Raw genomic sequence first — 144179 nt, 5'->3', positions numbered from 1 at the left:
CATAGCAAATAATAGGGTCATTTTCTTTTTGTTCATTTTTGAGGCCTTCATTTCGTTTGAATTTTCTTCCTCGGTAAGGTCTCATCATTTTTCTGAACCATTTGGCAAACAATGCCATTTCCTCGTCATCGTCATCTTCATCCGAATCACTCTCATTTTTTGTGGATTTGAGAGCAACTCCAATGTTTTTCTTCTTCTCCTTCTCCTTTGGTGTCTCTTCAATCTTATCAAGGTCCACCTCATCTTCAAGCATCATTTCATGAGTGAGGAGTGAACCGATTAGCTCTTCAAGAGTTAAGGATGTTAGATCCTTATACTCGATGATTGTCGTCTTCTTTGATTGCCACGATTTTGGGAGGGAGTAGACTAACTTCCTCACAAGCTTTTCATTTGAAATGATCTCTCCATATGATTTGAGACCATTGACAATCGGTGAAAATCTATCCGTCATAGCTTTGATATCTTCATTTGGTTTCATCCTGAAATTTTCATAGCTATGCGTTAGAATACTAATTTTAGATTTCTTTACCTCATTGGTACCTTCATGAGTGACTTAAAGTTTGTCCATATTTCTTTGGCGGTTGTACAAGATGAAACTCTTCCGTATTCATCTGGTCCAAGAGCACAAAATATGATATGGATGGCTTTGAAGTTGAGCTGGAACATTTTTGTCTCTCCTTCACTCCATAATCTTGGATGAGTGAGAGGCTTGAAGTATCCTTCTTCTACGACATTCCATGCTCCCATATCACTTGCTTGAATAAAGTACATCATTCTATTCTTCCAATAGGCATAGTTAGCCCCATTGAAGAAAGGAGACTTGTTGACGGGCATCGAATCGAGATCGGAGTCGAAGTTTGAAGCGGAGGCCATTGATGACTTTGATTATCGATATAACTCTTCCCGAATCGAATCAAGAGGCGATTAAACCTTCAAATGAGTTAGGCTCTGATGCCAATTGTTGAGTTAATTGATTGACGAAATCGGCCAAGAGAGGGTGAATTAGCAATAAAATTTTGGTAGAAGCTTTTGCAGAAAATTAAAAATAATTGCACAGCGATTTAGAGTGGTTCGACTTTCTCAACCAAAGTCTACGTCCACTACCTTAGATATCCACACTAAGGATTTTTCACAAATTCACTAATTTGTCTTTATTTTGAGGACAAAGAGCAACCTTACAAACCCTCAAGAATTATACCCCAAATTCTTGAAAACACTCTCTCTCAAAGAGAACAATACAAATTTGTAAACTTACAAGGAAATCCTCACAAGGTAGATTGTTTGCACAATTCTAGAAAAAAGAAAAGAACACTCAAAAATGAATACAATTGAGCACAATAAGTGTTCTTGAAAGCAAAATGAATATTGAATGAAAAATAGGCTTGAAATGCTCAAACTTGAGGTTTGATGCTTTTTCTTTGATTCTCTTTTGATTCTAGTTGCTTGATGTTTTCTTGTTGTTGATCAATGGCTTCTAAGCTTGCTTAAATACACCTTGAATCACTTCTAAACGTTGGGGATGATTAGAGAAGATAATATAGCCGTTTCAGTGTGAAAATAATTAATAAAACAGCTTGGAGTGTGGGGGAATCGGTACCCCCCATGGGGAATCGGTTCCCTAAGTGTAAAATTCAAATATTTCGACCGTTACACAGGGGGGAATCGGTTCCCTCCGAGCATACTGGAATTCTCGGAGCCAAACCATTCAGGGGGGAATCGGTACCCCCTTGTGGGGGAATCGGTTCCCTCTGAGCAATCTGGAATATTTGGTATTGAAATGGTTCGAAATACTTTGTAAAATTATTTTGAAATTGTTTTAAGATTAAAACTTAATTTTACACTTGAGTAAGGATTAAAAATGATTTTCAAAGATTTAGAGTAATGTTTTGATATTCGAATAATTATATCGAATATACTTAGAAAACCTTATTGCACAATCTTAAAATTCATTTAACTTAATTTGTTATATCGAAATATCAAAATGTTTTCAACATTGATGTAGCCTTAGAAATCACACGATAATAAAACAAGTTAAATACTTATTTTGTTATAAATAAATAAATATTAACATACTAGGTTGTGCCCAATAATGTTATTGTGAATAAAGAAGCAGGTTGTTATCTGGAATATTAAAGTTGTGTTTAATGAAATCAGTAGTTATTTAATATATTATGTATCTTTGGATGAAAATTATTTTTAAAATAAATATTCATACTATTATGATATGATTGTCAATACTTTAGCAAATATCAATATTGTTTTTTATGACGTTCGATATTTTATCATTTTAGAAACTTGTTAATTTGAAAAAATGATATGTTAAGATCGAGAATTACTTATTTAAAAAATTTCATCAAAATATCTTTGTAAAAATATCAACACTTAGTGTAGATGTATCGAAATTCTTATACTCTCTATCGACACTTAGTGTAGATGTAAGAAAATTATTAATACCGATACTTAGTGTATATGTATCGACACGTATTAAGGAAAATTATTAATATCCGGTATCGATACTTTAAAATTATTGATTTTTTATGACTGTTATAGAGACTTTAACACTTGAAAAAGTTGATGAATGTTAAAATATCGATAATTGATATATGATGTATCAATACTTTTGAAAAAGTTGATGAACTCCACCTCACATCAACCTACAAGTATGGATACTTTCGAATTTAAAAAAAATATTTCAAATAGTTAAATTGTAAATACTTTACTGTTTATATTATTATTATACATTTAAACAAACTAGTACATAATTTAACGTAATAGGCAGCACCTATTTTATCTTAACCGGTTAGGTTGTAAATATTTTATCGTTTACATTAATATTATACATTTAAACAAATCGGTAGGTAGTTTAACGTAATAGGTAGCGCCTATTTTATTTTAACCGATTACATTATTATTATAACTTTAAACAAACATGTAAGTAGTTTAACGTAATATGTAACACCTATTTTATTTTAACCAGCTATGTTGTAAATATTTTACCGTTTACATTAATATTATACATTTTAACAAATCGGTATATTTTATTTTAATCGGTTACATTATTATTATATATTTAAACACACCGGTAGGTAGTTTAACGTAATAGGTAGCACCTATTTTATTTTACCGTTTACATTGTTATTATACCTTTAAACAAAGCGGTAAATAATTTAACGTAATAGATAGCTCATATTTTATTTTAACCGGTTAAGTTGTAAATATTTTACTATTTACATTAATATTATACCTTTAAACAAATCAGTAGGTAGTTTAACGTAATAGGTAACGCCTATTTTATTTTAACCGGTTACATTATTATTATACCTTTAAACAAACCAATAGCTAGTTTAACGTAATAGGTTGTGCCTATTTTATTTTACTGTTTATATTATTATTATACCTTTAAACAAACCGATAGCTAGTTTAACGTAATATGTTGCACATATTTTATATTAACCGGTTAGTTGTAAATATTTTACTGTTTATATTATTTCAATACCTTTAAACAAATCGTTAGTTAGTTTAACGGTATAGGTATCACTTATTTTATTTTAACGTTTACATTATTATTATACCTTTAAACACAGTAGTAGCTAGTTGCACCTATTTTATTTTATCGTTTACATTATTAGTATACCTTTAAACAAACCGATCGCTAGTTTAACGTAATATGTTGCGCCTATTTTATTTTAACCGACTAAATTGTAAATATTTTATTGTTTACATTTTTAAATAAATCGGTAGCTAGTTTAACGTAATAGGTTGCGCCTATTTTATTTTAACCGGTTAAGTTGTAATTATTATTACACTATCAATATTTTTATAATGATATTTTTAATAAAAAATTTCAAATAAGTAACTTTCGATCTTAATTTGAACAATTTTTTCAAATAAACAAATATTAATATTTTAATTTCCATCAATTTTATCAAATGTTAAAGTATCAAACATAATAGAAAAAGTATTGATATTTTATCATTCATCAAATATTAAAGTATCAACCATCAGATCGTAGTATTGATATTTAAAAAAAAAAGTTTGATACTTTGCAGTCTTCTCATTTTCTATTTTTTTAAATTCGAAAGTATTGATACTTGTAGAAAAATATTAAAATTTTGCAGCCTTCTCATTTTTTTTTAGATTTAAAAGTATCGATATTTATGAAAAAAATATTAATACTTTGCAGACTTTTCATTTTTCATCTTTTTTTAATATTCGAAAGTATCTATAATTGTGAAAAAATATCGATATTTACTGATCATATAAGTTTACCGGCTATGCCATTGTAATTAATTAATATATTAGGTATAAGTCAACATTTCCAGTCACACTAAAACGATTTTATTAAAATTATTTTCATATCTCTAGTTATACTGTTTTTTAACATTATATTAATCTCTTATACAATCTCAAACATATAGATTTTGCTCTAGTAAATACTGTAAATTTGAACTGCCCTCTTACCGAAGTCAGCGTTGAGATTGCAAAAGAAATGGAAGTCAAGAAAAGTGGTGGGGGAGCAATGGGATACGGCAGTAGTGGACAAACAACAACAATAACAGAGCTGACATCAGACCTTAAATGTTTCAAATCTCAACCCGAATAGGAAGGCGCGTGTATGACCATACACTCGTTGACTGTTATTGTTAAACAAAAATCTCAGTAGCGTCACTGCACATTTTCCATGGAAACTTAAAAGCCGCTTCCGTGTATTTTATGGGATAGTTATTGTACGTGGAGTGTAATTTAAGGTTAAAAATATTATTTTGTAATATAATTGAAAATATAATAAAAATTATAATATTATAGGTTAAACGTAATTTAAAATTTTATATATTTTAATTGATAATTTTATTGAATTTAAAATATTATGAAAAAATATTAAAAATATAATATTTTAAATTGTATTCAATCTAAAATATTATAATATTTATTATATTTTCAATTTCATCCCAAAATCGTTGTTTTTTCACCTTAAATTCAATAGTCGCTGCTTAAATTTCCCCATTTTCATGGAAACTTTCCTTCTTTACAATAAGCTTACTTTCATTGACCAATCTACTCCCTCTGTACAAAGTATCTGCAAATTCGTATTTCCATCTCTTACGTTCCAGGAAGGAAAGGGAATGACATTTCAATTTACCCTTTACGAATTTTCCATTAATAATTCCAATATTCCAAAACTTTGAATTCATCAAACCACGAGACTTTCGTGGTTTTTTTCTTGGTACGTGTTTGAAGGTTTAGTTGGACTCCAGATTTCCTTTTTCATATATATAAAGAGAGAAAGCAGCCAGAGCCTGGGAAACATAGTTTTGATCGGCAATTCATCCCAAAGGGAAAGAGAACACAATTATTCAGAATTCAGGTAGATGCTGTTCATTTTTATTTGTTTTTTCATCTTCAATTATCGGTTTAACTGGTTTCTCAAATCATGTGCAGGTACAGGGTTGTTGTTTTGTAATAAAAGTTACTGAAGGCTTATGGGATTGTCGCTTTCCTTGCTTCTCTCTGCCTGGCAACAAATTCTAAGTCACAGGTTTTTCGATTTGGCTTACAATGTCAGTCTCAGTTCTAAAGATGGAGAGGTGACCTTGAGGGTAAACAGCTTCAAGAGAACGGATTCAGAGGCCATAACCAACTCAGCTTCTGGGTTGGACAAGATTCAAAGGAAAAGTTCGTTAACACTGAAAACTAGCAAATCTGATGAGAACAATATAGTATTTGAGAAAACGCTTTCGTTCAAGAATCTGGTTCAAGACAAAAGGAAGCCATCAGGTTCTAGTGCTTCGAATGGGTTGCTGCATAAGCCAATGCCCACGCTTTCACTGCCAGAACCGACGATTTTGTTTTCACCAAGACCCGCTAGTGAGCTCGATGCGGCTGCTGTTAAGCTTCAAAAGGTTTACAAGAGCTACAGGACTCGGAGAAACCTTGCGGATTGTGCCGTGGTGGTCGAGGAGCTATGGTGGAAGGTATTAGACCTTGCAGAGCTCAAACAAAGTTCTGTTTCGTTCTTCGATGTTGAAAAACCTGAATCTGCAGTTTCACGGTGGGCAAGAGCCAAAACAAGAGCAGCAAAGGTACTCTTTTTTTATTAACATAGTAATCCAAATGTCGTATGTTTTCAAATTTCTTTAATCAATATTAATGCTATTTCTTCCTTGTTATTTGCAGGTTGGAAAGGGTTTGTCCAAGGATGAAAAGGCTCAGAAATTAGCCCTTCAACACTGGCTTGAAGCTGTAAGTTGTTTGCAAACATTTACTTTTCACCCACTTCTCTGGTTCATCAAGTTTATCTGGACATAAATGATCGAACCGTTTTCATGTCTTGTTGCAGATTGATCCGAGACATCGATATGGGCATAACTTGCACCTGTATTATGACGTTTGGTTCTCAAGTGAAAGCTCACAACCTTTCTTTTACTGGTGATATTACTAGCCTGAGACTTTTTTTTTCTCCTAACCTATTCATCATAACATCTCTGAAAATTTTAAGAAAAAATGGAGTTTCCCAACACTTTCTCTGATGTTTTCTTTCTCGAAAGGTTGGATGTTGGAGATGGGAAAGAAGTAAATCTTGGCAAATGTCCAAGGAAGAAACTACAACAGCAATGCATCACATATCTTGGACCAGTACGTGTTGATTTGACGGTTTGTTAAATACTTAAATTTTCAGTTTCAACAATTAATGTTTGCTTACACGATTATTTTACTTGCAGAAAGAAAGGGAAGGATATGAGGTACTAGTTGACAATGGGAGGCTGGTTTTCAAACAAAGTGGGTTACCAGTGAACACAACAGCTGAATGCAAATGGATATTTGTTCTTAGCACAAGTAGGGCCTTGTATGTGGGTAGAAAGGAAAAGGGTAAATTTCAGCATTCGAGTTTTCTAGCCGGCGGTGCCACCACCGCTGCCGGAAGATTAGTTGCTCGTGATGGAGTTCTCGAGGTAAAAAAAAAAACCAAATTCATGCAATCCAATATGTAGTGTATTCGTTTATGGTTTAATGTTTTGACACCGACTCTTTTGTCCTTGTTTTTTTCAGGCTATATGGCCTTACAGTGGTCATTATCTACCTACGGAAGAGAATTTCATGGAATTCATAAGTTTCCTCGAGGAAAATCATGTGAATCTCACTAATGTTAAGGTAAAAAATATGGATTAAGATTAGATTAAGAAAGGATTTACTTGGATTAGTTTTCTTATACGAGGTTTGTGATGTTTTCTCCATTTAACAGAGGTGTGCTATTGATGATGATCACCCATACGGGCAACCGCCGGGTCCTTTGGTCGGTTCTGATGAAACCAGGAAAGTTGATGTTGGGGATGGAGGTGACAGCATCAAGAGGGTGGAAACAGCCAATCATGGTCGTAATGAAAAGATTAGAACCAACCGTTCCAAGGCGCCAGCACCAGTTGCCACCCCGACTAAGAGATTATCATCCAAGTGGACCTCAGGGGTCGGACCCCGCATCGGGTGCGTGCGCGACTACTCCAGTGATCTGCAGTCAAAAGCACTTGAACAAGTTAATCTATCACCAAGAGTTACTCCTGGATTAAAGTTTGGCCCAATTCCTTCACCAAGACCAAGTCCAAGGATCCATCTTTCCCCAAAGATTGCAGGCATGGGACTGCCTAGTCCAAGGCCCATAACCATAAGCTAACTAAGCTACTTCACCCAGGGAGATGGCTTACTAGTTTTATGACTTGGGTCAAAGACTCAAAAGATCTACTGACCACCCTTTCTAAAGCAATGCTTGTTTCGAAAGGAAGAGTTGAGGAGGAAACAATCAACTTACCCTACAAAATGTTAATTCTTTATTATTTTTTCCTTTTTGATTCATCATTTTGTATTTACTTTAGTTTAATTGATTTCCCCCCTTTTTTTCGGTGTATAATAAATAATTCATGAAAAGTTAATAGAACATTTAATTTATATTCTGTATGAAGATTTGAGAGGGAAAAAATAAAATTAATATGAAATAAAAAGTTACTAATATAAACGGGTTGATTCCACGAGATAATGTTCTCGATTTTTTTTTTCACGAGATAATACTTTGGACATATTATTTGCTGAGATAGGATTAATTGTACAGTGACCAAAGAGGTCGCCATGCCCAACGACCAAAGAGGTCGCCATACACGCCGGGCGACCAAGGATCGGTTCATGCATGGGGAGATTGGGGAGATCGTGCACAGCCAAGGATCGGTTCATGCATGGGGCACTCGGGGCGACCAAGGATCGGTTCATGCATGGGGAGATTGGGGAGATCGTGTGTAGGTCGCCATGGAGTCCCGGCATGGCCCATGCATAGCACCAAAGCAGACAAAGCTCTTGGCGACCTATCCCATGCCCCGTGCATGGCCCATGCCTAGCACCAAAGCCTAGCACCAAAGCAGAGCATCAACGGGCATCAGCGGGCAAAGAACGTTGGACGCCGGGCGTGCATGGCGACCTATAAGGACGCCGGGCGTGCATGGCGACCTATAAGGACGCCGGGCGTGCATGGCGACCTATGCTAGTTGTCTGGATGCTGCCACGTCGTAGGTCGCCCGGAGTGCATGGCGACCTACGGCCTTCACTGTAGAATTTACCCCATTCGAGTAATTAATCTGAACACTGCATTATCTCGTGAAATAAAAACTTCGACTGCATTATTTCGTTGATTTCGCCAATATAAACGATGTAAAAAATAATTGATTCTCGCATAAAAAGTGAAGGGTTAAATGGTATTTTTAAGTTGTATCTTATTATGATATTGATATTTGAATTTTTTTATATATTTTTAAAGTATGCATATATTATAGTCATGTGATATATATATTATTGTAGTATCATGTAAATATTTTATAATAAAAAAATAAATTAAAATAACATGCACTATTTAAAAAAATTAAATAAAAATTAAATAAAAATATTCTTCATATATAAAAATCATAATAAATTATAATTTCATTATCTAAAATATAATTTAACCCAAGAGTTAATCTATGTAGGTACTGGGAAACAACTACTACAGTTTACATGCATAAATTACCTTTTGCAGAAAAAAGAAGAGCCGGAGATCGTGGAAGGAAAGTACGGTCATAATAAACAATCAAAATCACTTATCAAATCATAGATTAGAATTTCAATTTCATAACAAAAACGGGGACAATTTTGAAGTATATATTAAGCAGATATAACTCCAAAAAGTATGGATTAGTATTTGATTATAAACCCTGAACTTTAGGCACAGTGTAATAAACCTTCACCAGATCTATGTAGCTAGTGTGTCCAGACAAAGGACAGGCTCATAGGCATGTACAGCTCGCTGGACGTGAGCTTTACGAGCAGTTGACAGTGGGCAATGCCTACTATGAGCCTAAGAGACCAGTGCTAAAATGATGCTAAACCATGATTAAATCAACCAGAAAGATCATCCATCGATCATTTCTGAGCAGCTCCCGTCCGTCTTTTTACTGTGACTTCTCATCACTAAAGTCATTGTTTGTTTTCATCGGTATAGTTTCATGCAGGCTGTGCCAACAGTGCATCTCGCCCATGTTCTTTCTCTAATAGAAAATAACTTCAGTAATTAAAAATGCCTTATAATATATGATTTTAATCAATTTTTTTTTAGATTTACCAAAATAACCAACTAAATCGCAATGCGATCGATAATTCGCAACGCGATCTTCAGTATCGCAAATCAGTTTCCAGATTCGCAACGCGATTCTGACTATCGCATTACGATTTTCCAAATTCGCGTTGCGATTTACGTAAATCGCAATGCGATTACGTAAATCGCAATGCGAATCTGACTATCGCAATGCGAATCTGACTATCGCAATGCGATTTACATAGCGCCATTCGTATTAACGCGTATTATTTTTTTCAAATTCCAAACACAAATATAATAATATATCGGAACACTGAACCGTCCACAGTATATCCCGTAATCGCAACTCATAACCTAAAACCCTAAATCATAACTCAGTCTCATCTACATCTCTCACTCTCTAAGGCGACATCCGTCCCCATCTCCGACAAAATCAGTCCCCACGACGATAACAGTCTCCATCTCCGGCGAAATCATTCACGGTCAGAAATGGAAAATCAACCACCGAGGGTTAGTTTTTTTAATTATTTTTATTTTGAAAATTTTGCATTATTATTAGGTTTTTCATATTGAAATTGATGATAAGTTTACTGGTGTTTTCAATAATAGATTAACCATTTCACTTAGATTGCTTATTATATTCATTCGATTGCTGCCAATACTGCTAAACTGTTTAGTCTTTAACCTTGTGAAGTTAGTATTTGTTTTTGTTTTATCTTTTGGTTGAAGTAATGCAATCCATTCAAGTTTCTTTCAATTTTAGTATTTGAAACCGAGAATGACTATCGCAACGAGTGAATCGCAACGCGAAAATGACTATCGTAATGCGAATTTGACTATCGCAACGAGAGAATCGCAATGCGATTTTCATTTCGCGTTGCGATAGTCATTTTCGTGTTGCGATTTTCATTTTCGTGTTGTGATTTAAAGTTTCAGAAACTATTCTTCTTCTGCAAATTGAAACTTCAATGAATTGCATTACTTCAACCAAAAAACAAATACTAAATTCACAGTGTTGAAAATTTAAGTTTGAAGAATAAACTACTACTCTTTATGTTTATTGTTCATATCTTCACAGTATAGTTTTTGGTATATCTAAATTGGTATGTTTATTGTTTTTGCAGAACTTTTATTCGGCTCAATTGACCTTAAGAAATAAAGTAAGCCTGGCCAAAACAATTGCGTCGAAGCTTTCACCTGCACAAAGAAAAATATTTGAGGATACTTGCTTCGGGCCATGGCTGAAAGTACAACATCCGGGTGGAGATGCTATGTGGACCCATCTGTTTCTTCAAACCATGACTAGCGATCTACCAGAGACTATACAACGTCGTGATGAAGAGATATGGTTTGATTTTCCACCGGCTTATACGTGTTTTGGGCGGGAGGAGTTTTGCTTAATCACCGGTCTACGCTTCGGACACGATGATGTAGATCGGTACACTAGACATATTACCCACCTATCATGGTTTTCCCGGGTTTTTCCTGAGCAGTCAACGGAGAAGTCGAATTTACACGTGGAAGACTTGACGAGATTATTGAATAAGAAAGATGGTTTTACTCAGATGGATGACGTCGATGTTGTCCGAGTATGCCTTCTAATACTTTTGCAAGCCGGCTTTTTAGGCAGAGAGGCCCGACAACCTATTCCTAATGATCTAATTAAATTGGTAGAGGACCTAAATGCATGGAACATGTTTCCGTGGGGTTCGTATCTATGGAGAGCTACATGGAATAAGTTTTCATTTGCATTTAATGATCAGAAAAGTTTGCGTGGCGATGGTTCCAAATACACTTTGTCAGGCTTTATTTGGGCCTTTAAGGTAATAAGTTTTATATAATGTTTCCAAAATTATAATTAATTCTTTAACAATTACTAATGTTTGTTATTATATTGTTTGTAGATTTGGATATTTGAGGCATTTCCCGCCATGCAAACATATGCATTAAAAACTTCTAATGATATTCCTAGGGCTATTTCCTGGAAGAGGAAACAGTCCTTGCAACAATGGGAAGATTTACTACCGTATACTACAATAAATAATGTAAGTTAACACAAATACTACCATATGTTTATAAACAAGTTATTACTAGTACACGTTTAACTTTGTTTGAGCTTTTATATTGTTAGGAGGCCAACACTCCATTACAGAGGCTGACACCCACGGAAGCTGAGCTTGTCACTGATTGGTGGCAAGCTAGTAAGCTTTTTTTTATGGCACGGATGATGAGCAGCCACCACTTCGAGAGCCATCACCTCACCCAGAGCCATCACCTGATCGACCCGAATATACACCTCCACAACGAGAGTCATCACCTATTCTGTCACATCATCGAGCCTCTTCTCTACCATCACCTCATGATAGGCGACCGACAAAGATGCCACGACGTTTATCACCCTGTTCTCCATCTCCACGAGATGAGTTAGGGGAGTTACGTAATGAGGTCAATACCTTGCGTGAGGAGGTCGGTACTTTACGCGATGACAATGGTGCATGGCGTGTTGAGGTGTCTACTTTACGTGGTGAGGTAGTTGCTCTACGTGAGATTATAGCATCGTTGCAGAACGAGGTTCATACTCTACGCAACGAGGTAAGTTTAATATTTTTCATATTTAACTTGATGATAAATTTACTCGTAATTTCACTTAGATTGCTTAGTAAATTCATTTGGTTGCTGCCAATAGTGTTTAACTGTTTATTCTTTAACCCTGTAAAGTTAGTATTTGTTTTTTGTTGTCTTTTGGTTGAAGTAATGCAATCCATTCAAGTTTCAATTTGCAGAAGAAGAATAATTTACTATCGCAACGCGAAAATGACTATCGCAACGAGAGAATCGCAATGCGAAAATGACTATCGCAATGCGAATTTGACTATCGCAACGAAAGAATCGCAATGCGAAATGAAAATTGCATTGCGATTCTCTCGTTGCGATAGTCAAATTCGCATTGCGATAGTCATTTTCGCATTGCGATAGTCATTTTCACATTGCGATAGTCATTTTCGCGTTGCGATTTTAAGTTTCAGATTCTATTCTTCTTCTGCAAATTGAAACTTGAATGAATTGCATTACTTCAACCAAAAGACAAATACTAACTTCACAGTGTTGAAAATTTAAGTTTCAAGAATAAACTACTACTCTTTATGTTATCATTGAACTTGCACTAAACCTATATGTTGTCCTTTTAAATGTTTATATAAGTGCTTACTTCTGGAATGTTATCTGATGCATTTTGTGAACAATGATATAATAATGACTTGGGTGAATACCATGCAAGTTTGAAATATATTTGTCTTTGTTCTCACTGTTTAATATCATGTCTGTTTATTTACTGATTTATGTATTAATTTATTTTTAGCGGCCCGCTAAGGTGGATGCTCTACGTCGGGTTTTTCTTGCAAGACGGAGTTCACGCATCAGACGGCGTGCACGTGCCATTACGTCTCCGTTCACCCCAATAGTGCGAAGAATCCGTAAGAAAAAGCCCGACTCACCTGTCATCGTTCAAGAGGCCTCCCCTATCATTCAAGAGGCCCCTATCATCCCTCAAGAGTCCCTTCCCACCGTTCAAGAGGCCACTGTCATCGTTGAAGAGGTCCCTTCCAACATTCTAGAGCCTGATTCACACGGCGTAATATATCGAATTATTGAGAAGTCCCCTCACGTGCCGGACATGATGGATGACTGTTGGCTTTCGTATAAGTTACCAGCCAGTACCATTCCGGCAGATGAAGTGGAGAGGAAACAACTACCGGAAACAATTCTGGATAATACCCTTTGGGCTAAGACCGCAGTTGATTTTTATCTACATGAGCGGAGCCAAGGGTGTTATACTGACATATACAAACTCAACGATGATATGCATTTATTGATTGAACGGTCTTGGTGGGGTGTATTATTAGGGGTTGAAGACAACGGCTATTTCGATGGGGGGGTAAGTCTTATATTTCTTATATTTCAGTTTGATTAATTTTTTTTTTAAATTTATGTAATTCACTAATATATGTCTTTTTTTGTAAAACATCATATTGATGCATGGGTGACACGTCTTTTAATTGTAAGGAAATTGAAGAAAAATATTAAAAAAACGCGATATACAATTATGCCGACGTCTTTTCATGTAGTTCACTTGAAGAATCAATGACAGGAATCATATGTGTTGGCTAATGGACAAGCTAAACTTTATCCTGCATGGTGGGAGGTCGATAAGGTTAGTATATTTGTTTAAATATTTTAAAGGTGTTCATAAATAAGTGCGCAATTTGAATTATTACATTTCGATGCATGTGTTTATCCCTGTTTTGGACCGTACTCATTGGCTTCTCGTCGAGCTTCAGCTTCCATCCCTAAAGACAATAGTATATGACAGCATGATAAATTACATATCATTGTCTGATTTGAGAGATATGATTAAGGGATGGAGCTCTCATTTGGCTAAATTCTTGGATGCAATTGATTATTGGACTAAGTCTGGAAACAAGAAGCCAAAGAAGTTCAATGTTACAGTTATCAGAGACGAGACCGCGCCACAATAAACGAAGGAAGCCAGAGGGGATTGTGGTCCTCTCGTATGCATGTGCTTGGAGCGTTTGACGATAGGAAGTACACATTTTCTACCTCCCACCGATAGAGATAGAGGTGCAGTAGGCTTGTGGTTTCGGCATTTTATGGCTAGAGCGATATATGCGAGACGCTGCCTACCTGCATCCGCGTTATGAAAGTGTCCATAAATAATTTGTAAGTCAAATGCAAGTGTTGTTAAACATATTTACTCTTTTTGGTTTGAAAATGTTTGGTTAAGTAGCTAGAATTCAATAATTTGCTGTTTGTAGGTTTTAGATGTGTAGAAAGTGTTGTTGATTCAATGTTTGGTTTCTGCAGGTTAATCCTGAAGTGAGCTGTGTGAAATGGATGTATGGGTGCAAAAGTTGATTTCATTATTATTTTTTGATTGTTAATTGATTTGTAAAAGATGATTTGTAAATGTCGATTTGTTTAATTGATATGTACATAATATTTGTGCTTGTTTAATTGATTGAAATGTAATAGTTGATTTGTTGATTTCAATCTGCATTATGTTGAATGCAAAACAGACTATCGCAACGCGGAAATGACTATCGCAACGAGAGAATCGCAATGCGAAATGAAAATCGCAACGAGTGAATCGCAATGCGAAAATGAAAATCGCAACGCGAAACTAATTTCGCGTTGCGATTTTCATTTTCGATTTGTTTAATTGATGTGTACATAATATTTGTGCTTGTTTAATTGATTGAAATGCAATAGTTGATTTGTTGATTTCAATCTGCATTATGTTGAATGCAAAACAGACTATCGCAATGCGGAAATGACTATCGCAACGAGAGAATCGCAATGCGAAATGAAAATCGCAACGAGTGAATCGCTTTCGCAATGCGAAAATAAAAATCGCAACGCGAAAATAATTTCGTGTTGCGATTTTCATTTTCGCATTGCGATTCACTCGTTGCGATTTTCATTTCGTATTGCGATAGTCATATTCGCGTTGCGATTTCCGCGTTGCGATAGTCAAATGAATGTCTAATAAGTGATAACAACTGAACATATCATAGCAATGTTCAAACTCAAGTTACTAATACATGCCTAACTGAAAATGTTAAAAGTTCACACATAATACAACGTTTACATTTAAAAATCACCTAAGTTATTAGTCCCAAAAGGAGCCGGTTGTGATTGGGATTTTGATGAGGATCCATATTTTGGTAGAGGAAAAGATGATTTTGATGGCACTGGTGATCCACATGTCAACCTTGTATGACTACTTTCCTTGCACCGACTACATGTCAATCTCTTCTTCTCTTCACCCTTAGACGGTATACGATCGTGACTTTTTGGTCACCCAGGTAGCCTTCTGTCCATGGCTGGTGGCAAAACTGTTTGTAAGTCATCTGGTATGTCCCACTCAGAAGGATGTGGAATAGGGTAGACAATCTCGCCATAAGTTTGTCGATATATTTCTGTAGTGTAGCAATCCATAGCGTATGCGCTTGAATCATCTTGGTTTAGATGAAGAGAAACTTTTATAACATGGCCACACGGATAATCAGATGTTTGCCATTTCATACAACTACACGTCTTTGCATTTAGATCGACAAGCCCATTTAAGTTATTATCTAGTACTTCAAACAAAGTGTTTGAACATGGTTCAACTCTCCATGACGTTGACTTCACAACACGTTTCGTTATCTTTTTTTCTGTCCATGGTGTAACACGATGTTCCAATGTTCCTGTAAATTTAAATAAATAATACTTAGTAAAATATATGATAAGTTACTAATTTAAAGAAATAATACCTGCATGGTTTCTTTTCTTGTAGTACCACTGTTGAATAGAGGCTCGAAAAAACTCCATTAATATAGTAATGGGTAATTTCCGGGAATGACGACTTAGAGCGTTGATTGATTCTGCACTATTAGACGTCATGAAACCATATATTGCTCCAAGTTGATGTACTCTTGACCATCTTTCAAACCCGACATCTTCTAGTGTTTGAGCACACTGAGGCAAAACACGTCTTAAACAGTTTATATGCTTATTAAAATCCACTTCCCGATAAGCTTTTACAGCCTTCCAATATGTCCATTTGTGATTTTTTATACCAACAGACATTGATTTTAGATTTCTATACAAATAAACACCACAAAGTCCATGAAAAGCATCTGAGAAACACCTTCCAACAGCGTTGTCAATTGAGTTTGCCCTATCGGATATGATTGTCAGATTGCTAATAGGACCTATGCAATCCCTAAGATGCCCCATAAACCATGTCCATGAATCAGAGGTTTCAGATTTGCCAACCCCGTAAGCTATTGGCAGTATCCTATTGTTAGCATTCATGGCTACTGCTAATAAGTTTACTCCAAGATATCGACCTTTTAAATGTGCTCCGTCAACTATAATAACTGGGCGCATGCAATTAATAAACGAACGAATCTACAAAATCATATACACAAGAAATATAATCATTTAAATGTGAAATGCATGTAACTAACAAAAATGAGTCAACAAAATTATATTGATTTACTAACCGCAGCACCAATGGCGATAAACAGCAACTCAAAGTGTCCATCTCTATCTGTTTTGATATGAGTTACCGACCCAGGATTTTTCAGCTTTAAATTGTGACAATAAGCCGGCAGTTGGGCAAACGATGCTTCTGGCGACCCCCTCAACAATTCAAAGGCATAATATTTGGCTCTCCAAGCTTGAGAATATGAGATACTAATCTTGAACCGAGCATTCATGTCAGTCATAATTTCATGTCCCCGATATACCCTACCATTAAAAAACATTAACTCAGCCAGAAAACCACCCAACACCTTTTTGTTTGCCTGTCTATGGTGAGGAAAAACTTGGGTTCTTGAACATGTATGTTTATCAATAAAAGTCCTAACTTGAAACATTTCGCAATCTTTTATCCTCTTTGCAACCATACACCACATACAGTTTTTGTCAATCATACACCTTGTTTCGAAACGATCTTTGCTTGATTTGTTAACTTTTAGTTGATAGCCATCTTCCACACATTTCGTATACAAAGCTATCTTCAAGTCTTCCTTTGTATCAAAACAATCATCTTTCTTGATACGAATAATTTTTGTATAACAATCAACTGCTATCTTTACCAACTCTTCTTCTGGTATCTGAAGTAATTCTCGCATATTCCAGTTATACTCCCGTGGCATTTTCTTCGGGGACTTTTCTTTGGGGATTTCTTCTTCTTCTTTTTCTTCTTCAGTGTTATATGAATTACAGAATGGATGTTCAACATGTTCATTTACAGTCGTAACTTCCTCCTCATTATCATCAACATCTTCCTCGGCAACGGCTGTTTCATCATCAAAATTCGGGTATTGACCAATATCAAAATCATTACACGCAGGGTCTGTTTCTTCTTCTGAAAAATCATCAAAATCCGAGTATTGACCAAGATCAAAGTTCGGGTATTGACCAAGATCAAATTTCGAATACTGACTAGTACTCACAATTTTTTTGTTGGCTCATCATCGTCTAATTGGTCAATATGAAAATCGAAATTTGGTGCTGAAAGTTGATTGGGATTTGGATTAGGGAAAGGTTGTGGGTTTTGAGATTGTGTTTGGTATTGGAAATGTGGTGAAACAATATTTACTTGGTGATGAAATTGTGGTGGAACCATTAAATTTTGAGCACCATAAACTGGGGTTGAAAAACTTAGTTGATTACTACCCGCTACTGACCCAACTTCATTACTTCTAGGTTCAACAACATACAATGTAACATAATCACTTGAAACACTAATGTAAGCAATGAATTGTTCAACATTTTCATTGTCGGTTAACAAATAAACTTTACCATTTCTCTGATAAGATAGCCTAAATCCACTTAGAGGCTCTAAATTCAATTTATTTGCAACACGTAACATTAGAGTTTCATAAGTTAACTTTTTTAATGACAGTTTTAGTTGAATATTCATGGGTAAAGGTATATATTGTAAAACACCATGAACATTCTCCCATGACCCTCCAAAACACAAATCTATCCAAACATGATCAACATTAGATGATTTCATTATTGTAAATTAATTTACTAAACAAACGAGCTGCGAAACTAAAACCTGTTGCCGGATGGGGAAGAATGTCGTTGGATATAGGAACGGATGTCGCCGGAGAGAGTGATAGATGGAGATGGAATGAGTTGCGATTTAGGGATTTAGGTTATGAGTTGCTGCTGCTGCGTAGTTATATACCCAAAACATTTGTGTTGCGAAATTAAAACATGTTGTGAATTCAGAAATCGAGTTGCGAATTTAAAATTCAGTATTGCGATAGTCAGAATCTCGTTGCGATTTACAGATTCACATTGCGAGCGATAGTCAGAATCTCGTTGCGATTTACAGATTCACATTGCGATTTACGTAATCGCATTGCGATTTAGGAAAATCACAACGCGAATTTGGGAAATCGCAATGTGATAGTCAGAATCGCGTTGCGAATCTGGAAACTGATTTGCGATACCGGAGATCGCGTTGCGAATTATCGATCACATTGCGATTTAGTTGGTCATTTTAGCAAATCCAAAAAAAATTAATTAAAATCATATATTATAAGATATTTTTGATCACTGAGGTTATTTTCTCTTTCTCTTATTTGATTTTTCCGGCTGAATCATCAGACAAGTAGTACAAAAGTTAAATTTTTAAACGATTATAAAATAGTATAGTATTGTATAATTGTTTAATGTTTTTTAAGAAAAAGAGGAGAAAAGGCTAATCAGTGAGTTTCCGTAGGCCTAGCTGCCAATCTGTTTTATAAGAAGGCAAAATAACTTGTCTGTGATTCAAGATCTCTTCGTCTAAATTATTTGTCTTTTTTTTTCATTCAGAATTGTTTAAGGTGCTTATGTGGCTTGTTTTGTTTCTATAAACTACCTTGTTTCTCTCTATCCAAATTGTTCCGTTTGTCCTCTTGAAAACTTCCTCATCATTTCGAGGGATTCTTAGGAAAATGAAGCGAAGAATGTGTTGTTTCTCATAATTACCTTTATTCTGCAGAATATAAGCCGGATTAATACATCAACCAGCTCTTTAGCATCTCATGATGTTACTCAAAAACAAGGTTTGTAATTTAGTTGTCGTATTTTCATCCTAAAAAAGCCATCTTCGTTGCCAATATTTTACCTTTATTTAACTTTGAAACGGAAAACACTTATTTTCGTTCAGATTTACTATTATATATATATATATTATTTTTTATAGTAATATAATATAATTTTTTAAAAATGTTTTTTTACATATATATTATTATTATTATTATATTATTATTATTATTAATACTATTAATTTTGTTTTACAGAGGCCAGCCTGAACCGCTCAGATTCGCACGTGCAACCGCATGAGCCTATGCTTGTCATCTGTCTCACCTGCTCAGTTGTTTCGAAGGTGCCTACAACAGAAAAAACAAAATCAGATTTTTTTTAACCACGTAAAGAAGCCAGCAAGGCAGGTAGTTATGGAAGAGGAGACCATTTTTTGTTAGTGGGAGAAGAATCCACCGTCGAAATCAAAGGAGAAGTAGCTGATTGCTCTCCACGATTTTCTTCCAAAATTTTCGGTAGTAAAGTAGGGTGTTGGAAGATATGATATCCAATGGCCTTATGGGTGGAACATAACACCCACTCATTAAAGCATGGAAAGGAAAAAGAGGGAAAGAGAGTTTTGTGCAGTTCTACTACCTGTCTTCTTCTTTTCTTCTATTTTTTTCCTTCGTTCATCTGCAACTCTTTCTTCTTCTATTTCTTATATTAAATTCTGAAAAGAATATAAAAAACCCTTCCATAAGCGCGCAGGCACTGTACCCGGCTACCAACTCGGAGACGTGCCTTTCGCATACCGCCTCACTCCGACCCAGGCGGGCGCTCCTCTCGTCACTCGGTTGCGCCTCGCGCCTAGGCGCACCTTTGGAAACCCAATGAGTTTTATGATGATATGGAGGTGCTCGGTGCATCATGCAGAGCTTTTGGCAGTGTTTGATGAGCTTGAGCTGCCGTGGAATCATGGTTTACGAAGCTTGTAGGTGGAAACGGATAATTTGGAAGTGGCGAGATGCCTTAACTCTTCATCCTTGATGCGTGAATCTTCAATAACCAGAAGAATTAGAAGCTTACTTGCTCGACAATGGAAGTGTAAGATCAAATACACTCCTTGTGAAGCGAACATGCTTACTCTACTTGTCGCTGCCGAGTCGAAGAGGAACCAGTCGCCATCCTGTCGTTCGTCTCCAAGATGAATTTTCAGTTGTTGTTTTATGGTTTCCACTTTCTGGATCTTGCTTCACGTTTTAAGCTGGTTTACTAAATCTAATAATGCTTCCATTGTCATGATATTTCTTACTAGTAATACATTTTTTTCCCTTTACTCCGTTTTTAGTGGGAATAACATCCTTTTTGGTTGTCACTGCTGATCAGCATTAACTGTATTAGAAATTCTCACCACTCACTTCTTCCAATATCTAACTCTAGTCTTCGAGAGTGGCAAGCCATATATATGTCATTTATTCATTCCCCTGCTTTTTTTGAAAAAATAATGAGACATTATCATTATTAGTTTTTAATGTTTTATAATGGAATGAATGATGAAATGGTTTAAGAATGCTTGTGTGGTTCAAATGTAGAACATGCATGGTTTTCATTCTTACAGCTCCTATTGCTATTTGAAACTTGGCAAGCTTACTTGAGCGTTAGATTCAAGTTATGCATGTCTGGAATTTAATATGCACAAGATTGTCGATAAGCATGTGCTTCCTTATTTTACTTTTATAAATATTATATGCTTGTGTGGGTCAAATGCGTTTTTTCATTGCAATTCAAGATTTTGGAACTCTAGACCAAGAGATGTTTTAGGTGTGACCGTGGAAATTCCAAATTTGGAGAAGTCTTGTATAAACTTTTCCCAAATAAAGATGCAGAGAATATGGAGTAATTCATGCTTTAAGTCCTATGTTTATTCTTTTATTTTATTTTAGTCATTGTTTTTTTCATTATTATTTTTTCTTTAAACATGATTTTATATTTTTTAATAAAAAACTTTTTTTTATTTTTTATTTCATATTTATTTATTTATTTTTATTTTTGCAATCTAATATTTTTGATCTTTTCTAGACGAATTCCAACCAATCAAAGGTAAGCAATTCGAATTAGATTTATAAATTTTAATTTTAATTATTAATTTTAGCAAATAAAGACAACCAAGAAAATTAATTGGTACCGAAAGAGCTGTTCAAGGGTACTAATCATTCCTTGACCGTAACCGACTCCCGGACCCGATATATTTCTGGTAAAATGCAGATCAGGTAAGATGATATCTGATCAGCCTAAACATTTTTAAAATGATCGGTGATGACTCTAACCCAATTATCCAAGTCGAAGCCCAATTCTGTGCCCAACCGAAAGACGATTCTGACAGCTTGGCGACTATGTTGGGGATATGTAAATGAGTCAGGATAGAATTAATTTTCGGTTGTCTTTTTATGCGAAAATAGTAAATTTAAATTTATTTATTCGATTCCAATTATTTACCTTTGATTATTTTTCAAATAAATAGTTGTACTGACATTTTTTCAATGATTTTAAATTTTTGAAAAGTTTCTATCATTGGCTCTGTACCTGAGCTCATAACCCTTTTTTTAAGTGGGGTGAAAGCTACGCCTTCGTGAGAATTTATTCTCCGCACAGGCCTAGTAAGTAACCTTCGAGATTCATATACCTTATGTCTTCGTGTGAATTTATTCACCGCATAGGCATAACGAAATATATCCTCTCGAGTTTAACTTAGTCCACACAAGCTTGTAATGGGCTTATGACTAAGGGTCTGGCAAGCCCAAGGGGCACCAGCAAGGAGAACTCGAGTACCTTTTTAGAACCTAAACCGGGAGATTGAAGGGAATTGGAACCCACCCCAAAACCTTATTGCAAACCCTAGGCTGCTTTGTTTTTATTTCCTGCTTTATTTTCTGTTCAAAGCATGTGAACTAGAAATGTATGCGGTTAAGACTAGTTCAAAATTAACATGTGGGATATAGATCATGCCCGGGTAGAAATAATAAGCATGTTGGGTAGATATCATGTGGGGTAGGACTTTTCATTTTCATCATTTTTTATTATCCTTGTCTCACTAACTTTTCCCTTCATTTTTGTTCTTTTTTTATTTTCATCATTTACATCATTCAAAAGAGGTGTTAATCTACCAAAAATATGTTCGTTAAACGTAAATAATCTGCATTAATGGACAAAGGGGTTATAATACAAGAGGTGAAAAACACAAAGAGTCCAGTTCAGAAGGGTCCGAGTTTACACCAAGCACGTCAAAAGTCAACTTTTATAAAACAAGATGGCGAAAGTTGCAAGGGCAAGACAAGAAAAAGGTTACTGACCCGGAGAGTCATTTCAAAGACTACAAGAACAAGATGGTGAGACCCTAACTGAGCTGGATGCCATTGCTGACGAATTCAAGAAACAAACAGATAAACTTCGGATAGTTCCTATTGAGGGAGGGCTTCAATGGTGCTTTCATTAGGAAAAAGCTCAACAGAGAGTGAAAGTCGGAGATGCAGACATTCAGGACTTTTTGGAACCAACAACTTGTCACTTTCACAGTTTAGCCAAAGGAGCCGGAACGATTCGACAGGGTATTCAACCTGTGACAAAAAAGGCGGAAGACGAATCAACCTGTCAGAAGCTGTTCTGGGTCTATACCATCAAAATGATTTTTGTCTCTTCAGACGTAAAAATTTTGTCCCCAACCCCAATAAGGATTATTTACAATAACAGACACATTTTTTGGATCAATTCCTCGAACATTTTATGCATCATGCTTTCTTGCATATTTTGAATAATTTTTCTTTTTTCATTGCATTCACATGTCTAATAAAAAAGGGTACAAACATTGGACGTACCTCTACAAGCTTCAGAAACGTGTCATCCTCACAACACTCGCGCAAAGGAAAACATAAGCAAAGATTGCTCAACTTGAAGAGAACATGCTAAGATTACATTTGGAAGAAAATAAATAAAAATCAACAAAGAACCTTAGATTATATCACTAAGTACCAAGATTTATTGGTTGACCAGATTATTTCACGGTTGTCTGGCTTGTGTTGAGTTAATCGATCGATAGAATCGGCCAAGAGGGGGATGAATTGGCAATTTAAAAATTGGTGGAAGCTTTTTGCAGAAAATTGAAAGAAGTTGCACAGCGATTTAGAGTGGTTCGACTTTCTCAACCAAAGTCTACGTCCACTACCTTAGCTATTCACACTAAGGATTTTCCAACAAATTCACTAATTTATTCTTTCTTCTGAGGCCAAAGAGATAACCTTACAACTCCCTCAAGAATATACCCCAATTCTTGAGAACACTCTTTCTCAAAGAGAAAATTACAAATTCGCAAACTTAATGAAAAACCTCACAAGGCAAATGTGTTTGCACAATTCTAGAACAAGATAAGAACACTCAAAGATAATTACAATCGAGCACAAATTGTGTTCTTGAAAGCAAAATGAATATTGAAAGGAAATTTGGCTTGAATTGCACAAACTTGATGTTTGATGCTTTCTCTCTTGTTTCTCTATGATTTCTTCTTTCTTGTTGTTGATCAATGGCTTTATAACTTGTTTAAATACTCATTCAAATGATTCTGAACGTTGGGAATGGTTAGTGGAGTCAATATAGTCGTTTAGGTGTGAAAACAATTAATTAAATCAGTTGAGAGCGTCAGTGCATCGATGCATACCCATGGTGCATCAAGTGTAAAATTCAAATATTTTGACCGTTAGACCCTTAGTGCATCGGTGCACTAAAACTGCATCGGTGCACTAAAAGTGCATCGGTTGGTGCACTAAAAGTGCATCGATGCATGAAATGCATTCGATTTTTCAAAATAGCCAGAGTGCATCGATGCATCAAATGCATTCGATGTTTTCATAAAACTACAAATGCATCGATGCATAGTATATGCATCGATGCATGAAATTCATTCGATGTTCAATTTATTCCATGGTGCATCGATGCATGGATTGGTGCATCACTTTGAAAAATTGATTTTAGGCTTGATTTAAGTTCAAAATACTTTGTGAAAATTGTTTCAAAAATATATTAAGTATAAAACACAATTTTACACATTTAGTAAGGTTTGAAATTAATATTGAAGACTTTGAGTAATAATTTGATATTCGAGTAATTAAATCGAATATACTTAGAAAATCATTTGTAAAATCTTAAAATTCATTTATACTTAATTTGTTATATCAAAACATCAAAATGTTTTCAACAACTTGAATCAAATGAATTCTTATTGGGAAAATGGGGCATCCTAATGAGGATTTATTCCATTTTGCAGCGTCTTATTTGGACTTGTTTTTTTAACCTTCTCATATTTCTTTTTGTAACTTGTTTTTGACTTTGACATATTTCTTTTTATGAGGACATTTCAATGAATTTGTGATGAGCATTGAATTAAATTTACAACTTGAAATTCTTTGAATATCAGTTGAATTAAAAAAACTCTGTAAATGATTCAGAGTTACAGATCTTTGACAAAGTAACAAAACAAAGGACTTTGACCTTACCCAGAATATATACTCGAACACCATATCCTTCTCTTGTAAATAACCAATATAACCTTCTCCCTTCATAAGACTTGGTATTTAGATGTGCATAGGTGAGGACAACATGGGGCATATTTTGCATATGACAATTACTATACTTTTTGTTTAAGAAGTTCAGTGATGATCATGATCTTTACAGATGGAATAGTCGAGTAAGTGAAACTAGTTTAGGTCAGTTGCTTGGAAATTGAACTCTAAAGATGAAATTTTTGACTTTCAACAACACCTAGACTATAACAGGTTCTTCTTGACAATCTTAAGAAATTAAATTTGCAAAGCTGAGCTATTCTACTAAGGCAATTGGTTATAAAGGAAACTTGAAAGCCTTGACCTTATGAGTAGATTACGTTCAGACCATGACATTGCTCGAACACTTGGTAATTCGGTGTTTGTTCCATTACTATTGTCCGACCGAAGACTTGGTGATGAGATGAACCCTTCAGTTAACTTGATAAAAGTGATTATAATCTTAAGTTGTCCCTCTAAATCAATTGGTTAAACACCTCGACTTTATGGATTCAGCTAGCCAGATAACGGAAAATTAAATCAAATTTATCTAAGCAAGAAATTCTCGGTAATGATGGACTAAGGGAGTTAAGGAACACTTGTTATAGTCAATTTCACACGAGCACTCAAGAATTTCATTTTTAGACCGATATTTATGCACTAACTTTGTTAGAGGAGCTTACAAAACTTAAACAAATGGAAGATTTCATAGGACCGAAATAGAAGGCCTAGTAATTAATTATGCTAGTTGCGTCATTTTGTCTGCATCTAATTAAAATGCCAAGCCAAAGAAAAATCATGTTGCAATGACAAAAAAATGACATTTTTTAATGGCTGAAACCTTAGGTCAACCTAAAACCAACTCAACCACTTGAATATTTATCAAAGAGCTATAATTTTGAAAGCATTAAAAGAGCTATTGATTCCTTTGATATTCTTTGAACTCATGTTTATGATTTGATTCGATTTGATTGCGAGCCTGAATTAAGAGGCAATGTTTTACATTTCAAACAAGACAGTCTCAAATGTGAAAGGTCCTGGAAGGTGCTAACGCTTATTTGCCTCTATTGAAGAAAGAACGAACAATGCCAAATTTCGAGCATTTCATAAGACAATCAGTACGAGAGATCAGATAGAACTTGTGACATTACCAATAACCTAATAAGAAAATGGGGTATGGTCGATTCCAAGGACATGACCAGCAGACAAAAATGAGGCTCCATCCAAGAGATAAAACAAAATTAATTTATGTTGCAGCATCTTAGACATACTTAAGAGCATCACATTTATCATTTTTAGCATACGTAATTTTTTGCAGCTTTTTGAGTCAAGTTTTAACTTCAAGACGAAATATACCCGATTCAAAAGCACATTCAAAAGTTGATGGTGGTTGCTCGACCTCACAACGAAGGGGCTACTGTCTGACGACAAATTAATCTTCCGAGTCTCGTTCAGAGTCAATTTCAACTTCACAGTGAAGGATATTAAACTCGAAGTGACGCAATTTGTTTGAAATTAGATTTCAACTCCACGACAGAGGATATCCAACTCAAAACCATCTTTCTCGATATTGGATTTCAACTTCACGACGAAGGATATCCAACTCAAAGCAACATACAATACTTGGATTTCAACTTCACGACGAAGGATATTCAAGTCAAGGCTCAACTTCATGATGAAAGGGTCATCCACGATTTCAACTCCACGACGGAGGAAATTGTGCCCACACATCCACGATTTCAACTTCACGACGAAGGATATCGTACTCATCTCTAGATTGGATTTCAACTTCACGACGAAGGATATCCAATTCAAAGCTCAACTTCATAACGAAGGGGCTTCCCAGTTTCATTCATAGCCAATTTTAACTTCACGGTAAAGGATATTGGACTCGAAATATTTGGATTTCAACTTCACAAAGAAGGATATCGTGCCCGATGAAGTGATTTAGCATTATAACAAATATGTCATCCACATATTTAACTTCCTTAAGTCAACGATTAGAGCTTCTGAAAGAATTTCTTTTACATACAGGAACAAGCAGATTATCGATCACCTTTGAGATTGTTTCTCTCGAAATAAGGGATCGTCTCGCTTGAGACTAATTTACTCATAACAAAGTTTTGTCTCTCTTGAAACAGTTTCTCTTGAAACAAATTTTGTCTTTCTTGGACAATTTCCCTTGAAACAAATTTTGTCTCTCTTTAGACAGTTTCCCTTGAAACAAAATCTTTGAATATGTTTTACATTAAACAAATTTTGTCTCCCTTGAGACAATTTCTTTTGGAACTAAGTTTTGTCTCTCTTGAGATAGTTTCTCTTGAAATAAATTTTGTCTTTATCTCTCTTGAGACAGTTTCTCTTGAAAAAAAATTATGGCTCTCTTGAGACAGTTTCCCTTGAAACAAAGTTTTATCTTTCTTGAGACAGTTTCTCTTGAAACACCAACCTTTGAATATGTTTCTATTGAAACAAAATTTTGCCTCTATGGAGACAGTTTCTCTTGAAACACAGAAAACCTTTGAAATCGTTTCTCTTGAAACACAAAAAACCTTTGAAATTGTTTCTCTTGGAACAAAAAAAAACCTTTGAAAATGTTCCTCTTAAAACACAAAGACCTTCGAGTTTGACTACACTAAGCTTCAAGGGCACATCATTTGCAGCATAACTCAAGGCTAAAAGGGCTATCTGTGAAAGACCCTCGAGTTCGATTACACTCAGCTTCGATGGCACATCATTTGCGGTATAGCTCAAGGCTAGAAGGGCTACTGCCAAAGAACCTCGAGTTCAATTACACTTAGCTTCGAGGGCACATCATTTGCAGCATAACTCAAGGCTAGAAGAGTTATCTGCCAATAAGGACCTTCGAGTTTGATTTCATTCTGCTTGATGACACATCAATCACACTATTATCTGGTTACAGTCGAGGTTTTCAAGTCGAGAAGAAGACCTCAGTTAGCCGTGCCTTAGTGACAAGAAACCACTTTTCGGCAGCATAGCTTAAGTGAAGAAAAGCCATATGTCGACGAGGACCTTTCAAGTTTGATTTCATTCAACTCGAAGGCCTATCAACCACATGGTGGAGTCAATGAACTACTTTCCAGTCAATTTTTAACCAAGGTCTTTAAACCAAGAAGAAGACCGAGGTTGACTACAATTTGGCAACGAGAAGTCACGTTCCAATTCAAATTCTGAACTACGGCTTCAATTCCATATCACTTCAAGATGGACTAGACTGCGAGACGGGAGAGTCATCCGCAACTCAATTCGACAGGGAGTTATTCTCCAACTCTACCGAATTAAAATTTGTGTCCTTTTATCTTTGTCCTATTTTTCGTTCCATAAAAAAGGACAAAGAGGGACAGCTGTAGACACTTATTTTCATTTGGATTTACTCTTTTATATATATATATTTTATTTTTATAGTAATATAATATAATTTTTTGAAAATGATTTTTTATATATAATATATTATTATTATTAATATTAATTATTATTATTATTATATTATTAATACTATTAATTTTGTTTTACAGAGGACAACCCGAACCGCTAAGATTCGCATGTACAACCGCATGAGCCTATGTTTTTCATCTGTCTCACCTGCTCAGTTATTTCGAATGTGCCTACAACAGAAAAAAAATCAGATAATTTTTAGCCACGTAAAGAGGCCAACAAGGCAGGTAGTTATGGGAGAGGAGGCCATTTTCTATTAGTGGGGAAAGAATCCACCATCGAAATCAAAGGAGAAGTAGCTGATTGCTCTCCACGATTTTCTTCCAAAATTTTTGGTAGTAAAGTGGGGTGTTGGAAGACATGATATAAAAAGGTGATTCAATGGCCTTATGGGTGGAACATAACACCCACTCATTAAAGCAGGGAAAAGAAAAAGAGGAAAAAAGAGTTTTATGCAGTTCTATTACCTGTCTTCTTATTTTTTTCTGTTTTTCTTCCGTCGTTCTTCTGTAACTCTTTCTTCTTCTATTTCTTATATTAAATTCTGAAAAGAATAAAAAAACCCTTCCAAAAGCGTGTAGGCGCTGTACTCGGCTACCAACTCGGAGGCATGTGCCTCCCAACGCCTTTCGCATACCGCCTCACTTTGACCCAGGCGGGCGCTCTTCTCGTCACTCGGTTGCGCCTAGGCGCACCTTTGAAAACCCAATGAATTTTATGATGATATGGAGGTGCTCGGTGTATCAAGTGGAGCTTTTGGCAGTGTTTGATAGGCTTGAGCTGGTGTGGAATCATGGTTTCCGAAGCTTGGAAGTGGAAGCGGATAATTTGAAAGTGGCGAGATGCCTTAACTCTTCACCCTTGATGCGTGAATCTTCAATAACCAGAAGAATTAGAAGCTTACTTGCTCGACAATGGAAGTGTAAGATCAAATACACTTCTCGTGAAGCGAACATGCTTACTCCACTTGCCGCCGCTGAGTCAAAAAGGAACCAGTCGTCATCCTGCCGTTCGTCTCCAAGATGAATTTTCAGTTGATGTTTTATGGTTTCCAATTTCTGGATCTTGCTTCATGTTTCAGGCTGGTTTAGTAAGTCATGTTTTTACTAAATCTAAGAATATGTTTCCATTGTCATGATATTTCTGTCTAGCAATACCTTTTTTCCATTTACTCTGTTTTTAGTGGGAATAACATCCTTTTTGGTTGTCACTGCTGATCAACATTAACTGCGTTAGAAATTCTCACCACTCACTTCTTCCAATATCTAACTCTAGTCTTCGAGAGTGGCAAGCCATATATATATATCATTTATTCATTCCCCTGTTTTTTTTTGAAAAAAATAATGAGACATTATCATTATTAGTTTTTAATGTTTTATAATGGAATGAATGATGAAATGGTTTAAGAATGCCTGTGTGATTCAAATGTAGAACATGCATGGTTTTCATTCTTACAGCTCCTATTGCTATTTGAAACTTGGCAAGCTTACTTGAGCGTTAGATTCAAGTTATGCATGTCTGGAATTTATATATGCACAAGATTGTCGATAAGCATGTGCTTCCTTATTTTGCTTTTATAAATATTATATGCTTGTGTGGGTCAAATGTGTTTTTTCATTGCAATTCAAGATTTTGGAACTCTAGACCAAGAGAGGTTTTAGGTGTGACTGTGGAAATTCCAAATTTGGAGAAGTCTTGTGTAAATTTTTCCCAAATAAAGATACAGAGAATATGGAGTCATTGCCTTTTTCATTATTATTTTTTCTTTAAACATGATTTTATATTTTTTTAATAAAAACCTTTTTTTTATTTTTTATTTCATATTTATTTATTTATTTATTTTTATTTTTGCGATCTAATATTTTTGATCTTTTCTAGAAGAATTTAAACCAATCAAAGGTAAACAATTCAAATCGGATTTATAAATTTTAATTTTAATTATTAATTTTCGTAAATAAAGACAACCAATATATTAATTGGTACCGAAAGAGCGGTTTAAGGGTGTTAACCCTTCTTTGACTATAACTGACTCTCAGACCCGATACATTTCTGGTAAAATGCAGATCAGGTAAGATGTTATCCGATTAGCCTAAACATTTTTAAAATGATCGGTGGCGACTCTAACATAATTATCCAAGTCGAAGTCTAATTCCGTTTCCAACCAAAAGACGGTTCCGACAGAAACCTTACCCCGTCAATTCCTTCTTTTGAATCAAACAGATACTATTCCAGCGTTCTCAGGAGTTAGCTTCGACTCTAATCAGGTTAATCAATGACGTTCACGACTTACAAACTCTTGATTATCTTGTTTCTTGAATCTTGTTTTTCTAATTTTCAGGGTGGTATTGAAAGTAGCAATTGTGGGGGGACATATAGCGGTAGAATGGTGGGAATAGTGGGGTCAAGTAGGGGTGTAAACGAGCCGAGTCGAGCTCGAGTATTGCTGAGCTCGACTCGACTCGAAAACTCGCGAGTTTAAAATTTTCAAGCTTGACTCGAACTTGAAATCCTGAACTGAAGCTCGTGAGCAGCTCGAAAAGGCTCGAAATGAAAAAAAAAATCTTAAACTTAACTCGATTGAAGCCTCAAACTCAAACTCGAACATTAACCTTAAATACATGAAATCTTAATGTATTTTAAAAAAAAAAATCAATACATAAATATTATTATTATTAATAATTTATTTTTTTAAATAAAATCTTAATATATTATATTTTCGAGCTGCTCACGAGCTTTTCGAGTCGAATATCGAGTAGCTCGTTTCAGCTCGTTAAGAACTCGAGTCGAGCTCGAGCTCGAGTCGAGTTCATTCGATCCGAGTATTTATCGAGCCTTAATCGAGTCGATTTCGAATAGCTCGCGATCTGTCTCGTCTCATTTACAGCCCTAGGGTCAAGGCCTCAGAACTGCCAACGCAAGTGAGGAGGGTGTACGCCTTGTTTTGCGACACAAATCCCTGCAACGACTGATAAACTGGGGATTCAGTACATCAATTATGAACCTGAAGGATGGAAATACAGATGTGGCTCCCCTTTGTTCGATCCTTAAATGTTGCTGGGGTGAATACGATTAAGTATTAACCCCCCGTTTCATACCACTTCATCTCCCCCTCACATCCAGATATACTTTTAAAAAAGAAAAACCCAAAAAAATTAAAAAGAAAATGCCATACCAAAACGCACACATCTCCGTCGTTCAAAGCTTTTCTTCTTTTTATCTTTCTTGCGTACCGTTGCTTCAATTGGATAATGTACACTATGCAAGAAACCAAAGTTATTAAAGAGAGAAAACATGCTAATATATCTGTTTTTCCATATGTATAGAATTATGATTTCTTTGTTACTCCTTCCCATATTCCCCTACTTTCATTAACCTAACATAACCCTAGTTTTATTCTATTTGGTTTGTTGATTTTATTCTTTGTTTTAACTAATATGACACTCTAGATCCTTTTGATATTTTCTTGGAATAATAGCATTTGCTTCTCTTGGTTGCAGCTGGGCAGGACGTTCGAGCTGCTGGTATGTCATCGATGGATTCCTCTCGGCGAAGAACTTCACCGGGACCCTTGATGTATTCCGGAAATTATGCTATAAGTCGAAGAATCCAATTCATATTGATCTTGCAACTAAAGACTCTGTGGTAATTATTATATTTTTTAAAGTTTATAATTATTCGAAGCTATATTTTCTTTTGAGATTTGTTGGTAGTCTTGCATTCAATTTTGCTTCTTTTCATTTATTATATATCTTTAGGTATCATTGTTGCTGATTTAAGGGTTAATTGTGTCTTGATCATGAGAGATACATAAATCGGAGAAGACAGAAGAGTGTTAGGGAAATTGGAAATAGGGTTAGGGATTTCAAATGAGATTGGTACTGCCAGCAGTGAAGGGAATCATGCCAACAACACCTGCAAGGGAATCAAAATGTTAGATACAACTGTATTGTCAGCTGGTAAATGGGATAGATTGGTACAATGTAAAGATATAAAGCAATGTACTGGGTAGGTCTTACCTTATGATTGAAATGAATGAAATCTCAGTTTACTTGAATTCCCTTTATTCTCTTCTTTAATCTCCATTTCCTCTATTTTCCCCTACTGTTTAATATAATTGGTGAACTTCTACATCTAATGTTGATTAAAGCTTCTGATCTGGGACTTTTTTTATGGGTTTGATATTGGTAGGTCAGTTAATCCTTTCCAACTGACTCACTTACAGTTCGCAGATGACCTTATTTTGTTATGCAATGACTCTCTTACACGTATCCAGACTATCAAGAGAGTGCTGAGGATTTTTAGTTTAATGATAGGGTTGCATTTAAACCTTTCTAAGAGTAATCTTTTCGGTATTAATGTTGAAGATGCTACCTTAAATAAATGGGCTACTGCTATTGGATGCTCAGTGGGCTCTTTTCTTATGGAGTATCTTAGCCTACCTTTAGGTGCAAAGAAAAATTCTGAAGTTCTTTGGGATCCGGTTTTACAGATTTTTAATAAGAAGTTAGCTGGTTGGAAGGCCTCTTCATTTTCAATGGCAGACAAATTGGTGCTTCTAAAATCGATGTTATCTTCGTTACCGATTTTTTCCTATCTATTTTTATAATGCCGTTCAAAGTTAGGCAGAAGGTTAATACATTGATGGCTAACTTTCTTTGGGGGAAGGATCAAATAAAAGTTGTATTCACTGGGATAATTGGCAGCCAGTTTGTAAACCTTTGGAAGATGGTGGATTGAAAATTTTGGATTTGAGCATCACAAATAGAGCTTTGCTGGGTAAATGGGTGTGAAAATTTGCAAATGAAAAAGAATCCCTTTGGAAAAAGATGATGTGCAGTAAACACAACGTTAGTAACTTATCCCTGTCAATTAGCAACGTAGTTTCACCTCAAGAATCCCTTTGGAAAAATGATGACATTGGAGGATGTTTGAGGTCTCATACTATGACTCAATTGAGAAATGGGAAGTCTATTTCGTTATGGAATGACGTTTGGGTCAATGACTCACCCTTGAAAATTCAATTTCCCAGGATCTTGCATTATCAAATAATAAAAGGGGTAAGGTGACTGATTTTGGTAGCTTTGATTTAAATGGATGGGTGTGGAATGTTCAAACTAAAAGGAAATTATGTGATTGGGAATTGAACCAATGGGTCGAATTAGTTTCAACACTAAATTATTTTGATTTATCTGATTCAATAGAGGACTTCCTTTCTTGGTCTAGGAAGGGGCATGGTTTGTTCTCTGTGAAATCCTGCAGGTTGGCACTATCAACTAATCTTGGAGTTTGTTTTTTTTTTTGGAAAAAATGGGTTTGACTCCTCCAAGAGAAGAAACCTTTCTTTGGCAAGTATGACACCAAAAATTGACAGTCAAAATGGAGCTGAGGAAAAGGGGTTCCTTTAAAAGACGTTTTATGTCCACTTTGTCAAATGAACAAAGAAACAGTCCAATATCTTTTCATCTCCTGTTCAGTTGTAGGGGACCTTTGGAACATATTTTTCAGGTTGTGGGACATATATACAGTTTTGCCTCATGATCCACATATTTTACTAAGTTCATGGTCTGAATTAAGGGTTAATTCGTACATATGGAAATTCATCCCGGGAGTAGTTCTTTGGTCTATTTGGAAAGCAAGGAATTCAATTGTTTTTTATAATATGAGCATTGATATAACCTCTCTCTTCTTCCTAATCAGATTTAGGTTGGCTAAATGGGTTCTAGCTAAATTTCCCCATGTCTAAATACAAGTTGATTTGTTGGTAGGGGGCCCCTCTCTTGCAGACATGTTTGTTTATCAACATGTTCACAGAAGTTTGGTACATAGCTGGCATCCTCCCCTAGCATATTTTTACAAATTTAATGTTGATGCGGCTGTTATATATGATGGGATGGCTGGTGGAATTTGAGGTATTATGAGAGAATGTAACAACTTCATTTTGTCGACTTTCTCTGTTAGTGTTGGTCCAAGCCCTCCTCCTTTGGCTGAGTTGAAAGTTATTAAGAAATACATTGACATTTTTCTATCATCAGATTGGGTTGTGAAGGGAAGACTGATTTTAGAGAGTGACCATAAATCTGCAGTAGACTGGATTTTATTGCCTAATTCTGCTCCTACTTTCTCCAGTTCCCTTGTTTTGGATATTGTGTCCTTAGTATTAGAGAGGGCGGTTATTATTAGATTGATTCCTAGGGGCTGTAATTGGGAGGCTGATAAATTAGCTAAGGAGGGGATCAGTTGATTGTAAGGGTATTTTTCTAAGGAGCTTTAATGGTTTTTGTTTAATCTGCTGCCCTAAGTGTATTGGTGTATTTTAATGTACTGGTTCTCTATATAATAAATTGAGGTACTCTTTTCCTCTTTCCGCTAGTTACTCTTTTGTAGAATCAACTAAGAGGAAGGTTTTTAATGAGGCCTACTATTCCTAAAAAAAAAGTTTCCTCTATTTTCTTCAATTACTCTTCCTCTATTTTCTTCGATTACCCTTCTTCTCTCGCAGGGTCAGAACAGACTGATGTTATAAATGCTGGCGAACTCCGTCAGTTCTCTGTCATATGCAAGTCATTGTTTTAGTTCTAGTATATTAGTTGAGCATGTATGCATGTGTATTGATTGGGGTAGTTTTGAACTTCCGCTATAAGTTTATATATTTAATTTTTTTTTAACAATTGAATTATATATTTTATTCTATCCTTATATTTAATTGCAACTTGGGTTTTATTTGGATGAAGTTTACGGGGCAGTCAGGTGGATCCTCATCAAAAAGAGCCAGTGGTCGTGAAGCAGTTGCTGGAATGAGTTTGACCCACAACGTTCTCGTACAACAGATGCTAGCCCTGGAACGATGCACAGACATTTAAGTCGGCAGGGAAATTCTATTGAACCTTCTTCCGACTCTAAGCAGGCAATCTCTGGAAGAAATAGCAAGAACTACGATGCTGCCCTCAAGGGGATTGAGGGCCTTCAATTTGAGAGTGACGAGAGAAATCATTATTAAAATGGTCAGCTATATGAATTTTGTGAAAGCATGAAGTGGTTGATGTTTTGTCCTTGGTTGAGTTCCAAGGAATTCGTGAAAAGTTTGAGCTCTCGTTTATTGCCCCCAAAGCATACATTTCTGCTCTGATGGAAGAGCTTGTGAAGTGAAATTCGGCTGGCATTACCGTATAAAATGTTGGTTGCCTGTGAAGGGCTAGTACCATGGTGTGGCTATTTTCTCAAAACTGCCATAACTTGCTGTTTTATGGTTCCCCTTTCTGTCATCTTAAGATTGTTGCTTTCAGTTGTCTGTGACTTCTCGAGGTTTGAAACATGATGACACTGTAAATTTATTGCCACTAGTGATTCTTGAGGTTATATTGCTTTGTTTCCTTTTGTATGTTCGGAAGGCAATTTCAGTTCATTAATTAGATAACCATTTATACCGCAACAATCCTTGTAAGTTATACAAAGGCTATATAAAAGCAGTAACGGAATATACAAAATGGAACAAGCAACGAATCTTACCATCATCCATAGACAACCCTAGAATACCTATACTTGAGCCACCTAAAACTCTTCTTGATAGACCCTTTCACTCTCCCTTCAACAGCGTAAACCTTATATAACTGGCAACCATCTTCTTCCTCTGTTGAAATTGGCATCGTTCTGTTGAAGCGTGGGAACCACCGTAAGAACTGAGATCTTGAATGCTGCGGATACCATTCCCCTATGACGAATTGTGTTCGTTATATCTACCTATCTATCTATGTATCTATCTGTTGCATTCTTCCATCCCATACGATTTCGATCCCAAGTCTTCCATCGTTTGAGGGGAAGGGCAGTGAAGGGAGTTGCTTTCTCTTTCTCGTTGGATGCTCGGAATGTCTCTAAAAGCTGAAAGTATTGGTGGCAGTCTGGTAGATGCCAATGAATTTGAATGGATTTTTATGGTTTGGAGTGTTGTGTTTGTGGGAATTTTTATTAGAGAGGTCATTAAATTATGTAAAAATATTCCTTTGGTCAATGGCATTTTAGATATTTTCAAAATGGTCCCTTATAACATTAAAATAGTAATAAATTTTGATAAGTTCAAATACTATTTTGTAATAGCTCGATAAGTTTAAAGATCGTTTTATAACAGATCATAAATTTTAATAACCATTTGAGACGTTTAATGACTATTATGTAATATTTGAAAGATTTCTGACCAAAAAGATGATTTTTACATGATTCAGTAACCTCCAGTTTACGTTACCCTTTTTTTGGTATGATTCCTCCTTGGTCATTTTTGTAGACCAATAAAGGGCCAAGAGTCCAAGATTGTTTGAGCCTTTTGGGCTTGACCAGTTTTAAGGAAAAAGCCTTTGCTCTAGCTTGGTTTAACATTAAAGAAAATAACCTTTTCAGCTTTCACTATCCGAAAGCAGTTTCTTCGGCATCTCCAATGCCACTGTCTTGAAGAAAACCCTAAACATTTGCCCTTTGCCTAAATTAAACCAAACATAAACTAATCCTTCGATTGCTTCGGCTTTGAGGATCTGATTCATCTCAGTCTATATTTTTCATCTCGATATCTGCCCCTAAATCTCTTAACATTTCCCAGATTCATAATCTGCTAATCTTTTATCCTTTGAAACCGAGTAAGGTATGCTTTTCTCATTCACTTTTGAACTTGTTCTGCAGATCTGTTATTCCATTATATCACGCTTGCAATTTTTTGTTCGATGTCGTTTCAATAGATTTATTTGTTAGCGGGAAGCTATTTGGATAGTGGCAACCTCTATAGTTTTTGGTTCTGTTATGCTATTTCTGTGCTTCTTTTTCTTTTCTATTTTTTAGTATACAATTTGGACATACAATTCTTTTTCTATTGATTCAGGTTCTGAAATAATCTCATGGGTGTTTTATCGTAGCTGAAATTATTTGATTGCCTGAAATGAGTGATAAAAATTCACCTCCTGGGTCACCCAAACAAAACCCAGATCAGAATTCGGAGACTAACTCATTGCCCAAAGATGATAGCTCACTGGAAACCATTGTTCGAAAGATTCAGGATTCCATGACCTTATCCAAGAAACACAAGTTCTGGGAAACTCAGCCTGTTGGACAATTTAAGGATATTGGGGACACAAGTTTACCTGAGGGACCGATCGAACCCCCCACTCCATTGTCTGAAGTGAAACAGGAACCTTATAACCTTCCAAGTCCATACGAATGGACGACCTGTGATATGGATTCCGAAGATACTTGTACTGAGGTTTATAATCTTTTGAAGTGCAATTATGTTGAGGATGATGAGAATATGTTTAGGTTCAACTACTCCAAGGAGTTTCTTAGTTGGGCATTGCGGCCTCCTGGTTACTATAAGAGCTGGCACATTGGGGTTCGTGCCAAGGCTTCAAAGAAGCTTGTTGCTTTCATTACTGGTATACCTGCGAGAATAAGGGTGCGGGATGTAGTTGTGAAGATGGCCGAGATCAATTTCCTGTGTGTTCATAAGAAGCTGAGATCAAAAAGACTTGCACCTGTGATGATTAAGGAGGTTACTAGGAGGGTTCATTTGGAGAATATTTGGCAGGCAGCTTATACCGCCGGAGTTGTTCTTCCTACTCCAATTACTACTTGCCAGTATTGGCATCGGTCGTTGAACCCCAAGAAGCTTATTGATGTTGGCTTTTCTAGGCTTGGGCCTAGGATGACAATGAGCCGAACCATCAAACTCTATAAGTTACCTGATTCTCCAGCCACCCCGGGGTTCAGAAAGATGGAGCTTCGTGATGTCCCTGCTGTTACTAGGTTGCTTAGAAACTACTTGAGCCAGTTTGTTGTTTCTCCAGATTTTGATGAGAATGATGTGGAGCATTGGCTGCTTCCTACTGAGGGGGTCGTGGATAGTTACTTGGTTGAGAGCCCAGAGACGCATGACGTTACTGACTTCTGCAGCTTCTACACGCTTCCCTCGTCAATTCTCGGCAACCAGAACTATTCAATTTTGAAAGCTGCCTATTCTTACTACAATGTGTCCACTAAGACTCCATTGCTTCAGCTGATGAATGATGCCCTTATTGTTGCCAAGCAGAAGGATTTTGATGTTTTCAACGCTCTTGATGTCATGCATAATGAGTCTTTCCTAAAAGAACTGAAATTCGGACCTGGTGATGGGCAACTTCACTACTACCTCTATAATTATCGGATACGAAATGCTTTGAGACCATCAGAACTTGGTCTTGTACTCTTATAGTTTGACATCCTTCAGCTTTGTTTCCGAATTAGTTCTGGATTGCATCATATTCATTGTTCCTCTGTCGTCTGCAGCCAGGGCGATTCAGTTTGCTGTGGATGCAAGAGCAACCTTTGTTGTCTTTGTGAGCTTTAATTGCTTAGGCAGATACAATATTGCTGTTGACAATGCACGTTGTTCAACGGACATGAATAATGCTGAGCTTTTGATTGTGGTTTACTTGCTAGTTTTCTAATGGTCTTGCAGTTTGGCGTTGTTTTTTTTTCTTCTTTTTCTCCTTGTTGCTAACTTTGCTTTAAACAATTAAACGAAGCTGCTATAGCTGCAGTTGCGTTGCTTTCTATATGCACAGAGTTTTACTTTCTATTACAGATGAGCATATAAAGACTGTATATAAAAACTGTTCAACTATGTATTTATATATTTATTTATTTATACATGTATTGTATTTTATCTTTATTTTAATTTTTTTGACTGCCGAAGGTCTTTCACTGAAACTGCTCTCAATCTGGTGTTGGGGGCAGTCTACTACCTTACCTCATTGTATATGGAAATAATAGTTTATTGTTGTTTGTTGTTGTTGCTATAGCCGCAGTTAATTCAATAGTTTATGGAGCAATGAAATTTTTGCATGTTCAAACTTCATGCCAAGATATCCTTACACTTTTCTTTATTCGTCAAAACTGACGATATCAAACCTTCTAGTGCATCATATAAGTATAACTATACAAGAGCATCTCGAATCTTCACTTGTTATGATAAAAATTTGGTGTTTCGATCAAATAATAAAATATCATACTTCATTGTTATAATTTTAAATTTTTGGTTTTAATACCAATTTGTTATTATACCAAAACGATTACTGACAAATAAATAAATACGATCAAAAAATAAAAATAAATAATATCAAGATTTACATGAAATATTCAAAAGAAAAAAGATCACGAGAAAAAAAATTTCATTAATATAAAAAAAAAGAAAAAAAAAACTTAATATCCAACACTTACCTGGATATTTATTTATAGATATATATATTTAATTACAAAAAAAATTAAATAAAATAAAAAAATACTTTGATAAAATTCTATATTTTTAATCAAACTTGATTTATTATTATTTTTAATTAAAATTGTATCACTTTAAATTCAAATCTAACTTTAATGTATTGCAACCAGCAGACATATGTCTTCGTATTCTTTTCTTCATTCGTAAGGAGACTTTGTTTTTTCCTTTTGCAGATTAACTAAAGCACAGTTTTGAGAAACTCTAAAGAAATACGTCTTCGTCTTCTTTTTTTCATTCGTAAGGAGACTTGTTTTTTTCTTTTGCAGATTAACCAAAGCAGAGTTTTGAGTGTAGGTAATCCACGATATATGAATATAATACTCCACGGTTGTCTTCATCAAATTTACTAGTTGAAAAAAATGCGCTCTTAAGCGTGAATCTCCTAATCTTGTCCCACCGCCAACTTTGACTTGTATTAACAGCAATTATTTCCGAAAATCAGGGAAAGAAAAGCAAGTTTAAACGACGGAGTTTATAATCTTAGCGGGTTAGAAACGTTGATAGGGGTTGGCTTTTCTACAGATTTGACCAATCTCTACCTCCCACGTGGAAAGCAAGTGTTGGCAGTAGAACATCTCAGCAAATTGAATGACACCAGACAAGCTCTTCCCCTATCCACCCCCCCCCCCCAAGAGATCCCTTATATATGGCAAAATGAACACGTATGGTAAAAAAAAATCTTCTGAAGAATCAACAAAGAAAAGAAACGGAAACAAGAAGCCAATTTTAGTTTCAAAATCTGGACTTGATTGCACTTTAAGAAACAGATTCATGCTTTTTATTCCATATTTTTGTTAGCTCCGAAGGTGATTATAATGGAGTGTGTTGGAGCTCGGAACTTCGCCGCGATGTCGTTTCCTACGTGTGCCTCGTGGAGTAGAAACCTGATGAGGACTAAAACAGCGCTTCCGAGTCACTATCGGTTTATTTCCTTAAAGGTGAGAGCTAGTGGAGCAAGCGGCGAGAGTTGCGTTGCAGTCAAGGAAGACTTTGCCAACGAAGATGATTTCATAAAAGCCGGTGGCTCTGAGCTTCTCTTCGTTCAAATGCAATAGAATAAGGAAATGGACACACAGTCCAAGTTAGCGGATAAGGTTTTTTTTTTCACCTTGATCCCTTATTTCAAGAGCTCAACTTCATTTGTTGGAAACTAAAATTACTTTTTACTTTAAGATTATTTCTAAGTGTTAGAGTGGAGGCCCTGCTGGTGGATAAAGTTGTGCTTTTCAGGATTGCGTTTTTAAGTTGGGGACCTGGGTATTGGAAAATAATAGTAAATGAGAAATATGAGATTCTTATCAAATTTATGACATGGGAGGGTCACGGGCATCTGGTCAATACTAGTTTGTCTTGAATTTTGGTGGGAAGGAACTAACTGGTGACTTGAAGAATATGGATAACAAAATCTCTAGAAAAGAAAGTTTGCATTTTATTACTGGGTTTGCTGTTTCATCTTCTCTTAACATGTATATTTTCACAGATACCGCCTATATCAATCGGAGAAAACGTCCTGGACCTGGTGGTTATTGGTTGAGGTCCAGCTGGTCTTGCTCTTGCTGCGGAGTCTGCTAAGTTGGGTTTAAAGGTTGGACTAATTGGCCCTGATCTTCCTTTCAGCAACAATTATGGAGTCTGGGAAGATGAGTTTAAAGGTGCCGATTCGTTTTCTAAATAATTTTTGACAGATTTATTCCAAAGCAAGTATATATTCATATCCGTACTTCGTATGAGAAGTTATAATTTTTATCCACCCGGTATGTTCATCACAATTGAATAAACATGTAAGTTAATCTAATGTCATTTTCCAGATCTTGGATTTGAAAGATGTGTTGAGCATGTTTGGTGGGAAACCATTGTATACCTTGATGATGATAAGCCTATTATGATTGGTCGTGCTTACGGACGTTTTAGTCGACACTTGCTCCATGAGGAGGTAGTGATAGTTCCTTGTCAATGATGTTTATTACTATTTTTTCTCCAGGTTGTTTGTTTCCATATTCCCTACATCAGTGTTTAATTTGTATTAATTTTGCTTAGGTGTGTCGAGTCAGGTGTAATGTATCTTAACTCAAAGGTAGAGACAATTATTGAAGCCACCGATGGTCATAATCTCGTAGCTTGTGGACACAATCGTGTTGTTCCTTGCAGGTAGGATAATTTCTGTTTCCCCTGCTGCCATTTGTAAATTTCAACCTTCTAGTTTCGTAACTCCTTTCAAGCCCCTAATGTGTTATTCTAGGCTTGTTACTGTTGCTTCAGGAGCAGCTTCAGGTAAACTGTTGCAGTATGCGGTTGGGGTCCAAGAGTCTCTGTTCAAACAGCGTATGGCATCGAGGTTGACGTATGTATGATATGGCAACTTCAATTGTTAACAATCATATATCTTTGCCTCTGTTGTTTTTACCTTACTGCAGCATGACCAAAAAATTGCTGTTTAAGTGGGCGATGAGAGAAAAAAAAAATCTGAACTTTTTAACTGGCTACTTTTTTTCTTATTATCCTTATGATCGCAGCCTGATGATTTTCATGGATTATAGAGACTATACTAAACAAGAAATTCCACCTTGGAAGCACAATATCCAACATTTCTTTATGCCATGCCCATGTCTTCAACAAGAGTTTTCTTTGAGGTTTGCAACATGCTATTGATTTTGTTTATTGTTCATGTTGTATCCCATGATTACATGCAAAGTGATTCAGAAAGTTGATCTGCAGGAAACTTGTTTGGCTTCAAAAGATGCCATGCCTTCTGATTTATTAAAGAAGAAGCTCATGTCAAGGTTAGAGACCATGGGAATCCGGATCTTAAAAGTTCATGAAGAGGTAACCTGAATGCCTAATTAAGATGCCAGATTGGTGAAATGTTTAACCCATTCTATTATAATGTTTGTGCTTTTTTATATGAATTTCCCTTTTTCTTTTTTCTATAATGGAAACTTGTTTAAATTCTCCCAACATATACTTTCTTTTCGAGTTCATGGTCAAAAGATACCCTCAAAATTAATATTTCACCTTCCAATTTGTTAGTAGAAAATAAAAGAAAACATCTTAATCCCAAACAGCACCACATTAAATTCAGGATTCAACTTTCTATCATGGTAGCACATAATTTGCAATTGAGTTGGTTTTCGTTCATAACTCTGGTCAGTGGTTGAGGAGTGCAAAGCCTACTCTTAATCCTGGCTTATGGGATTAATGCCGTCTATCTTTCCACTTCTCAGTTAGTAGTCTATCTCATTGATTTCCTACAGTTCCATGTTCCAACTGCATTGTGAAGTAACATGCGTTGAATGCCAATTTTTGTTAGCAAGATGCCATTTTCTTGGATACAAAATATAGTTCCTAAGTGCTACTGCACCGCAAGCATGGTGCATCTTGCTACCGGTAAGACTTCGGTTAATAGACATTTCCTTCAATATTTGACTCGATACTGCAGATATAACACCCCACCCCGGAACAGGTTATTTAGTTGTCAGATCATTGACAGAGGCTCCAAATTATGCTTCTGTAATTGCAAATATCCTAAAGAAGGGTCAGTCTAATGGTTTGCTTACTAGTGAGAGAAATAATGGGAATATCCCAATGCAAGGTACGCTGTGTAATTTATCCTCTTTTGCTCTCAACTTCACTGTTTTAAGACCACAGTATTAGTAATCAGAATTTAATTTTTCATGAATGGCATACTGCATATGCATGCATGCATGGATATATTTATATACGTGTGTCAGATATTTCAATGATTTTTCCAAGAGTATCATACATTACTTGGTCTACCTTCGTAAATGTAATCGAATAATTATTGGTTGTTGTTGTCTTTATGATTTCTTGTTTGTCTCTTGCTTGGCTTTTATGTTTCTAGTTACTGAATTGTCCTTAGGGTATTTGCATATTCATTATATGCTATGGTGCTTTATATAATTTTCTAACAATTTAGAACTCAATGCGTGGTATCACCATCTTATGATGTGTTATTCTAATCTGATTCAGCTTGGAATACTCTTTGGCCACAAGAAAGGAAACGCCAGAGAGCATTCTTTCTGTTTGGGCTAGCACTCATAGTGCAACTAGATATTGAAGGCATTCGAACGTTCTTCCGTTTGCCGAGTTGGTATTACTTAATATTTACCATCTTTTGGTGCTTATTTATTATTAAAACCAAGATAACTGTTTCCTTTAATAATGCTTGACTAGCTTGAGTTAAATACTTAAAATTCTTCTTAATAATCAGCGGATGTATTTTATTGCAGGATGTGGCAAGGATTTCTTGGTTCTACTCTTTCCTCTGCCGATCTCATTCTGTTTGCCTTTTATATGTTTGCCATAGCACCTAATGATATGAGAATGTCCCTTGTGAGGCACTTAATGTCGAATCCAACTAGAGCAACTATGATAAGAACATATCTTACAATATAGATGGTACCTTTTGTATCTCTAACCTTATTTGGTTGTATTTTCAGTTGCTATTCACGCAATATAATGAGGAGCTTATCCACCATGAAAATAAATAGGCATTGCATATTGTTTATACGTTTGCATGTATATCTTCTTTAGTTAAATACAATGCACATATTTGTTCAAAATTTAAGCATGTATATAATATCATGCACATATTTATTGACCAAATATACTTGAATTGCATTTAACTTGGATTGTATTTTTCCCTCACCAACCAATCAGGATTCATGTTCTCGTGGCTTGTTCACCACTACCAATCATTCATTATCAACCTTTGACAGATGTAAAAAAATGTATGCTGTGGGAGACTGGGAGTTTATGCTTGGATGTTGGATTGCTCCTAAAGTCTTACATTTGATGGCATGACAGTATTAATTTCATTCAGTCCAATCTTTTCATAGGTTTTAGCCAGACTATATATTATGCTACCACCATTTTGTCGAACTATTTTATTGATTTTAACAAATTATTCACTTATCATGAAAAGAGCCTGGAGGCTAACATTTAGAATCAATTACCTTGTAAAATTGTCTTTCGGTTTAATTAAAACTTTCCCGGTTGTCGACATGGGTTGATTCAGTTGATTGAATACTCGTTAGTATATCGGTAAAACCAAGGTTTGTGTCTCACCAGTATCCCCGTGTGCCTAAAAAACTTTGTAAAGTTAGAATATTCCCCAAATTGGATACAGCTGGTCTTCAAAAAAAAAATTGTTCTTTTTGTAATGGGCTTATTGAGGTTATGGAGTCTCTAGTTTGATAATTGATGTATGCATCATAAAAGGTAAACCGCTGCCAGTGTACCCAAATTAAATTAGGTTCTATCCATCTGTTACTTGGTTTTGATGAAAACTTCAACTTACTGGAGAGAAGTGAGGTTGTAGCAATTCTTGCTTTGGCATCTGTTGCATACTTGCCTTCCAGGATTGAAAGAAATTGCAGATAATGCATCGGAAGATATTTTAGGATCCAAAATGCCTTCAGTGTCATAGATGAAACGTTTAGAAAAGTCAGCCAGCCCTGTAGGGATGAAATGACTAAGAACATGCAGCGGCGTAACTTTTACGGGTTACAAGCTGTATCCTTGATGTTGACCAAAAAGTATAAGCCATTTCAGTTTGAAGGTTTCAACTAGGGCGGCTATTACTAATAGTGTCAGGTGACCAATCATCTCAACACAACTGCCAGGTTTGGAAGTTGTACTGAAATTAAATATTCTTTTGATCAAGGGTTAGGCATTTGACTTTATTTCGAGTTAATTTGGATGTTGTTCTGTTCTGAACCAGGTATAAGCCATTAGACATTTTAATACAAACCTTGAGCTTTTTTATCCATGGATTTCATTACCCCTGTGATCAGTATAGTTGAAAGATTATGCACCGCTATGGCTTCTCACGCAAGCCATGTTATCAATTTGGAGCGAGGGATACAATCGTTCACTACAGAACTAAATGAACTGAAGGACAAGAGAGATGACTTAAGGACTCTCCTTGTGCGAGCTGAGCTCGATGGATCAAGACGAACAAATGAAGTGCAGAGGTGGCTGGCAAGAGTAGAAGTTATTGAATCTGAAGCTACCTCCATCATAGAGAGTTTTAGACAGAGTAGGCGACGCCCGGGGTGCTTAAATCCAAGTTGTTCGAAATACAATCTGAGCAAGGAGATGATAGAGAAGCTGAAGGAGCTAAGTGAACTGAAGGGGAAAGGAAACTTTGAGAGACTAGTGACAGAGCCACATCCTACTCCTGTTGAGGAGAAACCATGTAAGCCTGCAATTGGCATCAGTGTGATGTTACACAAGGTGTGGGAGTTTCTTGAAGAGGGTAAAGTGGGAACCATCGCCTTATATGGAATAGGAGGAGTTGGGAAAACAACCCTTCTGAAGGCCATCAACAATGCATTTCTTACCAGAGATCAAACCTATGATGTGGTAATATGGGTCTTGGTCTCTAAGGAATTTGTTGTCAGGAAGATCCAATAATCCATTGTGGCCAGGTTAGGGTTGCCATGAGAAGAAAGTGAAACCCATGAACAGCTAACTTCCAAGATTCACAATGTTTTGAAAAAGAAGAGGTTCCTCCTATTGCTAGATGATGTTTGGGAGAGAATTGATTTGGGGGATATTGGGATTCCTCTTCCTGATGAGGAAAACAAGTGCAAGCTGATATTCATAATGCGTTCCATGGATGTATGTAGTGACATGGATGCTCATAAGAAGCTCAAAGTAGAACTCTTAACTGATGACAAGTCGTGGCAATTATTCTGCGAGAAGGTTGGAAGAATGAAGATTTTGGAGGCACCAGCTATTAGAACTTATGCCGAGACGATCGTCCAGAAATGTGGAGGCTTACCGCTTGCATTGATCACGGTGGGTAGAGCCATGGCCAATAAGGAGACTGAAGAAGAATGGAAGTACGTAATCGAATTACTCAACAAATCTCCTTCGGAACTTCGAGGTATGGAAGATGTATTTACACTGCTAAAGTTTAGCTATGACAATTTGGAGAATGAGGCAACAAAAATGTGTTTTTTGTATTGTTCTCTATTCCCTCACAGCTATTCTATTGAGAAAGAACAACTGGTAGAGTACTGGATTGCTGAAGGATTTTTAAGCAGCTCCAACGACAGTCATGCCTATAATAAAGGGTATGCTGCAATTGGATCTCTAAAAGTTGCCTGCTTATTGGAAATGGGAGAGGAAGAAACCCAAGTAAAGATGAACGATGTTATCCGAAGTTTTGCCTTATGGATAGCATCTGGATGTGGGGTAAACAAGGGGAAATTTTTGGTAGAGGCATGCTTGGGCCTTACGGAAGCTCCTGGTGTTGAAAACTGGGAAGGAGCACAAAGAGTTTCTTTGTTAGAAAATAGAATCACAGGGCTACAAGAAGTACCAATATGCCCAAATTTATTGACTCTGTTGCTTCAGTGGAATAATGTCCTAAATCGGATTCCGGATGATTTTTTTCAATCAATGACTGCTCTTATACTCCTGGATTTGTCATTTACAAGCATCAGAAAGATCCCAGTGAGTATCGGTGAGTTATTAGAGTTGCGTCATCTTAATTTAACAGCTACAAAAATAATCACATTGCCTAAGGAGCTGGGAAATTTAGCAAAGCTGGACCACTTGAATCTCTTGCGCACATACTCTCTTCGAACAATTCCACTTGAGGCTATAGCTGGACTTACAGAGTTGGTGGTCTTGAATCTGTATTAGAGTTATGATCTTTGGGAAGTTCAGAACTCCAAAAGTGAAGATATCGAATTTGAGGTATTGGAGACCTTGACACACCTCCGCATCCTCGGTCTAACCATTTCCACAATAACCTCGCTGCACAAACTCTCCGGCATTAGAAGTTTAATTAGATGCATACAGTATTTACTCATAAAGGAATGTGAAGGTCTGCATCAACTAGAATTGTCAACTTTCGGTTACGGTAAGCTACTGAGAAGACTTAGCATCAAAGACTGCAATGACTTAAATTGCTTGGTAGTGGATGCCGAGGATGGAGAGAATTGGCTGCCTAATCTGGAGGTTCTAATGTTGCATGGCATGCCTAACCTAACTTCTTTGTGGAAAACCCCACCTAGAGAAGCAAGCCTGCAAAATCTACGGTTGTTGAATAACTGGTATTGCCATAGACTGAAGAATGTTTCATGGACATCGTTGCTTCCGAAGCTAGAAGTGATTTATTTGTTCTACTGCAAAGCATTGGAAGAAGTGTTAAACAAAGAAGAGAAACTGGAGCCTGATTCAAATGCATTTTCGAGGCTCAAAACTATATCCATCCGCGACCTCCCTGAACTAAGGAGCATTACACCATTGGCATTAACTTTCCCTTGCTAGAATAACATTGTTGTGATTGATTGCCCCAAGTTGAAGAAACTATCAATCAGAATAACTCATGATTCCCCGACTGTGTCGACGGTGTACTGTATTAAGTAATGGTGGGAAGGATTAGAATGGGATGATCTCAACACGAAAAGTTCTTTCCTTACCAACTTCACATCTAATTGATGCAGCAACAACATATACTCTGTTGTGTTATTTGGTATGTCCTGCTTTGCTTCATGTTTAAACAGTTCATGTTCCCTATAGTGTGTCTTGTACAAATATAACTGATATAGTGTAACATCCTCAATACCGGGTTAGTGACTAAATTGGAAAGTTTTAGATTTTGGTGATTAAAATAGAATGAATGAATAGTATAAAGATTTATATGTAAATGATTGTGTAGGATTTAATTGAAAGAAAGAAGGAATGAAAGGGCCAAAGAGTCATTTGCAAGGAAAATTTATTAAAGAATGGATAAGGATATATACGAGTACAAGTGGGTTGAAAAAGAGAGAACAACAAAGGCTTCCAGAGTTCTCTTCTTCTTCTTCTTTCTTCCTTGTGCGTGTGAACCAAAGCAAAGGTAAGATTTCTGATTATTGAGTTTCTTGTTAAATTTAATATTGGGTTTTGATTATTAGATGATAACTAAGCTTAAGGAAAGCTTAGGTTATCTTAACATCAAAGGATGATTGAGTTAGGAGAGATTTAAGATTGAAGTTCTAAATGAAATATTGGAATAGAGTCATAACTAGAATTGAAAGTTATATTTGACTTGTCATCAATCTAGTTAAGATATACGAAGTGTTAAAAGTGGAATTCAAACATGTTGATTTATTAATGTAATTCTTGAATTACATATGAAGGATAGGATTTGAAGGTTTAAGATGAAATAAATGAGTATAAATTGGTTTAATGATGTGTACTAGAGTTAAGAATGAAAATAGGATTAAACATGAAGGATTTAATCCAAAATGAATGAATTTTCGGGTTCAAAAAGAGGATTCTGGGCAGAGTGCATCGATGCACATTCATAGTGCATCGATGCATCAAGGTTAAAACCCAGAAATTATTTGAAGGTGTATTGATGCATTGGTAGTGCATCGATGCACTCTTTTAAAATAAAAACATTGAATGCAATTCATGCATTGATGCATAAGTAGTGCAGTGCATCGATGCATCCCATTGGTGAATAATGCTAAGGACATCGAATCCCAGCAATAATAATACATCGAATACTTTTATGCACATGCATCAGTAGTGCATCGATGCATACCTTCATTAAAAGATGAAATTTACTTTTCTCTTAGTCTAAAGAATAAACCATTAGAATATATTAGTTATAATACTTATATAGATCCATGTGCGATTATGTAGATACTAAAAGTAAGCTTATTCTGGAACGATCAAAGGATTAGAATCGAATCAAAGCAAAGCTAAGGTGAGTGCATACTATATGTATATTATAATGGAATAAGACTTGTGATAAGTCTAATCCCTATGTTGATTTTTATAATACAGTAGTTGTGAACAAGCATACATGATAATTATTGTGATACATGCATAAGATATATATATGTTCATGTGATATGATATGTAATATGACCTGTGATATGAGAACATGATATGAAGTGATATGAGATACATGATCACAAGAGAAATGATATGAGTTCATGAACATATGAAATATAAGAATAATGCCCATAGTATACGATACGAGAATTATAGGTGTAATTGGCATGCCAAGAGTCGAGGGTATAATATTCCTTTGGGATGTAGTCCTTCGGGATGTAGGGGTCCTACGGGACATAGATAATAGTCCTACGGGACAAATACTGAACTAAGGTTCGGTGCCCCATGAGGGAATTGATACGAGCTGTGGTGACAGCATTAGTGCACAACCTCAATGTACTCACATACCTCTTGAGTCGAAAGGCAAATGTGGTAGCTGATGCCTTGAGTCGAAAGACGTTTGCAGCTTTGCGAACTCTTGATGCTAGATTATCATTAAGAGAAGATGGTGTAATTTGTGCAGAACTGACAGTCAAGCCCGTATGGCTAAATCGAATTAAAGAATTGCAAGTTAAAGATGAAAAGTGTTTAAAGAGGATACAATAGATAAAGAATGGAAAGGGTATGAATTATGAGATTAAGTCTGATGAGAACTTGTATTATCAAGAAAGATTAGTAATTCCGGATGATGATGAATTAAAGAATGATTTGTTAACGGAAGCTCATTGTAGTTCATTGACAATGCATCCGGGAGGGAACAAAATGTATATGGATCTCAAGAGTCGATATTGGTGGCCGGGAATGAAGAAAGACATTTCGGAATTTGTATCAAAGTATTTGACTTGTCAACAAGTCAAAGCTGAACATCAAGTTCCGTCAGGATTGTTACAACCGATTTCAATTCCTCAATGGAAATGGGAAAACATAACAATGGATTTTGTGACGGGATTGCCTTTAACTCTGAACAAAAAGGATTCAATCTGGGTAATCGTGGATAGATTGACTAAGTCAGCCCATTTTATTCCAGTACGAACTGATTTCTCCATGGATAGGTATGTTGAGTTGTATATTAGAGAGATTATACAGTTGCATGGTGTACCTATTTCCATAGTTTCTGATCGGGATCCTAGATTCACATCACGGTTTTGGAAGTCATTACATAGAGCATTGGGAACTCGGTTAAACTTCAGTACAACGTTTCATCCTCAAACCGATGGTCAATCCGAGAAAACTATTCAAATTCTGGAGGATATGCTAAGAGCTTGTGTTATTGAATTCAAAGGATCGTGGGAAAGGTATTTACCACTTGCTGAATTTGCATACAACAATAGTTATCATTCAAGCATCAAAATGGCTCCCTATGAAGCTCTATACGGAAGAAGATGTTGTACGCCCTTGAACTAGTATGAACTTAAGGATCGAGAAGTTATTGGTCCTGAGTTGATTCAGAATACGGAAGAGAAAGTTCAAGTAATTCAGAATAATCTGAAAGCTGCAGCTGATAGACAGAAATCTTGTGTTGATTTAAAAAGGAAAGAAATTGAATTTCAAGTCGGAGATAAAGTGTTCTTGAAAGTGTCTCCGTGGAAGAAAATATTGAGGTTTGGACGTAAAGGAAAGTTGAGTCCTCGGTTCATTGGACCTTATGAGATTACTAAGAGGGTAGGATCAGTAGCATATCAGTTAGTTTTGCCACCTGAAATGGAAAAGATACACAATGTTTTTCATGTCTCAATGCTTAGGAAATATAGATCTGATCCATCTCACATTGTGACTCCTGAAGAAATTGAAGTCCGACCAGATTTAACTTATGAGGAAGAACCTGTTCAAATATTAGCTCACAAAGTTAAACAACTAAGGAACAAGACTATTCCATTGGTTAAGGTCTTGTGGAGGAATCACAAAGTAGAGGAAGCAACATGGGAACGTGAAGAGGACATGAGGATTAAGTACCCCTACCTCTTTGCATAATGAAAATTCGAGGATGAATTTTCTTAAGAGGGAGAGTTGTAACATCCTCAATACCGGGTTAGTGACTAAATTGGAAAGTTTCAGATTTTGGTGATTAAAATAGATGAATGAATATATAAAGATTTATATGTAAATGATTGTAGGATTTAATTGAAAGAAAGAAGGAATGAAAGGGCCAAAGAGTCATTTGCAAGGAAAATTTATTAAAGAATGGATAAGGATATATATGAGTACAAGTGGGTTGAAAAGGAGAGAACAACAAAGGCTTCCAGAGTTCTCTTATTCTTCTTATTTCTTCCTTGTGCGTGTGAACCAAAGCAAAGGTAAGATTTCTGATTATTGAGTTTCTTGTTAAATTTAATATTGGGTTTTGATTATTAGATGATAACTAAGCTTAAGGAAAGCTTAAGTTATCTTAACATCAAAGGATGAATGAGTTAGGAGAGATTTAAGATTTGAAGTTCTTAAATAAATATTGGAATAGAGTTCATAACTAGAATTGAAAGTTATATTTGACTTGTCATCAATCTAGTTAAGATATACGAAGTGTTAAAAGAGGAATTCAAACATGTTGATTTATTAATGTAATTCTTGAATTACATATGAAGGATAAGATTTGAAGGTTTTAAGATGAAATAAATGAGTATAAATTGGTTTAAAGATGTGTACTAGAGTTAAGAATGAAAAAGAGGATTAAACATGAAAGATTTAATCCAAAATGAATGAATTTTCGGGTTCAAAAAGAGGATTCTGGGTAGAGTGTATCGATGCACATTCATAGTGCATCGATGCATCAAGGTTAAAACCCAGAAATTGTTTGAAGGTGTATCGATGCATTGGTAGTGCATCGATGCACTCTTTTAAAATAAAAACATCGAATGCAATTCATGCATCGATGCATAAGTAGTGCATCGATGCATCCCATTAATAATGAAACATCGAATGCAATTGGTGCATCGATGCATAAGGAGTGCATCGATGCATCCCAGCAATAATAATACATCAAATACCTTTTATGCATCGATGCATCAGTAGTGCATCGATGCATACCTTCATTAAAAGATGAAATTTACTTTTATCTTAGTCTAGAGAATGAACCATTAGAATATATTAGTTATAATACTGATATAGATCCATGTATGATTATGTAGATACTAAAAGTAAGCTTATTCCGGAACGATCAAAGGATTAGAATCGAATTAAAGCAAAGCTAAGGTGAGTGCATACTATATGTATATTATATAATGGAATAAGACTTGTGATAAGTCTAATCCTAAGTTGATTTTTATAATACAGTAGTTGTGAACAAGCATACATGATAATTATTGTGATACATGCATAAGATATATATATGTTCATGTGATATGATATGTAATATGACCTGTGATATGAGAACATGATATGAAGTGATATGAGATACATGATCACAAGAGAAATGATATGAGTTCATGAACATATGAAATATAAGAATAATGCCTATAGTATACGATATGAGAATTATAGGTGTAATTGGCATGCCAAGAGTCGAGGGTATAATAGTCCTTCGGGATGTAGTCCTTCGGGATGTAGGGGTCCTACGGGACATAGATAATAGTCCTACGGGACGAATACTGAACTAAGTTTTGGTGCCCCATGAGGGAATTGATACGAGCTGTGGTGACAGCATTAGTGCACAACCTCAATGTACACTCACATACCTCTAATCTCAATAATATACATGGCTATACAATTGAAATACAGATTTACAGTGAAAGTGATATAAGAAGGTAAGTTTCGTATGTGCATTATATGTTATCGTGCGATAGATACATACATATTGAAATGTCATGATCCAGTGGTAAGTATGAACATTCATATAAGTTTATTGTTGCATATTCATTTATTGCATCATTAAGTCTATGACTTAGCGTGTAAGTGATTTACACATAGGTACCAAGAATCAGGAAAAGTGGAAATAGAAGTAGCACAGACATCAATACTACTAAGAGATTAGATCAGAAGTAATTGACAAAGTATGTACTTGGTTATGTATAGAATGTTGGCATGTAATAAGTGTTAGTTACGAATACTTTGATCGATTTTGTATTTTATGGTCTTATGTAAATTAATGTATTTCGTTTTAATGAAAGTTTTAAAAATTCCCAGGATTTTCTATAAGAGTCAAAGTTTGAAAAGTCAATGTGACACCTCTGACTTGTATTCGGGTTGGATATGAGTTAAGGGTGTTACATATAGCCTCTTCTAGAAAGGAAGCTTAAACACAGTTAGTATTTATGTGATCAGAAACACATTTAGTAGCTTATATTAATTACATGTGAATTGGTTTACTAGTGTCATTAAACGCCTCCCAAAACATTATTACGGAACCAAAATCCTTGCTGCATACCTCCACCGGTACAACTATGGTTCATGGTTCTACAGGTTGTGTTCAACAATCGACTCTTTTCTATTGTCCACTAATTTAACATGTAATCGACACAAGTTGGATAACAAATATTTTTATGAAAATAATAGATATTATTAATATTAATAGTTTATTACTCCCTCTATCCCACTAAAATTTGTCTCTTAATTGACTTTTAAAGTTAAAATTTTTAAACTTTGACCATGATTATTTTAAACATTTTAAACAATTATATTTTAAAAAATATATATTTAAAAACTACTTGATCGAAGGTTTTTAAAATATATTTTTCTTATTTTTATCAATAATAAATTTTCAATAATAGCGAGTCAAAGTTAAAAGAAATGACAAAAAAATCAATAAAACGAAGTATATATTATTAGATACGAATATTGTAGATATTCATTTTGTCCGGAGTTTTTATTCAAGTTTCATTTGCATCTGTATATACATCTTATTAGTTAGTTTAAATATAAGGATTTATTAGGTTAATTATTTAATTACATATATGTAGGGTACATATTATATAGGCACATAATTTATATTATATTATTATTAGTTATGTGAATATTATATAGGTACATATATGTTTAATTATATATGGGTTACTTATTAATAATTATTACTATTAATTATGATTACATATAATAATATTATTATTAGTCATGCGTGTGGTTATATATATATTATTATGGGTGTATGTGATTATTATTATATACAAGTAATTAAATCGAATATATATATATATATGGAGAACAAATATTAAACAAAATGCTACTTTATATTAAATAAGCTTTTACAGGCCTATATTACAAATTAATATTCAAATGCTTAAGAAGCAGCGGCTCAGCAAGTGGAGGCCCAATAGAACGAGCCTAATCGGTTAAGGCTTGGAGAAAAAACCTAACCTTGCCCCTCTTATTCAGCGTCGCCTAAACTGCAGTCGTCGGATTGAACGGGATCCGATGGATCAGATCAAAAGGAAATTAGGGTTTTACCCAAGGACACCAGCCACCAACGAAGCTCAATCGTCCAGATCCGTGCATTAAATGTACGTGCGTCGCTCCAGTAATCCCACGCGTCCGTGGATCTGACCCCCGCTACATTCGACCGTTCCTGCTGTACCCAAGGTCGCACGAACCTGGCAGCCCCCCTCTGCCATGACAATGGCAGATGACAGGGGCGTTGTGCTGCTACAAAATTCTAACGGGACGAGGGAGCCCCCTCTTGGCCCTCAGATCAGCCACCTCATCGAAATCGAACGGGGAAGGCTCTCCCCCTCATCCTCCACGCATGCAACCAAGAAAATAGAGATATATCAACAAAGAAAAAACGCAAAGAGGGGTTATCTTTTCATCTCCTAACCAACACAACCATCAGAAAACAACACAAAAACAAAAGAAAAAAAAAGCATTCTTTTCATCAGCAACCGAGAGCAACAAAAAACCAAAAAAAGGACCATCACTTTCTATCAACAATCAAAAACAAAAAAAAAAAAGGTTTTTCCTTTCATGGGCGAACAATCGATCACCTAGCCAACCAAAAGAACGACCAAACGTAAAAACCTTACCTTCCTCTTCGGAAAAGCATTGTCGTCATCCTCCGGTGGAAAAACCTCGTCGATTCGTCGAAGGTAACCGTCCTTTCGACTCTATTTGACGGGTTTGAAAGTTCTTTTTCACTGGAGTTTTGGGGTTTATTTTTGAAGTGTCGTTCTTGCTGGGGTTTAGACAACGTTGGGTTCAGGTTTTAGGTTCGAAGGGTGGCCATCGATCTTTTAGCCCCTTGTCGGGGTATTTTAACGGTGGCAGCCACGGGGGCTGGCTTAGTCGAGGAAGAAGAGTGAAAGAAAGAAATGATGAAGGGAGAGGAAAGAAAAAAATAGAAAGGGTTAGGTAGATAGAAACGACGGGGGACGAGAGAGATTTAGCTAAGGAGAAAATTTTAAGAAAAAAGAAGGGGATGCACAAATGGGCTAGGGTTTCCCTTTACCCAAAATATCCAATATATGTGGCTGCCAAAATGACGTCGTTTCACACCCGCGCCTGAGGGTAATCAAGCGAGGGATTCTTTTAGCTTCTAGGTGTTACATTTTGGTCCTCAAATTGAGTTTCTCGAAGCTTCTGATTGTAGCCTCTAACTTTATGCGCCTTTCACTTTAGTCTTGCGCTAGATTATTTTAATTTTTTGCTATTTTCACATTTGACATGTAATTTTATTGATTTTCATTAATCCATACTATAAGTTTATTTATATTTCACACTCTTTATACATTTAGCATGTTATTTACTGAACTCTCATTTTAGTCCCATGTGATAATATTGGTTTTATTGCAACCCTAGTGCCTAGTGTAGTACAATGTTTGTATTTCTACCCTGATTATTTTCATGTTTGTTGTTAAGCCTTTAAAGTTTATGTTTATTATTATTTAGCCCTTATTTTAGTAAGCATGCTTAGTTTATACTATTTATGTTTTGGGCTGCTATGTTCCTATTTTTATATTTGAGTCCTCCATCATATTTATATGTACGTTGATATGAATATTTAGGTAGGTTTTTCTAGGGCTTATTATGAATACCATATATATATATAAAAGGAAGGGTAAGCATGCTTTAATCGTTGTCATTCATTTATTAAATTTAGTATGATATTATAAACCACCTTAATATACCTAAATAGCATGTAAAATTCGTTAATTTGTACTTATTAATTTCTTGGATATATAGATGCCTTCTTCAATTAGTTGTAAATATTTGTTTTTGCATGTTTACATTTTACGTACGTATGAGTACGCGAATGAATTACTTATAAATTGCATGACATCACTTTTGCATAATATATATGATATCCTCATGAGCATAACTTCACCCGATCGAATAATTGTAATAAAGGCTATATCATTTCATTTTACGATTGTTGTGAAGTGAATGTCTTAAGGCATAAGAAAGTTATTTTCGACAATTTTAAAATGAAATTGTATCCTATCAAGTGAAAACCCTAAAAATTGACCACACCTAAAACTTGGGAACGAGAGAAAAAATGTTTGTCTGTTTAAAATTTTCGAGAAAAGATCGTTAGAAGTTATAAAATGTCCAATCTTGATGTCTTTAAATATTCCAACATCCTTATTCTTTCTAAAAGGATTGATAATTTTTAATTTAATTTGTTTTACTTCATTTTATCATCATTCATACATTCGAATTAATAATGAATTTTCAAATGGACTTGTAATATTTCTTTATTTCGATTGGAGTAAGAATTGACTACTTTAAAGCATGAGATGTCGTTTCTTCTCGATAGGAAATAATTAAATATTATTTTGTTTTGTCCTAAAATTCAAAGAATATTATTTGAAGTGATCTTAAATTAAATTAAATTTGAACTTGTAAATTTCATTGCAAAAACAACTAATTAATTGACTCCCAAACTCAATTTTTTGGAACGTAGATCTAAAAACGTCGTTTTGATAAAATTAAAATTAAATTTATTAAAATGGCTACCGTTTTGGGTGCCCAATCACACCCTAATCGAAGATTGGTGGCAACTCCTCAAACCGTTTTTATTTTATTTTAAAAGGAAACACCAAATTAATCGAAACAAAAATTTTTTAAATCACACATAAATAAAAATTAAATTTGTTTTTAAGAAATCGTTTAGACAAATATAATATAATATTAATAATTTATTATCTACATTATAATCTATATATAATATGTTGTCAACTCTAATTAAGTATAAGACTTGATTCAATAATAATACACTCTTATACTCAATATATTTAGGTTTGAAATCTATTAACTATTTTTTAATTTTATTTAATTTTCATCAATAAAATAACCTTGAAGAAAATATATAACACGAATATAGGAAGTATTATGAAAATTTTAATTAAATAGTTCAAACAAAGGAGAAAACTTAACTACATTCAATCTCTATAGAGCAAAGGACAAACAAATAACAAGTCCTTAGTAAAAGGCAAACAAAATATGTTCAAACATTAACAATTTCACCATGGAATATAATTATCTGCATAACTTGTGTAGTGAATCATAGGGTTAACCATTGGTGGTGACCGAGAGATGAAAACGCCGTATGGAGGCACCAGCGGTGCACGCCCAAACGGATAATGCGAAGGTCCCGGCAGTCTTCCCATCATTGGCGGCGGATGATAAGGCCGAAATGGTTGATAGTGCGGCCTAGGACCACCACCATAATCTAGCATTGGTGTTCTTGGAAATTGCCATCTCGACGGCCCATCCGCCTTCCAAAGTGGTGCCCCTACCATGGTTACTTTCACCACTAGCCTCGGAACCCTTTTGATTTTCAGAATCAGAATCGGAAATGGAATCACAATGACAACAACAGTCGTTCTTCGTATGGGATTTTGATTCATGATGGAAATCGCCATTGCCAGGGGACTGTTCCAAAGACAAAAGCTCTGCCTTTTCAATCTTCTTCACTATATTCATTGGGTTTACTTTCCCAGAAATCGTTGGCACTCCTTTGGAATCATAGTCGATCGATTCCACTCCTGATTGTAAACAAGTTAAACAAACGCCAGTAATTATATTATTATTTTAACTCCAAATTTAACTCAAATCATAAATTACCATTGATTTTTTGCAGCTTTTCCTTTGCTTTCGCTCCATAATCGTTGCAACAGTTTATATTCAGTTTTACAGTACAAGCCTACAAAATAAGTTTTTTAAAAAAACACACAAATACAATGGAAATTATAAAAAATAAAAATTATAAAATTGAAATAGACATATCAGTAAATGAGAAATACACTTAACTGCTTGAAAATTTTCCATTGAATTAAACTTTGAAATGGATAAGAAAACACAAAACAGAATAATATTTATAGTTAAAATATGGAAACTTCTTACACAAATTTCTCTAAAGTAAATTTAGCCGATGATTAATCATTCGCTCAAATGCCAACGATCCTTACAGAATCTCTATAATATCCAGTTATAAATGGAATGTTAATCAATAGATAATATATTGTATGAAGATTATATGCAATTAAAATCAATAGCTAATTAATTACCTTCTATTAATACTACAGCTTCCCTCGCTAGTCACCACGTTACTGTTTACCATGCACATGGTGATGTTCATACTTGTACAAATTTATATTTACTCATTTTTGGGGGAAATTATTTGAATTATCGTGTTAACAACGTCGTTTTTCATTATTTTTATTTATTTTTTTATTAAGTTAAAAGTGATTACAAAGTAGTGTATGTTCTAAGTACCCTCAACCATTTGACAATAAACATTCAATCACCATTGAACTCGAATTCGTGTCCTCTAGGAATAACAATTAATCATTTAATCACTTAAGTAAATTGGTTCGTACGTTTTTACTTGATTTTTAATTATGCATTGAATAAAAAAATATTTTTAAATATTTATAAGAATATAATTATACGAATTGACTAATTGTTATCCAATGGAGTACATGTAGTTTATAAATCATAAATAATTGGATGAACAGAAACTTTTTTCTTGAGTTTCTACTCTTCTTTTCAAGCCAATGTTAGTTACGGAAGGCAAGTTTTCTTTGCTTATTTATCTTATTGTTGGACGTTAGATTAAATTTGTTAGAAATCATAATGTCTTCCAATCAAGAAAGTAGGAATGATGCGTTAATTAGTTTGATGATGTCAAAATGAGAGAAATTCATACGATAATTTGATTTGTAGAGATATTCACAACTCAAAGATAATAATAAAAAAGATAAATGAAATGAAAGAAAAAGGAAAAGGAAAAGTAAAAGTAAAAAGAAAATTAAAGTGGGTAATAGTTTCAAATTATTGCATTTAGGTCCCTCAACTTTTAAAACTTACAATACAGTCACCAAACATTTAGTTCGTTTGCAATATGGTCCTCGACTGTAACGGCCGCTTCAATGCCGTTAGGGTAAATTATATAAATGGTCACTGAACATTTTAGAAACTTGCATTTAGGTCCCCCCAACTTTTAAAAATTGCAACATTGTCATCAATTATATTATAAACCCCAAATTCCAAAATGCTTCAATTATATTCTAAACCTCAAATTCCAAAATACTTCAATTACATGCCCAACCCCAAATTCATTATCCATTCTCGAAATCTGTCATAACAAATTGAACTTGAAGCAGCAACCATAAACCCTTAAAACATAACCCTAAATGCTAAATTTCCCCACCAATTGACCCAACATAATCACCAACATTTAGTTCATTTTGGGTCCATAACAATAAGTGCTTATGTTGGGTTTAGGATTTAAAAGTTAGATTTAACCAACTATAAGTGAACAATACTCAATTCAATTCGAAAAAGTATTTTTCGACTTGAATTTATTCAAAAAAATTGATACAAATTAACTTTGAGTTGTAATTTCATAAACTCAACTTAAAAAAATTTCAAGTTAAAATCGAGTTGTAAAATACAACTCGAATATCTCAAATTTTTTAGTAATCAGTATATTAATTTTTAAGTTTGAGTTAAGTCCTTTGACTCTGTATGATATATGTATACCACATATGGAAAAATATGAAGAAATATATGTATAGTATATGGTTAAAAAACTATTTAAATTAGAATCAAATAATATTATAGTATTATAAATATTTATAATTAATTTTAAACATAAACTCGAAAATTCAATTCAATTCGACTTGATTTAAATTTTATAAACTCAAATCGAACAAATTTCGAGCCAACTATTTTATAAACTAAACTAAATTAGAATAAAATAATATTATAATATGATAAATATTTATAATTAAATTTAAATAGAAACTCGAACATTCAATTCGACTTGATTTAAATTTTATAAGTATTAGGGTTGCTGCTTCAAGTTCAATTTGTTATGGCAGATTTTGAGAATGGATTATGAATTTGGGGTTGGGCATGTAATTGAAGTATTTTAGAATTTGAGGTTTAGAATGTAATTGAAGTATTTTAGAATTTGGGGTTTATAATGTAATTGATGAATGTGTTGCAAGTTTTAAAATTTAGGGGGACCTAAATGCAAGCGCCTGGAAAATTTAGTGACCATTTATATAATTTACCCTAACGGCAGTGAAACGATCGTTACGTCGGGGACCATATTGCAAACGAACTAAATATTTGGTGACTGTATTGAAAGTTTTAAAGTTGGGAGACCTAAATGCAAGTATTTGAAAAGTTCAATGACCATTTTTATACTTTACCCTAAAAATAAATATAACTCAACTATACTCCATAGGCGGCTAAACCAAGCGAGAAGAAATTACAAATTAATGAGATTGGGTATTGGGCGAAAGCAAAGCAATTGGCCCATCCTTTAAAATAGTTTTTTAGGAGTTGATGAATGAAACATTCAATGTATCAATATTTATTTATATTAGAGGTAAATGAAAGATCCAATGTATCCCAAAAAAAATTAATAAGAATTATAACACGTAAGAAGATGGATACAAATACTAAATAGATATAAGAATATATCAAAACTTATATAACATAAACTATCACCTAGGAAGTATTTTCTGTTTTTCTTTCAAGTTGTTTGGTCTTTTATCTTTAGTTTTGTTTGACGATAGTGATATCAATTTTAGTATTGATCGTCGACTGTCGGTATTCCTTCTTTTTCATCTATTTTTTATATTGCAATCTTTATTTTTTATTTTTTTATTTCTAATAACTCTGTCTTCATGGTACGATTACATTTTTTTCTAATAACTTTGGTGATAGATTTTGGGTAACTTTAAACTTTAAAAAAATTAGAGATTTAAATTAAAAATTTTAAAAATTTTGAAGAATTCAGTTTACATTTTTTTTAAAAAAATTGAGGTCTAACTAAAATTTTTGAAAATTTGAGAGACTTGATGAGATTTTTTTTTTCAAATTATGGGAGAGGTTTAATTAAGAATATTAAAAAAATTTAAAGCTTATTATGAATTTTTAAAATTTTGCGGGGACTAAATTAATTTTTTTTAAAATTGTAAGGGTACACTGTTTTATCATTGTGTTTTATCACTGTTTTATGGTGCATTTTCTCTTTTTTTGGTATATTTTCAGTCTTTTTTATTGGTCGTTTGGTTGTTCTTTTTTCTTTTTTTAAGGTTGATTTTGACATCACCTCAAATGATCAAGATGATGTTTTATTTGTTATTCTGTTGATTTGCCCTGCTTTGGACCCTTAGATAAATTTAAATGTGCGGTTTGTGTTCGGAGATAGTTTTCTCATGACATTTGACTCTGACTCACGATTGTCGGTCCTATTGCAGTAGCTTAATCCTTTATTATAGTTCATTTATCGATGCAGTCAGATCTATTCACATCTTTATCTTGTTCGAGCTTTTTTGGATATGTTTTTAACATTTTCTTTGTATGAATCTTATATAATCTTAAGTGACTAATTTTGTGTTGATGGTTGTAGGAAATGTCCTAATTATACACTTAGTTTATAATTATGGTTATAAACTATCATTGTAATTATAATTTTTAATAAAATTAATGATTTTTATTTATATAAAAAATTTATTTATGGAAAATATATAAATAAAATATAATTGAACATACATAAGTACAAAAGTTGTCAAAAAAGCATCCTTAATGTTTCCTTCTTTTTCATTAAATTTTAACATAATTAATATTTATTGAACGTATCGAATTAATAAATTGTGAACGACAATTATTAAAGTTACAACCAATAGAAGTAAACAAACGTTCATCATTGGGGATCTTAATAGTGGTGTATCTTATAATTATTTACAAAGTTGTCACTTAATTGACAAAAAAATGATGGGCACTTATGAAAAAATCAAAGTAGATTTAAGGTATTATATATTTGTATAAAAATAGTTACCATTAACTTTATTTCTTATAAAATGCTCAAACAAAATATGTTATTGTTAATATTATTTTCTTGGCACAAGGAATTGATTTTTTATTGTTATAACATTTGTATTTTTTAATCGCGTGTATCTTAATATATATTTGTTTAATATTTATGTTTTCAATTTGTATATATAGGAGTGTTATTTTTAATGTAATAATTTTATTTAATTTCATATAATTTTAACAGTGATTATTTTTAAAACATAGAACAGATTTATATATATTACGAAAAATCTCTTTGATAGGGAGATAACCGCCTATAAAAAGGCTCAGGCTTGATCCATCTCAATATGAAGAAGTCGTATTCAGTCTTTAGACCAGCATCAAGGAAACATCATGGACGGAACAAAACAGCTTCACATAGCGATGTTCCCATGGCTAGCTTATGGTCATACAATGCCATTTCTCGAGGTTTCCAAATTCTTAGCTCAAAAGGGGCATCGAATATCCTATATATCCACCCCTAAAAACATCGGTCGCCTCCCTAAACTTCCCCCACATCTCTCCTCTAACATAAGTTTCGTCCAGTTTTCTCTTCCTCATGTTCATGGCTTACCTCCAGAAGCTGAGTCCACATCTGAGGTACCAATCGACAAAGTTCCTTACCTTAAAAAAGCGTATGACAAGCTCCATGTCCCTTTAACCGAGTTTGTCAAGAATTCTAACGTTAACTGGATAATACATGACTTTGAGCCTTACTGGTTACCTGGAATTACAACTCCACTCGGCATCAACTCAGTTTTGTTATGCTTATTCAATGCCACTTCCATGGTTTTCATGGGTCCACCATCAGCTTTGCTTGGTGATGGTCGAAAACGACCGGAAGACTTCACAGCCGTCCCTAAGTGGATAGATTATCCTTGCAATGTAGCTTTGAAGCTCTATGAGATAGTGAACCACCAACAATGCATGGACGATGTATCTGATTTCCAACGGGTGGGACTCTTGGTTCAAGGTTCCCTATTTGTAACTTTGCGTGCCTGCTTCGAGTTCGAACCAGACGATATTAAATTGCTCATTAAGCTTTACCAGAAACCTGTCGTTCCTGTAGGGTGGTTGCCTCCATAACTGACATCAAATGAGGATGAAAGAGATGATAAATGGGAAGGTGTGAAAAGTTGGCTTGACACCAAAAGAGAGAAGTCAGTTTTCTATATCGCATTTGGTAGCAAAGTGAATCTAAGTGAAGAGTCCATGCACCAGTTGGCATTTGGGATAGAGAAATCCAATTTGCCCTTTATTGAAGGGCAGATGGATGATAATCATCAGGACATAATCCCTCCAGGGTTCGAGAAACGAGTATATAACAGGGGCTTGGTGTTATGGAAATGGGCACCTCGGTTACGGATATTAGCCACTCTTCCGTTGGGGGTTTCTTAACTCACTGTTGTTGGAGTTCAATAATCGAGGGACTCAAGTTCGGGCGGGCTTTGATAGCGTTTTCTGGGGCAAGTGCGGATCAGGGGATGAACGCTAGATTGTTGCATGGGAGGAAAGTTGGGTTAGAAATAGAGAGAAATGAAGTGGACGGTTCATTTACAAGCGACTCGGTGGCTGCGACCATCAGACAGGTGATGGTGGAGCCAGAAGGAGAGGTGCTTAGGGCAAATGCGTGGGCAATGAGAGAGATATATGGAAACGAAGAGTTGAGTAATAATTACATGGATGGATTCACTCGGTTCATTCAAGAGTTCGCACCTTCAGCTAACAAACGTCGGGTTTGATTAAGTTATATCGAAGCTTGTTCCTGTAGAGCTTCCAAACATTTTGCTTTCTAAGAGAGAATGTATCTGTTGAAATAGTTAAATTATTGTAATCCATAAAGAAGAATCGAATAAAGTGTGCTTAATATTTTGGGAAAATAATTTTGAGTCTTGGCTGCTAATTTATATGTATATAAAAATTATCCATCCAATAAATTTAATGATAAAAATATAACTTAAATTAGGCCCAACGTAAATAAATGGACATCGTTACCTGCAGGCCTACACCCGGCTCGGTAAGAATAATAGGGTTAGATGATAAGAATCGAGACTCAGACAGCAATAAAGCTTCGAATGCCAGACCAAAACATTGTACGATTTCTAGAAAGAAATATGGTTGAAACCACCAGTACGATTATAGTAAGAAATATGCATGGAATGATAATATACAGTTATGTGTCAACGTCATGGTTGTTTTTCCTTGAAATTAACAAGATATTTGGTTCAAGGATCGCTGCAAAATTAATGTGATTTGGCCCTTTCTGGATTGAGAATTCATAAATACTAAAACCATTTCTAGTAGCCTCTAATGTGGAAAAGTAAGTGCCTATAAAACATAGGTGATGGAATCATATGATTTTAGTTTGATTATCTTACCAGCTTTGTGAAGGACTCTGCTTAAGACGTCTCGGCCTTGTACAATATATGGAAGCTTGTCATGTGGCTAAGCTACCCTCATTTATTTCACTATCAAAATTAATGGGTTAAACTACCCTGCGAGTCACTGAACTAGTGGGTTAGTTTTATTTTGACCACTTAATTATGAACTTCATCAATTAAGTGCTTAAACTATTAAAATAGTTTCAATTAAGCCACTAACCGTTAATGGATCTACTACCGTGACACTTAAGCAAATTTGTATAATTGCACATTTGTTCCTTATTATTTACACATTAGATCAAGTTGGTCCTAAATTTAATTAAAAATAAAACAATAAAGGAAAATAAAGAAAGTAACATATATATATAAATTGTAGTCAATCTTTAATCAAGTTTTGGACTTGATTCAATGGTTAGGTGCTTTTAAACCTATCTCCTCCAAGTTTGAGTCTTCTTATTCCTATTTTATCTTCCTTATTAATGTTTACTAATAGAACAATGTCATCGTCTCATTTTATGATTATATTTGTTAAATTAATTTTAATTTAAATTAATAATAAATTAATAGAATGTATAAGTAATGAGGATCAAATATTTTATTATCCTAATTTTGATCAAATTGATAAAATATAAAAGCATCAAGGATTAAACATGTTATTATATAAATATGTTTAATTATCATGTTAACAGTTCTGTTACCAGTAAGTTTAACTAAAACTATTTTAATAGATTAAATTCATAATTCAATAATTAAAGTAAAGTCACCCCATAATTTAGTGACCCATAGGATAGTTTATCCAAAATGATTTTACATTTTATGTCTTTAACTATTGAAAGACGATATGACTTAAATTACTGAAAGATCACCGACAATCATAAATTAAAGTCAAATGTGTGTGACACCTATATTCGAACATAAATCGTGTATCTAAATCCAATCTAAATATCAAGATAATAAATAAGTGTAATATTAATCAATGGATGAGATGTCAAATGCACCCCTAAGAAAATTAAACAAAATAACAACCAAACGATTAATAAGAAAAATAAAAATCATGTCAAAAGAAAAAAAGTATGCTATAAAAATATGAGAAAATCGCCTCAGTGACCAAAAAAAAGTTATAATATACGATTTTAACCAACTTTTTTTGGATTTGCCAAAATGACCAACAAAATCGCAACGCGAAATAAAAATCGCAACGCGATCCCCAGAATCGCAAATCAGTTTCCAGAATCGCAACGCGATTCTTGAAAATCGCGATGCGATAGTACAAATTCGCATTGCGATTTTCCATAATCGCAACGCGAATATGAAAATCGCAACGCGAACACATAAATCGCAACGCGTATCCGTAAATCGCAACGTGTATCCGTAAATCGCAACGCGTATGGGTAAATCGCAATGCGTATCCGTATATCGCAACGCGTATCCGTAAATCGCAACGCGTATCCGTAAACCGCAACGTGTATCCGTAAATCGCAACGCGTATCCGTAAATCGCAATGCGTATCCGTAAATCGCAACGCGTATCCGTAAATCGCAACGATAATCCGTAAATCGCAACGCGTATCCGTAAATCGCAACGATAATCCGTAAATCGCAACGAGAATCTGTAAATCGCAACGATAATCCGTAAATCGCAACGAGAATCTGTAAATCACAACACTGAAATTTTGGGTATATAACACTGAAATCATAAACTAAATCCCTAAATCGCAACTCATTCCATCTCCATCTATCACTCTCTCCGGCGACATCCGTTCCTATATCCAACGACATCCTTCCCCATCCGGCAACAGGTCTTAGTTTCGCATCTCGTTTGTTTAGTTACAACCATGAAATCATCTAATGTTGATCATGTTTGGATAGATTTGTGTTTTGGAGGGTCATGGGATAATGTTAATGGTGTTTTACAATATATGCCTTTACCCATAAATCTTCAACTAAAATTGTCTTTACAAAAGTTAACTTATGAAACTCTAATGCTACGTGTTCAAATAAATTGAATTTAGAGCCCCTAAGTGGATTTAGGCTATCTTATCAGAGAAATGGTAAAGTTTATTTGTTAACCGACAATGAAGATGTTGAACGATTCATTGCTTACATTAGTGTTTCACAAGATGATGTTACATTGTATGTTGTTGAACCTAGAAGTAGTATTGTTGGGTCAGTAGCGGGTAGTAATCAACTAAGTTTTTCTCAAAACCCACAACCTTTCTCTAATCCAAATCCCAATCAACTTTCAGCACCAAATTCCGGTTTTCGTATTGACCAGTTAGACGATGATGAGCCAACAGAAAAAATTGTGAGTACTAGTCAGTATTCGAAATTTGGTCTTGGTCAATATCCGGACTTTGATATTGGTCAATACACGGATTTTGATGATGTTTCAGAAGAAGAAACAGACCATGCGTGTAATGATATTGATATTGGTCAATACCCGAATTTTGATGATGAAACAGCCGTTGCCGAAGAATGTAATGTTGATGATAATGAGGAGGAAGTTACGACTGTGAATGAACATGTTGAACATCCATTCTGTAATTCATATAATCCTGAAGAAGAAAAAGAAGAAGAAAAAGTCCCCGAAGAAAAGAAAATGCCACGGGCGTATAACTGGAATATGCCAGAATTACTTCAGATACCGGAAGAAGAGTTGATAAAGAAAGCAGTTGATTGTTACACAAAAGTTTTTCGTATCAAGAAAGATGATTGTTTTGATACAAAGGAAGACTTGAAGATAGCTTTATATACGAAATGTGTGGAAGATGGCTATCAACTAAAAGTTAACAAATCAAGCAAAGATCGTTTCGAAACAAGGTGTATGATTGACAAAAACTGTACGTGGCGTATGATTGCAAAGAGAATAAAAGATTGCAAAATGTTTCAAGTTAGGACTTTTATTGATAAACATACATGTTCAAGAACCCAAGTTTTTCCTCACCATAGACAGGCAAACAAAAAGGTGTTGGGTGGTTTTCTGGCTGAGTTAATGTTTTTGAATGGCAGGGTATATCGGGGACATGAAATTATGACTGACATGAATGCTCGGTTCAAGATTAGTATATCATATTCTCAAGCTTGGAGAGCCAAATGTTATGCCTTGGAATTGTTGAGGGGGTCGCCAGAAGCATCGTTTGCCCAACTGCCGGCTTATTGTCACAATTTAAAGCTGAAAAATCCTGGGTCGGTAACTCATATCAAAACAGATAGAGATGGACGCTTTGAGTTGCTGTTTATCGCCATTGGTGCTACGGTTAGTAAATCAATATAATTTTGTTGACTCATTTTTGTTAGTTACATGCATTTCACATTTAAATGATTATATTTCTTGTGTATATTATTTTGTAGATTCGTTCGTTTATTACTTGCATGCGCCCAGTTATTATAGTTGACGGAGCACATTTGAAAGGTCGATACCTTGGAGTAAACTTATTAGCAGTAGCCATGGATGCTAACAATGGGATATTGCCAATAGCTTACGGGGTTGGCAAATCTGAAACCTCTGATTCATGGACATGGTTTATGGGGCATCTTAGGGATTGCATAGGTCCTATTAGCAATCTGACAATCATATCCGATAGGGCAAACTCAATTGACAACGCTGTTAGAAGGTGTTTCCCAGATGCTTTTCATGGACTTTATGGTGTTCATTTCTATAGAAATCTAAAATCAAGGTCTGCTGGTATAAAAAAGCACAAATGGACATACTGGAAGGCTGTAAAAGCTTATCGGGAAGTGGATTTCAATAAGCATATAAATTGTTTAAGACGTGTTTTGCCTCAGTGTGCTCAAACACTAGAAGATGTCGGGTTTGAAAGATGGTCAAGAGTACATCAACTTGGAGCAAGATATGGTTTCATGACGTCTAATAGTGCAGAATCAATCAACGCTCTAAGTCGTCATTCCCGGAAATTACCCATTACTATGTTAATGGAGTTTTTTCGAGCCTCTATTCAACAGTGGTACTACAAGAAAAGAAACCATGCAGGTATTATTTCTTTGAATTCGTAACTTATCATATTTATATATTTTACTAAGTATTGTTTATTTAAATTTACAGGAACATTGGAACATCGTGTTACACCATGGACTGAAAAAAAGATAACGAAACGTGTTGTGAAGTCAACGTCATGGAGAGTTGAACCATGTTCAAACACTTTGTTTCAAGTACTGGATAATAACTTAAATGGGCTAGTCGATCTAAATGCAAAGACGTGTAGTTGTATGAAATGGCAAACATCTGGTTATCCGTGTGGCCATGTTATAAAAGTTGCTCTTCATTTAAACCAAGATGATTCAAGCGCATACGCTATGGATTGCTACACTACAGAAGTTTATCGACAGACTTATGCCGAGATTGTCTACCCTATTCCACATCCTTCTGAGTGGGACATACCAGATGACTTACAAACAGTTTTGCCACCAGCCATGGACAGAAGGCTACCTGGCCGACCAAAAAGTCACGATCGTATACCGTCTAAGGGTGAAGAGAAGAAGAGATCGACATGTAGTCGGTGCAAGGAAAGTGGTCATACAAGGTTGACATGTGGATCACCAGTGCCATCAAAATCATCTTTTCCTCTACCAAAATATGGATCCTCATCAAAATCCAAAGCTCATATGGTGTGAACTTTGTATTATGTAAACGTTGTTATTCAGTTGTATTATGTAAACGTTTTAACATTAACATTTTATGTGTATTATGTAAACGTTGCCATCAAAAGCTCATATGCAAACGTTGTATTATGTGGATTTATGTGTGAACTTTTAACATTTTCAGTTGAATTAATGACTCAGGCCAACCATTTTGACTTAACCAACTCTTGTTATTCAGTTGTTATCACTATTAGGCATGCATTTGACTATCGCAACACGGAAAATACAATCGCAACGCGAAATGAAAATCCCAACATGAAAATCGCAATGCGGAAATGAAAATCGCAACGTGAGAATCGCAATGCGAAATGAAAATCGCAATGCGAAATGAAAATCGCAACGAGAGAATCGCAATGCGAAATGAAAATCGCAATGCGAAATGAAAATCGCAACGAGAGAATCGCAATGCGAAATGAAAATCGCAATGCGAAATGAAAATCGAACAGACATAATCGCAATGCGAAATTAAAATCGCAATACGAAATGAAAATCGCAATGCGAAATGAAAATCGCAATGCGAAATGAAAATCGCAACGAAAGAATCGCAATGCGAAATGAAAATCGCAATGCGAAATGAAAATCGCAACGAGATAATCGCAATGCGAAATTATAAACGCATTGCGATTTTCATTTCCGCATTGCGATTTTCATTTCGCATTGCGATTCTCTCGTTGCGATTTTCATTTCGCATTGCGATAGTCATTTTTGCCTTCAACATAATGCAGATTGAAATCAACAAAATCAACCATTACATTTCAATCAATTAAACAAGCACAAATAAGAATAAGAATTATGTTCGCATCAATTACACAAATCAACTTTTACAAATCATCTTTTACAAATCAATTAAACAATCAAAAATTGAATCAACTTTTACAAATCAATTAAACAATCAAAAAACAATCAATTAAACTATTGAATCAACTTTTGCAGCTCGACATCATTTTCACGCAGTTCACTTCTGAGATTAACCTGCAGAAACCAAACATTTGTTCAAACAACACTTTCTACGCAAATTATTGAATTCTAATTACTTAACCAAACATTTTCATTTATAAGTATATAAACTTACCAATTGTTTATGGACATTTTTATAACGCGGATGCAGGTAGGCAGCGTCTCGTATATATCGATTTAGCCATATAATGCCGAAACCACAAGCCTACTGCAGCTTTATCTCTATCGGTGGGAGGTAGATACTTGATGCTTCCCGTCGTCAAACGCTCCAACGCCAAGCATACGAGAGGACCACAATCTCCTCTGGCTCCGCTCGTTTGTTGTGGCGCGGTCTCGTCTCTAATAACTGTAATATTGAGCTTCTTTGGCTTCTTGTTTCCAGAACGAGTCCAATAATTGATCGCATCCAAGAATTTAGCCAAATGAGAGCTCCATCCCTTAATAACATCTCTTAAATCAGCCAATGATATGTAATTTATCATGCTGTCATACACTATTGTCTTAAGGGATGGGAGCTGAAGCTCGACGAGAATCCAATGTTTACGTTCCAAAACAGGGATAAACACCTGCAATCATAAGTAATAATTCATTCATTTGCGCACTTATTTCATAAACCTTTAAACTCAATCTAAAATAAATACTAACCTTATCGACCTCCCACCATGCAGGATAAAGTTTAGTTTGTCCATTGCCCAAATCAAATGATTCATCTCGTGCATTCTTCAAGTGAACGGCGTGAAAAGACGTCGGCATTATTGTATATCGTATATTTTTATTTTTCTTAAGTTTCTTATTATTAGAAGACGTGTCACCCACGCATCGATATGCTGTTTTACAAAAAAAGACATATATTAGTGACTTACATAAATTTAAAAAAAAAATTAATCAAATTGAAATATAAGAAAAATATAAGACTTACCCCCCCATCGAAATAGCCATTGTCTTCGACCCCTAATAATACGCCCCACCAAGGCCGTTCAAGCAACAAAAAGATATCATCGGTGAGCTTGCATATGTCAGTGAAACACCCCTTGCTCCGCTCATGTAGATAAAAATCAACTGCGGTCTTAGCCCAAAGGGTGTTATCCAAAATTGTGTCCGGTAGTTGTTCCCTCTCCTCTTCAGATACCGGTATGGTACTGGCCGGTAACTCATACGAGAGCCAACTCTCATCCATCATGTCCGGAACCGGTGGGGGTTTCTCAATACTTCGATATATTACCCCATGTGAATCGGGCTGGCTTTATTTCTCAAGGTCAATTGAGCCGAAAAAAAATTTCTACAAAAACAATAAACATACCAAGTTAGATATACCAAAAACTACACTGTGAAGATATACCAAAAACAATAAACATAAAAAGTAGTAGTTTATTCTTTAAACTAAAATTTGCAACACTGTTTTGTCTTTTGGTTGAAATGAAAATCGCAACGAGAGAATCGCAACGCGAGATGACAATCGCAACGAGAGAATCGCAACGCGAAATGAAAATCGCAACGAGAGAATCGCAACGCGAAATGAAAATCGCAATGCGATTTTGGTTTCGCGTTGCGATTCTCTCGTTGCGATTTCCATTTCGCGTTGCGATTCTCTCGTTGCGACAGTCATTCTCTCGTTGCGATTTTCATTTATCTCGTTGCGACTCTTCTGCAAATTGAAACTTGAATGGATTGCATTACTTCAACCAAAAGACAGAACAAAGACAAAGACAAATACTAACTTGAAAATCGCAACGAGAGAATAGCAACGCGAAATGAAAATCGCAACGACAGAATCGTAACGCGAAATGAAATCTAAGTGAAATGGTTAATCTATTATTGAAATGACCAGTAAACTTATCATCAGTTTCAATATGAAAAACCTACAATAATGCAAACATTTCAAAATAAAAATAATTAAAAAAACTAACCCTCGGAGGTTGATTTTCCATTTCTGAATATTGTGAGGGATTTCTGACCGTGAATGGTTGTGAGGGATTTCGCCGGAGATGGGGACGGAAATCTTCGGAGATGGGGACGGATTTCTTCGCCGTAGAGAGTGAGAGATGGAGATGGGACTGAGTTGTGATTTTAGGTTTTAGGTTATGAGTTGCGATTACGGGATTTTGTCTTAATATTCTTTTTGTAATTTGAAAATAAAATACGCGTAGCGATTATAATGGCGCTTTAAATATCGCGTTGCGATTTACGGATACGCGTTGCGATTTTATGTATTATCGTTGCGATTTACGGATACGCGTTGCGATATACGGATACGCATTGCGATTTACCCATACGCGTTGCGATTTACGGATACACGTTGCGATTTACGGATACGCGTTGCGATTTATGTGTTCGCGTTGCGATTTTCATATTCGCGTTGCGATTTTGGAAAATCGCAATGCGAATTTGTACTATCGCATCGCGATTTTCAAGAATCGCGTTGCGATTTTGGAAACTGATTTGCGATTCTGGAAACTGATTTGCGATTCTGGGGATCGCGTTGCGATTTTTATTTCGCGTTGCGATTTTGTTGGTCATTTTGGCAAATCCAAAAAAAGTTGGTTAAAATCGTATATTATAACTTTTTTTTGGTCACTGAGGCGATTTTCTCTAAAAATATAGAATCCGTGCCATAAAAATAACTTATTTAAAACTAATATATATAAATTATAATAGACGGTCGGCATCCAGCCTTACTGGAGTCTCCGCCTGTTAAAGAAGATGAAAAAGGGAACAAGCGAGGGACTTTAAAATTTTAGAGAGAGTTTGACCTAAGCGGCGATCCTTATTCATCAAAGTAATTAATTAATCCAAAATTAATTTAAATAAACCTATGTTATTGTTCTTTAATAATTGTTTTTAAATTGTATTTCAAGGAAACTATAGGTGAAATCTTTATTTGACTAGAAAAGGAAAAACGGATACATTATAATGCACGCAATTAGCATTTTGCTTAAATGTCGACACGTCATCGATGATTGGACAATAGATGTGGTAAAAGAAGTCAAAAGAGGTGTGATGCCAAATGCAGAGATTGGATGTTGCATCATCCTACTTTTGTTCTTTCAGACAAAACAAATTGGTGATATGATGTGAACACAGAGTATACTCCAATCAAATTAATCTATTCATTATGGATCTATAGCCTTCTCTTTGTCTTTACTTAGTATTAGGGGGTGAGCAAAACCTAGCTGGATTAATTTTTTTTAGTTGATTCAATTTAAAAAAAATTAATTTGATTTAATTTAACACATAATTTTATAAATTCTATTTGAATTAAAATTTATTTAAATTTGAATCAATTAAAAATAAATTCGAGTTGAGTTATAAAATAGAACTTGAATAATTTTATATGTGTATATTAAATATGAAGAAATATATATATATATATATATTAAATATGAAAAAATATATATGTATATTGTATACAATTATAGAAGATTGTTTTAAGTTGGAAACTTGAAATCAAATAGAATTATAATATTATAAAATATTTATAATTAACTTAAACAGAAACTCAAATAACTTTATTTGATTCGACTTAAATTTTATAAGTCCGACTCAAAAAATAAAATAAAATTTGAATTTTAAAATAAGACTTGCTAACTGAATAACTCAAATTTTTTTACTCATTCAATGAAATGCTCACCCAATTAGTATTATAGTACCGTAACAAAGCTGTGGGAGAATGAATAGCTCTCTAGCAAGATAATTTTGATGTGCGAAACTAATTTAAGACAGTTTCAATCTAAAATATTATCATATTCAATCTAAAAAGTTATATAAATTTAAAATATTTTCGATTGCAACTGAAAAGTTACATTGTGATGAAGTTTCAAGCTTACAATAAAAAATGTTATGAACAGTATAATATTTTCAATTGTAGTCGAAAAATATTATGAAAAACGTAACATTTTTTATTACAACTTGTTTAATTTAAAATTTTATTTTTACAACCTAAAAAAGTATGCTATTGATAAAATTTTTCGTTGCAATTAATTTTTACTATTTTTAAACTTTATCTTAACAAATTATATTTTAAATTTTCTTTCTCCATCAAAGTTCAAAATAGATGAGCATTGCAGGAAGCAGAACCCAAAGATCATCCATTTCAAGAGTGAGTTATTAGCATGTGAAATATTAAAAATAATTGTTTTAATTAAAATTTCAAAATCTACATTTATTAATTTAACCATATTTAATTATAATTTGTAAAATCAAAATCAATTAATTTAAACGATTAATGAATCCTTTATTTATTTGTTTGTTTGTTTTTCCATTATCTTTGTGTATCCAAGATATGGGTTAGATTACCCAAGCATCACAATAAATAAACAAATATTAAAATTATATCAATTTTTATTTAATTATCAAAATGACTCTTTCTAATATCATTTAGGATAATAGCATTTTAAATTAGTCTCGTTTATTTAAGGTACGATTGATTAAATATTTTTTATTCTAGGTGACCTGTCTAATCATTAATTAACAGAGGTTTAATTGGATTACATAATTGATGTAATAGATTAAAGGTGTCTTTTTTACAAGTTTATTTTTTTAATGATCGTGAAGGATAAAAAGAGAATACATAAAAGAGATTATACGAATTTTATCTAAAAAAGAAATAATTATGATATTTATTAAAAAAAATATTAGCACGAATACGAATATAGATCAACCAATAATAATAGCACACATATAAATACTTATTTTCAATCCATCAATAAATATATATTTAAAATATTCCTATATAAATATTTGAAAAAATTTAATATCTAAAAATAATAATTAATAATGATTATTATTTAAATATGATCATCATAATTTTTGTGCCAGTACGACGCTATCTTCACACAGAATCCATTGTTCGAGTACAACAACATTTCAGGGTGTATTTAGTTCACGGAATGTAATATTATCATTGAGAATAAAATATTATCAAGGAATAAGATTACTGAGAATGTTGTATTTTGTGTTTGGTTGGTTTAGCAGAAATATAAGATTACCTTGTTTTGTTAAAGAAATAAAAGATTATTGGAATGTATATTTGATCAAATTGTCCTTATTATATATTTATTTTTTTAACAAGTTGTAAAATATTTATATATTTTCTTTAAAAAAAATTAAATTTATATAATTTAAATATTTTTTTACAAAATTAAAAATATAAAAAAGTTTTAATGAAAGAATAAAATTTTATTTTAAATCCTGAGCTTCATATAAAATTTTAATTATATTTTTTTTTGTAAATCTAAAATATTTTAAGGATAAATTTGTAATTTAACCTTCGTAGAATTTTTATTATTCAATGACAGAATAAAGATATTTTAAAAGGAAATTTTTTTTAAGGGTATTTTAGTCCAAAACGTCGGTAATCCAATAATACCTAAGGAAAGAGAGGTAATGACATTCTCGGTAATATACCTCAAAAAATTCACTATTAGTAATGTAAGATTATCGGGAATGACATTCCTGACCAACCAAACGAAAAATATGAATTTCATTCTTATAAAAATCTCACATTCTTCGAATCAAACACACCCTCTGACTTTTTAGTAGGTCATATCTTTCACCGATAAATATAGAGTCATCGGCATATGATCAGGTACGAACATCGGTACACACTTTGATGTGCTATGTTTTCCCCTGATCGTTAATCAGCTAGTAAAGGGTCCCATCTAACCCCAAAACCATCGACAATTGAAGACCGTTCATTTCTCAAATCTGACCACTAAATGCTGGTCCACGCTGATAAAATCCTACGTGTCAGAAGCACTGAGTTTGTGGGGCCAAAACCAACGGTAATTCACCACGTGTCGGGAAAGGAATCCGGGTTGTTAAATTGTTATGAAGGGGTAGAGGAAAAGCTTTGTTATTTTTATTTTTATTTTTTTTACCTTTTTTTTCCAGGTTTTATTGTCTCTACATGTAATAAGCCGAGAACACCCCCCGGGGCCTGCTTCGTTGTCACGATCATCAAAAACCATAAAAGAAAATTAAAAAAAGAGAGTTCTTATTTCGTTTATAAGGGGAAAGAGAAGAGCGAGAGAAAGGGATCGAGAGGTATAATAATGGAGAATCAAGAGGAGGAGATGAAAGAAAAAGAGGTGGCGGAGGAAGAGGGAGTGGAGGAAGAGCAGGAAGATTGGGATGGTGTGACCAGCTTGACGCTTGAAAGGGTGGCTGCGGCTAAGCAGTTCATTGAAAGCCACTATAAATCCCATATGAAACATATCCAAGATCGCAAAGAAAGGTATAGTGAGAATCTTTTATGTATATAAATGCATTGCATGTTAATTATGTCTATATGATTCATTTGTGATTTGTTGATTGTTTTTGCACGGCATCGAGTCATTTTTTTTCTTTGGATGTTTCTTTCACGAAGATCTTGTTTTGGGCATTTTCAGTTGTGATTGTTTTTTGGTTGTGTTGTCTTTGATTTTCAAGCTGGAATGTATAACACGTTTAGTTTATATATATATATTGCATGGCATTGGTCCATTGAATTGAAAATCATTTTAAAAGTTATAAATTGGGTGCTAATCAAGGGAAATTTGTTTATAATGGCCTATTTGCTTAATTAATTAGTGTTTATAAAAGATTATAGGAACATCATGCTGATACAAAGTTATTGTAGGATTTGGATGGGAGTGGGAGATTTGCAATGAAATAAAGAGAAGTGAGTCTAGATCATTTAATAAACAGATTTTGAGTGTGTTTTTTTTTCATTTTTCTTGTCCTTTTATTTGCTCTATGTACATGGGAACAATTGTCTAGAGTTCCCAGAACATACACACATAAAAGTGTTTTCATGTGATGAATATATATGCTCATTTTCCAACCCGCTAGTGAATTTGTTGGTCAAGAAATAAATAGAAATTAAAAATTTTATTCGATGAAAATGACATATTCCGGTACAAGTCCATTGTTCTATGAACATCGCAGCTGGAAAAATGAGCTCCAAAAGAAGGAATGAAGCTGCCGACCAACAGAGGCCATGGAAGGTCCAGAATTTATATCCGCCAACCCCTTTTGTTTGAGTGCGTATTTTTATATGAAAACCGCGATGTTTGAGTTAGATATGTCACAGAAAGTGGCATTTTTTTTGCACACATTGTTTTTTCTTATTTTCTCTCTGTACGCAGAAAGAGTCTCATGCGTGGGTTGCAATTTTTTTTTTTTGATTTCCTTGTAACTACTCACGTATTTATCTTAGATGATTGTAGTTCTAAGGGAGACAGTTATTGAGAAAAGAATAACTGTAAGAGTTGTGACTTTGGTTTAACCTGGCAAAATTGCAGGCGTTTGATTTTGGAAAAGCAGTTGGCATCTTCAGATGTTCCACAAGAGGAGCAAATATTTTTGCTAAAGGAGTTGGAGCGCAAAGAATCAGATTATATGCGGCTTAAAAGGCACAAGATTTGTGTTGATGATTTTCATCTTTTAACCATTATTGGAAGAGGTGCTTTTGGAGAGGTTAGAACTACAAACAGTTTTCATAGTGCTCATAGAATATCCTTTCTGTCCTTTTCCCTCTTTTACTGCAAGAACCATCAAGCTGTGTAGAGACTAGCATGAAATTTGCAAAAGGATTGCAAGAAAAGCAAAAAAATTCTGTTAAAATGGAAGGAAAAATAATAATTACAGAGCCCGTGCCACTTGATATCAGACTTTTAAATGTTAAACAACTGACAGAAAGAAATAGCATTCATGAACTACTGTGTATGTAATGCTAGAGACAGTGATAGCTAAGATAGGTTATGGTAGAACTTTTGGTGTCTAATGTGAATTTAAACATGTTGCAACATTGCTAGCCTTGTGGTAGGATCACACTCATCTAGAAAAGCTGATTAAATATGTTCCAAATAAACTTACTTTGGATGCTTCGGTTCTGTTGTATTGGTTGAGACGTGACAATCCTTTTTCATAGACATTACTTGAAAATTCAAAGTTCCAGTTCTTTTATGCACGAAGTTATATAGATGGTACCTTGGTTTTTCATTAAAAGAACATATCCTCCAAATTAAAATTGATCAGGACTCTGTGTGCTATTATTGTATAACTTTTTTATAGGAGTTCAAATTTAGCTGCTAGACATTCCTGAGATAAAGATTCCTTTAACACAGTTTCTCTTGTCTTTGTTTGTTTATCTCAATCTTTTTAAATGTTCAACTGTTCTGTTACAATGTTGGAGGTTTTGTTCATATTTCGTTGTTATTTTACAGGTAAGATTGTGCCGAGAGAAAAAATCATGTGATATATTTGCCATGAAAAAGTTGAAGAAAGCAGAAATGCTTAGCAGAGGACAGGTGAGATCTGAAATCTTTGGTCATTTAAGCTCAATTTATTCATTCATGGCATGTTTTAAAAATTCCATCTCTGTTGTTCTTTCTACATGTTTTCATGATGCTGTAAAATCTCTCTCTCTCTCTCTCTATATATATATATCGTGTTGTTTTGCTACTTGTTTCATTTCTTTAGACTCACAGATTGTGCCTATAACCTAGGTTGAACATGTGAGAGCTGAGAGGAATTTGCTTGCAGAAGTTGCCAGTCACTTCATTGTGAAACTCTATTATTCTTTTCAAGATGCAGAGTATTTATATCTAATCATGGAGTATCTGCCTGGTGGTGACATGATGACTTTGCTGATTAGAGAAGACACTCTAACTGAGACAGTGGCTAGATTTTACATTGCTCAAAGTGTTCTTGCCATTGAATCTATTCATAAGCATAATTACATTCACAGGTTAGTAGCCTTTTGTTGGTTGCCAACAGAATATTGGGTAGTATAAATGTGGAATATTGTTAAGGCTGTGTAATTTCTAACATGCAACATCTGTTGTGAATTTTATCAATATCTGACAAACTTGTGTTTGTTTCTTTGTCCTTTCTCCAGAGACCTTAAACCTGATAATCTTCTGTTGGACAAAAATGGTCATTTGAAGCTCTCGGACTTTGGTCTTTGCAAGCCTCTAGACTGTAGAAATTTATCTTCTATAAATGAAAATGAAACTCTTGATGACGAGAATTTGAATGAATCAATGGATGTTGATTCTGGTAAAGGAAGGCGCTGGAAAAATCCCCTGGAACAATTGCAGCACTGGCAGCTTAACAGGAGGAACTTGGTACTATCATACTTTCTTTTTGTTAAGTTGCATGTTATCAGTCTGATGTGTGCATGCATGTAAACGGAAGCCTGTTTAGTGATCTCATTTCTGAGAATCACGTAATCTAAACTCAGAGATGGTAATATCATAGTGGATTAAAATAAATTGGTGGATTAATAACATGCTGGGTAATTAGGTTTAAACTCCTATGAATCGTTGAGTGAATCAGCAAGTGTATTTGCTGAAGTTGCATAAACCAAAGTTCTAGCCCCATTTATTTGATATCTTTTTAGATAATGAATGAATTGAACTGTAGGATTAAGCCTATCTTTTATTCCTTGCGTTTTTCTTCTGTTGCTAGTATGCCTTGTTAGAGGCTGCATCCTTTTAAGTGAATTTCTGGAGAGAATCAAGAAATACACAGAATTATTTATTCTGTCAATTATCCTTCGGTTGTTTTCTTCCTGTTTCAATGGCAGGCATTTTCAACAGTTGGAACTCCAGATTATATTGCCCCTGAAGTACTGCTGAAGAAAGGATATGGCATGGAGTGCGACTGGTATGACTTCAGTTGAATGATACTTCGTCATGAGACTTGTAAAATTTATGTCTGGTTTTTGTCATTTTGTCATTCTTCATCTGCTTTTTTTTTATGTTTTTAACTGAATGTGTGATTTAAATTTTTAACGCAAAATAGTTTGTTCCAAGAAAATTTGGTTGAGGGAATGCCGGTCTTATTCTTTTTTTAATTTCACCAAGGTCTGAAAATGCCTACGAAAAAAGATCATGTTTGCTAAAAAAGATAATTTTATATAAACAAAGATGAATATTCCTTTTAATTTGTCATTTTCAAGATATTTAGAATTTAGTGAGAAAAATGTTAGAGTGATCTAAAGTAAGCTGCATTTGGATATAAAAGTTCTCTCCGAAGACTTCCCTCCTGCAATAACTGAATAGACTTAACAGAGATCTTTTATGTAAATTGTGCTAAGCATTCTATATAATCATAATGGATAAGGTAATTGGGTTTTTTCTTTAATAAATTCTCATCAGTTAACCTGTTTCAGGTGGTCACTTGGTGCTATCATGTATGAAATGCTTGTTGGTTATCCTCCATTTTACTCTGATGATCCAGTGACGACATGCAGAAAGGTTTTATTTGCTTTAAAGTTTTGTTTTCAAACTTTACAGCAATTTTGAGTTGATCCACGGGGAATTAGCTTTTAACTTCAATTATCCTATTTAAATGTTCATGTTCCCTTCTTCATAACCCCATTACGTATCTCGTCTTCCTCATTGTCGTGCTTCTTTCTGTTCTTTTGGTAGTCTTAACAATAATTTAAGGTAAAGTTAGTATTCGACTAATTCAATTTGTTTTGTACAATTGTGTTGTGATGTTGAGTGTTATATTAAATTAGTTTGTTGTGTTAACCGTTTCATATGAACCTCTTATAAACAATTAAATACTTCCATTGAAATTTCCAGATTGTGCACTGGAAAAATCATTTGAAATTTCCAGAAGAAACAAGGCTGACACCCGAAGCAAAGGATTTGATTTGTAAATTGCTTTGTGATGCTGACCATAGGCTTGGTACCTTAGGAGCAGATCAAATTAAAGTAATTTCTGAGCATACCAAAATAGTTGTTTCCCTTTTTCCTTAACATTTTATTTTCGACATAATAACAATGAGTATATTAGGGCCATCCTTGGTTCAAAGATACTCAATGGGACAAACTCTATGAGATGGACGCAGCATTTAAACCACATGTTGAGGGAGAGCTTGATACTCAGAATTTTATGAAATTTGACGAGGTGAGTTATTATGATTCACATTCATGCTTTCTCTATATTTAACAATTTTTTATTGGGGACCACTGTTGAGAAATTCTGACTACATCACAGGTGGACATTCCAAGAACAGGATCTGGGCCATTAAGGAAGGTACCTATGAATTCAATTGGTGATACAGTTTGAACTTTGAATAACTTAACCATTGTTTTGCTGTGAATATTCTATATTTTAGTCCAAGATCTTAATTTTGAATTTTGAATAACTTACCATTATCTTTTCTTACCTTCTTGACAGACGTTTTTAGCTCCTAAAGATCTTAATTTTGTGGGCTATACATACAAGAATTTTGAGGCTGTTAAAGGGTTACGCCATTCTTTTGGTAAGAGATTCTTTGTTCCTTGAATGTTACCTCAACTGTCTCTTTCTTTCAAATCTTTGATTTCATAATTTGTAATTATGTTTATTAGAACTGTCTTCCTTTATTATGTTGATTTTTTTATCAAAACTTACAAGTCCATTGAAGCTTTGACCTACGTAGCTGGTTATAAACATTGGCATTCGAGGACACTGTTGTGTATTATTTCTTATTTTACATAACCTCCGTCGAATTATGGTTTTTGAGTCTTTCAGACAAGCCAGCACTTACACGCATGTTTTTTGAGTCACATTATGGTTTCCCTTCAGCTGTTAACCGGCTAATGCAAAACTCCTTCTGTGCTAGTATTGTTAGTCTTCATTGAAGTAAAATGCTCCTTCTGAATACTTCATTAATCTCAGCTGCAATTTTTTTTTAAAACGTAAGGGATGTTTCTGTGCTAATATTGTTAGTCTTGAAATAAAATGCTCCTTCTGAATACTTCATTAATCTCAGCTGCAAGTTTTATAACGTAAGGGATGTTTCTGCTGCAATGGACTAGATGAACCTTTCAAGGGCGACTCATTTTATTCATACCGCATACTGTTTGACTGTTAGATGATAGTCTTTTTAGCTTAGCAAGTCAAGCAGAGAATGCCACCATTCAATCGAATTGTGTTGTAGCATCTCAACTGCATATGCATGTGTTGTTTTAAATGCCATTCGAGTTTGTCTTGCTTCCAAACACGGAATTTTCTTAGCATTCATTCAACTGCTGCAGATATAAAGGAATTTGGACCAGAAAGGCAGTCATCAACCGACTCATTCCACAGTAAGATTCCTAGACTATCATATTTCAGGTCTGTATCCTGTTTACCTGATCGAGTTAAACTTTTCTCACGAATGGGTTTCCCTTTTAGGTGATTCTGGTGTGGACTACTCTGATACTGACAAGGAAACAAGGATGCTTTGACCATCAGAAGAGATGGCATGCATGTCACTTTGAGGAGTGGCTCGATCCTTTCCATGTATAGCACCATGCACAATGGATAAACAAGCTCTTGTTATTCTGATTGATGGGTCTGCCTGCTTATTTTCAGTCAGGTTACACCATGATCTGCTTATTTATTGAAGTTTGCTGCCACTTTTTTGCCGCACCAATAAGTGTACAGAAATTATTAGTTAGAGTTCTTTGACGGGGTTGGTTGGTAGTGCTATAAGCAAGAGTTTTATGTCCATTTAGTCTCGAGTTAAATTGTCTTAAATTCGAAGTCAAGGGCTGTAGACTCTGTGAGTCAAGATATTTGTTGGTGTTATTTTAAAGCATTGTTCTTTGGTAAAGGAATTGCAAATTCTAAACCTTTGTCATTGGGAGCTTTAGCTTGTCTTTAAACATAGCCAACCAACCTGAATTTTCATTCATTATAAAAGAGGAAAATTAGAGGGGGGAAAAACAAGGGAGCTTTGAAATTATGAATTGTACTATGTTCTCTAATGATTTAAAATCATTTATTTGTTTTTTAATGAATATTTATTCGCTCGTTTACTGTCGGATTTGTACATGATACATATTTTGGAGGAATATTGAAAATTTTAAAAATATATGGCTGTTTATGAAATTTAAAATTTACCTTGCAAATGTTGTAAAAAAAAGTTCAGTATAAAATAAGAACAAATGTTTTAGGGTAATTATCTTAATTCTACTGGGATGAAATATTAGATTCTTTAAGCAAGGTTAGAATTCAAAATCTTACGTTTGCGAATAAAGCAAACTGAGTTTGGAGGGTTGTCCTCATAATGGGCCTCTGCAAAACTTGATCTGAATTAATCGATCACTAGATCGAATACCAGTGATTAATTAAAAAAATGAAATAAAAATACGATAAATCCATAATTCCTGCCTTCTCTCCCAAATTCACTAATAAATTTACAAATTGTTCCCAATTCTCGTTGATTCTGTTTCTCTCATTCTTAAATAATAATCATCAATCATACAATTCGTCATAGATACTATGACCAACCAAATCAATGATTAATTATATAATTAAATAATTGATAATATTTATCAAAATTTATTGATTAACATATTGGAAGTCTAGTGGCCAGTCAGGCATTGGAAGTCCTTTGTGAAGCAGTACAAAGGGAAAGAGGAGTGAGAGAGACATAGAAGGGAAGGGGCATGGTAGAGGTTTTATCTAGAAAAGGAACCAATAAGATTGGTGGACCAGTATCCAATGTTAACGGGGAAACTAAGTCAAAAGTCATGCCTAAGCAGAAAACAACTCTACTTTCTGTTTCTGTAAATGGCCTTCTTGGCACGATGTCTGAGCAACCAAAAACATCAACTTTTATATCCAAGTCAAGTGAGATAACTGCCAATAATAATGCCAGAGAAAAAGAAGAGTTTAGCCTGGATGTATTGGATGACTTGCAACTACCAGGACAAAATCTGGGTTCATGGTTGAACATTGATGTTGACGGATTACAACTTGCAAACATAATCATATATTTGGTTTATGGGTCTTTATTTCACTTTGCCAACTGCAAGTACAGTTAAAAGTTGCTATATTAGATGTATTAATTTTCCTCTGGTTTATTCATGATTCAGTTTCTCTTCCAAGGCTAAGAGGTTCAGTCGAGATTTCAATAAAATAATTGATTGTGCTTCTTCAATCAGGAAAAATGATTTTGGTGACTGACTGGGACAGTTAGCTCATAACTTCCCTGCTTTACTACTTGAAGTTGCAGGTTTTCACTTTAACATCTCAGGAAATATGGTAAGATTTTTATCAACTTCAGACTAAAAGTCTCAAAGGTGGTGGCTTGTGGCATCAAATTTTAGCCTCCTTTTACTGTGTTTCTAGGTTATGCTCTAATTAGCTATTTGTAATTAATTTTGCATTTCATTCCTTCCCTCCCATCTCTCTCTGTCTCCAAGTAAAATGTCCAAATGTTTGCAGGTCAAATTGCTGTCTTGGATACGAGCACCTGAGGTTGTATTCTAGAAAGCCATCTGCAACATTCTGATAAACCTGGCATTACGGGGGAGGTAAATCCAGAATATCCATGTTCTTGTCTTGGCATGTACATTGTTGTTGAGAATTATTTTCCAACAGAATGCCATCCGCATTTCTTTTCTATTTTATTTCTTCTTTGAAAGGCAATGCGACTTCAAGGTCACTGTTGAAAGCTTAGCTGTAATGGCTCATATTTTGTACTGTTTATCACTGTAGTTCAATGCTTATGCTTGATATAGTATTGATCATTCTCAACTTGCTTTATAGAAAAAGCCCAAGCATCTTGCCTCATCCAGGTTGAGAATTAAGTTCCCTTATAATTTATTCTCTACAAGTGTAGACTTTGGGCTGAAAGTCTATGGGTCAATGTCAAGGCCTTCCCTTATGGAGATTTACATCAATGTGTAGTGGGAGAGCAGAGATGGATGATCCTCATCAGATGATGCTGAAAGTTGAGAGCACATCAATTGGAATGAATCAGTGTAAGCAACTTTACTTACTGCTCATTTGGAGGCTGTCAGGTATGCAGTGCATCATACTCTCCTGTTCTATTCGTCGTAGTTATCATCCTTTTATAATGCAAGTGATCCAAATTGGAATCTCATTGCTCACCCGGCACTTGTTTTTCTTTTCCAAGTTGGTGATTAAATAAATAATATTTCTTTGCTTAGGCTGCAAATTATTGCCAAGAAATGCGTTTTGCTTTTAGCCGAGGAGATAGAAATTGCAAAAGTATGTATTTAAGATGGAACAATGGAAGAAAGCATTCACCAATTGTTTGATCAAAGTTGATCCCGAGATTGGAGTGTATAAAGGCACTGATGGGAACAAACAATGAGACCGATCGTCATCCAAATTAATCACTTCATTTACCCAAATTTTCGTATTAAAATATAAATTGTGATCCAAATTCCGTTAGGCTCAGTTAAAAAATGCGACTCGAGACTTATTTTTGGCCAGTGACGGTTCATGAGATGTAATTAACGAGTCTGCCAACGAATCCCCGAATGGTGATAAATTGCCTGAAAAAAATGGGTGTGAGAGAATCAACTTGCTGCTTAAGCTGGCTGCTGGAGACTACGTCTCAAGGGTTGCTTTTGGCATAGAGGAAGCCAATACAATTATGACTGTTAGTGTGGTGAACCAAAAGACTGAAAATTTAAGATGAAAATCTGACAGTGACCTCTCAAAAGGAACGCTTGTAATTATAAAACTAATTCAATCCACCTGAACTTCAGTCCGCCCATAACACTTGCAATACGATTATCCGATTAGAATTAATGCGCCTAGAGCTCAAACAGACGGGCAAAGATTCACTTCCATCATCTATTTCATTACAATTTCTAATTCAGGAAGTTTATAAATTGTTCTTGATATATGACACGAATTTTTTTCTTTTTTGGAAAGGTGATATATGACACAACTACATTTTCAATTATGAAAACATTAACACAACAATAAAGGTGTACCTCACACTCCAAGTCCTCTGGCAAGACTTTATGATTTTTTGGACAATCATTATGCCTCAACTTTGGGCCTTGTTTCCACTACAGCTGCTCAAACAAGTTCTGCACTTGCAACAAAAACTACATATCCTTCATGCTTTTATGTCTTTGGCAAGACTGGTTACTTGCTCCATCTGCACTCTGCCAAAAAGGTGACACTGTTGGTTAGGCTTTATTGTTATGTTTTAGATATGAAGAAATGATATATTTTATCTCATCATGGTGAAAACAAGCTTCCTGAACAGATATATGACAATATATAACCAGTCCAACATCTAACCATGTGAATTTTAATTCCGAAGGCAGAAGTCCTGAATTGGTACAAAGCAACCCATATAGGAAAATTATGACCACACTCAAACATACACCTACCACACAAGTTCTAAAGATGCAAGTGGTGATCCTGCACTGTTGAAGTAAGACGAGAGGTCTACATCCAAGCCATCATACTTGTTCAAGAAAGGCATTCCCTGTATTCACATTGAAAATCATGAGTAAACAACCTTAACAGATATTCATTCGATTTTTTTTACTACTTGGAAAGATGCCACAGAGGAATCCAGATGTTTACATACCAGAAGCTCATGAGCCGACTTTCTTTCATTTGGGTCTTTTTTTACACTGTCATAGATAAAAGAACCCCAAGTTAGGCTTCGGTAAACTCATACAATCAAACAATTCTATAAAATCTAAGTGAAAGAGAAAAAAAAACAACTGCAGAGGCTATCTCTCCTGTATCAAAAGGAAACTACTAAATGAACTCTTTTGACATGATCAATTTGACGAAAACATTTAATTTAAATATAAAAACTCATTCTCATTATAGTGCAAATTCTATAACATCTTGTAGGCAAGTTTATCAAGTATCTCATTTAAAAAATGATCTTTACCATGCAGATATAAATGAGCGAAATTCAGGAGAAAATTGATCTGAAGGTGCAGAAGGTGGTGGTTGTTCAACAATTTGTTCCATGAGCTCATAAAAGTTAGTCCATCCTTCTGCCTGATTTGGTGGGGTGTATGGGAATTGACCAGTTGCACACTCGAGTAACATTAGCCCTAAACTCCAAATGTCACTTTTATAGCCATAATTATCACCAATAATTCTCTCAGGCTACAAAATAAGTAAATCAAAAACATTAAAAACTAATAAATTTTGAACAAATAAGAATAAAACAACCTTAGCCACCGAAAATAGTTTCTTTTGGTACAGGAAATTACTTACAGACATATAGTTGTATGTGCCAACAAAAGTGTTTGCCAGTCCTGAGGTGCTTGTCATTATTGCACTCACACCGAAGTCCGTAATCTTGACTTCTCCTCTATGATTTATTAACAAGTTAGATGGCTTTAAGTCTCGGTGGATAATGTGTCTTTCATGATGAAGATACAGCAAACCCTTTAGCACCTGTATTAATGAGAAGAATATAAAATGAATACGATAACATCTGGTACATACAATTTATTTATTCGGAGTGAAAATGTACCAACCTGCTTACATATTGCAGCAAGATAGGGTTCGGGAATGGATTTAACCTTTCTCAGAAAATCTGCTAGGGATCCACCATCCATATACTCCAAGATGATTGAAATGGCACCATTGTTATAGAATGACTGATACCAAACAACAACATATGGACACTGAGATGATTGATTTATTTTCAACTCCTTTGCAATCTGCTTGCGTGCTGACTCTTCGATATTCATTTGAATAATCTGAAGAAAGAAATCAGGTCAGGATTTGCTATACCATGAGAACAACAAGGAGATGCAAAACTTAACCATTTTCTTTTGAATGGTTATTTGGATAACTCCAATTCTTAAAAAGAAAACATTCTATTACTAATTCGCTATTCAAGAAAAAAAACCTATTAATAATTCATAGTGTAACCAACAAGAGAATCATCTCTTTAACAGGAAATGGATCATAATAAATTTGTCAAGCATGACTTAGGAAATATTATTGGTCATCATTTATCATGATAAAACCTAACAAGTATCAATAAGTTTACATGAATCAAGGCCTTCATTTGAATACACATACGGAAAATGAATAACTTCATCCTCATAATTCAGACATTTTAATTATAAAAACCAGAACAACCACTGAAGTTACATATTTTCTAGAGCTTCATCGAATTTAACATGAAATACAAGTTTCTATCATTCACACAATGTAATTTCATTACCCTACAAGAGATGTTGTAAAATCATCCAAATGTCATCGAAACTTGAAATGGTGAGATAACCCTTGCTTAACCAAGAAAAAAAATGACAGGACTGAAACTCTTTTGAAAAGAAATATGAGATTGTGAATAGAGAAAGTATTAAAAACACTTGGCTTTTGGATATTTACCTTCAATGCAAAAAATTGGCCAGTCCATTTGTGTTGGACCAATTGCACAATTCCACCATTACCCTTGCCAATAACTTTAATCGCGTCCATATCATCTAAATTCAATTGGTCGTCCGAGTCATTTTCTGATGGCTTAATAGGCGGAGGCTAAAACCGAGAGAGAGAGAGAGAGAGAGAAATTAAAATCTTTGAAACTTGAAAATCTAGCAAACAAGATCTTCTAAATTCGCTAATGGTAAACATCTGTCGAGTCAAAAGAATCTCAACAATTAAAAAATTAAAGAAGCAAGTTAATTAAAAAATAAGAATAAAAGATCTTACCGCTTCAGGTTCGGATTTAGATACAATTCGAACTCCATCCTTGTTAACGAGGAGATCGCCGTCTTTGAATGTACCGCTCTCGGTTCTGCCATGAAAAAAAAATATAACAGCAAAATCAAACTTCAAAAAACTTATAAGTAAAAAAAAAAAAGAGTTTGAATGAGTGGACGTAATAACTAATCACGCTTACAGAAATTTAGCGAAGGAGGTCTCAGCAGGAGGAGGAAGAGACAGCTTCAGATTAGGGCTTAAAATTCCCTTTCCCTTCATCATTTGCTTTGTTTTCTGAAATAAGAATTAATTAAGAGAGAAAAAAAAAGTAGTAGTTGACAGTGTTTCAATGGTTGGTGTAAATATATATAGGTAGAAACTGGAGGAGAGGAGAGAGCAGCAGACCAGTCTCCTCCACGACCACGAGGAAGATGGCATGACTTTACATTGACTTTTCTTTTAATAATTATCGACTCCTAACATTGTATTTTATTATTTAAAATCAAATAAATCATACTTTTCTTTTTAATTAATAGTGACGGTTAATTTTATTCGATAATAAAATACAATAAGATCATAAAAAATGAAATAAAGTAAATTAGATATTAATCAATTATCTCTTACAATTATTTTTTTATTAGTTCAAGATAATTATAGAATAATATTTATTTATAATTTTTTTAATTAAGTAACAATGAGTGCACATGTAAAACGTTATTATTTGAATTTAGAATATTTAAAAATAATAATATTTTTCAAAAATTAAAATTATTTGATAGATTTATAATTATCAAAATACATAAATTATAAAATAACACAATATAACCCTGTAAGAAAAGGTTAAAATATAAATAAACAACTCAGAAAATAAATGTGAAACGAAAACGTCTGCTTACATTGAAATGCCTCCACAAAGACAAAATACGTTAATGTCATTTCTTTAAGTAGCTTTCCAAATTTTTTTACTCACAAAATGAATAAAGTCAGATTCAAATTTTAAAATGCAAGAAATAGGTACATGGTTGGTGTAGCATAAAACTTGTATTAGCAAACAGTTCAGACTTCCAAGTCTAGAAGGAAATTTATTATTATCCAAAAATAATTTTATATATTTTAAAATTGCTTTTCACACTGACGAGGTGGACGGAAACACATTTGGTACTAAAATAAAACAAGTAGAAGAGAGCAGGGAAAGTTACCACATAATTATTACCGTCATTTTTACAGATTTTTAGATTAATCAAATCACACACCACCATTATAACGTGTGTGTGTTTGACCATTTTGTCAATCAAATTCTTCACTGTTTGCGCACATATTTTCCACAAACGTCAGATTGTTTGCCCGAAAACACAGAAATGCAAGCAGTCTACGTGACGAATTGTGTTAGAGTTTAATTTTTAAATTGACAACCAGCTACCAAATTGAAGTACTGGCAAGTTGTTCTTCCTTTTCAGCTGGCCGCGGAAAACAAAATTAAATATAAGGAGCTCTAATTTGGATGAAATGAATATCAGCGTTTTTATTTAAAAAAAACTCCCAATAATTAATTAAATAGACAAACAACTCCAAACAGCATTATTGAAAAATATATTTATAAACTGTCTACTTAAGATTACTTCTCGTGTTTTATAAAATAGGTTTAAAGACCTCGCTTTCTGCAGAACACGAAATCTATCAATTTTTCAAATAACTTCATTAATTTATGGATAAAGGTTACTATAAATGCATGGAACTCACGTTTCGTTTTTTTGGGAAACACAAAATTTGGAGGTTATTTTTCTAAAAAATGTTTTTTGAGGGTTACTTTTCAAAAAAAATTAATTATTGAGGGTTTTTAAAATAATAACGCCATGATTATCGGGGAAGTTTAAGCAACGACAACATAATTTAATATTAGAAAATGAAGGAAATAAGTATAACCGAAAATGTAATAAAAACAATAATATTTTATGTTTGATGTAACTTAAAATGTTATTTTTTCCTAATATTTTCGATTAAACCTAAAATGTTACATTCTTTATAATATTTTCAGTTGACAGTCGAAAATATTATTATAAAAATATAACATTCTATATTATGTCTAACTTAAAAGGTTATATTTTTTATAACATTTTCGATTCTGTTCATTTTCGCTGAATGTTAGCCTTTTAAGTACAAACTTCCCATGACTTTTAGCCTTTTAAGTGCATACTTCCCATGAATATTGGCTAAAAGTTAATTATATTTTTTTTGGTCTCTCTGGCGAAAGCGGTCATATTTATGTTGAAGGGTTAAGCAAATTTAATAGCTACGGTTTCTGGTTGCCGATAAATTGTTTTTTGTGGGGTAGTTGTCTACGAATTAGTAATATTTCGTGATGTCAGACAGTAGAGAAAAATTGTTAGGCATTACGAAATAACGTAGTTTTATATAGAATATGCACTAACTTCCAAGTGGTTGTAGCTGACACGAAACAGGATGAAGTTATTGCAATTTAATGCCAATTGTTTCTTTGATCGTACAATGAATCCACTTGAAACCTGCAAAACATCAAAATATAGTAATGGTACTGGGGACCATTTGGTTCTCGCTTTCACCCGTCTGTGGAACCCTTTGGGGTTGACTGCAATTTATGATCGTAGCGGAAGCCTAATTTTGGCCAGCACCTAAGGGATCTGTCGGACTAACCTTCTTGCCGACATGGGTGATTCATTTTTAGTTCACAGAATGATTACTTAAATCAAAATACAGTTGTGAGATTCTAAACGGTATCAGTAACGGATCTAGAAATTAAAAAATAGGGTCCAAAATTTTATTGTTCTATTCTAAAAATTTTGGGTATACAAATTTTCTTTTTTTTTCTTCTCTATTTCCATTAACAAATTAAAATGATTAAACATTTTTCTTGAAATAACGGCCCCTGATTCGTATTCCTTATGTTGCATAATAAGGTGGTTCCAATGATTAAAATACTAATTAATAATTTAGCACGTTAAGGTGGATAAAGAAAAATAACGAGGGGCTTAGCAACTGCTAAAAGACAGTACTTTCGTACAAGACACGGGCGTTCGACAGAAACATTAACTTACTCAGCATAACAAGACAGGCAGGACTTCTACCGACAAAAGATCCTGTTTTATCAACTGCTAAAATGGGGGGGGGGGAAACAAACATGTATTTCACGATTCGACAAATAAAGTCTAAAAATTGAAACATCCTCGAAAAGAAATACACAAACAAACATGATAAATTTAATATTGTTGAGCTCAATGTTAGTGTATCACGTCCTGTAAGAAAACTATTGTATAGTATATACTATATACAAGTGTGTCCGAAAATTTCATGAAAAATTACAAACTCAAGATTGAAAACTTACTCCAGCTAAAACACATATCCTCTCACTGTTCCTATTATTTAAACTGACACCCAAGGATTATGCTAAATAAGCAAATGTTCTAAATGTCAACAATGTTGATGGAGAATTTGGATAGCAACTGTGGCACTCCTGATATTATCGGTCCGTACGTCTACAAAGAAAAAACACATATAGATATGGTGAAATCTCATGCTATGAAGAAAAAAGTATGAAGCATAAACACGAGGATAGCACAATTGTATAACTTAGTGAATGCTCAAGCACCAATTCACAGTGTTAACTTCGTACCTTGTGACTTTCATGAACTTGGCGCAGTGGAACTGCAAGCAATTTCATGTTTTTGGGTACAATAAATTTTCGACTTTCGGGTAACCTCACAAGGAAGAGTTTGGTGCACTCCTACAAAATTTAGATTAACATGAGAACCGAGAAAGGTATGACATTGCTGCTGGATCAAGATTACTGTACCAACAAACCTTGGGTTTTTTTGCATTGGGAGGCAAGTAAGGATACATTAACGTTTCGAAATCATGCCGCCACCACATGCCAAGACATTTTCCCACCTACATGTTTAAGAAAGTGAGAATATTCACATCACACCATTTCACAATAATACGTGCAAATATAAACGGGGAAAACTGTTTTACCTCCCATTCACTTTCATAGCCATCTTCCGTGGCAGAAAGCTTCCTGGAAAGCTTCCGTTTCAGTCCATCGATATCTGGAAATTCAGCTCAATCTTAGTTCATTGACTTGAGTTTATAAGACAATTCCACAGAACTAGCAATTTACCTGATTCACCTGGCCTCAAACGACCACCAGGAAGCTTAAAGAACGAATTTCTAACTTGCAGCAGCAGCAGATGAGGATGCTTGAACAACTCAACCTGAAAGACAACATTGCTTAGAACATGTGTACAAAGGCATAACTAAATTAACACATTCAACCTAATTTCGCACGGCACACACAACGGTCTCCATGTGGAAAACAGTCAATCTGGCCTAAAGATGGTTGTGCTGCTAATTGACTAGCAGTTTGCCATGGACCGTAAGTCACCTTCAAATTGTTCTATTTAAGAAAAGCTACGCCTACGAATAGTACATATTTTCAACCTTGAAGGAACTAAATTCCCCAGGTTTAGACCAAATCTTCGGCAAGATCTCCAAACCTAGTCGATCATCAGTCATTCATATTAACAAGCACAGGGCAGAAACATAACTTCTTGTTATACCTAAAACAGAGTTATTCCTTCGCAAGTAAAGAATCTGCAACATCGTATTTAGTTAATTAAAACTTCAAAATAAGATAATAGAAAAAAAGAACCAACCAGAATAACAGCTTCTACACAAGTCCTCAATCCATAAGCCGCATACCTAGGGAGAAAAAGGTTAAAAGTGTTAAACCCCATAAGCATATAAAAAGAGCCCAATTGAAATTTACAAAGAGAGAGATCTGGTGAAGTACTTGGATTTCATCCTATTAATACGATCATACAGAGTTTCATCCTTGAAAACAATGGCTTCTTTGGATCCAAAATAGTAACAACTTAGAGGGTAAATATCCAGCCTTTTTCTATCATCATCGCTGCTACTATGACCGTTAACTGATTCTGCTTCTGCTTCGGCATCGGCTTCCATGTGAAGATCTCCCATCTAAAATTTTCGTAGTAAACTCAAGCGACGGACAAAAAGACGGCAAAAGAAAAACGAGGGTGTTCGATTTAAATCTAACGTGTCCTAAAAGCAGAGCACGTTCTTCTATTTCCGTCTGTTTAGTTGTGTTTGACGTGGCGTTCACAGACACGTGGTTTCACACAATACTAACGATTGTCTGTGGAGATTAGCGGCTATTCAGCGAAAGGCAACAGATCAGCATTCTGGAATGGGTGGACAATACATGGGAGAGAGACGCCTCTGGGCTTGGATACTTCCATTTACCTATTGGGATCTGGGCTTTAGCATCCAAGCATTAAACGAGTAACATCCTTCCTTTTAAAAAAATAAGTTAACAACAACGTTGGTCCAAAAAAAAAATTAACAACTCATCAAGTATTTGGCAAAGATTAAGACGTTAGATTTTTAAACATTCAATATGGACTTTAACCTTACCTACATCTCTAGTTTGTGTGCATGCCTTTTCAAACCTTTTATAATATATTTTATTCGTATAACTTGAGAAAAATATCAAACATAAACTCACCTTAAATTGACTATTGGCAGGCAATCAATCAATCAGGGTTTCAATCGAAGTCCACAAACTAATACATATACACATTTAACTTTGTAGATGGTATTACAATAATATAAAGTAAACCCTAAGCTCAAAATTACTTGAGTTGCAAGTTTTTTTTATTTTACTTTTGTGTGCGTTATCATATATATTTTTGAATTCATTGTATAAACGTAAATTATTAAACATAAATTAATAAATAAATATATATATATATATATATATATATAATATTTATACACAAATTAAATATATTATATCAACCTTAGTTAAATACGTAGTGATTGTATCATGTTCTTCTATCAATATAAGAATATTCGAGTTTAATTCATGAACAAATTCTAAAAAGTCAGAAGGAACTCTATTTATTCCACGCTTCTTCTGTTCTTAATAATCATTTTATTTTATGAAATGATGATCAATAGGCGACAAATACATTTATCCATGTTGTAAATAATTGTAAGAAACTGCTTTTTGAAACCTTTTTGAAATGGGGAACATGAAATATTCTATCCTCGGAAAATATCAATTTTTCCCAATTAAAAATAACAAAATATCCAAAAAATAAAATAAAATAATTGTTAGATGAAAAATCATTTTAAAAACTTACACCAATAACTCATTTCTACCATAAAATGGAGCTTTCATGGTCATACTATAATTATGTCCAGGTGTTTACATTATATAACTTGCCATAATAATACTTGTTTTATTCATTATAATGGATTAGTATTATGAACAACAGATTTATAATTACGATAATACAACCAAAAATATACAAAATAAATACGTATGAATTTTGACGAACTAAATTAAACGTGAGAGAAAACAACAGGTTGTCTACCGAGCTGAAATGCTTAGCTGTTGGGGAGACTTGGAGGACACTTCGCGGTCTCTGCCTGTCCATTCCTGATTTCCTTCCTTCTTTCTTTTTCTTTTTAAATTTATTTACGTGATAATAATAATAATAAGCTTTATCTCACACGTTAGACGATTTTCCCGAAAAATTATTTTTTTAAATCATTACGTGTCAGATATGTTAGAGAAAATATTATGGATCTAAAATTTTTTGCAGGTAAAGATAGGGTGTTAATTTCATAAATTTTTTTAAAATTGTGCCTCATATGTAATTAATTTCTGTTAGGATGATTTTTGTGTACAAATATCAATTTTTTTTATTTATTTTTTGTGTGTGCACACAATATATATTTTATGCATTAAAATCTTTAAATATTCTTTTGTAAATTATTTTATAACTCGGAAAATTTTAATTTTTGCATGAAATTACACAATATGTATAATTTAGTATAGAAAAATTTTGAGGGTAAGTAATTTAAAATATGAATAATTTTATAAAAGTTTTATAACTAGTATTTCTTTTACAAAATGATGATGATGATAAGAAATATTTGATAATTTAAAAAAAATTAAATTTCATATATTTTTGAAAAATCTATTGACTTTAAAATTAATTTTTTAAAAATATAAAAATATTAAAATAAACTTTTAATTACAATTGAGAGATCAAATGAATTATTATTCTTTAATTATTATTTTTAACAACAGCTAATAAAGTTTATTCATTTTTAATAAAATTAGAATTTAATATTTATTTTATATTGAAAAAAATTAATATTAGAAATAATATTTTAAATATATAGGTGATATTTTTTAACTTTACATTCTTTTTTTATTAAATTTTGTTACAAGTTTAGAGAGTAACACAAAAGAAAATAAAATCTTTAGATTTTCATGTATGTATTTATACTTTCTTTTATAAACATTTTACCATAATTTTTCTTAATTAATTAGAATAATAACAATAATAAATGATTAATTTGAATTATAACTCATATATTTAAAATCCGATAAAATACAATAAAAAAAGAATTAAAAGTGAATAAAATTCAATAAAAAAGAAGAAGGTAAAGCTAAAAAATATCACTTATATATTTAAAATATTCTTTCTAATATTAATTTTAAAAAATAAATATTAAATATTAAATTTTAATTTTATTAAAAATGAATAAACATTATTAGTTGTTGTTAAAAAATAATAATTTATTTGATCCCTCAATTATAATTAAAAGTTTATTTTAATATTTTTTTATATTTTTAAACAATTAATTTTAAAAATTAATAAATTTTAAAAATATATGAAATTTATAATTTTTAAAATTATAAAATTTTTCTTATCATCATCATCATCATTTTTTAAAAGAAATAATATTTATAAAATTATTCATATTTTAAATTACTTACCCTCAAAGTTTTCATATATTAGATTATATGTATTATATAATTTAATGTAAATAATCAAAATTTATCGAATTATAAAATAATTTAAAAAAGAAGATTTAAAGATTTTAATGTAGAAAGTTTTTTTTTTGCACACACAAAAAATAAATAAAAGAATTGACGTTTTTACATAAAAATCACCCTAACAAGAATTAATTATATATTAGACATCATTTTAGAAAATTTACGAAACTAGCACCTGATCTTTACACTTGGAGTAAGAGGCGGTGCATGGGTCACGCCTTTCAACACGTGACGTCATATTAACGTAAGACATGGTACATATGTCGTGCTTTTATGCCAAGAGTGTTAAATCTATAATATTTTCTTTAACGGTATTTGATACGTTATATATTTGACTAAAAGAATAAAATTTATATATTTGACTAAATTGTTCTTATTATATATTGGAATAAAATCTATAATATTAAGACGCGGTATTTGATATGCCAAGATTACCGTGTTTGGTTAAAAGAATAAAAGATTATTGGAATATATATTTGACTAAATTGTTCTTATTATATATTTGTTTTTTTAACAAGTTATAAAATATTTATATATTTTCTTTAAAAAAATTAAATTCATAAAATGTGTATATTTTTTTTACAAAATTGAAAATATAAAAAGGTTTAATGAAATGGTAAAATTTTATTTTAATCCCTGAACTTATATAAAATTTTAATTATAGATTTTTTTTGTAAATCTAAAATAGTTTAAGGATAAATTTATAATTTAACCTTCGTAGAATTTTTATTATTCAACGAAAGAAGAATGATATTTTTGAAGAAAAAAAATTAAGGGTATTTTAGTCCAAAACGCCGGCAATCAAACAATACCTAAGGAAAGAGAGGTAATGACATTCCCGATAATATATCCAAAAAATCCACTATTGGTTATTATTATTTTAATATTAACTCATAATAAATCTATTGTGTTTTAACTTAAATGAATTTATAAATGTTTTATAACATAATACTGTTCAAATTCAATTTCGTTTACTGAAACTAATCGTCTTCATATTTGAGATTACACTTTAAATTCAAATGTTATTAATTTAAACTGGAAAAGGCAAAGAAGAAGATGACGATAATAGTTTCTAATTGTGTAGTAAAAAGTTGTTTTGTCTCTTCCTTGATTTTGTAACATTCTGATAATCTTTACGGAATATGAGTTAAAAAAAAAAAGCATCGGTGGAATCCATTAAAACTTACATAATTTCCACTAGATAATATAATGGCCAAAACTTATAATAATAATTAACGGAACTTTACACGGTAATTAAAAAGAACTTCTGTCTCGTTAATTAAGGTGAACGGTGCTGTTTAAGGTCTCTCGTTGGGAAAACTTAATTGGATCTAAAAGATAGTGTGTCACAACAGTGAAAGTTCAAAAAATAATGAATAAATTTATACTCTATTTTTTTAATGAAGTAAGCCGTAATGTAAAGATAAAAATTACTAATTACACACGTTCTATAATTTGAATTTGAATTTGAATTTTTTTTCAATATAAGTAATTTTGTAATTATATTAGTTTCCTTTTTATTTTTAGCTAAAGTGGCAAGCAAAGCAAAGGCATTGTGTGCGAGTTATGCTGCTGTAAAAGAGTGTGATTTCAATCATTGCAACCACGCTCCCATAATTAAGAAAAGAAACTCAAAATATATATTTTTAATAAAGATATGATTGACTTATGAAATATAAAATACTTTTAATATTAAATTTTTTCATGATAATATTATACTATTCAATTTATTTAATAAAAAATTATATTGATTAATAAAATATAAAATTATTTTAAAATAAATTTTACGAACTTGTCTAAATTTAAAATATCAATATGAAATTTTATAGAATTATTTTTGTCTAAATTTTACAACATATATATTTCACATATGAGTTAGGATTGAGTTACACAATAAATTTTTTTTATTTTATATTCATTTAGGATCTTTGAATGATTACAAATAGATGGTTGAAATTAAGTCATTTATTTTCAGTGAACATCTTTTCATTTCTTAATGTTAATCGCAACCGTATAGTTTTATTCATCCAATAATCTTAAATCAATGTACAATATTTTAGTTTTATATTGTATAATTGTATCTCACCTCTTAATAAAGATACTTTAAATATTAAACTATCTTTTGAATTAGTCAATGCCTTACTGATATCTGATCAATTGACAGAGTAATCCAAATCAAGTTTTACAGAATCTCATTATAAGAGCGACCCTCCCAACCTAATTTGTTTCATTTGCAAACGCTAGGGTTCAGACAACTAACTTTATTTAAAGAATCTAATATCTCGTCCCACTAGTCAATTTTTATTTATTTGTCATCAGGATTTTGCTTAACTTGTAAAATCTCCCTGCACAAGTCGGGGGCTTTTTGGAAGGACCTCTTTCCAAACCAGATATCTGAATTTCGACAAAAACAAAAACAGTTATCGTTATTCCAAATATACATTGTTCTAAATTGATAAATATCAATATAAGATAATTAATTTAGTTAGAGTATAAGATAATATTTTTAAGAATATTTTATTATATAATTTATTTCTAAATTCAAACAGTTTTTTATTATAAATAATATTTAATAGTCGACAATAATTAAGAGTATTTGAGACAAAACATAATTAGCAATTAAGATCAAATGGTTATGGATTGAAAATGGTGTGTTGAGATTTTAATTGATTAAGTTGGCGTATGTTTGAGAATATACTTTGGTGTTTTTCTGTCGGGTAGCCATGAATGTAATTGTGTGCTGAAAAGTGTTTAGGTTAGAAATGACCAAATCATTCAATAATTAAGAGTGGAAATGTCCCAATAAATTATTTTGGCTATCCCTCGAAATTGCAACCGCATTTACAAATGTTATAATCATAGCCATTTATTTATTTATTATAATATTTTTACATGTTTATAATATCTTATATATGTAATTATTTATATGATTTAATTTTACGTATTTGTGTTTTAGCTTAATTACTTGTTAATATATTATAAAAAATATTATTAAATATTTATCTTAACGTAAAATGAAATAATTTCCTTTATTTATTTTGGTTATCACTAACTGAGATATTTTTAAAAAATTAGATTGTTATTTCAAAATTATAAAATTTAATACCATAAAATTATTTAGATATAAATATATTATGTAGATTTCTATTAATAATATGGATTTAACAGCATTCATAAATGGTGATATATTCAGCCAGAAAATAAGAAAAAAAGTGGCAACGTTTTAATAATTTGTGACACATTAATAAAAAATACTTATTATAGTAACAATTATTTCCGACAATTTTTTAATATTATTAAATACGTAAATAGTTGTAATTAATCAGCCAAATTTCTCTCCCCTCTAAATTCTAACACAGTTTATAAAGCCTTTTACCTCAGAAACTCGAGAGAACAAGAAATTCAACGAGAATTACGAAAACCGGCCCTTTTTCAATGGAATTAACCGGTGACCCTCCTCCGTTATGGCCACAACTGGCTACCTCCGCTTCTCGCCGAAGGCCACCGTCTCCTATTTTCAGCCTTCCAGTCCTCATCGTTCTCTTACCCATTCTCGCATTGCTTCTCTTGTTCTTGGTAGTCCCTCCTTTTCTCTCCGTCACCGCTCAGATTCTTAGACCCTTCGGTGTCAGAAAAAGCTGGGACTCCCTCAACGTTTTCCTGGTATTGTTTGCTATTATTTGCGGCGTTTTGGCGCGAAGATACGAAGACGACGAGTCCAACAACGGCAACGGCATTAGAAATGATAGTATTAATGATAATAGTAAGGCAAGCGGCCTTCATGTTCATGTTTCTCAACAATGGTTTGAAAATCCGGAAAGGAAGACATACGATGGTGGTGCTCCGATCAACATGAAGCCGTCTCAGGCAACCGGTGTTAGGAGGTTAAAGAGAAGCAGTAGCTCGTACCCAGATCTGCGACAGGATTCCTTGTGGGAGAATAATGAAGATCGGTTTCGGTTCTTTGATGATTTTGAAATAAACAAATATCGAACTTCAACGAGCTATGATGATCAAGTTCACGACCTTCGTAGGAGTTGGAGTGGATTTGAAGAATCAGAAGACAAGGTTATTCCTGTTGATACCTTTGTGCTTCGTTCTTCTCCTTCATCGCCTCCGTCGAAGTCTCCACCACTTTCAACGCCGCCTCCTCTCCGCCACCTCCCCGACGACCACCATCGCCGCTAGTTCAAGCGGGAAATAGATCAGAGCATAAGTATGGGAAATTGGAACGTAGAAAAAGTACTGGAACCAAAGAAATAAAGATGGTTTTCGCTTCTTTACGGAAGAGAAAGAGGAAACACAAGTCAAAAGACCACGAACATCAGCAAGATTTACCTTTGCATTCTTCAACCGAGCCACCGCCCTATTATTCTACCAGCATACGACCAACGTCGCCGGCACCTCCTCCACCACCGCCGCCTCCTCCACCACCCTCTTTCTTTCAAAAATACAATCTCTTCAGAAAGGGCAGCAAAAGCAAAAAAATACATTCTGTTCCTACGCCCCCGCCTCCACCGCCAACAGCAGCATTTTCGTTTTCAAAACGATCATCTAAGCAAAACAGCCAGATCCCGCCACCACCAACACCGCCAACTGAACCTTCAAGCAAACGAACTACGGCTAACAACGGCAAATCCCCATTGCCTACAAAAGCAAATACTATTAGTTATTATGACGAAAACGTGAACAGCGGCGGACAGTCACCGTTAATTCCGGTGCCCCCACCTCCACCACCATTTAAGATGGCAGATTTGAAGTTCGTGATTCGTGGGGATTTTGTTAAGATACGAAGCAGTCCTAGCTCACGGTGTAGCTCTCCCGACTTGGAAGAAATTGATGTTTCTTCAAGCAAAGATGAAACGGAAACAACCAGCATGACGGAGGGTGATGATGTGGTTGGAGTTGCAGGCGTCCCAGTGTGTTGTCCCAGTCCCGATGTTAACGCTAAAGCTGAGACCTTCATTGCCAGACTCCGGGGCGGATGGAAATTGGAGAAGATAAACTCCATTAAAGAGAAGTAAAGGATATAAGCGGAGATCCAACAAAGACAAAGTTGAAGAACAAGTTCTGATTTCAATTCACAATTTACTGGTTGAATTTGGTTTCTCCTTATAAACAAGATTAATCAACACATTACAACAGGGATATATATATATATATATTTCAGTTATCATTGTCATGGTTTTAGTAGATACAAAACTAGGAATAGAAAGACGGCCTCATGAGAGTTAATTTTTAGTTCACTGTCATGAAGATTCAATCCTTAAGTTTGAGTTTTCACAGTATCTGATGATTTGAAGAGTATTATCCTGGATGCCACTCTGACTGTGTTCCTTTTTTTTTTGGCCCGTCGAAGCTCAAGGTGGAGGAGTTTGAGTTTCTTTTGGTAGAATGCTAGGAATCAATTGATTTGATCTGTATTGACATTAATGGAGTTGCTGATTGTATGTTTTTTTCGTTATATATACGATAAACTATAGCATTTTTATTACATCTTAATTACGTGCTCCCGTAAACGTGGACGAATTTATTGGTTTGGAGGCAAACGAGAAAGTATTGAATTAAATTCACAGAATGTATTCGTCACCGGAATTAAATATGAAGCCGGGCTAAGGCTACACATATATGGCGGTAATTGTTGGGTATATTTATTGAGGGACTTGAATTTAAAGTGAAAGATCATTACCTGCACCAGCAAGCTCTCCTTTAATTATATATATAAGAAATGTTTATTTTTTGGGTGCCATTGCTTCAAATCAAACGAAAACTTTAGCACATGGCTTTCAACTTGCCCTTTGTTATAATGCATTTGGTATTAATTAATTAACAGATTGTTTCTAATAGAAATACCTATTCGTTTTGTTTCATGAGGACAAAATCTTGTAATAAAATTACTTCACTTAAAAGAGTAATGCTCTATTTGGATATTACAACCATGCATAGAAAAATGACAAAATTGGTTGAATTCAGCAGCAAGAGGCATGTCGGGGGCCATACCATGATTGACAATTCGAATTGATTGAAGGTCTCACCCAACTTACTTTTTCTCCTGTATTTTAATTTTTCTAATCTATATGCTTTTTCATAAATCATGACTTCCTATCCGATCAATAACCAAGAATCAACTGATCATGTCGATATACCAATCCATGAAATTTGGACCACCAACTTTAGTCATGAGATTTAAATATAACTTCACACAAAGAAACTAATTAATGTTAAAAATGAGCCAATTGATTACTTACTAATTAACTAGTCAGTTAAATGTTGGCTAAAACCTCATTGCATTAAATGTCCGATAGCCTAGAGTCAGGACTCCAAGTCCAATGAGACTTTATGCAACTAATATCTGCCAAGAAAAAAACTCACCGTGAAGTGGTAAGATACTTAACAATGGTTGCGTGATTTATCGACAGGAAACATTCAGCTCAAATTAGGGTTAAGTATCCACAAATGTTAAAAAGCTATAATCTGGGTCATTTCAGATCATTCTAGGTGGGTGTAAGGTTAAGGGATTTGAAGATGGAAGCTATAGAGTCACATAGACCAACTCCGGGTAGTGGCATTTCGACCTGGTGCAGGGTCATTTGTAAGCAGAAGACGGGAGCTCTTCTTGGTTCCACGGCAAAAGCTCATCGCACCTCAAATATGCAACCATTGTTTCAAGAGTCAATAAAGAAGCATCTAAGATCTAAATTGAAATAACTTCCATGGATATTGATATGCCTCTTGGCAGCTCCGGTTAACTATTAGGTGGCGTTTGGTTCGCTGGAATGTTTATGAGAGAATTGAAATTTGTGAAAGAATTAGAATCTGTCAGGAATTAGAATCCAATTTCATATTCTGTTTGGTTGGCAGGAAATTGAATTGAAATACAATTTCATATTCTTTTTGGTTCGGAGACATGTCATATGAATACAATTTCAGTAATGTAGAATGGATGAAATTCAATTTCCCTCATTTAATGGAAAGTTGAAGCCATGAGAGATTCCAATTCACTTGAAAAACTTGAATCAAACATGAGAAAGTGGTGAAATTAGATTCCAATTCCCCCTAATTCCAAGGGATTCATGCCAACCAAACGTCACCTTATAGGATTAGCAACTTCAGAACAGAGAAATATTTAAGATGCAATATGAAAACCTTTCTACGTGTTGAGAAAAGAAGAGTGAAGCACAAACAACTGCATGACCAAGACCACAAAAGCACAACTAGTTCCAAACTTCATAAACAAATTTATTGACAACTTTGCTTATACAATAAACAATTAAACATATAGAATAAATACTTGAAATCCATAACTCCACTTACATACATACTTCATGGCATGAATGCAGACTTATGGTATCTTCATAGGCATATTCTTGAGGCACAATCATCTATCTAGCTCAAAGATCTGATTGCCCAAAGCCACATATAGAAACCTTTTATTGAACAATTTAATTAAACAATTATAAGTCTGTAACATAATCCAGATCTACATAGAAAAACATTATGCTTCTGACTCAAGGAAGTTTAGATTACTAATGTGGCTGACAGATCATTTGTAAACTAGGTACGGCAACTTCATCAAAACTTCTTATAACACGAAAAAACCCAATTAAACCAACCATAAATCTCAGAGAGTACAATCTGCTAAACTTACAAAAAGCAGCACCTAGAGCTTTGGAACATTATGCTTCTGACTCAAGGAAGTTTAGATTACTAATGTGGCTGACAGATCATTTGTAAACTAGGTACGGCAACTTCATCAAAACTTCTTATAACACGAAAAAACCCAAATAAACCAACCATAAATCTCAGAGAGTACAATCTGCTAAACTTACAAAAAGCAGCACCTAGAGCTTTGGAGCTTTATCTCCCAAATACTTCATCAGCACATCCATGACAGAACCGAAATCTGCCTTCACTTGCATGGGCGGATTAGCAAACCTGCAAGCCATATCTGGAATCTCCTTGGAGTGATAATCAACCTTAGACTGTGTAAACTTCAATCCATGAGCTGTACTAACCACAACAGTCCTGTCCCCGGCTCCAATAATCCCACTATTCCTAAGCTTCATTAAAGCAGTCAATGCAACTCCAGTATGAGGGCAAATAAACATCCCAGTAGAATCGGCCTGCGCCATTGCATCCATTAACTCCTCCTCAGTCGCTTCCTCAACAATCCCATTTGAATTTTTCAAAGCATACACGGCTCTATCTATAGAAACAGGATCACCGATTTGAATAGCCGAGGCAAAAGTAGTATTTGCCTTGACTGCCTTAAACTCAGTCCACCCTGATTTATAATACAAATAAAGTGGATTGGCATTGGCCGCTTGCGCACAAACCAATCTAGGTATCCTATCAACAAGCCCTAGTTCTTGACACATTTTGAACCCTTTGAAAAAAGCATAAATATTACCCAAATTACCACCAGGAACAATAACCCAATCGGGAACTTCCCAATTAAACTGCTGTAAAATCTCAATCGCAGCCGTTTTCTGCCCTTCGAGTCTTAAACTGTTCAGTGAATTGGCAAGGTAAATTGGTAGCTCGGATGTAACTTCCCGGATTAACTTCATGCAACCGTCAAAATCAGTGTCGATGCTCAAAACGAACGCGCCATTTGCAATGGGTTGAACTAGTTGGGCAATGGAGATTTTATTCGCGGGTAAAAAGACAATGGAAGGAATGCCAGCAGCAGCGCAATAAGCGGATAAGGCAGCTGATGTGTCACCCGTAGAAGCACAGCCGACTCCGACGACTGGTCGTTTCAGTTTTCGCAGTCGATTAACTTGACTGACCAGAACGGTCATTCCCAGATCCTTGAAACTGCCGGTGTGGCTGATTCCACAGTGTTTAACCCACAAATCGTTCATTCCCAGAAACTGTTTGCCGAACCGTTCCGCCCAAAACAAATTGGAGTTCCCTTCGAAAGCCGAAACGATGTCATCCGGGTCAATCTCGGGTAAAACCCATTCCTTTTTGGACCAAACTCCAGACCCGTACGGCCACGTGGTTTTCCCTACTCGCGAATCGAATAAATCCCTCCAATATGCACCGTCGAACTTTTTCAAAGCCTCCATATCGTGTTGAACGTCGAGCAGTCCACCCGAACAGCTCCGGTAAACGATCTCGTCGAGAGAGTAGGACTCAGTGGAGTCGGGTCCGGCGTTGAACGGAACATATTTGGCGGAGAGGGTGTTCTTAGCGGTGGAGCGGTGGCGACGAGCCTCGTCGCGGATGTTCTCATCGGCATGGCGTCGGTCCTTTTGGGGTGAAGGGGAGTTGTTGTTGGAAGAACTAGTGGTGGAAGAAGAATCGAATGCGGAAGAGGAGGAACATGAGATAAAAGTAGGGGCGGGACGATTAAATCTGCGGTGGTTCCGACGGTGCAACGACGGGAAGTTAGATTTGGAGGCGAGAGAAGAGTGGAACAACGAACAAGAATAAGCCATGTTTGAGAATGGAGGCGGCGGATGGTGACGTGATACAATGATGGGAAATAAGGAGCGCAAAATGGAGAGTGAGACGGGTTGTTTTGTTGGGCCCTCAAGGGCTCATGCCATACATCTCCATAGACCTTTCTAGCCATTCGATTTTAAAGCTTCTTAATCTTTATATCAATTTCTGATTTTATCTTTTTCTTAAAATAATGTTGATAAAAATAATATTTAAATTAGAATAATTTTATTTACATTTTAAAATATAAATTATAAGATAATTATTTTTTTATGAGAAATTATTTTATCTGTGCTTGTTTCAGCTTGTCATTATTTCTAGACTTTCTTTGCATGGCTAAAACTTTCATATACTTGCAGGCTGCTCCTGTTAATATTATTGTATGGGTTGAAGACCGGCGCTTGCATGAATTCATGCAGATTTTTTAAAATTTAGCGGCGAACAAGTTCACGCCCACACGACAAAAGCAAAATGTGTGAGTTTATTTTATCTTTTTGTATGTATAGTAAGGTGATCATATACATTTGTTTGAGCTCTTAACAATTTGTGATTATTATTTCAATCATACAACATGGTTTTCAAGTTCTAAATGAAGACAAGGCCATATATCAAGCAATTTTTAGGTTAGCAGTTGGTCAGTAGAATCTGTTCGTATGTAGTTTGAAAATGTGCATCCAGAGCGAACTTTGATGTTTAGACCTACTGGACTCTTGCAATTCATTTGTTCAGCAACCCGACCATTGCAGCATGTAATGGGCTCAACCATTGCCTTCAACTTTGTAAGCCAATGGCTGGGCTATCATCGGGATTAGGCTGGTAGGTAGGCCGTGATTCAACCATTTATATTCTCAGCCACCATATATCGTTTGAACTATCAAATTCAAATAGACCTACATTGCATGTGGATTGGATTTTGTATTTGATTTGATTTACCTTTATTTACAACACATATATAAAATTTTGAATAATATAAGGTTTTTTCAAATCCAACAGATAGATACTCGAATATATTTTTTATTACAGTTTTAGATGTATGAATAACTCGAATATATTAGGAGATAAATAAAGATTTAAAATTGCCTTCAAATGTGTAACGTGAAGTTTCATTTTTTAAAGAAAAGCTTTGAAATTATCTTAAAGGAAAGGTTTAATACACATTTTGTCCTCTAACATTTATCTATTTTCTCAAATTAATATTAAATACTTTTTTATTAATTGTACTCCCTCAAATCTTAAAAAATAACGTTTATTAAAAAAATATCAATTAAAGTGTGTTACGTAATACATATGATTAAAAATGTATCTAATTTTAATTAAAAAACATGAGAGATTTATTTTCCATTAAAATTAAAATTAATAATTTTTATCAAAAGTATCACATGATATATTTTTTTAATATCTTTTAACAGATTCAATTTTTTTAAAATAAAATTAATAAAATGTATATAATTTAATAAATATTATTAAATAAAAAAATATAAAACATCGAGGGAGGGAGATGACATATTTAAAAGAATTTCTAGTTCTAGGTAATAGGGAGGGGAATTCAAATTCTATGTTTTTCTTTCTCAAATTAACTTCACAAGGATATGGTGCAATTATTTTTCAATTATTTCGAGACAGATCATTTTAATATAATTAAAATTTTAGATAAAATACAGAAATAATCTCCGATTATAGGATACTACTTTGTTGAGTCTCATAATATTAAAAGATATAGAATGGTTATCCGATTATAGGAAGTTGCTTTGTTGAGTCCCTCGATTATTAGAAGTTATAAAATGGTCGCCCGACTATTAATTGTGTTCCAAACTCGTCCTTTTCCGTTAAAAAATTAACAATCGTTCGTGTTGGACGTTAACATCCTGAGTGAGATATGTTAGTTGTTTGAGATTATGAGATCATATTTTATCATATTTGAGTTAGTATACTAACGTCCAACACAGACTGAAGTTAATTTTTTAATGGAAAATGACGAGTTTGAAATATAATAAATAGTCATGTAGCTATTTTGTAACTTTTAATAGTCGAGAGATTCAACAAAACATCTCCCTAAAATCATAATATCATTTTATAACTTTTAATAATCAGACTCAACAAAGTAATATTTTATAGTTAGAGGATCATTTGTATAATTTATCCTATAATTTTAAATTCTTACTTTTAAGAACTATACAACACAAAACCAAGATTTATTTGATATTTTAAGGGTAAACTACATGGATGACCACTAAGCTATTACCAAATTTTACTTTGATCATCGATGTTTTAATTTAATCAATCATACCATCCAATTATTTAGGTTCTTCAATTAAGCCACCTATCGTTAACATTTAATGGTGTAGGTGTCATGACAGTTAAACTATTTTGGTATAATTACACAATTGATCCGTATTACTTATATATATTTTCAATTTGGTCATAATATTAATAAATTAAAAAAATTACTCTTTGAATTTGGTTGTGCCATGTGTCATTAGTGACAAGTGTCATGACATTGTCATCATTCGATTGGAGGACTAAATTTATTTTAATTTATTTTTAATTAAGATTTATTTTCCTCTAATCAGAGGGTGACACGTGTCACCCTGGAGCATCTCGTCTCGTATTCATGGTACTAGAGCTAAATGAAAAGAATTGAAAGCCCTTAATCCACATATCCGAAATCCCAATGTTATATTTCCCAATAAAACTATCAAGTTAAAATGAGTTGCACATACAATTAAATCTTCTCGAAATCAACCGAGGTCTCCCTGTGGTGATTTCCTTGTATTTATATGGAATGTGTTATTTATGCAAATTCAAGTTGAAAGCAAAGGTATAATTACATTTTTCGTTAGGGTCTATAAATGTATATGTTTTTGGTGATCAAGAGTGCTTGGCGTAATTTATGCCTCAATACAAATGTCTTCTGTAGTACAAGTACACTTGATATTTGGCTCTGCCATTTCTCCCTTTCAGAGCTCGTAATTCGATAGTGAATGAATGTGAGGTCCGATGAGAATTCAATTGATCTGTTTGATAATAGATTACCCATGTCACATTTTATTCAATTAAGAGTCTAAAACTCATGTTTATAACTATATATATATAACTAAGATTTTATAGTTCGATGTAGTCGTTATCGTGTGCAACAAAACTACTTAGCATTAAAAGATCTTCTATATCTTCAGAGCCTGAAATGAAGGAAAAGCTTAAAGCTAAGCCCCCTGTCTCCTGATTGATATGTGTGTGGTCCTATAACGCCATTTTCATGTATGGAATCAAAGGTTATTGGGGCTTCAACGAATTGAACTAAGCCCATCAATTTTCTCCAATGGGACATTTCACACAACCCAAAACCTAAATGGAAAAGCACTAAAGTAGGATCGGACACCAATCAATTCATCAGCAAGAGTATAAAAATGGAAACATCAGCTTAACCCAAACATTAACACCATACGCCTAACTCTCTCTCCCTCCATCCACTCTTCTTCACTCCTTGTATTACATAAACCCACCGATTTCACATCGCACGGCAATGCCGGTGCCATTATAGCGATTCGAGAGACATCAATCACTCAAAACCAAATTGCTTTTGTTTCCTCTTCTGCCTTATCCTAGAAAAAAAGAGAGCAAACTACATACAGCTACTCGCCTCCGATGCGATTGAAAGGTGATCTTGGTCTCTTTTCTTTTTATGTTTTCTTTTAAATTTTAATGTCTTTTATTATTGTTTATAATTGCCTTATAGTGGGTTAGTGCAGAGATTCTCTGATCGCTTTAATTCTAACGTCCAAGTAAAGAGCTCATCACCCAGACCGAGTCTCGTTACTCGAGTTCCCTCAAACTTCCAAAAAGAAAAATAACGCAACCCAACGACTGATCCTCAAATTTCTCAGTAAACTAAACTTTGTTTCTCTGTACGGTAAACCCGAATTCTTGTACTTTTTTAATTAGTAATGTCTATTTTATTTTACTCTGAATTCTGAGTAATGTAAATGTTGTTTTTGAATGTTTCCTCTTTTATTTCTTCCGCAGAAGTATTCTCGTTTTCCAGAGGATTTTCGTAAACGACAATGCTAACGTGCATAGCTCGTTCCAAGCAAACTGGCGATGACTCACTGACTCAACCAGAGGAAACCGACTCGTCAATTAATCCTAACAGTAAGCAAAACCAAGCCATGAAGTCTCTCACATCTCAGGTAAATTCACTCTCAGTTTTACCGTGTCGAAGTTTTTGAGTTCTTTGCTCTTTGTTTTTAGGTTTAACAAGAGCCGTTTTCATTTTTGGTGTTTTAGTTGAAGGACATGGCGCTGAAGGCGTCGGGGGCCTACAAGCACTGCAGCCCCTGCACAGTGCAGACTCGGTTCAAGAACCCACAGGGCGGTGGCTCTGACGCGGACTCGGATCGTTCCAAGTGGTCGAACCGTATGACGGGGAGTTCAAGGACGTGGGGGAAGGAGATGGAAGCGAGGTTCAAAGGGATATCGAGTTCGAGCGGAGAAGCCACTCCGAACTCGTGGAGTGGCCGCCGTGCCGAACCGATCGTGTTCGTCGAAGAAAATGAGCCTAAAGAGTGGGTAGCTCAGGTGGAGCCCGGAGTACTTATCACCTTCGTCTCGCTCCCTCGTGGCGGCAACGATCTCAAGCGTATACGCTTCAGGTGCGCCTTCGCTTTTCCTCTGAATTTCAGTTCTTCGCGGTTCTGATTTGTTCTCAAGCGTTAGATTCTTAATCTTACGGTTGCATTTAAATTAATATTTGTTTTATCATTGTTTGGAAAATTGATTGGAAACTCATGAGGAAGTTGAAACAATTTTTATTTTTTTTATTTTTGGGATAATATATTGTTTTTAAAAATTAAATAAATAAAAGTTTACCAAAGTAAAAAAAAAAAAGTTAACGAAATGGAATTTCTTTTGTAAAAGCAGAGATTTTAACTTTAAATTTTCTGCATCTTTAAGATAAAATACATCGCGTATTTAAATTACATTTAAATAATTGTTTTAATTATTAAAATTTTAAAAATTATAAAATTTTATTGAATTGTTTAAAATAATTTTTAAATTTTCATAATAATTATTTTATAATTTTTAAAATGTAATAACTAAAACAATTATTTAAATTTAATTTAATAAATTTCAATATACTTTGAATATTTTTCTATTAGCTTGGCATTCAAACATTGGGTAGCAACCTATTCAAGAATTTTAAGTCGAGTGAGGGTGGTCTACAAGTAGGGCTTCACTCACGCCTAATGAAAAGCTATCATCCGATAAAAGTCTTAAAGGTAGAGCTTAAATTGAGCCTTAATTATCACATCAAATGGGTGGATTATGGGACAGGACAGGGCTGGTGGTGGTGGGATTGGCAAGCTTTTTTACTGACCCTTGTCGTCTTGTCGGGGAAGCCTCTCTTCCTTTTCTTTTCTTTCCCATTGAAACCAAAAGAATCCCGGTTCAGACATACACCCATCTCTTGTCATATTTGCCTACCATTAGCTAGGGAACGCCCACATCATTTGCCACTCCGAAACCTACATGCAGGACAAAATGTTTGACCCTTCACTAATCACTAAGCTTATCTTTTATCTAACAAACAAACAACACCTAGACTACAACCTTCTTCTTTTCATGTTTTCCCTGGAAAATGACAAACACGGTGGGATAGAACAGATTGAACTATAAATTTTAAATATGTTGGACCATTTTTCTTTAAAGATAATATTTTTGTATCAATTCTTGTACTAATTTTATTTCAGTTGGTTTCTTAATCACTACAACTTTCATGTTTGTATGATCATAAATAGTTTAATGGTTGATCAAATTCCTCATTGGTTTTAGACTCCTGATGCTTTTGCTTTTTAGAAGATTAGTGTTCTCACCACTTTAAACACAATGATTATACCTAGAAAATTTTAATATTCCCTTACCTAAGGTTTGTTGGCTAGCTTTCTTTATGATTCAAAGCAGGGGAAATGTTTAGTCAAAAGTTGTTTATTGGGCAAATCTAGTGGCCCTATATTATAATTAATTTTCCCATTGACATAGAAAAGCATAATAATGCAGTGATACTGGTCATTGTTCTGGGGAAAAAAGGTAATAGTATGTATATAATGTTATTTTATTTTTTAAGAAGACCTAGATTTAACTAAATTAACGTACACGAGAAGATAAAATTGTTCAACGACCTTAATACATATTTGCTATTACCGTCTTTCTTGTATATGCAAATACGATGAACATCATGAGAGCTGAAATATAGTTTATTTTATTTGACCAGTCGAGAAATGTTTAACAAATGGCATGCTCAAAGATGGTGGTCTGAGAACTATGACAGGATCAAGGAACTTTACAATGTCCAGAGGTTAAACCGCAATGCATTTGCGTTACCAACACCTCCGATATCCGAAGATGAGGCAAGTTCTTAGGCTGTTGCCTTCTTAAGATAGTGCGAATTGAATCAAAGTTTATCTATTTTTGTTCAATGTTCATAACAACATTCTTTTGATTCCTTCCAGAGCTCGAAAATGGAATCGGCAGAAGCAAGCCCTGTAACACCGCCATTGAGTAGAGAACGATTACCTCGTAACTTATATCGTCCAACAGGGATGAGCGTGAGCTACTCGTCCTCAGATTCACTTGACCAACATCCAATGCAGGCTCGGAATTATTGCGACTCTGGTGTTGCCTCAACTCCGAAAGCTTCAAGTATTAGTGGTGCCAAGACGGAGATATCATCTATGGATGCCTCTATCAGGAGCAGCTCATCAAGAGAGGCCGATCGCTCCGGGGAGCTGTCCATCAGCAATGCCAGTGATCTTGAGACTGAATGGGTTGAGCAAGATGAGCCAGGGGTTTACATTACTATCAAAGCCTTGCCAGGGGGCAAAAGGGAGCTTAGGCGAGTTCGATTCAGGTATGGTTGGCAATATCTTTTGTCATTAAACTATTACCTTACTATCATTTCTAGCTGGCCTCATAGCTTTGATGTCTCTTCCAAACGATGATTTTTTTTATCTGATGGCTTTTCTTGCATATTACGGACTATGGTAGGGTTGAATGTGATGTAACTTGCATTCTCCTCAATGACCAACAGGCTTTCTGGATTTATTCACTCTGCTTTAGATAGTGTTACCATAAAATTATCTGGCAGTAAATACTAGATATGCTATCTATCAAGGCCAATCCTAGTAGGAAAAGTCATTAGAAAAGGCAGTTTGTTAGAGGTTAAAACAGTTGAACATTGAGGACTCATTAGAAATGCTCCAAAAAGCCATCTTTTTTCCTGGATTTGATTCCTTTGTTAAGTTGATGGGGTCCAGCACAGGTCAATTGTATGATTAAGTTCCACTTTAGAAAAACAATTATGATATGATATGAATTACTGATAGTCGGAAATAGATTTCTTAGCTGGAAATCTTTGTTTTTTTGACAGCATCATTACTGGTTCACTTATTCTGCTTTCACTAATAATTTTACTGCCATCCCATGCGGATCCAAATCTACCTTGTACCTTTTTTTTACCATGGCCTTTTTTTTTAACTGAGGAAATGTAATTTGTTTTCTTTTCAATCACTTTATATGGTTGCATGATGCAGCCGAGAAAGGTTTGGAGAGATGCATGCTAGACTGTGGTGGGAAGAGAACCGAGCCAGGATCCATGAACAATACTTATAAAGGAGGTTATTGAGGTCTTATTATGGCTATTAAAAATTGTGGGGGTGAGTATTTTTCACATTTCTGATGCCATAGTAGAATCCCTTCTACAGTGATGTAAGCCAGGTGTTTTTGCCTACTGGTACCTGCGTTCTTATTTGAGCAACTAAGTTTTCCCAGCTTCATAGAAGCTTAATTATAAATGTCATGGTGGTTTAGGGTTGAGCATAAAGACCAACTGTTTATCTGGGTGGTGGTAAAAAAATCAATATCAATGAAACAATGTGTTTTCTCGTTTCTTCTTTATAGTAAATTACTAATTGAATAATATCAAGCTATTCTTCGAGAATCAAAAGACCAACACAAACCGCTGGAATGTATATTACTAGTTAATAACAAAAAAAAAAACCTTTTTAAAGTGAATAAACATTTTTTCTCATCAGTCCAATACCGTACACACAACAAGCTAATCACTGGGTGGCCAACCTTAAACTCTACATTCTGTCCCCAAATTTCAAAGTCAAGGAGCCATGGACCAATAGAAGATAATCTTATCCATCAATTCCAGCTTTAGAAGCCGCCACGTAGGATAGAGATAATGCTGGCATGGCAAGGCAAGGCCACCCCATATCTCAAACCATTCCCCTCCCTCCATTTTCCTTCATACCAGAAACTCACAGCAGAGAAGGTTTTTAGACTCACAGAGAGCATTGAAGAAATAAACCAATGGCTTCCACTTCAGCTGTTTCAATGGCTCTGCCTTTAGCTCGTGCTACTCCATACAAGGGCCTTGGCTCCGAATCCTTCTTTAAGCCGTTGTCACTCAAGCCATCGGGGGCAGTGGCAAACGCAGCAAGATCGAATGGAAGGCTTCAAGTGAAGGTTGCAGCTTCACTCAAGGAGAAGGCAGTCAGCGGTTTGACAGCAGCTGCAATCACGACGTCCATGGTGATCCCTGAGGTTGCTCAAGCTGCTGAAGGAGTTACCCCTTCTCTCAAGAACTTCTTGCTTAGCATCGCTGCTGGCGGTGTTGTGCTTGTTGCCATTATTGGAGCTGTTGTTGGTGTGTCCAACTTCGACCCTGTGAAGCGGACCTGAACCATTTTACTATAAAATGCTTATATCATGCATCGATTGTTTTTTTTTATAAACCTCTTTATGTATCGGATTAATGTTTTCTAGTAATGAACTCTGCATTTGGCTGAGACCCTGTGATTTTTCAAATTTTGCATGTTGTTAAGACAACCAATACACATCCTCGAGCACAAAACCTTTCGAAGGAAAAGTGCAATCAACTCCCATACCTTTTTCCAAGCAGAGGGGAATTGATAGAACTGCAAGCATAAGTTTGCGTTCGGCATGTGGCTAAACAAGGCATATTAGATTTGTTGAACTGAACAGATATCATAAGCTCGAGTTTTCTGAGCTTTAAACCGAAACAGTTATCATGCACAAAGCAATAGCTTTTATGTATACGATAACGCCAAAGCAATAGCTGCTAAAGTCATTACTTGGAATTGGAATCCGATTTGTCTTTCAACGAGCAAAGTCTTCGTGAATCATATCAATGTATTTGCTTTCTGCATATTATCCCCTTTGTCAACATTATCTACGTTGATTTTTCAATACTAACAGATGAGAGCGAAAGAGTTTTCTCACTTTTTTCCATTTATATTTTCAACATAACTTTGTCGATCATAAACCCAAGATATATTTCCCAATGAAGTTCGCCCTTAAAGAACATGTACAAGATATAGTTATTACTGCTAACATACTGGCAAACTTAAAAACGATATTGTAAATTTCAAGAAAAAAAATACTTGAACAAAAACTAATAACCTTAGTATAACATAATAAGAAAGTACAGAAAACCACAACCTGAACATGTCTTTGGGGACAAATTTCAGCTAAAAAACACTAAGAAACTAGCATAGTCCAAAACTCAAACAGGTGACAATTAGAAGGGTAATCCTCAGAGATTTAAGCCATCACTGGAACCTCAATATCAGTTGGCTCAGGCTCTTCTTTCCTGATAAAAACTTCATCCTCCTTGGGCGGGTGGATTGTGACAAGATCAGGCAATGGAGTTGTAGGACCCTGCTTACCCTTGGGATCCCAGTCAAGCATGATCTTGACCTTTATACCAAGCACCCCCTGTATTAAGAAACCATTGGTAAATTGATCGAAAATGAAGATCGAAAAAGTCACAGAAGGGTAAAGACTAAACAAATCAATTGCAAACCTGTCTCAAAAGAACATGTCTGACAGCAGAGTCAATATATTCGTTGACTGGATGGCCGGAAGAGATCATGTATCCATCCTTGAATTTCATAGATTTGGCTCGCTGAGCTCTTAGCTTTCCACTAACAATAACCTATTGCAAAATCAAACAAATATTATAAATTCTTAAAAGAATTCAAATAAAGAAAAAAGGAAATCTATAAACCTCGCATCCCTTGGCACCACTCTCCATGACAAATCTCAGCACACCATAGCAGGCCCTGAACAAACCATCCCAGATATCAGCTTAAATGCAAAACAAAGAATTATACCAATTTGTGCTCATGAATTCAAAACAAACATGGAAATCAATAAATTACACCAAAATCAAAAAGATGAAATTATGAACAATTATACACCCTCCAAAATGTTACTGTGTGAAAACAAGTGAATTTCTAAAAGAAGATGTTGCGTTGGACTAGTCTTGTCAACTTCCTAAACAAGACCAGTATAGAATTAACCTACTTTGATTTATAGATGACCAAGTATTCAGTCAAAAAGTGTCAACAAACAATGGAAACATTCAATTCGAATATACAAGCAGTAACAATTCAAATGCATCAATTTTGAATAACAATTGATTACATATCGCAATTATAAAGTAAGAATTAAAATGTTTTTGACATTGTTCCTTCCCCTTAAGTTTACTGCAAGAAGACCAAATGTATTTCAGCAGGATAAAGGAAAAGAAGAAATATATTGTATAATTACTTTTGTCACCTCCCGACATAAAAATAGATGACGTTACTTGCACTCCCTAATTAAAACAACTACAGCTTGAACGAACAATAGCAACACACTTCAAATCTGTATGACGCATCTATTTTGAGAATGTACCTGCGGACGGCAAGGCCTCCGAGTAGCTTGTAGCGAAGGGACTCGGCCTGAGCAATAGCACAAAGGCCTCTGTTGTTGACCTTCTCAGCGTAAAGCTCGACACTGTTTTCTGGGAACTTGAATCGCTTCTGAACCACTGAGGTAAGCTCCCTAATCCTCCTACCTTTCTCACCTATAACCCTCAATTACCAAAGTTTAAAACCCTGTACCGAAAAATTAATTAAACCCAATAGAGGAAGCATGGTTTTTATATAAAAATACCGAGAACGTTTTGGGTGCGGGTGGCTCTGATTATGATCTCGGTGCGCATAGGAGTAACTCTTACTTCAACTCCAGAATACCCATCCTCAGCCAATTCTCTGGTCAAAACCTCATTGAGTTCCGCGAAAAAGACTCCATCAGCAACGAACTGAGAGCAGTAGCAAAAAACGAAAACTACTTAAAGAAATGATGAAAAAACGGAATAGTAAATGAAACAAAAGTAGTATAGGCGACGATACCTTTCGCTTTTTGCTGATTTGAGCAGCCGCCATGATTTTTTAGGCTTGAGTGGAGTGGAAAGAAGGAGATAAGAAAATCTGAAGAAGACGGCAGAAGTTATACAAATCCTAGCGAAATGCATAGATTGATTCCTGGCTAGGGTTTTTAGTGGCTTCTTGAGTTTTGGACTCCGTAAATTGGGCTTTGAATGAATACTTATTTAATCAAAGTTAGTAATGATCGGTGTTTCGTGGTGACCACTGATCAAAGCCTGGAAAAAAGCCCTACATCTTTCACACCGCAATGTTGGAAGAGGGCCTAATTTGGACATGCTCCTTTAGCTTAGACCCATTCAGCCTGATATTTGTTGTCTACTACACACTGGAGTTAAATCAGATAAAGCTGCTAAGATAGTTCATAACACATTTTCTGGTTGCCAAATGCTTTCTAACCATGGATGTGCTGCAAATGGGAGGATTCAAGGACGGACAATTAAATTTATGTTAGAGTATACAGACTTAAGAAGTTATATTAGATATATAGGAGTGTAAAATTATAAAATTTCAAGGGGTATAAAATTATAAAATTTCAAGGGGTATAAAATTAGATAATCAATAGAAAATATAAAAAAATACTTAAAATATAAGGGAATTTAAATTTTCCAACCCCACACCCATGTAGGTCCATCCCTGGGAAGATATGGCTGCTTAGTGGGAGTTCGGTTGACTTGGTCATGCTTGATACAAGTGATCAAGTGTTTCTTGCAGGATAGATTTGAGAACAAGGATTTTATTTTGATGTCTACAGTGAGGGTGTTGGCTCATTTTGTGGATGCAAAAAGGAATATGCGTTGGATTCTTTGTGGCCACTTCCATGTTACAATTTTTAACCGGGAAAGTTCAACTTTTGATGGTGCTCAAAACCAATTGTAGGCACCCGTTTTTGTCCGGGTTTTACTTACGTTTATTATTATTATTATTATTGTTATTATTATTATTAGTATTAGTATTATTATATTAACAATTAATTTACATTGCAGGCTCAGATTATATACAAGCCCAAATACAAAGACTCTATAGAATCCCCAAGCCCACTACAAAGGATTACCCAAGACTCGACTCGCACCTGCCCAAAATTAGCAACCCTAAACACATTAGGATTTCTTCTATCCAGCCGTAGTCGCCGTCGACCAGAAGATGGATCGTCCATCACAATGCGTGTGGTATACGCACCCAACGTTTTGACTCCCAATCGGAGCGTGAATCCCACCATTCATCTCCACGCGCTCATGTGCTGCCACCGATCAGTCCCACCGCTGCCGTCGTCAGCAATCCATACCAAACAGTGACAACCATCCATCAACCAAGTCAAAAATCAACAAAATCAGGAAAAAACCAATAAAAATGAAAAGAAATCTAAATGATATCCCGGGGAAATCTTAATATGTCACAAAACTATCTCGGTAGTAGCACAATTTTGCATAAAAAGTCATCACATGCATCACCATAAAAAAGGAGGAGAACCAGAGGGGAGAGGAGTCGGAAAAAAAGAGAGATGAGAGAGATCATTCGGAAAAAATAGAAGAAAAACGCAGAAAAAGAAAGAAATGTCACAAAATCCGACCGTTGGTGGCTTCATCGGAGCAACAGTATTTCGGTATCAGAGGTAAAAATCTTACATTTGGGTAGTTTAGGGTCGATTTTCGGGTGAGGGGAGTTGGCTTCGGGTTTTGGTTGTTTCGAAGGGTAGGTGAAGGAAGAAGGGGGTGTTAGGAAGCTTTGTTGCTTCCCATGACCCCCGATCTACGGTGGTCGGGGAGCCCTTGGTGCTCCATTCTTCTCGGCGGCGAGAATAGAGAAAAAATAGGCTGAAAAATGGGGGGACAAAAATTATTTTTTGGGTACTTAACCCTATAAAGATGATTTTATATCATCTTCAATACGACATCGTTTGGAAAAGGGAGGGACCGCGTGTTTTGAGGAAAAAGGATAATCACACTTTAGGACCTCTTCATTTGTATTTTATCATTTTAGTCATTAATGAAGCTTTGAGTTATCTTGTTTTAAGCCTCTACTTTTCCAACGTTTACAATTAAGTCACCATCATATTTATTATGCAATGTTTGCTAATATTCAAATATGACCCTATGTTTTCTGATTCTTTTGTTTTAGTCACTATTTAATGTGAATATATTTAGGGTTAATTATTTATTTATCCTTTTATGTTTATGGTTTATTTTATTTCAATCCTTAATATTATTCATGGGTTATTTTCATTTCTGGTACTTGTATTGTCTAATATATTCGATCTTGGCTCTGGTTTGTTTGTAATTATTGTTCGATCCTTTAAGTTTCTGCTATTCCTATTCTGGTCCTTGGAATTTCCAAATACTTATTTTTTGTCAGTTGTATTTTGGATTGTGTTATTCATTTGTTTTTATTTTAGTCCTTTAGGTATGTACATATTTTGCATATTATGAATCTACATGTATTATTCTAAATAAATGTCACTTGTCTTATGTGTTGTAAATATTTTATTCTACATTTACAAATTGTATTTGTTTCCATCTTATTTCTTTATTTAGTGATATGGTATTCGAATAGTTTTCAAGAACAACAATTCGTAGAATGGGCGTGGAAAGCGTCACTTGATCGAAGTGGTGCAATCTGATACTACGTTCAAACAAGATGTGAACTTGAAAGTGCAAATCCTTTTTATGAATTTATAAAAATCATTATATTTTTATGTCATTTTATTTGTTCGATTTTCATTATTATTTTATTTTATATTCATAGTGTAATGTTTTAATTTTATTTCTATTAATCATGTATGTTTTGGAAAAGTAAATCATGATGTATTTTATGCAAATTTTTTATATCAATTTTTTTAATAATTCGAAGATATAATATTCTTTTAAGAATGAGAAATAGTTGATATAGCTTTCCCGACGGAGGATTGTAATTTTCGAGATTTCTTATCAAATTAAATATTTTTCTTTAAATAATTAATTCAAAGTAAATTAATTAAACTTTAATAAAGGGATCATATTTTAACTTTACATTCGATTCATAATTTCCACCATTACGACAACATATAAGCGACTAAGTACCAATTTTGGGCGCTGTGGGGGTGTTAATCCTTCCCCACGTGTAATCGACTCTTAGACCCGTTAAATCGGATTTTTGGTAAACGCATGCCAATTTTTGTCTTAAAAACGATTTTTCCTTAAAATTATTTTAAAAGACGTTTTTAGGTATTAGACCTACCTAACCCAAAGGTCGATGATGACTCCAATTCAATTTAATCCAAATTTAAAATCGTCAAATTTTCGAAATATAGTCATAATTGTTTTCAAAAAAAATGGTTATGACACCAATCTTCTGTTATGACGGAGTTTCTGAATTGCATTGATGATCTGCAGCTTGTTGTTCATGTTCATTCTGGTCCTAAATTCATCTTGGTCAATCAACAGGCAGGCAAGCATTTAAAGAGGAAATTAGATCATTAATGGAATACTCCTTTTCCTCGTGCTGCAGTGAAATTACAGGCTCCAGGCCCCTCTGACCATTGTCCAGCATTGATATGGTTTGAGAAAAATCTTGTACTCACCTCCCGGAGTAGGTTAAATGTGCAACAACATCTGTAGTCATTAAACGAGTTGTTATCTTAAACTTTTTCAGTCGGATCAAATGAAATTTAGATTACAGAATTCTAATAGAAAGGAACAAACGGAAGTTTAGGGCTGTGCAAAAAATTGAAGATGATATACTTGGTAGCGTTAAGGAAGCGGTTAGTATCAGATTGTCTCATGTTTGGTACTTATACTAACAGATCAGATAGAGTTAATTCCCATTTATGTGAAACTATATATATATATATTATATATATATATATATATATATAATATTATTTTGTTTTTGAATAATCTGGGATAAGCGGTTAGTATCAGATTGTCTCATGTTGGTACTTATACTACAGATCAGATAGAGTTAATTCCCATTATGTGAAACTATATATATATATATATATATATATATATATATATATTATTTTGTTTTTGAATAATCTGGGATATCTGTTTAGAACTTTCTTAATCAATTGATAACGCGCATATACTCAAACGCAACTGCTCAAACTAAGAACCTTTAGAGAGAATAACATTTTTTTTACACCTGATGTCACTTGATAGTTCTAAATAATAAAATAATTACATGAATTATATCATGTATTACTTTATATATGTAAACGAACTCTATTAAGTTACAAATGATCCAACTAATGATAATGATGTGGATAACCCCATTGAATACCCTTTTGTTTAATGTAGGATAAAAGAGTGGGAGGCTTTGGACTGGACTTTGTTTTCTTCCTTTTCCAACCTAATTGCTGGAAATGTAGGGAAGGAAGGGAAAAAGTAGATTCCCATTCTCACATGTTGTGTGTTTGTCTTTGGCTTTCAGGCTTTAGTTTCCTAGATTACAGCTACTCACCATAATTATTTAACCTTAAACAACTTCAAATCCTTATTATGTATTTTACATCATTTGGTAACACTGCTCTTCTTTATCCAGCGGAATCCAAAGGGAATTCTTGGAGTTGTTCTGTGGGCCGCCAACCGTAGGATTTGGTACTAACGACGTGATCCAGATTTATTTTTAATTATAGTTGTTGCAATTAATTAAAATTAAACAGACATTAAATCTTTAGATTATGCTAATAATTTCAGAAACGTGTGTCCAACGTCATGTGTGATGCGTATCAGAATAAAAACATTAGAGCATTTCTTTATTCTTTTAAGACATCAAATCCTTTGTATTCGATTCAAACTATACTTATTGGTGTTTCTTTTGAATTAACTTTATTCATATAAAACAATTCTTTTTTTTCTATTTTAAGTTTAAATCGTAAATAAATTTGATAATTTGGATATTTATGATTCGTTTGTTTTATTTTTTATAATTATAATACATATATATATATATATATATATATAATATCATTTCGTTATTATATTTATATTTTATATTTTTAATATCCATTGGGGCTTTAAAAAGTTCACTGTTAATATCTTTTAGGAATTATAATTTTAATCCGATACAACCCTTCTTGTATTTGTAAGTTTTTTTTTTACTTTTATGTGGGAGAGTAAAAAGTGAAAAGAACCTAAGAGGAAAGTGATGGGATAAGAATGGAGAACAGAAGAAGTTCAGTTAGATCCCAAAGACAGAAACTTGGTGGCCCTTGTCATGCTGTTGGGGGTCACTCTTGTGTTTTACACACATCTGTCTGTTTATTTGCAACTCTGTCTCTTTGTTTTAAACTACCCTCATTACAAATACTTTAATATTATTCCTTTAATTACTCAACCAAAGAGATCAACTTACAACTATTATGTTTCTCCTCAATATATATATATTATTAAGTCAAAAGCTCATCATCCCTTATCTGATATATCAGATTCTGTTCAAAAGATTATCTAAAAAGCTGATTTGCCTTCCAGAGCATCTTCACATACATATATGTTGTATGCATGCACCTGATTTCAGTTCTCCACAAAGCATATATTAAACAAAAGGCAATGCCAACACTGATTTTCTCAGCAAAGATCAGATCATGGAGGGGAATAAAAAGAAAAGCTTTGGAGTTTTGATTGAGTTTGGAAAGTTGAAATAAAGGGTTAAAATGGGGAGAGTCTGTTTTCCATCCAAAAGTAGATATGAATTGTTATGCCCGGAGAAAAAATAGAGAGAAAAGGAACAAGGAGAGAAAAGGAACAAGGAGAGAAAGATAGAGAAACGAGAGAATTGATTTTTCATTCAATATTTTGCATAATGTTTCTCTACAAGGTACACGATTTTATATGTTTACAATGGTACTGAGAATCTATGAAATGTCAGGTGGTTGTCCTTGCTAACAAACTCTATCATTCTTTTGCAGATATATTGGGCTTCCTTGTTTGGGCTGATCCAACAGCATCAGGTTCGGCTGATGAGAGTTTTAATCCTTCCCAATGCCTCTCACATGCACCACTGATACAATTCCCCAATTATGCTCATTCAATCCCTAACCTTTGGCCATCAATTCTCAATTCCTCTTTGATTCCTCGTATTTCTTCTTCTCCTACTGTGACAATACCCACCCCTTGAGATTATCCTTGTCCCCAAGGATCAAATGAGGGAAATTGACCTTTGAGAACGGAGAAATCCTCCCAAGTATCATGTGCCTCATCCAAATTTGCCCAACGTACTAAAAGCTGAGTCACTGGTTTATTATCACGATTAACAATACGTATGCCCAATATCTTAGAGGGTTCTATTTTGAACTGACCATCTTCATCTACTGTAGGAGGATTGGTTGTAGATGTCGAGGATTCATCAATACGTTTTTTCATGAGGCTAACATGGAACACTAGGTGCAAACGTGACGTCATAAGTAAGTCTAGACGATATGCAACTTCCTTGATTTTCTCTAAAATCTTGTATGGGCCATAATACTTGGCTGCCAATTTCAGGTTTTTGCGCAAGGCGAGGGAAGTTTTCTTGTAAGGTTGTGATTTGAGGTAAATCTTGTCCCCAACTTCGAATACTCATTCTAATATGTTATTGTCTGCTTGTTGCTTCATTCGATTGCTAGCATATTCCAATTGATGCTTAACTAGCTATCGAATTTCTTCTATGTTATTCATCATTTCACTGATAGTTTGTACTTGAAAGTTTGCGTGTCATACCATAGTTGGGGGTTTATAGCCATATAGAGCCTAGAATAGAATGAGTTGTAGGGTGGTGTGGTAGGTGGTATTGTACCACACCATTCGGCATGAGGCAACCATTTAGCACATTGTTTAGGTTGAAAAAAATAAAGTCCCTTGAGATATTGCACTAAGCATTGATTGACCCGCTCTGTTTGCTCATCTATTTTTTATGGTAAATAGTACTAAATAGAGTTTTAGTTCCCAACTGCTTCATTAGTTCCCTCCAAAAGACACTAGTAAATGTTTTGTCCCTGTCTAAAATGACCATTTTAGGCTGAACATATAGTTCATAGACATTATCCAAGTATAATTTAGCTACATCAACGACATAATAAGGGTGGGACAGTGCCAAGAAATGACTATATTTAGTGAATTTTTCCACCACGACCAGGATACAATTCTTCCTTAGTGATGTAGGCAGTCATTCTATAAATTCCATTGTAATGATCTCCCAGGCTTGGTTAGGAATAGGCAGGGAATGTAACAAGCCAGAATTTGCTATATGTTCAACTTTAGTTTGCTGACAAACTGCACAGGACTTCACATAAGTAGCCATCATAGTCTTAAGTCTAAACCAACAAAAATAAGATTTAATCCCGTGATATGTAGCATGGGCTCCAGAATGACCTCCATGTGAGGAATCATGCATGGTTTGAAGGATTTGTAGTTTAAGACTACTGGTAGTACCAATATAAACCCTGCCATTATATCTGAGGATACCTTTTGAATATTTTCATTTAGTGTCTACAGTGGGACTAACAGCCAGGATTGAAATCTATTCAGTAGCTAGTTTGTCTTCCTTATAACTCTCCTCTACCTCCTGAACCCAACTGGGTATTAGTAAAGTAACTCCCGTAGCATGAAACTAAACTTGAACTTCCCACTGCCTTGATAAGGCATCTGCAACCACATTAGATTTGGCTTTTCTGTACTGAATAGTGTAGTCTAGCCCCAATAGTTTTGGTTAACCCTTTTTTATATATTACGGTAGTTCACTTTTGCTCCAAGAGATACTTCAAGGGTTCATGATCTGTCTTAATAACAAAATAGTTGCCTTCTAAATAATGTCTCCACTTAGAGACTACTAATAAGATAACAAGATATTCTCGTTCATATATGAAAAGAGCAGAGTTTCTAGTGCTCAAAGTCTTTCTAAGATAGGCAATAGGCCTCCTATATTGAGAAAGTACAACACCCATTCCCCCATAACTAGTATTTGTTTCTAAGTAAAAACACTTAGAAAAATCTGGCAATGCCAAGACAGGGGCAAAACACATAGCCCATTTAAGTTCCTCAAAGGCAGTAAAAGCTTCAGGATTCCATTTAAAACAGTCTTTCTTTAGCATTTGTGTCAATGGTTTGCTGATGGTTCCATAGTTTCTGATAAACCTTCTGTAGTAATTAGTTAAACCCAAAAACCCACGCAGTGGCCTTAGGGTTTTAGGCACAGACCAATTCTTCATTGCCATCACCTTGTTAGGATCAATATCCACTCCTGCAGCAGAGATGATGTAGCATAAATACTCCATTTGAGTTTGTCCAAAGAAACATTTGGACAACTTTGCAAATAATTGGTTCGCTTGCAGAACCTCTAAAACCATTTGCAAATGATTAATGTGGTCATTCATAGTGTTGTTGTACACCAGGATGTCATCCAAAAACACCAATACAAATTTTCTAAGGAAAGAACTAAACAAATCATTCATGAGTGCCTGAAATGTAGCAGGAGCATTGGTAAGGCCGAAAGGCATTACCTTGAATTCATAATGGTCTTGATGTGTCCTGAATGATGTCTTGTAAATGTCATATGCTTTAATTATGATTTTCCAGTGACCTGATCTCAGATAAATTTTGGAAAAGTAAATTGTCCCATTCAATTCATCCAATAAATCCTCTACCGCATGAATATGAAATTTATCTTTCATAGTTATAATGTTTAACCGCCTGTAGTCTATACAAAATCTCCAAGTACAATTATTCTTCTTAATAATAGATGAAGAGAGCATGCTAGCGATCTGTCTTTCTACCTCAACATTCTGATTATGAGCAAACCCGTAGGGTCTTAAATTAACAGGTATAGAATCAGGTTTGAGTGGTATGGCATGATCACGACATTTTTTAGGTGGTATGCCTTCAGGTTCAGCAAAATGGCACTGTATTTCTCTAATAGGGGTTGGATTTCAGTAGGAATAGGTTGAGAACTCCCTGTCATACTCATCATAACAATGTGACCCTAAATAGTTAAATTGAAAGCTGTCATTTTCAATAAGGTGGCCCTTGATATCTGTTGTAACATTATAGAAGGTTGATGTCCCGGAATAACAATATGTTCTCCTTGGTGTACAAAACTCAATTCCACATTTTTGAAGTCCATCAAGATTGGACTAAACAATTTTTTAACTATATTTTGATATAACAATTTATGGCAAAATGTTTTTGGACTTGAATTGAATTTATTCAAAGCTTTCAAAGTTTTTCAAAAATAATTCAAAGTCCTTAAAAGTGGATTTGAGCACAAAATGATTTTCACGTACAAGAAGTATCAATATTGTTCTTACAGTATCGATACCTCATGAACGATACTGATAATGTTTATATGGTATCGATACCAAGGTAAGGGAAGTATCGATACTCACTAGGTAGTATCGATACTACCAACAATGCTCAAATTCCAAAATGCAAAAATGGAACCGATGCCCAAAGGAGTATTGATACTACTTTGTATAGTAGTATCGATACCATATGTATAGTATCGATACCATCAGGCCCCAACGGCTAGTAGCGGCTAGTTGATTTAAAAATAACAAAGGTAGTACCGATACCCCCTTTAGGAGTATCGATACCCTCTGTACTGAGCAGTTTTATTTTACAGAGATTTCATCCCCAAATGGCTAGAAATCATCCCCAACGGCTAGAAACAACCACATCTTTATTCCAATATATGAATACAAGATCAAGACACTTGAAGAAGGGTTAGAACACCTATCCAAGCAATCAAACACAAGAGAAAAGTTTTTCAATCTTATATTATCTCTCTTGTAAATATTTGTGTTTTTGGTGAGCTAAATTTGTAAATACCCTACCTTTGAGAGGTTTTATTGTTTACTTCTTTTTACCTTCTGTAAAAAAGGATTGGTTCTATCTTAACCAAGAGAAAAGATAGGGAGTGTAAAGGTTATCTCTTTATCCTTGAAAAAAAAACAAATTAGTGAATTTGTTAGAATATCCTTACTGAGGAGCTAAGGTAGTGGAGGTAGACTTAGTTGAGAAGCCGAACCACTATAAATCCTTGTGCCAAATTTCTCTATCTTTTACTCTCCTTACTCCCTAATCAAATCTTTGTCAATTCACCCCCTTGCAACTCTTTCGGTTGTCAATTCGAGCTTCTACAAATCCCAACAATTTGTATCAGAGCTTGACTTATTAGAAGGTTTAACAACCTTGAGACGGTCCTTGAAGAAGCTCTACCGATTCCCAACCCAACCGACATAAAGATGGCTTCAACCTCCGGTGTCTATTACATTGAAGACTCACAACCGATCAACAAGACACCCTACTTCAATGGAGCAAATTATGCCTATTGGAAGATTATGATGATACTCTTCATTCAAGCCAATGATTTAGGAGTTTTGAACTCAATCATGAAGGGTTACTCTACTTCACCCGGTGAGATTGGCGATTAGAGTGATGAAGAGAAGAAAAAGTTACAACTCAATGATAAGGCTATGCACATCCTCTTTTGTCCATTAGGCCCGGATGAATATGGAAAAGTCTCCTCTTGTTCCAATGCCAATGAGATATGGTATAACTCCAAGTCACTCATAAAGGAACCGATGAAGTGAGGGAAACCAAGATAAGTCTTCTCAACCATAGCTACGAAAATTTTAAGATGAAACCCGATGAAGACATCAAAGCTATGACAGATAGATTTTCGTGATTGTCAACGGTCTCAACGAATTTGGAGAAATAATCCCTAATGAGAAGCTTGTGAGGAAGATGATATACTATCTTCCAAAGTCTTAGGAATCAAATAAAACAACGATTATCAAAGCTAAAAACCTAAAATCTCTCACTCTCGATGAGCTTATTGGTTCTCTTCTAACTCATGAGTTGATGGTGAAGGAAGAGGAAGATGATGACGAAAAGAAAGACAAGAAGAATAACGAAAAGAAGAAGGAGGTGGGCATTGCCTTTAAATCCACCAATGAGAGCAATCAAGATTCAAATGAAGGGGTGGATGAAGACGATGATGATGATGATGAAGAGATGGTCAAGCTCTTCAAAAGATTCAAGAGATTCATGATTTCCAAGGAAGTGAAGCATGAATCAAGCAAAAATAAGAGTCTCCCGATGTGCTTCAATTTTTAAATAACGGGGTATGTCAGTATGAATGTCCCCTCCTAAGGAAAAATAGATCATCAAAGAAAAAGGCATTTGTGGCAGCTTGGAGTGATGAAGATAACTCCAATGATGAAGATGAAGTAGTCAACCTATGCCTTATGGCCATCAAAGAAGATTTAATGGTATCTTCTAACTCAAATGATTTAAATTCACATTCTTTTGATGAGTTACAAGATGCTTATAATGAGTTGTATTTAGAATTTAAGACCATGAATTCTAAATATAAGAAATTAATTTCAAAACTTAAAGTTGAAAATGATTTGGTTTTGAAAGCAAAAGTTGATTTTGAAAATCAAAATGAAATTTTGAAAAATGATTTAGATCTTTCAAAAGTCAAAATCAATGATTTAGAAAAAGAAAATTTTGATTTGAAATATAAGCATGAAATCTTAACAAAATAAAAATAATTAATTTCTAAAAAAACTCATTATGTTTAAAAATGGAAAAATGCTCACATTGCCATTTTTATTGTCATTTGGAACGTACTTGTCCCATAAAGAAAAGAAAATCTTTTAAAATTAGACAAGTATGGGTTCCTAAGGGAACAAGGGGCATTGAAACTAACGTTCAAGGATCCAAAGCAATTTGGATACCAAAATCTACTTAAATGTCTCTTGTAGGTGTGTGGGAGCAATGGTGATTAAAATGAAGAAACCAAGATGCTCTAGCCACACTTAAAAATGAATGGGTAACCTCTAAGCTTAAAAGCTTTTTAATTTTGCATAATTGGTTGCTCATTTGTTTCTTTGGCATGCATGAGTTTTGATCTTAAATGGTTATGTTTGTTTTTCATCTCATGTATATTAAAAAGGTGTTATGATGAACAGTTTAATTTTTTAACATTTTTCATAATTTTTAGTTCATCATAATGAATTTTGGTCAAAATTGGTTTTAAATGCAAATGATATCTCTCTAACAATTGATATCAATTTTTCAAATTCTTTGATTTTATAAATTTTAATTTTTGACCTAAATTTTAAATGATTATGTATGTGGTTTAAAATACAAATGATATCTCTCTAACAATTGATATCGAAATTTTCAAATGCATAACATTTTTGGAAAGCTTTATGCATATGCACTTAATTTCAATTTGGTATTGCATAAAGTATTTTAGACTTGGATATATTGAATTTCATGTGCTACTAACATGTTTGTTATTCTTTGTTGAAATTCAATTTTGTTTGAGTGTCAAGCTTTTAAAGTAATTTTTTGTTTGGAATGCAATTTTTGAGGGGGGCTTTTTGATTTTTCAAATGTTTTTAATATCAAGTTTATCACTTACTCTCCAAATGTTATTTTAGAACTTTAAAGTTGAATTATTTTTCATATAACAAAAAGGTGGAGAAGTATGGTTTGAAAAATTTAATTTCTTAATAAAAAAGGGGGTGCTAAACATTTTCATATTTTTCCAACTTTTGGTATCTTTTTCATTAAATATTTTATTAAGGGGGAGTTTTGCCAAAAATAATTTTTCAAATGTTTTGTTATATCAAAAAGGGAGAGATTGTTGAACTATATTTTGATATAATAATTTATGGCAAAATGTTTTTAGACTTGAATTGAATTTATTCAAAGCTTCAAAGTTTTTCAAATATAATTCAAAATCATTAAAAGTGGATTTTAGCACAAAATGACTTTCATGTACAAGAAGTATCGATATTGTTCTTATAGTATCGATACCTCATGAACAATATCGATATTATTCATATGACACCGATACCAAGGTAAGGGAAGTATCGATACTCTCTAGGTAGTATTGATACCATCAGGCTCCAATGGTTAGTAACAACTAGTTGATTTAAAAATAACAAAGGTAGTATCGATACTCCTTCTAGGAGTATCGATACCCTCTATACTGGGCAATTTTATTTTGCAGAGATTTCATCTCCAAACGACTAGAAATCATCCACAATGGCTAGAAATGACCACATCTTCATTCCAATATATAAATACAAGATCAAGACACTTGAAGAATGGTTAGAACACCTATCTAAGGAATCAAACATAAGAGAAGAGTTTTCCAATCTTATTTTATCTCTCTTGTAAATATTTGTATTTTTAGTGAGCTAAATTTGTAAACACCCTACCTTTGAGAGGTTTTATTGTTTACTTCTTTTTACCTTTTGCAAAAGAGGATTGGTTCTATCTTAGCCAAGTGAAAAGATAGAGAGTGTACATGTTATCTCTTTATCTTTGAAAAAGAAAGAACAAATTAGTGAATTTGTTAGAAAATCCTTAGTGAGGAGCTAAGGTAGTGGATGTAGACTTAGTTGGGAAGTCGAACCACTATAAATCCTTATGCCAAATTTCTCTATCTTTTACTCTCCTTACTCCCTAATCAAATCTTTGCCAATGCACCCCCTTGTAACTCTTTCAGTTGTCAATTCGAGATTTTGCAAATCCCAACAAATTTCATCCAGTCAACCCCTAGGACCATGTTACTTCCATCCAATTTAAGCAACCTGAAATCATGTAAAAATGAGTGACCTTGCATCTTCCATTCAACCTTGTTGCATCTAGATGAGCTGAAAAACTGTTACCCATTAGCTACTGTAATGGCCAAGGGATGCGGTGTAGTTACTTGAATACCAGCATCAGCCCATTGTGGTGTTAAAAAACTATGGGTATTGCCACTATCAATCAAAATATTCAATAGCCTGCCATGAATAGTTCCTTGGATTCTCAATGTATTATGGCCAATGCAACCAGTAATAGCATTCATAGAAATCTCTAGGCTTCCCTCTTATTGTTTCACAGGTTAGTCTGAATCACTAGGGAAAACTTCTAAAGGAGTAATAGTCTCTTCTTCAGTAATCATGTTCAAATGTCTCGATTTACACTTATGACCTGGAGTAAATTTCTCACCACATTTAAAATATAGGTTATTTTGCCTGTTATAGTCCATGGGATTCTATTTTGGAGGTGGTATTAATGTGTTTTTGTGAGGTAATGACAGTGGGTTTGGTTTAGAATGTGATGGGGTTGGGTAGGGTGGGTTTTTTAAAGGTTATAACATTCTTATATTCTCAAACTCAATAGATAATTCACAGCTTAGCTTACTTGCATACTTTAAAAAGTGTTTTAGGGTCTAAAGCCTTAACCCTATGTTTAATGTCTTCCTTGAGCCCATTGATAAAAACAGATACAAAGAAGTCCTCACCTAATATAGGATTTTGTAAGAGCATGTGACGTTGTAGCTCTTCAAATCGATCCTGGTAATCCTTAACATAGCCTTTCTGTACCAGTTTTGTAAATTCCTCCATTATATCAGAAAAGGATCGATCACTGAACCGGTGACATATATCTGTCTCAAACTCATGCCACATCACATGGTGTTTCTGCATTATGTAGTCATCAAACCAAATCTCAGCCTTACCTGTTAAATACATAATGGCTACTTCTACCCTCTGATCTTTAGGAACACTATAGAGGGAAAATACTTAAGACAATTTTGTATCCACTTCCTTGGATTGACCCCCTCAAAGAACGATAATTTAATATTAATTTGATTTCACATAGACCCTGAAGTAGTAAAGAAACCCCATGGGCCTCGTTTATTATCCTCAAAGCCAAGCATATTGGGTCTAAATGCATTGTTTTCACCAATTTGATTATCATGCTTAAAATTATTCTTATTGGCTGGAAAATCATCAGGTTTAGCTTTTAAAATCCCAGATTCATCAGGTTTATTAAAAAATCAGGACTTTTCATTAAACACAGTGACCATAACAGGTTTCTTTCCTGCAGTTTTAGAAGTATTAGGAGTATGTACATGTTCGTTAGCATATAGGTACTGGTCTCCATTTTTTCCCGTCAAAATCTTCAAAAGCTCCCCCATATAACCCTAGTTTTGGCTATTCTAGTTTCCAATGAGGTAATGTGTGTTTCCTAGTTTTTCCACCATTTAAGAGGGTTAGTTTCTTATTGGGATTGTTTCACCAAGGTTGATAAGTCTCTCAACTATTTTTGTATTACAGAAAAATCAGGATTTTATGGCATTGTTTGGTTTCTTTTTGGCATACCCAGGCGTTGATTACAGGAATGATGGCTTTGGATACCAATTGTTATGCCCTGCGAGAAAATAGAGAGAAAATGAACAAGGAGGGAAAGATAGAGATACAAGATAATTGATTTTTCATTCAATAATTTGCATAATGTTTCTCTACAAGGTACTCAGTTTTATGAAATGATAGATGATTATCCTTGCTAACAAAATCTATCATTCTTCTGTAGGTATATTGGGATTCCTTATCTGGGCTGATCCAACATCATTAGGTTCGACTGATAAGAGTTTTAATTATTCCCCATGCCTCTCACGTGCACCACTGATACAAATCCCCAATTCTACTCATTCAATCCCTAACCCTTGACCATTAATTCACAATTCTTCTTCGATTCCTTGTCTTTCTTCTTCTCCTACTGTGACATGAACCTTTGTAATACCCCAAAATTTCATCTAGTTACCAAAGTGTAAATTTTTAAAGTTTAATGGCCAAAGTATAAATTTGGGAAAAATTTAGAGACCAAATTGTAATTTTAAAAAGTTATGCAATCCGGTTCCATAAATGAATAGTTCTCCCCCAAGAATGATGTTTCCGTGGGAATCAAATTTTTCGTACGAATTTTGTATTAAAAGCTATAAAGTGATAAAGTTAGAGAAAAATTCGGGTAATCAGATCGAATCAAAATTTTAAATTATTTTGAAGGATAATAAAACAAGGTCAATAATGTTATTTTTCATATATTAATTTGGAAGGATTTAATGTGGAACATTGGATTTGAGATGATTTTTGCATGTTGAATATGAATCGTTAGATTTAAGTGACTAGAATGTAATTTTTGGAAAATTTCAATGGCAAAATTGGAAGATGAGAAATTATTGTGCAGTGATGATGTAAGGGATGAGGGAAGCATGGTAATTTAGTAATTATCATGAAATTCAAGGGTGAATTAGTATTTCATTTTAAAGGTAAATTGGTAATTTAGCATTTAATAAATTTTTAATTCATTATTTAATAAAGAAAGATGAAGAAAAACAAGACTTTTTCTTCATCTTTTCCTCCATGGCCATGAGCTTCTTCAAGGTAAGGGAGAAAATTTTCTTTTTGATTTTTCAAGCCAATTTATTAGGAATTTGGATGAAGACATGAAATAGAAAATTGTTATATTTGAAATTCTCTATCATTTGGTATAATTATTTCATGAAATCATGCTTGGATGATGAATTTTATGACTTGGATGGATGAAGGGGATGTTAGGTTTTGATTAATTAAGGCTTGATTATGGTGTAGTTGATGTTGGAGAATCATTTTCGTGCTTGTATGATGATTGAAACTAATTGGAAACTTAAGTATTAAATTCGGCCAACTTAGGGTTTTTATGGAGATTGGTTGTTTGAATTGAAATTGATATGGAATTTATTGTGGGTGATTGGAAATGATATTTGGACGTTGAATTCATGCTTAAATCAAGTTGGAAAATTAATCTAAAGTAACCCTTCATATTCAGACATGGTGAATAAATTAGGGGAAAATATGCAAAAATTTCCTTAAGGTTAGAAATGATGAATGAATGATTTTGTAAGCTTTAGAAAGTTGTTTGGGCCAATTTGGAAGCTTATGAGGGTTTAGGGACCAAACGTAAAAAGGAATAAGTTAATTATGAGACATTGAAGTGAAAATTTTCAATTATGAGGATTCAAAGTTGAAATTTAATATTTGGGTGTTGAATTTTAAGTTAAAATGTTGACATAAGATCAAATTTCAAATTTGGTTAATTGTGATGGTTGAATTCGAATGTATTAGGAACTAAGGGATTGAATTGCAATTATGCAAATGTGAAGGTACTGAATTGAATATATTTTTTACAAAGATGGAATGTTTGGGATTGATTTAAATAAAGTAAAAATGATGAAGAATCAAGATGCAAGTTGTAGGAAGTATAAAAGAAATTAAGGATGCAAAATAATGAAATCTGTTTAGATTTTTGAATTTGGCAGTGAGTTTGAAAATTCACCATAAATTCTATAAAAATGATTTTTGAGGTGATTTTTATTCTGTTGTGTTCATATATCAATCTAGTTTTGTTTTAAAAAAAACGGGTATCAATTTTTAATTTTATAATTAAAGATACAAATTTTAATTGATAATAGCTCAGAAAACAAGGCAGCAGATTCTGCTCAAAACAGATTCTGGAAAGTGGATTAGAAAATTCACTATAAATTGTACAAGTTGAATTAGAAGGATTTATTTATATGGTTAGATTCTTATTCGGGTCTAGTTTCAAATGGAAGAAACATAATTAAATTCCAGTATGTATATCAATACAGAAAAAAAGATTCTTTAAAGGTAGTGTAAGTTGTCAGAATATGGAAATTTTAGAATTGAAATGGAAATCTATTAGAAGCTGAAGAGTAATGCTTAAATGTTTGATTAGAATGCTTGAGTATATTTTTGGATGCTTGGAATTGAATTTAAATGGAAATTAACCATTTTGAATAAATTGGAAATGTTGAGAACAAATCTAAAAGAATTCATTTTAGTAGCTAGATGATGGAATTTGAAAGGATTAATTGAGTTATGAGTTGACATTAATGTTAAGAGGATTGAAGTTACATTTAAGTGTTATAGTTAGCATTGACGTATGGAAATGGGTTTAATATCAAATAGGTATTGATAGATTTTTTATGAAATTTACTACTAGATTGTGCCTATGTTATTAAAATACTAATATATGATTTGGAATGTATGTGATGTATAAATGATGAACGTGAAGATCAAGATCAAAGAAAGGTTAAAGGTAAAGAAAACGTTCAAGAGTGAAGCTATGAACGCTAAGTAAGGTTATTAGTGAGGCGTTACCAAGTGAGTGCATTTTACTTACTCTATATAAGTATGACATGAGGAATACTTGTGATGAGTCAACCTCGAATGACTTGAAAAGAAATTGATTTCAATTTGTTTTATTATATTTCATATTATTTTGTTTGATGTTTTCTTATGAATGATTTTGGGTATGAGTTGCCCAATACATTTTTATATGTTCGTATTTATGAATACTTTAATATTTAAATGATATGTGAATGTTATGGAAAATTTCTTTGTATATGTATTGAGATTTATAGTGTATTATACCTAATTTTGTTAATGTTTAACAAGGTTTTGATGAGTGAATGATGTATGATACTTTATTTTGATTATATTTGAAAAGATTCTGATAGGTGAATGATAAATGATTTAAAGAAGTGCACATTGTAAATGCATTGAGAATCATTAGTATAGAGGTGGAGCATTTAGCACGTCTGAAGTCTTTGTGATGGTGGTGTTACTGTAAATGATGATTTAGCACGTCTGACGTCTATAAATGATGATTTAGCACGTCTGATGTCTTTGTGATAGTGGTGCTACTATTAATGATGATTTAGCACGTCTGACGTCTTTGTGACGATAGTGTACGTGCTACTATTAATGATGATTTAGCATACGTCTGACATCTTTGTGACGGTGGTGCTACTATTAACGATGATTTAGCACTGATGGTGGTGCTACTATTACTGATGATTTAGTACGTCTGACGTCTTTGTGATGATGGTGCTACTATTAATGATGATTTAGCACGTCTGACGTCTTTGTGATGATGGTGCTACTATTAATGATGATTTAGCACGTCTGGCATCTTTGTGACGGTGGTGCTACTATTACTGATTATTTAGCACGTCTAACGTCTTTGTGTCAGTGGTACTACTTTTAATGATGATTTAGCACGTCTGTGTGATGGTGGTGTTACTATTAATGATACCTAGCACGTCTGACGTTACTGATGTAACGGTGGTGCTATTTATGTGTATGTTCATCTGACTCAAATACCTTATATTCTCAGTGATTTACATTTGGCTATGAAATAAAAAAGTGAAAAGTATATGTTATGAGATGAAAATGAATGATACATGTTACATAATGAAATAAATGAAGTGAATGAAACATGCTATGAAATGAATAAGGTGAAAGGTAAATGTATGATATGAAATGGAAATGTATTAGTTGATTGATTTGATTTAACATGAGTTTTATGGCTTTAAAAAAATGTAAATTGTTTACAAGGTAAATAAATTGCATATGATATACTTACATGTGATTCATGTGCTATGTATTCTCATTTATCATACATTAAACTGTGATATGAAATGATATGGGAACATACATGTTTGAGTGAATTGATGATAATATCTTTATTGAGAATTTGATTGAGATTGAATATTTTATTTATGGTATGATAAATTAAAAATTAGTAGTTTTATATAATGTTATTATATTTTAATATATTTATGTAGGATATGTTTAGCTATATACATGTTTTATTTTAATTATTACTAAAATTATCATGTCTCACTAAGTGTGTACTTAGCGTGCGATGATTTTTACGCGCAGGTAAAAGTAAGCATACAGAGTAAGGAGTTAGGCCCAGCATCAACTTTCGAAGATCAGATCTACTCTATAATCAATATGACATCTCTGAATATTGATAATACTAGTTGGCATGTATATTACATGGTTGTGATATTTAGAACTTGAAATGTCTTTTATCTGGTTTTAAATGGGTGATACTGCTTAATACTATTTATGAACTATAGTTTATTTACTAGTATTTTAGTGAAAATGGTTTTTCAATTGTATCATTTAATTAAAAATATTTTGACTCTTGATATAATTGATTTATTTTAGAAAAGAATAAAATTTTACCGATTTTTAAAAAATAACTTATTTATAAAAAATAAATTTTATGTGACATCCTCAACTCGACTATTCGTGTTGGTAAAGAATGTGGGACACAAAATGTTTGTAAAACACTAATTATTGCATATATCAGCCTTTTTGACAATGAGGAAAAGGTAAGCTTTTAAACACTTATCTTTTCCTTATCAGTGGAAATTTTAACTAGTGCATGACAGACATAAAGATCAGTTCCTTGTAAAAGCAACCACATAATTGACATTCATAAGATGAAAAAAGAAGGAAAAAAAAAGGTTTAACCTCAGAAGTAATCACCTTTTCGTTATCCATTTCAAAGACAGCAGCAAATTTAGAAATTTATGAACACCCTCATATGCTTACTTCATTTCAATCAGATCCATGGTTACAAAGAGTTACAGTAAGTTTGAGAACTAAAGATAGTTCATCAAATGATACAAAGGGGAGATAGTTACAAAATCTGATATTTTTTTCTACTCCATTTGCCACCATGCAAAAGAATTACTAACAAAAAGACCCCAACTTTTCTTTTTCTCTTTTCAACTAAATCAAACAGGCCTGTTTCTTTTGTGACCAGCTTTGCCATCTGATCTCATAGCACCACTCAAATTCTCCTCGGATGATGTATCCATGGATTTGGCAAAGGAGGCTGAAAGATCAGCATAGAGGTCCACAACTCTTCTTATGTTGTTGTTGAGCTCCTTGATTAGACCAACATTTCTGCTCAAGTTGTCTGGGATCTTGGACTCATGATTCTGGTTTATCTCATTGATGAGCAACCTATTCTGGTCCAAGATATCCTGGACCTGAACAAAGCTCTTTTGAAATACCTGCAACACCTTTCTATCTAACCGAGTTCCACTGTCAATCCCTGAGAATGTGTCACCTTCCATTGTTTCCTTTCCCCTTAGTCAGAGTTGTATCAAATCAAAACCAAACCTGAATCCAAAAATACAAAAAAAAAAGTAAAACAAAATATGAACTCCTAACATGGTTCGATAAGGGAAAGAGTCCCAGACAAAGGCAGTTTGCGCATATGAGACAAAGGCCAGCAGTAGAAATTATGACCTCCATGGATTCCACCTTTCACATAAGAATGCGTTACCAAACATGATAATAATAATATCAGTACTTTTATTTTTTACTATTACAGTTGCTATTATTAATATTATTGGGGATGAAAGTGTGAAAAGGCATATCCCATTTCCATAAAAGGGATCCCTTTTTTACTTTTCTCGGAAAATACCCTCCTACAGCACTTGATTTCAAAGAAGAATGTCAAATACCGAAAAGGAAAAAAATACCCTCTTAAGTCACATGAGTCGCGATAGAATGCTCTATTGATACAGAGAAACAGCATTACGTTTGCAGATCTTTTTACACCAAAAATGAAAAATCTGAATTCTCAATAAACAAACAAAAAATGTACATATCCTTTATAGAATTAGATTACCTTCAACACAAAGAAAAAAGAAATTTGATTCAAATTCTATCCAAAAAAGGAGATGCCTTGAAAAGGTTCTTATTTCTAAGCGAAAAAAGACCCCATAAAATCTCCAAAATTCACAGAATTTCAGCCCCACAAAAAATGATAAAAGAAAACCAAGAAGCTGATGAGACCCAACCCTTGTAAGAAAGGGGGAAATGCTAGGAAACGCATGAGCTACAAGAAAAGAAAACCATTCATTTAACTACACAAGGGAAACAAAGACAGTGACGAAGAAAGACATAATTTGTACATGTCTTCAAAATCCATTCATATACACGGCAATCATGTAAAAAAATATTTTATATACGTACCTTGAAAATCTGGAGCATTATATTCAGATGAAGCCGTGAAGGAGACAAAGAGTGAAAGAAGGAAAACGAGGGATTCCCGAGAACAGTTGGAAAAGATCGCCGATTAAACTGAATCTTAAGAACCGAAAAGAAAATTCTGAATTATGAGAGAGAGAGAAGATGAAGAGAATATGTAGATTTGACGGTCACGCTCTCGGACCCTCTGGTTTGTCTAAATATTATAGATACTTCCATATATTCTCACGCATAAATAATTAAATATATATCCACCTGTTTCCTTTTTATTAATTTTTATTTTGATTTATTGTTTATTTTTTGATTCAGTTGGGGATAGGATTGCTGTTCTATGAGTTTTGCTCAGATCCGGCAGGTGTTCATTTTTCGCCACGTGGCATTTAAACTATGATGAAAATTACCATCTTTTGAATTGAAACGGTCCCACCACTCCAGATATCTTAAACAGCTTTGTTCATTATTTTGGTATTATTTGTTATAAACTATAGTTTGATGTTGATTATTTTATGGAGAAAATAACTTCAGTGACAAAAATGTCTTATAATATATGATTTTAACCAATTTTTTTTGTATTTGTCAAAATGACCAACTAAATCGCAATGCGATTGATAATTCGCAACGCGATCTCCGGTATCGCAAATCAGTTTCCAGATTCGCAACGCGATTCTGACTATCGCATTACGATTTCCCAAATTCGCGTTGCGATTTTCCTAATTCGCAACGCGAATACGTAAATCGCAACGCGAATACGTAAATCGCAACGCGAATACGTAAATCGCAACGCGAATACGTATTCGCATTGCGATTTACGTAATCACATTGCGAATCTGTAAATCGCAACGAGATTCTGACTATCGCAATACTGAATTTCAAATTCGCAACTCGATTTCTGAATTCGCAGCAGGTTTTAATTTCGCAACAAAAATGTTTTGGGTATATAACTACGCAGCAGCAACAACAACTCATAACCTAAATCCCTAAATCGCAACTCATTCCATCTCCATTTATCACTCTCTCCGGCGACATCCGTTCCTATATCCAACGACATCCTTCCCCATCCGGCAACAGGTTTTAGTTTCACAGCTCGTTTGTTTAGTAAATTAATTTACAATAATGAAATCATCTAATGCTGATCATGTTTGGATAGATTTGTGTTTTGGAGGGTCATGGGAGAATGTTCATGGTGTTTTACAATATATGCCTTTACCCATGAATCTTCAACTAAAACTGTCATTAAAAAAGTTAACTTATGAAACTCAAATGTTACGTGTTACAAATAAATTGAATTTAGAGCCCCTAAGTGGATTTAGGCTATCTTATCAGAGAAATGGTAAAGTTTATTTGTTAACCGACAATGAAGATGTTGAATGATTCATTGCTTACATTAATGTTTCAAGTGATAATGTTACATTGTATGTTGTTAAACCTAGAAGTAGTGAAGTTGGGTCAGTAGCGGATAGTAATCAACTAAGTTTTTCAACCCCAGTTTATGGTGCTCAAAATTTAATGGTTCCACCACAATTTCATCACCAAGCAAATATTGTTTCACCACATTTCCAATACCAAACACAATCTCAAAACCCACAACCTTTCCCTAATCCAAATCCTAATCAACTTTCAGCACCAAATTCCGGTTTTCGTATTGACCAGTTAGACGATGATGAGCCAACAGAAAAAATTGTGAGTACTAGTCAGTATTCGAAATTTGATCTTGGTCAATACCCGGACTTTGATCTTGGTCAATACTCGGATTTTGATGATTTTTCAGAAGAAGAAACAGACCCTGCGTGTAATGATTTTGATATTGGTCAATACCCGAATTTTGATGATGAAACAGCCGTTGCCGAGGAAGATGTTGTTGATGATAATGAGGAGGAAGTTACGACTGTAAATAAACATGTTGAACATTCATTCTGTAATTCATATAATACTGAAGAAGAAAAAGAAGAAGAAGAAATCCCCAAAGAAAAGTCCCCGAAGAAAATACCACGGGAGTATAACTGGAATATGCCAGAATTACTTCAGATACCGGAAGAAGAGTTGGTAAAGATAGCAGTTGATTGTTACACAAAAATTATTCGTATCAAGAAAGATGATTGTTTTGATACAAAGGAAGACTTGAAGATAGCTTTGTATACGAAATGTGTGGAAGATGGCTATCAACTAAAAGTTAACAAATTAAGCAAAGATCGTTTCGAAATAAGGTGTATGATTGACAAAAACTGTATGTGGCGTATGATTGCAAAGAGGATAAAAGATTGCGAAATGTTTCAAGTTAGGACTTTTATTGATAAACATACATGTTCAATAACCCAAGTTTTTCCTCACCATAGACAGGCAAACAAAAAGGTGTTGGGTGGTTTTCTGGCTGAGTTAATGTTTTTGAATGGTAGGGTATATCGGGGACATAAAATTATGACTGACATGAATGCTCGGTTCAAGATTAATATCTCATATTCTCAAGCTTGGAGAGCCAAATGTTATGTCTTGGAATTGTTGAGGGGGTCGCCAGAAGCATCGTTTGCCCAACTGTCGGCTTATTGTCACAATTTAAAGCTGAAAAATCTTGGGTCGGTAACTCATATCAAAACAGATAGAGATGGACGCTTTGAGTTGCTGTTTATCACCATTAGTGTTGCGGTTAGTAAATCAATATAATTTTGTTGACTTATTTTTGTTAGTTACATGCATTTCACATTTAAATGATTATATTTCTTGTGTATATGATTTTGTAGATTCGTTCGTTTATTAATTGCATGCGCCCAGTTATTATAGTTGACGGAGCACATTTAAAAGGTCGATACCTTGGAGTAAACTTATTAGCAGTAGCCATGGATGCTAACAATGGGATACTGCCAATAGCTTATGGGGTTGGCAAATCTGAAACCTCTGATTCATGAACATGGTTTATGGGGCATCTTAGGGATTGCATAGGTCCTATTAGCAATCTGACAATCATATCTGATAGGGCAAACTCAATTGACAACGCTGTTAGAAGGTGTTTCCCAGATGCTTTTCATGGACTTTGTGGTGTTCATTTGTATAGAAATCTAAAATCAAGGTCTGGTGGTATAAAAAATCACAAATGGACATACTGGAAGGCTGTAAAAGCTTATCGGAAAATGGATTTTAATAAGCATATAAACTGTTTAAGACGTGTTTTGCCTCAGTGTGCTCAAACACTAGAAGATATCGGGTTTGAAATATGGTCAAGAGTACATCAACTTGGAGCAAGATATGGTTTCATGACGTCTAATAGTGTATAATCAATCAACGCTCTAAGTCGCCATTCCTGGAAATTACCCATTACTATGTTAATGGAGTTTTTTCGAGCCTCTATTCAACAGTGGTACTACAAGAAAAGAAACCATGCATGTATTATTTCTTTAAATTCGTAACTTATCATATATTTTACTAAGTATTATTTATTTAAATTTACAGGAACATTGAAACATCGTGTTACACCATGGACAGAAAAAAAGATAACAAAACGTGTTGTGAAGTCAACGTCATGGAGAGTTGAACCATGTTCAAACACTTTGTTTGAAGTACTGGATAATAACTTAAATGGGCTTGTCGATCTAAATGCAAAGACGTGTAGTTGTATGAAATGGCAAACATCTGGTTATCCGTGTGGTCATGTTATAAAAGTTTCTCTTCATCTAAACCAAGATGATTCAAGCGCATATGCTATGGATTGCTACACTACAGAAGTATATCGACAAACTTATGGCGAGATTGTCTACCCTATTCCACATCCTTCTGAGTGGGACATACCAGATGATTTACAAACAATTTTTCCACCAGTCATGGACAGAAGGCTACCTGGCCGACCAAAAAGTCATGATCGTATACCGTCTAAGGGTGAAGAGAAGAAGAGATCGACATATAGTCGGTGCAAGGAAAGTGGTCATACAAGGTTGACATGTGGATCACCAGTGCCATCATAATCATCTTTTCCTCTACCAAAATATGGATCCTCATCAAAATCCAAAGCTCATATGGTGTCAAGCAAAAGGCAATCATAATCGTAATCATCTTTAAAATCCCAATCACAACCGGCTTCACCTTTTGGGACTGTTAACTTAGGTGATTTTTAAATGCAAACGTTATATTATGTTGATTTTATGTGTGAACTTTTAACATTTTCAGTTAGGCATGTATTAGTAACTTGAGTTTGAAAATTGCTATGATCTGTTCAGTTGTTATCACTTATTAGGCATTCATTTGACTATCGCAACACGGAAATGACGTTCGCAATCATCTTAATGTCTATCGCAACGATAGAATCGCAATGCGAAATGAAAATCGCAACGTGAAAATCGCAACGCGAATATTAATATCGCAACGCGGAAATGACTATCGCAAAGCGAAATGAAAATCGCAACGAGGAAATCGCAAAGCGAAATGAAAATCGCAACGCGAATTTAGTTTCGCGTTGCGATTTTGTCGTTGCGATTTTCATTTCGCATTGCGATTCTCTCATTGCGATTTTCATTTCGCATTGCGATAGTCATTTTTGCCTTCAACATAATGCAGATTGAAATCAACAAAATCAACCATTACATTTCAATCAATTAAACAAGCACAAATAAGAATTATGTTCACATCAATTAAACAAATCAACTTTTACAAATCATCTTTTACAAATCAACTTAACCAAACATTTTCAAACCAAAAGCCTATAAACTTACCAATTGTTTATGGACATTTTTATAACGCGGATGCAGGTAGGCAGCGTCTCGTATATATCGATCTAGCCATATAATGCCAAAACCACAAGCCTACTGCAGCTCTATCTCTATCGGTGGGAGGTAGATACTTTATACTTCCTGTGATCAAACGCTCCAGCGCCAAGCATACGAGAGGACCAC

The 144179-nt window shown here is 34.3% G+C and overlaps 13 protein-coding genes and 2 pseudogenes across 20 annotated transcripts; 10 read left to right on the top strand and 5 right to left on the bottom strand.

Moving 5' to 3' along the window:
- Positions 1–5339: 5339 nt before the first annotated feature.
- On the top strand, positions 5340–7727 carry LOC120218794 (IQ domain-containing protein IQM1-like). Its single transcript, XM_039215687.1, has 8 exons — positions 5340–5365; positions 5446–6080; positions 6175–6240; positions 6338–6426; positions 6546–6633; positions 6720–6950; positions 7048–7149; positions 7241–7727. Exons 2-8 carry the CDS (start codon positions 5481–5483, stop codon positions 7664–7666), a joined length of 1602 nt encoding a protein of 533 aa, XP_039071618.1. The 5' UTR covers positions 5340–5365; positions 5446–5480; the 3' UTR covers positions 7667–7727.
- A 28913-nt stretch (positions 7728–36640) lies between these two features.
- On the top strand, positions 36641–38686 carry LOC120218792 (glycylpeptide N-tetradecanoyltransferase 1-like). Of its 5 annotated transcripts, XM_039215686.1 has the most exons (3): positions 36717–36783; positions 36821–36869; positions 37140–38686. In XM_039215686.1, exon 3 carries the CDS (start codon positions 37163–37165, stop codon positions 38465–38467), a length of 1305 nt encoding a protein of 434 aa, XP_039071617.1. In that variant the 5' UTR covers positions 36717–36783; positions 36821–36869; positions 37140–37162; the 3' UTR covers positions 38468–38686. The 5 variants fall into 5 exon arrangements, with proteins under 5 accessions (XP_039071616.1, XP_039071614.1, XP_039071613.1 ...); XM_039215685.1 differs by having other exon boundaries at positions 36641–36866; XM_039215683.1 differs by having other exon boundaries at positions 36641–36866; positions 37136–38686.
- A 1488-nt stretch (positions 38687–40174) lies between these two features.
- Positions 40175–44179, top strand: LOC120218791 (annotated as a pseudogene).
- Positions 44180–45309: 1130 nt separating this feature from the next.
- Positions 45310–53333, top strand: LOC120218790 (annotated as a pseudogene).
- Positions 53334–62923: 9590 nt separating this feature from the next.
- Positions 62924–85470, top strand: LOC120218913 (UDP-glycosyltransferase 91C1-like). Its single transcript, XM_039215801.1, has 3 exons — positions 62924–63542; positions 85332–85339; positions 85456–85470. The coding sequence occupies exons 1-3, from the start codon at positions 62924–62926 to the stop codon at positions 85468–85470; spliced, it is 642 nt and encodes a 213-aa protein (XP_039071732.1).
- Positions 76559–83175, top strand: LOC120218789 (serine/threonine-protein kinase tricornered-like). The gene is made up of 13 exons (XM_039215681.1): positions 76559–76797; positions 77846–78020; positions 78770–78853; positions 79052–79293; positions 79444–79672; positions 80134–80213; positions 80722–80806; positions 81140–81271; positions 81354–81467; positions 81558–81596; positions 81741–81825; positions 82583–82633; positions 82722–83175. Exons 1-13 carry the CDS (start codon positions 76616–76618, stop codon positions 82772–82774), a joined length of 1551 nt encoding a protein of 516 aa, XP_039071612.1. The 5' UTR covers positions 76559–76615; the 3' UTR covers positions 82775–83175.
- Positions 85471–86105: 635 nt separating the features above from the next.
- Positions 86106–89387, bottom strand: LOC120218786 (mitogen-activated protein kinase kinase 2-like). Of its 2 annotated transcripts, XM_039215678.1 has the most exons (9): positions 89191–89387; positions 89001–89085; positions 88680–88826; positions 87815–88039; positions 87549–87731; positions 87214–87437; positions 86899–86944; positions 86696–86793; positions 86106–86464 (listed from the first exon to the last, which is right to left on the bottom strand). In XM_039215678.1, coding segments are annotated over exons 1-9 (1092 nt in total). In that variant the 5' UTR covers positions 89274–89387; the 3' UTR covers positions 86106–86463. The 2 variants fall into 2 exon arrangements, with proteins under 2 accessions (XP_039071609.1, XP_039071607.1); XM_039215676.1 differs by lacking the exon at positions 86106–86464 and having other exon boundaries at positions 86587–86793.
- Positions 89388–92194: 2807 nt separating this feature from the next.
- Positions 92195–94076, bottom strand: LOC120218787 (pre-mRNA cleavage factor Im 25 kDa subunit 1-like). The gene is made up of 7 exons (XM_039215679.1): positions 93814–94076; positions 93677–93722; positions 93142–93235; positions 92997–93070; positions 92826–92912; positions 92638–92748; positions 92195–92500 (listed from the first exon to the last, which is right to left on the bottom strand). The coding sequence occupies exons 1-7, from the start codon at positions 93999–94001 to the stop codon at positions 92429–92431; spliced, it is 672 nt and encodes a 223-aa protein (XP_039071610.1). The 5' UTR covers positions 94002–94076; the 3' UTR covers positions 92195–92428.
- Positions 93072–115195, top strand: LOC120218788. The gene is made up of 4 exons (XM_039215680.1): positions 93072–93082; positions 94953–94959; positions 110693–110699; positions 114688–115195. The coding sequence occupies exon 4, from the start codon at positions 114718–114720 to the stop codon at positions 115087–115089; it is 372 nt and encodes a 123-aa protein (XP_039071611.1). The 5' UTR covers positions 93072–93082; positions 94953–94959; positions 110693–110699; positions 114688–114717; the 3' UTR covers positions 115090–115195.
- On the top strand, positions 100336–101088 carry LOC120218912. The gene has a single exon (XM_039215800.1). The coding sequence runs from the start codon at positions 100336–100338 to the stop codon at positions 101086–101088; it is 753 nt and encodes a 250-aa protein (XP_039071731.1).
- Positions 101166–101924, top strand: LOC120218911 (formin-like protein 7). The gene has a single exon (XM_039215798.1). It carries the CDS (start codon positions 101166–101168, stop codon positions 101922–101924), a length of 759 nt encoding a protein of 252 aa, XP_039071729.1.
- On the bottom strand, positions 104646–106380 carry LOC120218783 (threonine synthase 1, chloroplastic-like). The gene has a single exon (XM_039215672.1). The coding sequence runs from the start codon at positions 106344–106346 to the stop codon at positions 104742–104744; it is 1605 nt and encodes a 534-aa protein (XP_039071603.1). The 5' UTR covers positions 106347–106380; the 3' UTR covers positions 104646–104741.
- Positions 109812–114102, top strand: LOC120218785 (protein Brevis radix-like 4). Of its 3 annotated transcripts, XM_039215675.1 has the most exons (7): positions 109813–110005; positions 110097–110257; positions 110371–110534; positions 110632–110996; positions 112616–112751; positions 112854–113251; positions 113934–114102. In XM_039215675.1, the coding sequence occupies exons 3-7, from the start codon at positions 110409–110411 to the stop codon at positions 114010–114012; spliced, it is 1104 nt and encodes a 367-aa protein (XP_039071606.1). In that variant the 5' UTR covers positions 109813–110005; positions 110097–110257; positions 110371–110408; the 3' UTR covers positions 114013–114102. The 3 variants fall into 3 exon arrangements, with proteins under 3 accessions (XP_039071604.1, XP_039071605.1, XP_039071606.1); XM_039215673.1 differs by lacking the exon at positions 113934–114102 and having other exon boundaries at positions 109812–110005; positions 112854–113426; XM_039215674.1 differs by lacking the exon at positions 113934–114102 and having other exon boundaries at positions 109812–110005; positions 110092–110257; positions 112854–113426.
- A 606-nt stretch (positions 115196–115801) lies between the features above and the next one.
- Positions 115802–117732, bottom strand: LOC120218782 (40S ribosomal protein S3-3-like). The gene is made up of 6 exons (XM_039215671.1): positions 117609–117732; positions 117370–117517; positions 117109–117280; positions 116438–116492; positions 116234–116365; positions 115802–116145 (listed from the first exon to the last, which is right to left on the bottom strand). Exons 1-6 carry the CDS (start codon positions 117639–117641, stop codon positions 115972–115974), a joined length of 714 nt encoding a protein of 237 aa, XP_039071602.1. The 5' UTR covers positions 117642–117732; the 3' UTR covers positions 115802–115971.
- A 20283-nt stretch (positions 117733–138015) lies between these two features.
- On the bottom strand, positions 138016–139493 carry LOC120218781 (protein ELF4-LIKE 4-like). The gene is made up of 2 exons (XM_039215670.1): positions 139291–139493; positions 138016–138429 (listed from the first exon to the last, which is right to left on the bottom strand). The coding sequence occupies exon 2, from the start codon at positions 138381–138383 to the stop codon at positions 138039–138041; it is 345 nt and encodes a 114-aa protein (XP_039071601.1). The 5' UTR covers positions 138384–138429; positions 139291–139493; the 3' UTR covers positions 138016–138038.
- Positions 139494–144179: the final 4686 nt, after the last annotated feature.

This window comes from Hibiscus syriacus, unplaced genomic scaffold, assembly GCF_006381635.1.
Source record: "Hibiscus syriacus cultivar Baekdansim isolate YM2019G1 unplaced genomic scaffold, ASM638163v2 tig00110201_pilon, whole genome shotgun sequence".
NCBI classification, from domain to species: Eukaryota; Viridiplantae; Streptophyta; class Magnoliopsida; order Malvales; family Malvaceae; genus Hibiscus; species Hibiscus syriacus.
Note: the sequence above shows the minus strand (reverse complement) of the source record. Positions and strands in the feature narration are given on the sequence as shown.

Coding starts and splice junctions, on each gene's coding strand:
- LOC120218783 (XM_039215672.1), bottom strand. CDS start 106,346: ATGGCTTATTCTTGTTCGTTGTTCCACTCTTCTCTCGCCTCCAAATCT.
- LOC120218792 (XM_039215685.1), top strand. CDS start 37,163: ATGAGTGATAAAAATTCACCTCCTGGGTCACCCAAACAAAACCCAGAT.
- LOC120218785 (XM_039215673.1), top strand. CDS start 110,409: ATGCTAACGTGCATAGCTCGTTCCAAGCAAACTGGCGATGACTCACTG. Junction 110,535..110,631: donor TGAAGTCTCTCACATCTCAG/GTAAATTCACTC, acceptor TTGGTGTTTTAG/TTGAAGGACATGGCGCTGAA. Junction 110,997..112,615: donor CTCAAGCGTATACGCTTCAG/GTGCGCCTTCGC, acceptor TTATTTGACCAG/TCGAGAAATGTTTAACAAAT.
- LOC120218788 (XM_039215680.1), top strand. CDS start 114,718: ATGGCTTCCACTTCAGCTGTTTCAATGGCTCTGCCTTTAGCTCGTGCT.
- LOC120218781 (XM_039215670.1), bottom strand. CDS start 138,383: ATGGAAGGTGACACATTCTCAGGGATTGACAGTGGAACTCGGTTAGAT.
- LOC120218911 (XM_039215798.1), top strand. CDS start 101,166: ATGGTTTTCGCTTCTTTACGGAAGAGAAAGAGGAAACACAAGTCAAAA.
- LOC120218782 (XM_039215671.1), bottom strand. CDS start 117,641: ATGGCGGCTGCTCAAATCAGCAAAAAGCGAAAG. Junction 117,281..117,369: donor CCGCACCCAAAACGTTCTCG/GTATTTTTATAT, acceptor TGAGGGTTATAG/GTGAGAAAGGTAGGAGGATT. Junction 116,493..117,108: donor GGAGGCCTTGCCGTCCGCAG/GTACATTCTCAA, acceptor TGGTTTGTTCAG/GGCCTGCTATGGTGTGCTGA.
- LOC120218787 (XM_039215679.1), bottom strand. CDS start 94,001: ATGGGAGATCTTCACATGGAAGCCGATGCCGAAGCAGAAGCAGAATCA. Junction 93,236..93,676: donor GTGTAGAAGCTGTTATTCTG/GTTGGTTCTTTT, acceptor GTTGTCTTTCAG/GTTGAGTTGTTCAAGCATCC. Junction 92,501..92,637: donor AAGTTCATGAAAGTCACAAG/GTACGAAGTTAA, acceptor TTTTCTTTGTAG/ACGTACGGACCGATAATATC.
- LOC120218789 (XM_039215681.1), top strand. CDS start 76,616: ATGGAGAATCAAGAGGAGGAGATGAAAGAAAAAGAGGTGGCGGAGGAA. Junction 76,798..77,845: donor ATCCAAGATCGCAAAGAAAG/GTATAGTGAGAA, acceptor GCAAAATTGCAG/GCGTTTGATTTTGGAAAAGC. Junction 81,597..81,740: donor GATCTGGGCCATTAAGGAAG/GTACCTATGAAT, acceptor CCTTCTTGACAG/ACGTTTTTAGCTCCTAAAGA.
- LOC120218912 (XM_039215800.1), top strand. CDS start 100,336: ATGGAATTAACCGGTGACCCTCCTCCGTTATGGCCACAACTGGCTACC.
- LOC120218913 (XM_039215801.1), top strand. CDS start 62,924: ATGGACGGAACAAAACAGCTTCACATAGCGATGTTCCCATGGCTAGCT.
- LOC120218786 (XM_039215676.1), bottom strand. CDS start 89,273: ATGATGAAGGGAAAGGGAATTTTAAGCCCTAATCTGAAGCTGTCTCTT. Junction 89,086..89,190: donor ACCTCCTTCGCTAAATTTCT/GTAAGCGTGATT, acceptor TTTTCATGGCAG/AACCGAGAGCGGTACATTCA. Junction 87,438..87,548: donor GCACATACAACTATATGTCT/GTAAGTAATTTC, acceptor CTTATTTTGTAG/CCTGAGAGAATTATTGGTGA.
- LOC120218794 (XM_039215687.1), top strand. CDS start 5,481: ATGGGATTGTCGCTTTCCTTGCTTCTCTCTGCCTGGCAACAAATTCTA. Junction 6,951..7,047: donor CTCGTGATGGAGTTCTCGAG/GTAAAAAAAAAA, acceptor TGTTTTTTTCAG/GCTATATGGCCTTACAGTGG. Junction 7,150..7,240: donor TGAATCTCACTAATGTTAAG/GTAAAAAATATG, acceptor TCCATTTAACAG/AGGTGTGCTATTGATGATGA.